The 135,341-nt window shown below is 48.9% G+C and overlaps 24 protein-coding genes and 1 pseudogene across 29 annotated transcripts; 12 read left to right on the top strand and 13 right to left on the bottom strand.

Annotated features, from left to right (window-relative positions):
• Window positions 1-13,606: 13,606 nt before the first annotated feature.
• On the bottom strand, window positions 13,607-14,772 carry LOC148220798 (uncharacterized). Its single transcript, XM_088154750.1, has 2 exons — window positions 14,662-14,772; window positions 13,607-14,179 (listed from the first exon to the last, which is right to left on the bottom strand). Exons 1-2 carry the CDS (start codon window positions 14,770-14,772, stop codon window positions 13,607-13,609), a joined length of 684 nt encoding a protein of 227 aa, XP_088010876.1.
• A 5,989-nt stretch (window positions 14,773-20,761) lies between these two features.
• On the bottom strand, window positions 20,762-21,478 carry LOC106863306 (uncharacterized). Its single transcript, XM_014892722.2, has one exon. It carries the CDS (start codon window positions 21,476-21,478, stop codon window positions 20,762-20,764), a length of 717 nt encoding a protein of 238 aa, XP_014748208.2.
• A 3,902-nt stretch (window positions 21,479-25,380) lies between these two features.
• On the top strand, window positions 25,381-26,058 carry LOC148220797 (uncharacterized). Its single transcript, XM_088181019.1, has one exon. The coding sequence runs from the start codon at window positions 25,381-25,383 to the stop codon at window positions 26,056-26,058; it is 678 nt and encodes a 225-aa protein (XP_088037145.1).
• Window positions 26,059-36,229: 10,171 nt separating this feature from the next.
• Window positions 36,230-36,700, top strand: LOC148220796 (feather keratin 4-like). Its single transcript, XM_088181018.1, has one exon. It carries the CDS (start codon window positions 36,230-36,232, stop codon window positions 36,698-36,700), a length of 471 nt encoding a protein of 156 aa, XP_088037144.1.
• A 5,424-nt stretch (window positions 36,701-42,124) lies between these two features.
• Window positions 42,125-42,466, top strand: LOC106863307 (scale keratin-like). The gene has a single exon (XM_014892724.1). It carries the CDS (start codon window positions 42,125-42,127, stop codon window positions 42,464-42,466), a length of 342 nt encoding a protein of 113 aa, XP_014748210.1.
• A 3,193-nt stretch (window positions 42,467-45,659) lies between these two features.
• LOC106863316 (scale keratin-like) lies at window positions 45,660-51,010 on the bottom strand. Its single transcript, XM_088154798.1, has 2 exons — window positions 50,569-51,010; window positions 45,660-45,703 (listed from the first exon to the last, which is right to left on the bottom strand). The coding sequence occupies exons 1-2, from the start codon at window positions 51,008-51,010 to the stop codon at window positions 45,660-45,662; spliced, it is 486 nt and encodes a 161-aa protein (XP_088010924.1).
• A 6,328-nt stretch (window positions 51,011-57,338) lies between these two features.
• Window positions 57,339-57,821, bottom strand: LOC106863297 (scale keratin-like). 2 transcript variants are annotated; one of them, XM_088180961.1, is made up of 2 exons: window positions 57,493-57,821; window positions 57,339-57,411 (listed from the first exon to the last, which is right to left on the bottom strand). In XM_088180961.1, exons 1-2 carry the CDS (start codon window positions 57,819-57,821, stop codon window positions 57,339-57,341), a joined length of 402 nt encoding a protein of 133 aa, XP_088037087.1. The 2 variants fall into 2 exon arrangements, with proteins under 2 accessions (XP_088037087.1, XP_014748198.1); XM_014892712.2 differs by having other exon boundaries at window positions 57,339-57,821.
• Window positions 57,822-61,986: 4,165 nt separating this feature from the next.
• On the top strand, window positions 61,987-62,469 carry LOC148220795 (scale keratin-like). 2 transcript variants are annotated; one of them, XM_088154794.1, is made up of 2 exons: window positions 61,987-62,315; window positions 62,397-62,469. In XM_088154794.1, the coding sequence occupies exons 1-2, from the start codon at window positions 61,987-61,989 to the stop codon at window positions 62,467-62,469; spliced, it is 402 nt and encodes a 133-aa protein (XP_088010920.1). The 2 variants fall into 2 exon arrangements, with proteins under 2 accessions (XP_088010920.1, XP_088010919.1); XM_088154793.1 differs by having other exon boundaries at window positions 61,987-62,469.
• A 2,945-nt stretch (window positions 62,470-65,414) lies between these two features.
• Window positions 65,415-65,807, bottom strand: LOC148220794 (feather keratin 4-like). Its single transcript, XM_088154797.1, has one exon. The coding sequence runs from the start codon at window positions 65,805-65,807 to the stop codon at window positions 65,415-65,417; it is 393 nt and encodes a 130-aa protein (XP_088010923.1).
• A 1,419-nt stretch (window positions 65,808-67,226) lies between these two features.
• Window positions 67,227-67,619, top strand: LOC148220793 (feather keratin 4-like). The gene has a single exon (XM_088154796.1). The coding sequence runs from the start codon at window positions 67,227-67,229 to the stop codon at window positions 67,617-67,619; it is 393 nt and encodes a 130-aa protein (XP_088010922.1).
• A 1,288-nt stretch (window positions 67,620-68,907) lies between these two features.
• On the bottom strand, window positions 68,908-69,300 carry LOC148220792 (feather keratin 4-like). The gene has a single exon (XM_088180975.1). The coding sequence runs from the start codon at window positions 69,298-69,300 to the stop codon at window positions 68,908-68,910; it is 393 nt and encodes a 130-aa protein (XP_088037101.1).
• A 1,416-nt stretch (window positions 69,301-70,716) lies between these two features.
• LOC106863317 (feather keratin 4-like) lies at window positions 70,717-71,110 on the top strand (annotated as a pseudogene).
• A 5,851-nt stretch (window positions 71,111-76,961) lies between these two features.
• Window positions 76,962-77,327, top strand: LOC148220791 (scale keratin-like). The gene has a single exon (XM_088181048.1). The coding sequence runs from the start codon at window positions 76,962-76,964 to the stop codon at window positions 77,325-77,327; it is 366 nt and encodes a 121-aa protein (XP_088037174.1).
• A 657-nt stretch (window positions 77,328-77,984) lies between these two features.
• LOC106863310 (uncharacterized) lies at window positions 77,985-78,794 on the bottom strand. 2 transcript variants are annotated; one of them, XM_088181046.1, is made up of 2 exons: window positions 78,212-78,794; window positions 77,985-78,148 (listed from the first exon to the last, which is right to left on the bottom strand). In XM_088181046.1, exons 1-2 carry the CDS (start codon window positions 78,792-78,794, stop codon window positions 77,985-77,987), a joined length of 747 nt encoding a protein of 248 aa, XP_088037172.1. The 2 variants fall into 2 exon arrangements, with proteins under 2 accessions (XP_088037172.1, XP_014748213.2); XM_014892727.2 differs by having other exon boundaries at window positions 77,985-78,794.
• Window positions 78,795-83,025: 4,231 nt separating this feature from the next.
• LOC148220790 (uncharacterized) lies at window positions 83,026-83,955 on the top strand. Of its 3 annotated transcripts, XM_088181045.1 has the most exons (3): window positions 83,026-83,416; window positions 83,525-83,569; window positions 83,606-83,955. In XM_088181045.1, exons 1-3 carry the CDS (start codon window positions 83,026-83,028, stop codon window positions 83,953-83,955), a joined length of 786 nt encoding a protein of 261 aa, XP_088037171.1. The 3 variants fall into 3 exon arrangements, with proteins under 3 accessions (XP_088037171.1, XP_088037170.1, XP_088037169.1); XM_088181044.1 differs by having other exon boundaries at window positions 83,026-83,344; window positions 83,480-83,955; XM_088181043.1 differs by having other exon boundaries at window positions 83,026-83,578; window positions 83,642-83,955.
• Window positions 83,956-85,202: 1,247 nt separating this feature from the next.
• Window positions 85,203-85,784, bottom strand: LOC106863311 (feather keratin B-4-like). The gene has a single exon (XM_014892728.2). It carries the CDS (start codon window positions 85,782-85,784, stop codon window positions 85,449-85,451), a length of 336 nt encoding a protein of 111 aa, XP_014748214.2. The 3' UTR covers window positions 85,203-85,448.
• Window positions 85,785-91,043: 5,259 nt separating this feature from the next.
• LOC106863312 (feather beta keratin-like) lies at window positions 91,044-91,397 on the bottom strand. Its single transcript, XM_014892729.2, has one exon. The coding sequence runs from the start codon at window positions 91,395-91,397 to the stop codon at window positions 91,044-91,046; it is 354 nt and encodes a 117-aa protein (XP_014748215.2).
• Window positions 91,398-96,269: 4,872 nt separating this feature from the next.
• On the bottom strand, window positions 96,270-96,611 carry LOC148220789 (feather keratin 4-like). The gene has a single exon (XM_088154791.1). It carries the CDS (start codon window positions 96,609-96,611, stop codon window positions 96,270-96,272), a length of 342 nt encoding a protein of 113 aa, XP_088010917.1.
• A 3,962-nt stretch (window positions 96,612-100,573) lies between these two features.
• On the bottom strand, window positions 100,574-100,927 carry LOC106863313 (feather beta keratin-like). The gene has a single exon (XM_014892730.2). It carries the CDS (start codon window positions 100,925-100,927, stop codon window positions 100,574-100,576), a length of 354 nt encoding a protein of 117 aa, XP_014748216.1.
• Window positions 100,928-105,746: 4,819 nt separating this feature from the next.
• LOC106863314 (feather keratin 1) lies at window positions 105,747-106,052 on the bottom strand. Its single transcript, XM_014892732.2, has one exon. It carries the CDS (start codon window positions 106,050-106,052, stop codon window positions 105,747-105,749), a length of 306 nt encoding a protein of 101 aa, XP_014748218.2.
• Window positions 106,053-107,782: 1,730 nt separating this feature from the next.
• On the top strand, window positions 107,783-108,088 carry LOC148220788 (feather keratin 1-like). The gene has a single exon (XM_088154790.1). It carries the CDS (start codon window positions 107,783-107,785, stop codon window positions 108,086-108,088), a length of 306 nt encoding a protein of 101 aa, XP_088010916.1.
• Window positions 108,089-110,603: 2,515 nt separating this feature from the next.
• On the top strand, window positions 110,604-110,909 carry LOC148220787 (feather beta keratin-like). The gene has a single exon (XM_088154792.1). The coding sequence runs from the start codon at window positions 110,604-110,606 to the stop codon at window positions 110,907-110,909; it is 306 nt and encodes a 101-aa protein (XP_088010918.1).
• Window positions 110,910-114,008: 3,099 nt separating this feature from the next.
• Window positions 114,009-114,314, top strand: LOC148220786 (feather keratin 1). Its single transcript, XM_088154789.1, has one exon. The coding sequence runs from the start codon at window positions 114,009-114,011 to the stop codon at window positions 114,312-114,314; it is 306 nt and encodes a 101-aa protein (XP_088010915.1).
• A 3,769-nt stretch (window positions 114,315-118,083) lies between these two features.
• Window positions 118,084-118,389, bottom strand: LOC148220785 (feather beta keratin-like). Its single transcript, XM_088154786.1, has one exon. It carries the CDS (start codon window positions 118,387-118,389, stop codon window positions 118,084-118,086), a length of 306 nt encoding a protein of 101 aa, XP_088010912.1.
• An 11,134-nt stretch (window positions 118,390-129,523) lies between these two features.
• LOC106863319 (feather beta keratin-like) lies at window positions 129,524-129,905 on the top strand. The gene is made up of 2 exons (XM_088181049.1): window positions 129,524-129,777; window positions 129,860-129,905. Exons 1-2 carry the CDS (start codon window positions 129,524-129,526, stop codon window positions 129,903-129,905), a joined length of 300 nt encoding a protein of 99 aa, XP_088037175.1.
• The last annotated feature ends 5,436 nt before the right edge of the window (window positions 129,906-135,341 follow it).

Here is a 135,341-nt window from a genome sequence, read left to right as displayed (position 1 = left end):
TTAATTCCACAAGAATGAGGATTCAGGCTCGGGGGGGGAAAAAAAAAATCAAGGCCCCAAAATTCCCCCTGGAGTTCTGGAATTGATCCAGGGATGGATTTTTCTGGAATTCCGCAGATTTTGGAGCTGTCGGGGCAAAGGAAGCGCTCAGGGAGCGATCCCAGGCTCTGGAATTAATAATTAATTTGGTTAATTACCCTCTGGTGGATGTGATTATGGCAGGGAGGGTTGGGCACGCGGAGATAAACAAATCGGGAAGGGGTGGGATGGAAAATCCTGGAATCCTGGTGTGGATAAAGCCAGGGTGGGGTTTTTTGGGATGGTTGAGGTGGGTGGGGGAAAAGGGGAGATCTGTTTCAAAGTAAGATTTAAAAAAATTAATTAAAAAAAAACCAACCTGAAATTAAAAATTAAATTTCAATTTACAAGCTAAAAGTTAAAATTAAAAAAAAAATAAAATACCCTTTTAAAAAAATGAAAATAAAAGTTAAATATTATGTTTTAGTTAGCATTAAAAATGAAATATAAATGTACAAGTAACATTAAGTGTAAGCAATTTCCCTAAAAATAAAATTTTAAAATGAAACAAATTTTTTTAAACTATATCGGAAAAACCGGTTCAAGTTTGAAAAATGACGATGAAAATGAAATCGAAGCTTTAAAAAACAGGATTGAGAAATGGAATGGAAATTGAAAACGACAACGAAAATGAAATCGAAGTTTTAAAAAACAAGATTACAAACTAAATTTGAAAAACCCAGCCAAAACTAAACAGGATTATTTTTTTAAATTAAAAAACTAAATAATTTTTTTTTTTTTTTTTTTAAATCTTCAAAATATTGCATTAAAAATCTGCTCCAGCTGCAGGTGGTGCCGGGCTGCTCCCAGATGTGCTCGGAATTCCCGCGGCCGGCGGCCTCCGGCTCCGGCCTCCCCTGCGCCGTTTCCTGCGGCGCCTCCCGCGTCGTCATCTTCCCTCCCCCCGTGCTCGTCACCTTCCCGGGGCCCATCCTCAGCTCCTGCCCCCAGGACACCGTGCTGGGATCCTCGGGAATGGCGGAGGGAAGGGCGGGAATCTCCCCCGGCTCCCCGCGGAACGGGGAGCTCATCCCAAAATTCGCCTCCGGGCCCGTCCTCGGCGTGGACCAGCAGGAGGCCGTGCTGGGATCTTCGGGGATGATCCCAGGATCCTCTGGAATGATCCCAGGAGCTTCAGGAATGGTCTCAGGATCTTCAGGAATGGTCCTGGGATCTTTGGGAATGGCCCCGGGATCTTTGGGAATGGTCCCGGGATCTTTGGGAATGGCCCCAGGATCCTCAGGAATGGTCCCAGAATCTTTGGGAATGGCCCCAGGATCTTCAGGAATGATCCCAGGATCTTTGGGAATGGCCCCAGGATCTTCAGGAATGGTCCCAGGATCTTTGGGAATGATCCCAGGATCTTTGGGAATGGCCCCAGGATCTTCGGGAATGGCCCCAGGATCTTTGGGAATGGCCCCAGGATCTTTGGGAATGATCCCAGGATCTTTGGGAATGGCCCCAGGATCTTTGGGAATGGCCCCAGGATCTTTGGGAATACTGCAGGGAGTAGCAGGAAGTTCCCGAGCCCCCCTGCGATCCCACGGGGGGCAATTCCCACCTTCCAGGGGTTTCATCCCAAAATCCGGCGCCCGGCGAGCGTCGCGCTGCTCCTACATCTTTAATTCCCGTTGGATCCATCCCTGCCAGAGGAGAGGCTGCGGGAACGGGAGCGAGGAGAAAATTCCAGAAGCGGAAAAGCCGGGAAGGGAAAAGGCGGAGGAGGCAAAGGAGGAAAAAGAGGAATTGGAAGAGTGACGAGAATCCGAGCCCAATCCAAAGGATCTGGAGGCTCCTCCAGAGCAGATTTGGGAATTTAAGTTCAGCTTAAGTTGTTTTGGTTTTTTGGTCCCCCTCTCAAACATTCCCAAAAGCCGTTAAATTCCATTTTCTCCGGATTTTGGGATAACCCAACGCTTGGAATCCGGTTTGTGGGAGCCGTTTGTTGTTTTTTTTCCCCCGTGGTTTTTCCAGAGAAATCGAGATTGGGGAACAACCCAGATGTGGTCAGACCTGACAAAACCTTTCCCTGCCAGGCCTAATTAAGCCTGGTTTAGCTTTTATGGGAATTACTCACCAGGAAATTCCCATTTCCGTGGGATAAATACAAACACGATCCCGTCACCACTTCCCAGTTTTCACTTTCACCGCAGGAAAGCCGGGAAAGGGAATAAACCAATCTCTTTATATTTAATTTTAATAAAAAGGGGGGAAAAAAATAGTTTGTGGAAATGAATTTTTTTAATATCAAAATTAACCCGGCGGGAAAGTTTGGCCACAAAAAAGTGGATTTTCCATCTTGGAAGTGTCCAAAGCCAGGCTGGACGTTCTGGGAATAACCTGGGGTAGTGGAAGGTGTCCCTTGGCCATGGATGATTCCACCCAAATCATTCCAAAATTCCAGGATAAAAGTGAAGAACCTTCACCTGGACCTGCATTCCTTTACCCCATATTTTATTTTTATTTTTATTTTTATTTTTTTTAATTTTAATTTTAATTTTTATTTATTTTATTTTATATTTTATTTTATTTTAACCTCCTTCTTTCACTTCCCATTAAAATTATTCTGCATTATCACAGCCGTTTCCTGGTTTTCTTTTCCAGTGAAATTCTTGTAAAAGGGAAATTCTCCTAAATGGGAAATCTGGATAAATTCCAAATCCCTGAGGATTTGGGCTCCTCCTTCTGGGACCAGCCCCAATCCAGGGCTTCCCTTCAGAGGGAAAAGGGATTGTGGAAAATTAAACCAGCCAGAAGGAAGAATTCCAACCTCTGAGGACGCTTTGTCCATGTTGGTTTTTTTTAAAATTTCAATTTCTCTGTGCCCACCCGCCTCACCTGGAACTTTTTCCACGCTCCCAAATCCTTGCAAACCTCTTCCTGCAGGAACAACCCCCCTCAAACATTCCCAGCAGGAACAGCCCCCCCTCAAACATTCCCAGCCTGTCCACGTTGAAATTTTTCAATTTGCATTTCGGGATCCCCCATAAATCCCTTTTTGTCCATCCCATTTGTGCGTGCCCCGATTTCCCCGTGCCGTTCCCGATGTGACGATCCCAAAAGTGATGGAACAGTCCCAAATGTGATGGGATGATCCCAAATGTGATGGGATGATCCCAAAGGTGATGGGATGATCCCAAAGGTGATGGGATGATCCCAAAGGTGATGGAACCATCCCAAAGATGATGGAACAATCCCAAAGGTGATGGAACGATCCCAAAGGTGATGGGATGATCCCAAATGTGATGGGACAATCCCAAAGTTGATGGGACAATCCCAAATGTGATGGGATGATCCCAAATATGATGGAACCATCCCAAAGATGATGGAACAATCCCAAAGGTGATGGGATGATCCCAAAGATGATGGAATGATCTCAAAGTTGATGGGACGATCCCAAAGTTGATGGGACGATCCCAAATGTGATGGGACAATCCCAAATGTGATGGAACAATCCCAAAGGTGATGGGATGATCCCAAATGTGATGGAACAATCCCAAAGGTGATTGAATGATCCCAAAGTTGATGGGACAATCCCAAACATGATGGAACAATCCCAAAGGTGATGGGACAATCCCAAATGTGATGGGATGATCCCAAATGTGATGGAACCATCCCAAAGATGATGTAATCCCAAATGTGGTGGAGCCATCCCAAATGTGATGTAATGATCCCAAATGTGATGTAACGATCCCAAAGGTGACGTAACCATCCCCATATCTCATCAGATCAGCCCCCGAGCCTCGCGGATCCCGCGTTTCTTGTTTGGCTCTTGGAGGAAAAGTTGGGAAAAAAAAAAAACCTCCGGTAACGAGGTCACGGGCGGGGTGGACCCCAAGACCTCGGGATTGACTCATGGGCTCCGCCCCATCCAGCTCCAGGAGTTGGAAAATCTCCAATTTCCAGCTCCACGCGGGGCTCGGGAAGAGGAGGAATGGGAATTATTCATTTTTCAGGTTTTGGGGTTGGGTTTTTTGTGGGTTTTTTTAAGGTAGTTCCCAGAATTGGTGAGGTTGGAAAAGATCTCCGAGGTTGAGTCCAAACTGTGCCTGATCCCAGACCAATGTCCAGGGATTCCTTGGACACCTCCAGGGGTGGCTACTCCAAACCTTCCTGAGGCCATTCCAAGGTTTTTCCCCTTTTCCAGGAGGGATTTTCCCAAATTTCCCACCCTAAGTTTCCCCTGGCACAGCTTGAGGCTGTTCCCTGGCATCAGACCCCAAATCCACCCTGGAAGATCCCAAAATTCCCCCTGGAGTCTCCTCACTGAGGCTTTTTGGAGAAGAACCACCAGCTTTTCCAGCCAGAGCTCAGCTGGATCCTTTTTGGATCAATCTGATCCTTTTTGGATCAATCTGATTCCTTTTGGATCAATCTGATCCCTTTTGGACCAATCTGATTCCCTTTGGAATCAATCTGATCCTTTTTGGACCAATCTGATCCTTTTTGGACCAATCTGATCCACTTTGGATCCAGCTGATCCAATTTTTTTCCTCAATCTGATCCCCACAGATCTTTTTTGGGTCCATTCCATATTTGTTTGTTTGTTTGTTTGTTTTTCCATCAGTCCTTCAAACAAACCTGCAACATTCCTCACTCATCCGCCTAAAACTATTATTATTATTATTATTATTATTATTATTATTATTATTATTATTATTATTATTATTATTATTATTACTACTACTGCTTTGAATTGCAACCGAGGGTGCATGAGGAAATCCTGGATTTTTCTGCCAATTTGCCTTTTTTCCCTCCTTTTCCCACAAACCCCTCCCACCTTTTTCTCTCCCAGAATTCCCATATTTTTTTATGGCAGGGGGAGCTCGGCTGTTCCTTTTCTTCTGATTTTCAGGGAATGCCGGGATGGTTTGGGATGGGAGGAACCTCCAGGATGATCCGGATCCCTCATTCCCATTTCCCATCCCACAACTCCTCCTCCTCCTTTCCCTTTCCCCCCCTTCCTGACCCGGTAAAATTCTCCTTTATTAGGGGAAAACTGGCGCCCAGGAGTGACCCAACCTGCGCGAGGATTCTCCATCCAGGGGAGGATCTGAGGCTGGGGCACACCCAGGTATTAATCCGGTTATTCCCAATAACCTGTCATTACATTCCCAATATTGCAAGGCAGCAAAATTCGGGATGAGGTCAGGGAGATCAAGGCTTGGCCCAGGGGAAGGGATGGGGCTGCTTTTCCTCCTTCAATCCCTTTTCAGGGTGAAGAAACCTAAAATCGTGGAATGGTTTGAGTTGGGAAGGTCCTTTAAAATCGTTTTATTAAAAAAAAAAAATTTGCGTTATCCCAGGATGTTCCAACCTGGATTTGGACAATTCTGGGGATGGGGCAGCCAAAGCTTCTCTTGAAATCCATTCCAGAGGGAACAATTCCTGCCCTAAACCCAACCTCAATTTTCCCCTTTTTCAGCCTGAATCCATTCCTCTTTTTCCATAACCACAATTCCTCCTCAAATCCAGCAGTGAGGAGAGCACTGGAATTTCCAACAGACTTTTATTCAAGCTGAACCTTTGGCCTTGTTGAGCTGGACTAATCAATGCTGTACAAATAATCACAACTGAAACAACAAAAAAAATTTCCTCTGGAAAACAAAACTTTTTTTTTCCCTGGGAAAATTTCCTTTTCCCTCCTTGAATCCAACTCTAAATTCATTTTACAGGATTTTGTGCTGCCGTCTCCGGGGTTTAATCCTTGAAGGATCTCAGAGGAGGCTGCCAGATTTTCTTGCTGAGACGAGCAGCTTTAATGAGGCAACGAAGGCAAATGAAGATTTAATTAATATCTTTCTCATTAATGGGTGATTAAATTGGATCTTAGCACCACGCCTGGGTGAGCCATGGGGCGATACAGGAATGGGAATTCGCTCCCTGGCGTTGGCTCATTCCACAGGCGTTAATGAAGAATTAAAATTAATTATTACCAAGGGTGGAACTTCTCCCATGCCCCAAATAACCCCAAACTTCAGCCAGGAGCGCCCACCTGCCCGAGGGGCAGATCCTGCAGCTCTCCAAAATCCCAAAATCCCGGAGGCTGGGACAGAATTCCAAGGTCATGGAGCCCCGTTCTCACCTGTGCACCCAGAATTCCAAGGATTCCTTGGACACCTCCAGAACTCCAAACCTCCCTGGGCAGCCCCTTCCAAGGCTTTTTCTCTTTTCTAGGAGGAATTTTCCCAAATTTTCCACCCTGGCACAGCTCGAGGTTGTTCCCTCTTGTCCTGTCCCCATTCCCTGGGATCAGATCCCAAAATTCCCCCTGGATCTTCCTTTTCTCCAGCCTGAGCCTCCCTCAGGATTCTCCATCCCCTTTTCCAGCTGCTCCAGCTCTTCAATGAAGGTCAAAAATCTCCTCAATTTTTTGGGAATTTGGGGTTGGGCTGAGCTTATCACAGCTCCTTCTCCAGCCTTGCCCAATCCTGGGGGCTCCAGCTGAGCCACGACCTCAAAAATAATTTTAAAAAACCCCCAACCCAATCAAACTCTCGGTCCTTGGAATTCTCTTCCACCTTGGGAAATTCCAAGATCCTGGAGGTGACCCTGACCTGGAGAAGTCGTTTGGGTGGTGGCCCCAGAGGGACACCTGGCCCAACTTTTAGGACAGACCCAAATTCCACCCAGGCACTCCAAGTTTCACCCCCTGGGGGCTGAAATTCCACATTTCCCAAGAGTTTTATCCGGGGAATTAAAGACCATTAGGTGCGTTTTTGTTTCCCAAGATGAAAGATTCCCAGGAAATCGGGGTGCCATGATTATTCCCAGCAAATCTCATTGGGTGGTGGGGAAGAATTCCTCAGTTCCGGGGTTATTTGGGTGTTTAATTCTAATTTAATTTAATTTAATTGCTGCCTTTCGTGGTGCTGGAGGTTAAAAAAATGTCCCCAGACCTCTCCAGGAGAGAGGAAATCCAAATAAAAATGTGTTTTGTCCTTAAATTCTTAGGGATGAGACTGAGATTTCCAGTAGGAAATGGGAGGTTGCCAAAAATTTGATTTTTTTAATGGGGTCGAGCAGAGGGAATCACATCAGAAATGGACATAAATGGAAATAAATTGTCAGAAATTGACAAAAATGGACCAAAATTAACATAAATTAACATAAATGAGTAGAAATGGACAGAAATGAACAGAACTGACACCCTGCTCTGATCTGAGCAAGAAAAGGGCATTGAAAACGCAAATAATTAACGAGCAGTTGGTGGTGATTTGATTTAATTTAATCCCATATTTCCCCTTCAATCTCACAATCATCTAATGAAAAAAACCACCCCCCAAAAATCACCATCCCTTTATTTGGAAATCGGATTCCAGGCGCCACCTCAGGAACTGCTCCAAAACTGAGATACCAGGATCCAGTTCTTAATTATTTTATTTTATTTTATTTTATTTTATTTTTATTCTATTCTATTCTATTCTATTTATTTATTTTATTTTATTCTATTTATTTATTTATTTATTTTTATTATATTCTGTTCTATTTATTTATTTAATTTAATTTAATTTAATTTTATTTTATTTTTATTTTTATTCTATTCTATTTATTTATTTTATTTTATTTTTATTCTATTCTATTTATTTATTTTATTTTATTTTATTTTATTTTTATTCTATTCTATTTATTTATTTTATTTTACTTTATTTTTTTTAAAAAAAACCTGTTTATTTTCCTGCCCTGGGCGTTTTTGGTCGTTCCCTTCCTGGAGCCTGGAATTGCTGCGATAAAATCAGGGGGGGGAAAAAAAAAAAAAAAAAAAAAATGAAGGTTGAGATGTTCTGCCCCGATCCGGGGTAATGACACCGACGATTTCCTCTCTGCCAAGCGGCCTCGGAGCCCAATTTGGAAAATTATAGGGAAGAGCAAAGCAGCTGCAGCAGCTTCCTCTGATTTCATCTCCGTATGCAAAGCAGCCGGGAAAGATCAGAGCAGAGCCCTGGAATTCCTAAAGCCAGAAAATCAATTTACCAGCCACGACAACAACAACAACAACATCAACAACAACAACAACAACAACAACAGCATCGACATCGGCGTGCCAGGAAAAAAACAGGGTGAGGAATCTTCTGGATAAATCTCTGGAGTTGGTTGGTTGGTTGGAGGTGAGTCTGGAGCTCCCCTGCACAAATTGTTGCTCTTTAAAATTTATTTTTTTTTTTTAATGTAAAAAAGTACTTTAGGTTCTTATTTTTTTTTTTTTTTTCCCCCAAGCAAACCCTTTGCAGAAAAAGCCAAAATTCCTGATTTTATTTTTTTTTTTGTTTGTTTACTTTAATTTCAATTTCCAGAGGGATTTCTCTTCCAGCTGGGAAGGGAGTTTATCTCCTTCTCTTATCTCTTTAAGGAACTCTTTGATCTGAGGCAAGTTCAGGACTTGTGAAATGAGCTTTGAGCTTGTGCCAGGGCTTTGCATTTGGCAGCTGATTTTATTTTATTTTATTTTTTTTTTTTGGAAGGATCTCTGTGGAATATCAGGGCTGGGAAATTCCACAAAAGAAAAAAAATCCCATTAAAGCTTCCCAGTTCCAGAAACCAAACCTTGGCGATTTTTGGGCTTTTTTTATGCTTTAAACCAATTTTCTCTCCATTGAAAAAACCTCCAAGACAATGGGACGAGGTTCTTATGGACTTTTCTCAAATATTGGGTTTGGTAACTCCTGGAATTGCCTCAGCTGTCAATCACTGTAATTAATGGGTGCTTTTAATTGCCACAAATTAAATGAGTCAGACTGTTCTGTGCTGCTCGTGTGTCTCCTCTGCTCATTAGATTGATTCCAGAGCCATGAAATGTAAATAAAATAATTTATTTGGTGCTTTGGCTTCGTGTTTTCCTTTCGTTTTAACAGTTCACCACAACTGAGAAGGAAGAGGTTTTTTTTAATGAAAATGTGGGAGTGGAAATCACATTATCAGCATTTTTCAGCCTTGGGGATTTATTTGAGCTGAGTTTGTGGGTCTGGATTTCAGGTGATGATGATGAGATGAAGAATTGATAAAATTCCTGATAAAATATAAAATCCTATTTTTTTATAAAATATAAATCCTTTTTTTTTTTTTTTTGCTGAATTTCTGATGGAATTCTTGTCCAGGAATTGCTTTGGTACCTCAAACTTCCTACTTGGAATGTGAAAAGGAAATTATCTGCCCAAAGGACAGCTCCAAGTACAGAAATTCCCTAAAAACCCGTGGAGTGAACACAAAGAGACCACAAAGCGAAAATTTTAGGGGAAAATCCACTTTTTTTATGGAAAAATCCCCCTCATTTGATGGTGGAATTCCCAAAAATGTCCCAAGAAAAGTGAAACACCTGGGGCACTCCGTGTGGGCCTGGGGATTTATGTCCCAAATCAGAAATTCCATAAAATCTCACAGGGTGAACACAAAGTGACCACAGACAGGTGAAATTAATATTTTAGGGAAAATCCTCCTTGGTTGATGGTGGAATTCCCAAAAAAGGCCCAAGAAATGTGAAGCACTTGGGACACCCTGTGTAGGCCCGGGGATTATCCCAAACCTCATGTGGGCCTGGGGATTTATGTCCCAAGTCAGAAATTCCATAAAAACACACACAAAGTGACCACAGACAGACAAAACGAACATTTTGGGGAAAATCTTAAATAAAAAAAAGAAAATCTTTGGCTGATGGAGAGATTTCCAACAAAGGCCCAAGAAAGGTGAAGCACCTGCAGCTCCCTGTGTAGGCCTGGGGATTATCCCAAACCTCATGTGGGCCTGGGGATTTATATCCCAAGTCAGAAATTCCATAAAAACCCACACAAAGTGACCACAGACAGGTGAAATTAATATTTTAGGGAAAATTCTCCTTGGTTGATGGTGGAATTCCCAAAAATGTCCCAGGAATGGTGAAGCACCTGCAGCTCCCTGTGTAGGCCCGGGGATTATCCCAAATCCTGTGTGGGCCTGGGGATTTATGTCCCAAGTCAGAAATTCCATAAAAACCCACACAAAGTTACTATGGACAGACAAAACGAACATTTTGGGGAATATCTTAAATAAAAAAAAAGAAAAAGCTTGGCTGATGGAGAGATTTCCAACAAAGGCCTGGGAAGGGTGAAGCACCTGCAGCTCCCTGTGTAGGCCTGGGGATTTCTATCCCAAGTCAGAAATTCCATAAAAACCCACACAAAGCCACCACAGACAGACAAAACGAACATTCTGGGGACAATCTTAAATAAAAAAAAAGAAAAAGCTTGGCTGATGGAGAGATTTCCAACAAAGGCCCGGGAAGGGTGAAGCACCTGTGTGGGACTGGGAATTATCTCCTAATCCTAAGGCGTTATCAAAACAGTTGCGACAAGGGGAGGCAGGAGCAGGGAAAACATTCCATTTCACAAGGGGGTTGCGTCAAGGTGGCTCCCAATTTCCTTTCTCCATGACAGGATATAAAAGTGCTCCTGCCTGGCGGCCCTGGAGCTGCCTCTGCTGACTCGCTCTCCTCGCTGACTGGGTAAGTCAGATTTAACTGAATCAGCTCTTAATTAGGAGCAATTTGGTTTATGGGGAGCTTTGATCAGAGGTTTTATGTCCTATCCTTAAATGAGGGTAGAGTTTGTTCTCCGAGTTTTGCGTGGGAAGTGGAGTTTGGGATTAAGGTGGATAAAAGCGGGGAAAGGAATGGGAGGTGGAAAAATGATGGTGGTGGGAGGGATTTTTAGGAATTGAGCAGGGAAAGGGTCACTCCAAACTCGTGAGCTGGGTGGGATGGATTCCCAAAAGGAGCAGGGAAGGGAATGATGTGGGAGAAGGATGGGGAGGTTCTTCCCAGAGAGACAGGACAAAAATACAGAAAAACTTTGGGGTGACCCAACTGTGGCCTTCCAGGACCTGAAGGATCCAAAATCAACATGGGGAGAAAATTTCCAAGGGATGGAGCACCAGGAAAAGGGGGAATGTGCTCACGCTGATGGGCAGCAGGTTTAGATGGGATTTTAGGGATAATTCCTTCCCTGTGAGCCTGGGGAGGTCCTGGGATGGAATTCCCAGAGAAGCCGTGGCTGCCCCATCCCTGGAATTGTCCAAGGCCAGGCTGGACGGGGTTTGGGGTCTGTGGAAAATGTCCCTGCCCATGGCAGGGGTCAGAACTGGATCTTTAAGGTGCATTCTGTAATTCCATGGGGCACTAGAGAGGAGAGGGGACAGAACTGGAAACGTTTCCCCACAATTCATCTCCCTTGATTGGTGCAATTTATGGAAAAGAGGATTGTGCCCTAGAAATGATCTTTTAAAAAATGATTATTTTGATTTTTTTTTTTTTTAACCACAAACTCATTTATTCAGATGATTTAATCCCACACATCTGCACCTGTCCATCCAAACAGCACCCACCCAAATCCCCATTCCCATTTGGGATTCCCTTTTCCAGCAAACCCCAAAGGGAATCATCTCCCATACACCTCCCATTTCCCACCGGATATCTCAGCCACATCCCTAAGAATTTAGGGACAAAACACATTTCTCTCTCACGGAGAAACATTTTTCACCTCTAAAAAGCGGCGATTAAAGACTCAAACACCCAGAAAACGCCAGAACCGAGGAATTCTTCCCCATCCTCCCAACCCTCCGGCCGTGCCTTCACCGGGCTGGGATCTTTTCCTCGTTCTAGGTCGGATTGGGAACGATGTCGTCCTACGGGCAACTGCTCAGTGCCCGCTGTGCTTCGCCTTGCGAGGTGACCTGTAGCCAGCCCTACGTGGATGCCTGCAGCGAGCCTTGCATCACCGCCTGCGGCGATTCCCGAGCCATCGTCTACGCCCCACCCGTGGTCGTGACATTCCCGGGGCCCATCATCAGCTCCTGCCCCACGGAGAGCATCGTCGGCTCGTCCATCCCCGAAATCGGCGGGGGAATGGGGTCTGGAGGGGGTGGGATGGGGTCTGGAGGGGGTGGGATGGGGTCCGGAGGTGGAGGGATGGGATCGGGATGGGGGTCTGGAGGGGGTGGGATGGGGTCTGGAGGTGGAGGAATGGGATCGGGATGGGGATCCGGAGGTGGAGGGATGGGATCGGGAGGAGGAGGGATGGGATCGGGAGGAGGAGGGATGGGATCGGGATGGGGATCTGGAGGGGGAGGAATGGGCTCCTCCTGCGGGGGAGGCGGCTCCCACGGGATGGGGTCGGGGGGCTCCTGCGGGGGAATGGGAGGGGGCTCCTCCTGCGGGGGTGGGATGTCGCGGCTGGCGAGCCTCTACCGCAGCTCCTACTTCTCCGGCTACGGTAGGAATTATTATCCCTATTCTTCCCGAGGGTACTACAGGTATCGCTACGGGAACTACGGGCCTTTTTAACCCTTTAAAGCTGAGGGATGTCCAAAAGGAAAAAAAAAAAAATTAAAAATAGGATGCAAAGTAGTAGTTGACAGCTAGGAATTCCAAGCGGTCTCCGCTCCAGCTGACGCGGTCGGAGCCGGGGTTGTTTGGATCTCGTTGTGCTTTATCCAAGGCTTAGGATCTCGATGTTCCTTCCCTCCCTTTGTCCCTCGCTCCTGTTGTGTTTTGTACTCCCTGAACCCCGAAGAGTCAAACCAGTCATGGACTTGGCTGTGAAAGTGGCTGGCTGGAAAAAGAATGTTCTGGAATGAGTGCTGGACTGCAGTCCAGGCTGAACCGGGAATGCTGAACTGGGAATGCTGAACTGGGAATGAATTCTGACATGGAGATTCTGTTCTTTGCCTCTGCACTGCCTCATCCCACTTTTTGTTTGTATTAAAGCCCTGTTGCATCACAGCCCCGGGTTCTGGCTTTTGTTTCATCACAGTTTCAGTTACAAACCGGTCTGAAGGAAAGGAATCCTCATGCAGCAATTAATCCTCGTCAGAGGGGAATTAATTCCGCTTTAATGCAAATATAATTAGCCTGAAATTCCTCAGTAAACTATTTTCCCTTTCTGATCCGTTCCACATTATCCAATAAATAAACAGAGAATAATTTCCAATAGTTTGGAAAAAGCCGGGGAGGGACTGGGGCAGCTCCCAGTTAAAACCAGTTAAAACCTGGAGCCAGGGTAATGGTGGATTGGGATATTTAGGGGTGACCTCATTTTGTGGGGATCAAAGGTTGGACTTGATGACCTTGGAGGTCTTTTCCAGCCTAAATGATCCTGGGATTCTGTGGAAAGGAAAACCAGGAAGCTGCCGATGCGATCCGGAAAGATTTTTATTAGGGCTTGAAGTAAACGAAATAGAATCAAACAGAGAAATTCACTGGTGGTCCAAGGGCAACCGAGCCACCCCCGTGAGTGACAAAAGCCACTTCACACAAGGTAAAGCCGGAGCCCTTCCAGAAAGAAATTCACAGGATTCCACCGGGAATTCTGAAGCATTTCCACCCCACCAGAAAGGACGAGATTAATTAAAGAGTTCCAGGACAGACACCAATCATCCCACGGGAGACACGAGGCACAACAGGAGGAGATGTGGGTCTGGTTTTTCAGGGAACAGCCTCAGAATTCCAGGCCCGGCCGTGGATCCGTGTCCTGGGTTTTCATCTTCCAGCTTTGTTGGTCCTTTAGGATGAGCCCCAGCTCCCCAGGCAGGACCCGCGGCTGCCGCGGGACCTCCGGCCGTAAACGGAGCCCCCCGTCCCCAGGGATCCCCCGTGACCAAAGGCACCCCCAGACCCAAAAGAGCCCTTGGCTCCCAGCACGCTCCCATAGCCACAGGACCCACGGGAATTCTGCATCCCAGAGCCAAAGGAGCCCCCACGCCCAAAGGCGATGCCCGAGGAGCCTCCGTAGCCAAAGGAGCCTCCGTAGCCAAAGGAGCCTCCGGGTCCAAAGGAGCCACCCCCAAGCCCAAAGGAGCCCCCCACCCCATAGGACTCATCGGAGACGTTTGGAGCACCAAAAACCACGGGTTGGGACGCTCCCACAACGCTCTCCTGGGCGCAGGTGCTGAGGGTGGGGCCCGGGAAGGTGAGGACGACGGGAGGAGGGAACACCACGGCCCTGGAATCTCCGCAGGAGGAGACGCAGGGCTCCAGGCTCCTGCTGTAGGCACAGGGCTGGGGACAGGTCACCTCGCAGCCTGGCTGGCACTCGGGGCCCACGTTCAACATCATCCTTTGGGAGCCGCGTTCAAGCTGGGAAAGGAAATGTGCAGGTCAAGGAAGCAGCCGCGGGTTCCCAGTATGGACCAGTTGTGCTTTGTCCTTCTCCAGCTGCTCCCAGTTTAACTCTCCCCTCACAGATCTCTGTTTTTTCCTGCTGTTTCCTTCCTTCCTGACCTGTTCTTCCTTTCCTACCACCACATCTTTTTTTTCTTCTGAATCTCCCTCAAAAAAAAAAAAAAAAACAACCAAAAATCTTCCCCTTTTCTGTGGGGTTGAACATCCTGACCCTTAAACAATTCCTTGCCCAGAAAAGTCCCGTTAATTCCCTTTCCAAGGAAGAGTTGCCTTCAGAAAGTCCCAGAGGAAAATCTTCCTTGCTCTGCTCTTCCCTTTCCCACAACTTTTCTAAATCCACTCTTCTCTCCCTCAGCCTTTCTAGAACTGCCGGGATTTTGCAAGATAAAAAAGGAGAAATTTTAAAATTCTGAGGAGCACAATGAAGTCAGACTCACCTGGCTGTCTTGCAGGGAATAAATCAGTGGAGCTGCAGGAATGGGAGATTTCTGAGGTCTCTCCCCTTTTATCCCATTTTTAGACAATAAGGAAGATGCGACGTCACCCATCATTTACCAAATTCTTGTCACTTACAAAGAAAAAGATCCTCTTAAGCCTCGCCATTGTTTCCATTTCAGCTCGTAATCACTGATCATTTCCAGCCCTGCTTTGAGTGACACAAACCCAAACACCCAAAAGTCTCCTTTTGTCTCAAACTTCACGGCGAAAAAAATCCTTTCGGCATCGTCCTGGTTCCAAAGGAAACAGGAGTTGATCCCTGTGTTTATTTTCCTCCAGTGACTGGCAGGAAGGTGGCTCCCCCTCATGTCACTCCAACAATTGGGGTGTAAGCCTCAGATTTGGGTCCAATCCCTCCCAAAAGGAATCATCCGACCTCGGGTAGGGGGGGTCAGGGCTCTTTTCAACCCTTCCTGCATCCAGGGATGGAGGGGATGAAAAAAAAAACCACAATCCGGAGGGGCTGAAGGGACACGCGACGACCTCTAAGCCCTGAAACCTCTGAGTAATTTTAATCAAAACTCGCTTTGATACTGAGCCCTGAAACCTCTGAGTAATTTCAATCAAAACTCATTTTGAGGATGCTGAGCCCTGAAACCTCTGAGTAACTTCAATCAAAACTCAATTTGGGGATGCTGAGCCCTGAAACCTCTGAGTAATTTCAATCCAAACTCAATTTGGGGATGCTGAGCCCTGAAACCTCTGAGTAATTTCAATCCAAACTCAATTTGGGGATGCTGAGCTCAGCGTTGTCCCCGGGATGTCACCGGTGCCAGTGCGAGGGCACGGCCCAAGATGTCACCAGGGCTTTGTGCTCCGAGGTGGATCCTAAACCTGCAACCTTGGAATTGTCTTGGAAAAGCCCTCCAAGGTCATCAAGCCCAACATTTGACCCATCACCCCCCGGCCACCCACACCAATGTCCAGTTGTTCCTCGGACACCTCCAGCGACTCCAAACCCCCCCTGGTCAGCCCCTTCCGAAGGCTGAGCGCCTTTTCCATGATGAAATTCCTCCTGGAATTCTTCACAGATGGGTTTGACCTTCAAAAATTATCTCATCATCAACCCAAGCCAGTTCTTTAGTGCAGACTTGCAGCGTTGATCTGTCCAGGCATCGCTTAAATCATTAATAAAAAAATAACAGGCAGGGGTCAGGTTCCATTGTAAATCCAGTCAGCCCCGGGATATTGCACAGGAACGGGGCTGTAAAATTCCCACACAATGAAAAAGCCAAATTTATGATATGAGACTCAGATTGTATATGTCGAGGGTTGATTTGCTAATTGGAAACTATGAAAATAATTACAGGCGTTAGAGGAGTCACACAGGGGGAAAAAAAAAAAAATAAATCAGAATTTGGTAAGGGTGAGAGATTTTTATGGGATGCTTCAAACCCCAGGAGCTGCCTCCAAGGAGGTATAAAAGCAGGAACATCTCAGGAGTCTCATCAAACCTTCTCCTGACTTCTCCTGCTACTCCAGGTGAGTTGGATTTTAAGGTGATCTTTGCTCTCTCTCTCATTCTCTGTAGCCACAGATTGAAACAAGGACTCGTTCCTTGATTTTGGGGGTTTGAGCCGGGAGATGTGGCAGTGAAATCCCGCTTTTCTTTGGAATCTCGCTGCAGCCTCTCGGAAGAAATCGGTTTGATCTTTAAAGGTAGAATTTTTGGGAGTTGCTTGAATTTTTCTGGTGGCTTTCAAAGCTTGAGACGCTTAAATTTACCTAAAAAACGAGTCCGAGGTGTCTTCCACAGGGGAGGGAGAAATGGAGGGAGAATCCTCCCAGGACAGGAGGATTTGAGGGAGGAGGTGAAGCCACACCTCGATCCCCTGCCCACTTCTGGGTCCCCTGGCTCAGGGAGGTCATTGAGGCCTCGGAGCAGCTGGAGAAGGGTCTGGAAAATCCTGAGGGATCTGGGGGGGGGGGGGAGGGCTCAGCCTGGAGAAAAGGGAGATCCAGGGGGAATTTCGGGATTTGGGATCTGATCCCAGGGAATGGGACAGGACAAGAGGGAACGGCCTCGAGCTGGGCCAGGGGAGGCTCAGGTGCAAAATTTGGGAAAATCCCTTCTGGAAAGGGCTGGCCAAGGGATTGGAGTGAGCACCCCTGGATGTGTGTGAGGAATTCCTGGAATTCTGGGTGTCCAGGTGGGGATTGATCCCATCCTGGACTCGATCCTCTCAGAGCTCTTTTCCAATCTCAGGGATATCCCTGGGGGTGTCTGAGGAGGAATTCCTGGAATTCTGGGTGTCCAGGTGGGGATTGATCCCATCCTCGACTCGATCCTCTCGGATTTCTTTTCCAACCTCAGGGATATCCCGTGAGCAGGAAACACAAGAATCTCAGGGATATCCCTGGAGATATCTGAGGAATTCCTGGAATTCTGGGTTTCCAGCTGGGGATTGGTCCCATGTGGGACTCGATCCTCTCGGATTTCTTTTCCAGCCTCAGGGATATCCCATGAGCAGGAAACACAAGAATCTCAGGGATATCCCTGGAGATGTCCAAGTAATTCCTGGAATTCTGGATTTCCAAGTGGGGATTGGTCCCATGTGGGACTCGATCCTCTCGGATTTCTTTTCCATCCTCAGGGATATCCCGTGCCGTGCGACATTCCCTGACTCCACTTTTTTTTTTTTTTTTTTTTTTTTTTTTCTTTTTTTTTTCCCCCAGCTCCTTCTCCAACCCAGAGAACCATGAACTGCATCAGCTCCCGGTGCCTGCCCGGCTGCGAGGTGGCGTGTCCTGAGCCCTGTGCCTACAGCAGAGGCCTCGGCCCCTGCGTGGCCTCCTGTGGCGACTCCACAGCCCTGGTCTATGCCCCTCCCGTCTGGATCACCTTCCCCGGCCCCATCCTGAGCTCCTGCCCCCAGGAAAGCATCGTGGCATCCTCCATGCCCCAGCCCTCTTCAGGGATGGGGGGCTACTCTGGTGGCCTGGCAAGAATTGGGGGTTCCTATGGGTCTGGGGGCTCCTATGGGTCTGGGGGCTCCTATGGGTCTGGGGGCTCCTATGGGTCTGGGGGTTCCTATGGGTCTGGGGGCTCCTATGGATGTGGGAGCTCTTCTGGGGGCGTGTCAGGGAAGGGGGGCTCCTCTGGATGTGGGGGTTCCTCCCCGGGGGGCTGCTACCTCAGGAGGTTTTACAGCAGCAGCAGCCGCGGATCCCGCCTGGGATACTGAGGAAGATGAAGATCGGCGGGCCCGGGAGAGAAATCCTCCAGATCCGCGGCTGGGATCGGCTTTTCGGAGAAAAAAAAATTAAAAAAAAGCATCAACGGGAGCCTCCCTCGCTCAGGAACTCTGGGAACTGGGCCCTGCATTTCCCCTTCATCTTTAATTAGCAGCCTCTGATAATCACCTTTCCGTGCCACCTCCTTCCTTCCACTGCGCCAAGAGAAGGAATAAAAAAACAAAAAAAAAAAGAAAAGAACAGCTTGAAAGGCCTGGCACCGAGTTTGTCAGCGCAGCCCTGAGAGGAGAAGAACGAAGGGTGGATTCCTCTTGGACAGCGGAGCTGAAGGGAGGAGTGGCTGTTTGGTGTCACCCCGTAGTGTGTTCAAATCCTATTAAAAATCCTCCTGCATCATCACGTTTTGCTGGGGTTTCCTTTTCTCCGCGGCGCCGTTTCGGTCCCGTCCTTTCTTCTGCCTCGAGCTGGTTCAGCAGAGCAGCAATCACGGGTTTATGATAATTGGGCGGTAATTGTTTAAGTAATTGGGGTTGTGAAAGCGAGGGGTGGGATGAAACATCCGAAATTTCAGCGCCAAGGAGTTGGGTCGTTCTGTGGGGGGACACAAAGGTGACAACTCTGAGCTGCAAGGGCGAGCGAGTGAGGGGTGGGATGTGTTTGGCTGAAGGCTGGAAAGTCAAAATGGTGTTTTTTTTTTATTTTACACCCTGGTTTCTCTCAGCTCCTCCCTCCTCAAGGATTCTGCCCGTTCCTGGGATCGGTAAAATCCAATCCTTGAGGCTGGAAAAGATCTCCGAGGTCATCGAGTCCAATTTTTGGTCCATCTCCGCCTCCCACCAGAGCAGTGGCCACGTCCAGGAATTCCTCGGACCCCTCCAGGGGTGGCCACCCCAAACCTCCCTGGGCAGCCCCTTCCGAAGCCTTTTCCCTTTTCCAGGAGGGATTTTTCCCAAATTTCCCACCCTGACCCAGCTCGAGGCCGTTCCCTGGGAGCAGAGCCCAGCTCCATCCATCCCACCGCCGTATTTAGAACCGGTTTTTAGGAATTATCTTGATTCCCTGCAGAGCTCCGAGGTTTAGGAAACCCCAGCAGGTTTTCAGGAGTATTAACAAACTCAAACCAAGATAAAAATCAGAGAACTGGGGACTGGAACCAAAGGAAAACCTCCAAAAAAAAAAAAAAAACAACACCAACTCTCCTTGATTTTCTGAGCCGTCACTCCGAGCTCGCAGTGCCAAAATGCTTCGAGATGTGGAGAAATTTCTGGCGGCTGTGGCATCATCAAAGGTTTTATATGACAGCCAGATGTCACCGGGCTGTGCAAGAGAGGATTTCCCAAGGGACGAGTGACACAAGAGCACAAATCCCGCCCGGTTCTGTTGTTTTCCGTCGTTATCGTCGGGATGGCAACACAGAGAGAGCCCCGGGTCTAAAGATGAGCCGAAAGTGACCTAAAACCCGGCTTAACTCCTTTGGAAAAAACAGCAGGAAAAAGCAGGAACACCCCCTTCCTTCCCCCCCCCAAAAAAAAAAAAAATTAAAAATATTTTTAATATTTTATATTGAACTATAGAATCCTTAATATTTATGAAATCAGGAAGGGTGAACCGGAATATGGGAAATATCAGGAAAAGGAAGTTGTCTGTATGAGAGATTCCTGCTTGGAAAATCGAATTTTTTTCACTCGCTGTTTAAGCTGAAAATAGATTTTAAAAAATTTAATTGACAGCTCTGGAGATAAACAGAAAATTAGATGACACACGACTAAAGTTGCTTAAATTCTCCGTGTACCTAAAGAGGTTTAGGAATTTTAATCTGCGATTAATTTAATGATGGCACGCAATAAATTAATCAGCTCCCAGCAAAACCTTAATGGGGCTGAAGGAACAGGCTCAATTGGAAAACAATTGGATCATTTGTTTGCAATCGTGGCGAAGCTCTGGAGAGAGGAGGAAAAATCCCACAAAATTCCAGCTCAGCAAATCCCGGAATGTGTCAGAGGGTGAAACCAGAGCTCCAAATTCCCGTTAAAGTGGCCTGGAAATCACTCCAGGATTTAAGACGGGAGAATTTCAGCTGGTTCGGGGCAAAGTGGTTTCCAACAGAAGGATTTGTAGAGGAAAAAGTGGAAAAGAAAACGTGAGGCAAAAATAGGGATCTAAAAGGGATTTAATTTTGAAATATTTAAAAAATTGATGGTGGGAAATTTGTTGTCCTCCCCTCTCATGAAGGGGCCTGATTTGCACACAAGAGCCTCCATTCCTCCCAAATTCCTGAAGCCCTCAATCCTCCCAAATTTTTGGAGCCCCCAATCCTCCCAAATTCCTGGAGCCTCCAATCCTCCCAAATTCCTGGACCCTCCAATCCTCCCAAATTTTTGGAGCCCCCAATCCTCCCAAATTCCTGGAGCCTCCAATCCTCCCAAATTCCTGGACCCTCCAATCCTCCCAAATTTTTGGAGACTCCAATCCTCCCAAATTCCTGGAGCCCCCAATCCTCCCAAATTCCTGGAGCCCCCAATCCTCCCAAATTCCTGGAGCCTCCAATCCTCCCAAAAATTCCTGGACACTCCAATCCTCCCAAATTCCTGGATGAGGCAAAAAAAGACGAGGTGGGAAAAGGAGTTACAAGGAAAAAGAAAAAAAGCCCAACGAGGGGAATTTGAATGCGAGAGAACTTTAATGCCAGGGAAGGGTCGGGGGCAGGGTCACACGCAGGGGGCACAAAGGACGATCCCCAGGGCTTTGGGAAGCGATGCAGATCCACCAAGGCCGGAGAAGGCGATTCCTTGCACGTCCCTGGCTCGCAGCTGCCCCGGGAGCTGAGCCCAGCCCGGCGCTGCCTCAGAAATAAAAGAAGCCGCAGTTTCCTCCTGCCAACCTCCTGGAGCTGGAGCTGCCCCCTCCATAGGAGCCCCCGGAGCCGAAGGAGCCGCCCCCAAAGGAGCTGCCCCCGCCGCAGGAGCCCCCGAAGCCCCCGCCCGAGGAGCCGAAGGTTCTTCTGCTCCCGAAGGATCTGCTCCCCCCATAGGAGCCCCCGGAGCCGAAGGATCGGCCCCCTCCAAAGGATCCGCGCCCGGAGGAGCCCCCAATTCCCCCATAGGAGCTGCCGCCCCCATAGGAGCCCCCAATTCCCCCATAGGAGCTGCCGCCCCCATAGGAGCCCCCAATTCCCCCATAGGAGCTGCCGCCCCCATAGGAGCCCCCAATTCCCCCCGTGGATCCTCCTCCATAGGAGCCCCCCACGGAACCGCCCCCGGAGGATCCCCCAATTCCCCCCGTGGAGCTGCCGCCCCCTCCATAGGGCCCCCCGATGGCGCCCCCGGATCCCGAAGATCCCATGGCCCCCGACGGGAAGGAGGTGCCCACGATGCTCTCCTGGGGGCAGGAGCTGAGGATGGGCCCCGGGAAGGTGATGACCACGGGAGGAGGGTAGACCACGGCCCGCGAGTCCCCGCACGAGGTGACACAGGGCTGGCTCCAGGCGTCCGCGTAGGGCTGGGGACACGACACCTCGCACGGGGACGAGCAGCCGCTGCTCAGCATCGCTCCTGAAGACATTTTTTTGGGGGGGGGTGGAACGGCGATCTGAAATCAAATCAGAGCTGCGAATTCCCAAAATTCCAGAGGGAACAGAAATCCCGCTCTGGTTTCCATCAGCAGGAAAAATGGGGGAAAGTTTAGAAAGATTCCCGAAAACATCACTGTGATAGAGCGAGAACTACAGCAAAGGAGTAAAATGAAAATATTCAGGGAGAAGACATTTTTTTGGGGATGGACGGCAACCTGAAATCAAATCAGAGCTGCGAATTCCCAAAATTCCAGAGGGAACAGAAATCCCGCTCTGGTGCCTTCCATGAGCAGGAAAAATGAGGGAAAGGAAAGTTTAGAAAACATCTTCTGTGCTAGAAAGGGAACGGCAGCAAAGGAGTGAAATGAAAATATTCAGGGAGATCCAGGCCTTTACACCATCACCTGTGTGGTAAAATCTGGAATTTCCTGGTTGAAGGAATTATTGCTCTCTAAATACGAGATCGCTCATTTCCCTCCATCCTGAATAAAAGCCAAGCTCGGGGTAGTTAATTTGTAACCTCCCCATCAAACAATCAGGGTTTAATTGACGCTCTCCCTTTGTGGTTTGGAACAGCACAACTTCATATTGTGAGATCTAAATCTCCCCAAACCATCCCCAGCCACAATGAACTTCCCTGCCCAAGGGACAGAATTGATAAAATGGAATAATTTGGGCTTGGAAAAGAACCCCAGGTCCCTGTTCCTGATCATTTCAGAGCTCTGACATGGAATTATTCCCCAGTTCAGCACCGACAGCAGCATCCCAGTTAATAAAAATGGAATTAGAGGCAGAGAACTCACCGGGCTCGCAGGGAATACCGGACTGAGGAGAAGGTGCTGGAAAAGCTGCAGGAAAATCCCGGTTTTTATACCCTCCCTGATGGCACCCAGGACACGCAACACAACTTTGGGACATCCCCAGAGACACTTTTCTGCTGTATAAGCGCCTTCTAATTGTAATAATTGCTTTGATAAGTGCTAATGATTAGTAAATCAACTCCTCATCAGCCAATACATGCACACACCCTCTGTCTCCCTTTAATCTTTAATTATTTTTTTGATGATTTTGTGAGTGCTGCCATTTCCTGACCTGGTTTGACTTGGGAATTGTGAAGGATCGGGAATTCCCTCAGCAAGTGCAAAAATTGGTTTGGCTTCGTCTGGGGAAATATTTTCTGTCGTGCAGAAGATTCCCTGGAAATCCAGAATTGGGAAAATAATACAGATTTTTGTCTTTATAAATCCTCGGATGGGAAGGGTCATCTTTTATCCCTGTTTAACCTAAGGAACTGGTTAAAAAGGACTTAAATTAATTCCTTGGATGCTCGTTGTCATCCAACGAAGCCCTGTGTGAGAGCATTTAATTATTGTAATTCTCCTTTGGTCACTCTAATTATCCTAATTCCCCTTTTGTCACCTTAATTATCCTAATTCTCCTTTTGTCCCCTCTTGGGACAGCTGCAATATTCCTGACATGTTCAGGAGGCATCACTGGAGGAAAAAATTTAAATATTTTTGAGTGCATGAAGCTGATTCCATCTGAAACAAAATAAAAGCATCTAAAGACTGGCCAGGATTATTTTTTTCAGCAGAATTCCCGGGTTTAAACCTCATTTGGTGAAAGGCAGAAATGCATGAAGAGATCACCAAGAAAAATTCCCTTTATCAATCTCCAGAAACATCAGGAGAGTTTTAGATGTGATGGATATTTTAGGGGGGATTGTCACAGGCAAAGATCTCACACAAACCCCAGACTGGGAGGGTTTTGGTTCTAAACCAAGGTCAAATGAAGAGATTCGAGATTTGAAATCTCGAAGGTTTGAGATTTGGGATTCAAAATTCGAGATTTGAGATTCGAGATTTGAGATTTGAGATTTGAGATTTGAGATTTGAGATTTGAGATTTGAGATTTGAGATTTGAAATTTGAGATTTGAAATTTGAGATTTGGTTCTCAGTCAGAGCTGTGGGAGACAAGCGACTCCAGTTTGGAGCTGGAATTTCACCCTGTTTTTCTTGGAAAGGGCTCCCTGGAGGTGTCCAAGGAACACCTGGACATTGGTCTGGGTGACCAGGTGGGGATCGGTCCCAGGTTGGACTCCACCACCTTGGAGCTCTTTCCCAACCTCAACAACCCTGAAATCCTGTGACCATCCCCTTTTTTCACATTTCTATCACGACAAAAATTTCTTACCGGTGATTATATAACTCCTACCCCCACATTTCTGGTGTTTCCAGACCCGACAGGAAAACAGAACACGAGGAGCCGATATCGGGGTTAAAGATCTTGCGACAGAACCCGAACAAGCCCCGTCAGGCCCCGGTGACATCCCTGGGTTTGACAGCTCTGCCAGTCAGCAATTCCTCCTTGACTCCTCAATTAACGTGAAACTTTCTGGGTTCCTCCACTTGGGTTGGGAAATATCGATTTACATGAAAAAAAAAAAAAAAATCCCGAGTTCTTGCCGCTGGTTCTCCCGTTCTGGCAGCTCTGGGAAGAGGGAGCATCTCCATCAGCTCCCCCCAAAAAATCCGGATTTTTGGTGTGGAAAGTGAAATATTGTGCACGGAACCTATTTATTAATCAATAAATCCCCTCAAGTGGACCCAAACCCACTCCAGCTTCAATTCCAGCGAGGCTCAGGGACAACACGAGCTCCGAGGTGACTCCGTGGGGGTCGGAATGTGGAGAAAAAAACGGGCTCGGAGCCAAGGGGTGCAGTGCTTGGAACGTGACTTGGGATTATTAATGAATTTATCACGTCACTTAGGAGAACAATTAGGACAATTAATGAAATAATCCAGCCAGCAAAACACGGTTTGGTAACGCGTGGGAAGCTCTTGCACAAAGCTCGACTCCCGTCCCACTGGGGGGTCGGGAAAAGTATAAAAGAGCTCTTGGAATTCTGCAGAGCCATCCACATCTGCTCCTCGTCTCCACTTCTCCACACCCGGTGAGTTGGATTTTCTTTGCCCTCTGAGTGAACGCGGGAAAATATTTTCTGGCTTTTCTCTCCTTGCCAAAAGGTGTTTTTCAAGAATATTTCTAAATTCTTATTTTCCTCCTTTTTTTTTTTTTTTTTCCTGCTCGTGGGAGGCACCAGAGGAGGATTTTTTTTTTCCATCTGGAATTTTGGGAATTGTAGTTAGGATTTATCCCCCCTGCTTCAGGTTCCTCCCCATCCCAAAAGATGCCTCCAGGAGGGTTTTCCACGGAGGGTTCGCTCTCCTGCAGGGCCAGTGGTGCCCAGCAATTCCATTTGACTTTTCCAGGCTTTAAAATCCAAAATCCCATCCGTGCCTGCCTTTGTAGGCACGGGATCAATGACAGGACTGGAAATTCCCAAGAAAATTCCTCGAATTTTCCAATTCAAGGTTGTTGGTGACCGCCACAATTTTATTTTATGGTCCAGCAAACTCCAGGGGATGAGCAGATCCCAAAGGGCCCTGGAGTGTGGCTTTGCTCTCCAGGATTCCCAGCACTGCCAGGGCAGCAGGAACCCCTTTGGGAAGCAGCAGAATTCACGGCAGAAAATTGCAGAAAAGGGACGAGCCTGACTCTTCCCAAACGCTCCTTTTTCCCTGCTCATGGAAGGCACCAGAGCGAGATTTCTGTTCCCTCTGGAATTTTGGGAATTTCAGCTCTGATTTGATTTCAGGTTGCCGTCCATCCCAAAAAAAATGTCTTCCCCTTGAATATTTTCATTTTACTCCTTTGCTGTAGTTCCTTTTCTATCACAGTTGATGTTTTCAGGAATCTTTCTAAACTTTTCTTTCCCCCATTTTTCCTGCTGATGGAAGGCACCAGAGCGGGATTTCTGTTCCCTCTGGAATTTTGGGAATTTCAACTCTGATTTGATTTCAGATCGCCGTTCCATCCCCCCCCAAAAAAATGTCTTCAGGAGCGATGCTGAGCAGCGGCTGCTCGTCCCCGTGCGAGGTGTCGTGTCCCCAGCCCTACGCGGACGCCTGGAGCCAGCCCTGTGTCACCTCGTGCGGGGACTCGCGGGCCGTGGTCTACCCTCCTCCCGTGGTCATCACCTTCCCGGGGCCCATCCTCAGCTCCTGCCCCCAGGAGAGCATCGTGGGCACCTCCTTCCCGTCGGGGGCCATGGGATCTTCGGGATCCGGGGGCGCCATCGGGGGGCCCTATGGAGGGGGCGGCAGCTCCACGGGGGGAATTGGGGGATCCTCCGGGGGCGGTTCCGTGGGGGGCTCCTATGGAGGAGGATCCACGGGGGGAATTGGGGGCTCCTATGGGGGCGGCAGCTCCTATGGGGGAATTGGGGGCTCCTATGGGGGCGGCAGCTCCTATGGGGGAATTGGGGGCTCCTATGGGCGCGGATCCTTTGGAGGGGGCCGATCCTTCGGCTCCGGGGGCTCCTATGGGGGGAGCAGATCCTTCGGGAGCAGAAGAACCTTCGGCTCCTCGGGCGGGGGCTTCGGGGGCTCCTGCGGCGGGGGCAGCTCCTTTGGGGGCGGCTCCTTCGGCTCCGGGGGCTCCTATGGAGGGGGCAGCTCCAGCTCCAGGAGGTTGGCAGGAGGAAACTGCGGCTTCTTTTATTTCTGAGGCAGCGCCGGGCTGGGCTCAGCTCCCGGGGCAGCTGCGAGCCAGGGACGTGCAAGGAATCGCCTTCTCCGGCCTTGGTGGATCTGCATCGCTTCCCAAAGCCCTGGGGATCGTCCTTTGTGCCCCCTGCGTGTGACCCTGCCCCCGACCCTTCCCTGGCATTAAAGTTCTCTCGCATTCAAATTCCCCTCGTTGGGCTTTTTTTCTTTTTCCTTGTAACTCCTTTTCCCACCTCGTCTTTTTTTGCCTCATCCGGGAATTTGGGAGGATTGGAGTGTCCAGGAATTTTTGGGAGGATTGGAGGCTTCAGGAATTTGGGAGGATTGTCGACACCTGGATGAGAACCAAGCCCCTTCACGAGGCAGGGGCAACAAATTTTGGGCCACATCCTTCATTATTTCCTCTTGGAATCAGAGGAAAAGGGAATAAATTCGCTGAGCGTTCCTAGAAATAGGAGCTGGTTTTAGGCAGGCTTGCCTCGGAAACGGGAACACAAAATTCCAGTTTGGATTTGCAGCAGAAATATTTTTCACCTGGAGGCCCCTGGATTGAGATTTTTCCTGAGGAATCACGGAATATTTGGCTCAGTCCTCCCTGAGCCTCTCAACTGGCAGGAAAAGACTTTTCCAGGAAAACTTGTCCCATCCTGCTGGATCTGTTTGGGCGACTCTGCTGCCTCTGGAAATGTCTGTGTGAGGCCTGAATGGGAATCAGAGAGGGGAAAAAAAAATAGAGAGATAAAAATAATACAGATGAATTCCCAAATAATTTTTTTTTTTTACGGCCATGGCATTGCTCAAGGATGGTTTTGAAGAATCCCAGGATCACTGAGGTTGGAACAGAAATCCAAGGTCGCCAAGTCCGAGCTGTGCCCAATCCCCACCCGGAATTCCAGAGCAGGAATTCCTCGGACACCTCCAGGGGTGGCCACTCCAAACCTCCCTGGGCCTGGCTCCCTTTCCAAGAGGAATTTTCCCAAATTTCCCACCCTGGCACAGCTCTTGTCCTGTTCCCATTCCCTGCCATCAGATCCCAAATTTTCCCTGGCAGAGCCAGAAATTCCCCCTGGATCTCCCTTTTCTCCAGACCTCTCCAGACCCTTTCCCATCCCAAACTTCTCGAATAATTCATCTTTATTTCTATTTCCTGCTCACAACACCTTTTGTCCCTTCACCAGCTTGAAGCCCGAAATCCTTTTCCAACTGGGATTGTACAACCAATTCCTCATCCCCGACTTTATCCAGGTAAATAAATAAAAAAACCTGCAGGAGGACAAACTCATTCCTGCCTGTGAAAGTCGGGCTGGTCCAAAAGCTCCCTCTGGAGCTGCTCTGGGGAAGGGAATTCCTGCCAGGAAGGGCAGGGAGGCTCTTCCCGGTGCCCTTTTACTTCCAAGGGGGATTCCTGAGGAATTCCTGGGGCTGGGACCTGGCAAGGGATGAGGACCTGGAGCTGGGAATGTCCCCGAGAGAGACAAAATCGGGATAAAAGCTGCAGGAGGCTGCTGCCGTTAAGGAGAGAGGAGGAGGAGGAGGAGGAGGAGGAGGAGGAGGAATCCTCCTGGCACTGCTGAAAGGAGCTGGGAAGGAATTCCAGCGTCTACAAATTTTTCCGAAGCTGCCAGAGGTTCCTGGGTTGGGCTGCTCTGATAAAAACAGGCCCTGACAGATCCGATTGATCCTGATCCTGGATCCTGATCCTGGATCCTGATCCTGGATCCTGATCCTGATCCTGATCCTGGATCCTGATCCTGGATCCTGATCCTGAATCCTGATCCCGGATCCTGATCCTTATCCCGGATCCTGATCCTGAATCCTGATCCTGGATCCTGATCCTGGATCCTGATCCTGGATCCTGATCCTGGATCCTGATCCTGATCCCGATCCTGATCCCGATCCTGGATCCTGGTCCTGATCCTGATCCCGATCCTGATCCCGATCCTGATCCCAATCCTGAACCCAATCTTGATCCCAATCCTGATCCTGATCCCGATCCTGATCCCAATCCTGATCCTGGATCCCAGCCCGGGGAGGAGCTGGAGCTGCTGGAGAGAGCCCAGGGGAGGCTCCAGGATGGGATCCGAGGGATGGAGGAAAGGCTGGGAGGAAAGGCTGGGACAGCCGGGATTGTTCAGCCTCCAGAAGCTTTGGGGTGACCTCGCAGGAGCTGAAGGGGCCCCGAGGAACACGGGGAGAGACAATTCCCAAGGGATGGAGGGCCAGGACAAGGAGGAATGGGTTCAGACAGACAGGGAGGGGGTTCAGAGGGGATTTTGGGGATAAATTCCTCCCTGGGAGTGTATGGAGGCTCTGGCAGGGGTTATTCCATGCATTCCCCATCCCTGGAAGACCCCAAGGCCAGGCTGGAGCACCCGGGGATTGTGGGAATCTCCCTTCCCATGGCAGGAGGTGAAATGAGGGAATTTTTAAGATCCTTTCCCACCCAAACCATCCCGTTCCTGCGATTCCTTTAAAATCCTCTCTCAACATCCTGTCCCACCTTCCCCATCTCCGGAATTTTGTGCCAAACTCAGCTGAGGAGCCCCCGGATCAGGTTGACACCACAATCCCGGGACCTGCCACCCCAAACCAGGTGTTCCCGAGCACCCCCGACATTTCCTGGGCTCATTTTTGGTTTATTTTCTCGTCACGACCTCCTCGCTCTCCGTTCCCTCCTGGAAGCAGAGCGATTCCAGAGGCTCCCCTGGGCAGAAGCACTGGTTTTGGGGAATGTTGTGAGGAAATGCTCGGGGATGGTTTTGCAAACACCCACTCATGTTTTACCCATGCAAAGCGCCGTGGCTCTCTGAAGTTAATGACAGGCTGCGTTCATTAAAGCAGGATTGAATCATAGCGTCCCTTCCAAAGAAATGTGTCAGAGCCTCCCACGTGATTTCCCTGAGTCAGGAGGCGAGAAACACCTCGGGAATTCGGATCCCTCTGGTTCTTTGGGATTAAAAGCCAGCCCCTGTGTTTGTTATCCTAATGATACCATTTCAATCCACTTGGCCCAACACTCACCTTCCCAAATCAGGACATATTTAGGGATTTAAATGTGGGGATCCGGTTTGTCTCACCTCGGGGGTTGAGCTCTCAGCATGCCACGAATTTCTGCTTCACCCCAGCACAAACTGGGGCTGTAACTCTGGAGCCAAAGTTGTCCTGAGTGACCTTAAACAAATCATTTTTCCCCCCTGGTTTTCCACGTTAAACGGGGATTTATTTTCTTTGGTGGCTTCTCTCCCCTTCATCCCAAGTTTCCCACACTCCTCCGCACTCCCACATTTTTCTGGTGACCAAAACCACGGGGAAAGGAACTGGGCACGGAGTGATTTATTCCATACCAGGATGCCTCTGACCATCCCACTTTTCCCAAAAGGGACTTTCCCGCTTCCGATTTCTTCCCGGGCACGGATTTCGTGGCAGAGGAGGAGTTTTGTGCTAAACCGGGGCTCCTGTTTTATATCCCAAAATCCCAGGATTTGGGGTTGGAATTCACCTGTCCAAGGGCAGGTGACCCAGGGACGCGTCCACAAGGGTTTGGGATGACTCCGGAGAGGGACAATCCCAATTCCGCCCTCCCTGGGCAGCGCATCCGTGGAAGGAAATTCTCCCTCACGCTGAGGTGGAACTCCTGGAGGTTTGGAACTTGGGATGAGTCGGATCCTGCTCTCGGACACCAAATGAGGAGCCAGGGCCCCGCGGGCTCGGCCGGGAGTGGCTCCAGGAGCCGACTGGGCCACTCCAGTCCAAGCATTCCCAAAAACACGTCCCGGCAAGTTTGGGAGCAAAGCCGGGAACACTCGCGGCTAATGCTGGGTTAGGCTCAGCTGAGTCCTTGCAGGCCAGGAAAACAAATCCCCGGGGTCGAGGAGCTGCAAGGACGAGCCTTGCAAAGCTCGGGAGCTCCCACAAAGCCGAGCTCAGCTCGGGTTTTCACCCCGGCAGAGCCGCAGCAACGAATTTGAGCCTCAAAACTGCGAAATGAGAAAGAATCCGGAGCCAAACAACGGCGGTCACGTGCTGGTGAGAAAAGGGTAATCAACACAAACACTGAGCAAAGCAAAGCAATTACTGTAATTACCCCTCAAATTTGGTTTGGGGAGTAATGGGACCTAATGTCCAAATATGACGTTATTTTCTTGCATCAGCCTGGTGGTCCAGCCGGGGATATAAAAACCATTCCTGACTCAGGGAGCTTCCAGCGGGTCCTGTTGGCTTCTCCTCGGCGAACTGAGTAAGTTGGATTCTGATATAACTTCTTCATAAAAGAATAAAAAAAAATCGAATGAGTCTCATTTTAAAAAAAAATGTTTACGGAACTCAGCGCTGAATTTTCCGATTCGTATTGTGCAGAAACGATTGCGTTTATTTTCATGGAATGATCAAAATAATTTTGATTTTTTTCATCCAGAAGCGCTGCGGTACCAGAGTTTAAAAACTTATTTGCAATCTAGATAATATTAAAAAGCATTTAATTCCGTGCCTTTATGGAAATTTAATGGATACAACCTTTAGGTAACCTTAAAATACCTCAGCCAGCAGCTTCCACCTGCGGGGGCGGTTCTGACCTTGCAGCTTCCAGGTTTTATCTGATTTTGGGCAGAGGTGGTGTGGGAATTTAAACACGAGTTTTAGAAATACCGAGATAGGCAGAGCCTCCTGTCGCCTGTGGATGAGGACACCACAAAATTCCTGGATTTCCTATGCAGGAGAGATGGGAACGACTCAAAAAACGTCGAGAAGGTGCTTTGGGTGGTTTTTGTTCTGTTTATGCAAAGCTTTGGTTTTATGCAAAGCTAGAAGATTTAAATCCGCTTGGGGTGTTTTGTGCTCGGTGTTTAGGTCTGGTTTTAAGTTATTTCTTTCCTCCGCTTCGGTCTCCGATCAAGGTCAAGTCAAGGACAGAGAATTGAGAGTTGCAGCAGATTTAAAGGGTGGGAAACCTCAGGAGAGCACCTGGATTAGGGTTTGAAGTTTGGGTGAATAATGCACATTTGGGCATCGTGTTTAGAAAGAGGAAAGAAAACAAAAATGGCTTGAGTCAAACTCAGCCCCACCCAGGCTTCTCCAATACGCAGCAAAAAAAAAAAAAAGAAAAATAAAAATAAATATTCACCTGGGCTGAACCCAAAATATTCCATTTCATCTGTAATAACAGATTAAGTGGCTCCTTCACTCGGTGCTTTGAGGTGGAATTTGGGTAAGGTCGAAATGACAGCTTGGAATGGACTTTTGTGCTGTTTTCCAAATCCCCACCCTTAAATTCATTTCAAAACCAGAAAGAAAAATTCGGCCCAGGTTCGGGAACGGTTTTAATCCCTCTGAAATGTAAATTTGCCACAGCTGCTCTCGGGTTTTTGTTGTGCTTCAGTTTTTCCTCGTGATCTTGCAAAAGGTTTTTATTCAATTTTCCACGTGAGTTTTGTGCTCAGTATCTGTGCTAAAGGCACCTGACTGCACTAAATTGGTGTCCTTATGGATCAATTCCATGGAAGGGATGATATTTCTTGGATTTTTATCTTCTCAGACCAGGCTGTGTCCAGATTTGGTCCAGTAAAAGCTCTCGTGTCGCCCATTCCCGTGGTGGTTTTTGTGCTGCCCTCATTTTACTGAGCTCCACCCTCGGAGCCGAAATTGCACGGGAGAGAAGAGATATTAATTAAAAAACAGCCACCAACAGGGTCATTTGGTGTCCCCAAAGACGTGTTTTGGTGTCCCCAAAAGGGTGTTTTGGTGTCCCCAAAAGGGTGATTTGGTCTCCCCAAGTGATGTCCTGGTGTCCCCATGGAGGTGGTTTGGTGTCCCCAAAGTTATGTTCTGGTCTCCCCAAAAGAGGTGTTCAGGTGTCCCCAAAAGAGGTGATTTAGTGTCCCCAGAGAGATGTTCTGGTGTCCCCAAAAGGGTGCTCTGGTGTCCCCAGGGAGGTGTTTTGGTGTCCCCAGGGAGGTGTTTTGGTGTCCCCAGGGAGGTTTTTTGGTGTCCCCAAGGAGGAGTTTGTGTTCCCAGTGCTCCGAAATGTCACCGAGAAGACCCAAAGCAAGCAGAGCACGGCGGTTACCGACCCACCCACCACCTCCTCCAGCCTTTCCTGGCCTTCATCCCATCCCGACATCTCCTGGCATTAACACCTGTGCCCCTCCTTGCAGGTCCAGCCCAGCCTCGAGATGTCCTGCGAGAAAACCGCGTGTGCCGAGCCCTGCCCCGACCCCCGCGCCGCCGCCTGCACCGAGCCCTGCGTGATGGCCTGTCCCGACTCTCGGGTCATCATCTTCCCACCGCCCGTGGTTGTCACCTTCCCGGGTCCCATCCTCACCACGTACCCTCAGGAGACCGTGGTTGGCTCCACCGAGTCGGCTGAGCTCGCCGGAGCTCTGGAGTCGGGCGTGGCCATCGGGACGGGCCAGAAGGGTTTGGATTGCCTGGAGCCCTGCTGCGTGCCGCAGTTCGTGGCCAAATGTGACCCCCCGTGTGTCACTCAGTGCGCCCCTCCTTGTCCCCCACCCTGTCCCCCACCCTGTCCCCCACCGTGTCCCCCACCCTGTGCCCCGCCTTGCCCCCCACCTTGTCCCCAACCCTGTCCCCCGCCTTGTCCCCCACCTTGTCCCCAACCCTGTGCCACCAAGTGCGCCACCAAGTGCGTCCCCACCTGTGCCACGCCCTGTGCCACGCCCTGTGCCACGCCCTGCCCCACCAAGTGCGTCCCCGAGCGCTCCTACACCTTCTCCACCCGCTGGAAGCACCCGTGCCAGAGGGGCCTGTGCAAGAAGATCTGAGCGGATTTGGAAGGAAAGGAACCGCGGAAAGAGAAGGAAGGAAAGGAAGAAAGAAAAGAAAAGAAAAGAAGGAACACGGAATGTGACCCGAAGGCTGCCGGAGAGGGAAGCGCCGCTGGAAACCAGGACCCTGCGATTTAAGTCTAGGATAGAGCTTTAGTTTAGTTTTCAGGCTTCTTCTTTTCTTCTTTGGGGCTTTGCATCTTCTGCCTGTGCTTTGGACTCTTTTCTCTCTGCCCGGTTTGGACACCCAGCGTGGATCGGAACCGAGGGGTTTTGGGAACCGTGGGGATTGGAAGGTCTCGGCAAGTGTGAGAGGAGGGGGTGTCGGGCGGGAAGGAGTCAAGCTGGAGCAGGTGATAGTGATTTTGGGTGATTTTGGGTAATTTAGGGTGATTTTGGGTGATTTTGGGCTCTTCTCGGAGTCGGCTCCTCTTTGTCTGCATTATTCTCTCTGCAAATGTTCGACTCCACTTCGCATTCCCATTAAAATGCTGCTGCATCAAACCCGTCCCGAATTCCCTTTTTCCGCTGCTCCTTGGGCTCTCTTGGGGTCACTCAGCCTTGGATAGAGGGACAGGCGACCTCCAGGCTCTTCCCAGACCACTCCAAACTTCGCTAAAGGCAAAATTTAAGGTCAAATTTCTGGGATAAAAGTTTTTATTCCTAGAGAAACCTGGGTCTGCATTTTCCGGGGGGAAAAAAAAAAATTTATTCCTTAAAAATCCCTTGCTCTGCATTTTCTGGGATTATGGATTTTATTCCTAAAAAAACCACCTGGCTCTGCATTTTCCAGGATAAAACCTCGAGATTGCAACAGAACGGGAATTTTTAGCGTCCCGTTCATACCCAGCCCTGCCTGGGGATTTTCTTCCTTCTAAACAAAGGGAACTGAGCCAAAGCCGAGCTTTTCTCCACATTTCTGCATCCAAACTTTCCTGAACTGCTTTTCCAAGGGCTCTTCTCCTCCTCTCCGCGGTGACAGGGAGGGACCTGGAGCTCCGGGTCAAATCCCCAAATTCCAGGAGCCGGTGCCAACAGCGGATCCCTCCAGGCAGTTTGGGGTGCCAGGCGTGTCCTGCTCGTCCCATTCCGAGCCATTTCAGGCTCTGTTTTTATCCTAAAGACCACGTTCGGTTCGTTCTTCCCTAATGGTCACGTTGGAGCGGCGCTGGAATTCCGGGTCATTCCCCGCAATTAATCCCCGCCCCAAAATATCCCAGCAGAACAAAAGGAGCCGGGGACGCTGCCCCAAAAAAAACGCTCCCAGGCTGGATTGAGCTTGGAATGTTAATTTAATGTTGATCAGTTTTTATTTGGGTTACGTGCTCGAAGACTGAAATAACAGATTTGGGGGAAAAAAAAAAAAAAGTTATTTTCATCATTTCATCATCATTTCATCATTTCACATGTTTTTAGTTCATTATCTACTCCGAATAATTTTTTTTTTTCCTTTTTGTAAATTGATGATTTTCACCCCGAAGTTACTCTTATAAATATTAAACGCTTGGGAAGTCTGGGATTTTTTTTTTTTAGATCCGTTTCGGAAAAAGCCCTCGGGAAAAGCAATTCCTGCCGGGATGGGGCGGGATTTGTCCCTTTAGGGTGTCCCATCCAACAATTACGGGGATTTGCAGGATCATGAGCCCATAAACGCTAATCCCAAAGCTGCTGCTGATTCCCTGGAATTCTCTCTCATCCCTGCCCCGATATTTTTCTTGATTTATCCTCCCTGAGCATCCCCGGCTCCCAGAACTCAGCTTCCCTTCCTCGAGGAAGATTTTGAGTGCAGAGTGAGGGAAAATAAAACGGATTTTTCACTTCAGGGCAGGTGGTTGGGCTCGCTCTGTAAACCACAAAAAAAAAATATTTTTGGGAGCTGCACATTTTTTGGGGGGGTTTTCCCCCCTCTTTCCACGAGTTTTGAACCATCCGGGCAGGTTTGGGGTCACTGAGTCAGCCCCAAAAATCCCTTCAGAGATCTTGGCACGGAGGGATCGCTTCTCCCTGGATTCCTCACAGGAATTTGGGATATCACCGCACCCCTGGCACCTCCAATCCCGAATCGTTGTTTGCCCTTCTTCATCCTCACCCCAAAACCTTCTTCCTCCTCCTCCTCCTCGGCTGGGAATAACCCCTGGATTTCTGCGTGACTCCTTCCTTGGAAATCGCCTTTCCTCTCTGATCGCACCGGCTCGGGCTGCTGCCAGAACAATTGAGTTTCAATCTTAATTTAAATTTTTTTTTTTTTTTTTTTTTTAATCCTCCCTTCTCCATCTCGGTGCTCTCTTATCTCGAGACGACGCCAAACCCTCGTTTCTCACACCCAAGCCCTGGTTTGTCCGACACCCGGCAGGAATTGGGTAATTTTTGGTGCCGATTTCCTCACGGGGGATTATTAAAAAGTCTGAGGTGAAATCCCAGCCCCGGCTGTTGATTCAGTAGGGAAGGAGATGCCAGGGAGGAGCCCGAGGCCGCTCTGCTTTCATCTCCTGCCCCGGCTCTGAGTCAGGAACTCTCGGTTTGGAGAAACAAAAACAGGAGATGGAGAGGCGGATCCACATTAAAATTTGATTTTGATACAATTTGAGAGGAAAAAAAAGTAAAAAAAACCAAAGCACAATTGATATGAAAACTCGTAGCAAAATAAAATCTTCGGCCTGGGCTTCGTGCCAAAGGTGGGAATCGCCCTCCCCGTCTGACATCCCAAAATCTCCGGGATTTAAAACCACGCCAGGTGGAGTTTTGGGAGAAACAATGGCCACAAATAACCTGGATTGAGAGACAAAAGCGAAACAAAAATGACATTTGAGGGACAATGAGGACAAAGGAGGACAAAGGAGTCGTTCCCTTCCCCGGGGGCGAAGCGAGGAGTTCTATAAAAGCTCCTGCACCGAGATTTTCAAGCATTTCTCCGCGATTCTCATCCCATCTCCTGCTCTGCCACCGCGTAAGTCGGGTTTGGGAGGGCTCGGGGAGGCTTTGAGCTCCAAAATTTTCCGATTTACCTCAAAAAAAAAAAAAAAAATTCCCAGGGAGAGGGGGAGGATGGTTGGAAAAGGGACGAGCCTGACTCTTCCCAAACCTTCCTTTTCCCTGCTCATGGAAGGCACCAGAGCGGGATTTCTGTTCCCTCTGGAATTTTGGGAATTCGCAGCTCTGATTTGATTTCAGGTTGCTGTCTATCCCAAAATAAGTCCTCTCCCTGAATATTTTCATTTTATTCCTTTGCTGCAATTCCCTTTCTAGCACAGAAGATGTTTTCTAAACTTTCCTTTCCCCCAATTTTCCTGCTGATGGAAAGCACCAGAGCGGGATTTCTCTTCCCTCTGGAATTTTGGGAATTCGCAGCTCTGATTTGATTTCAGATCGCCGTTCCATCCCCCCCCCAAAAAAATGTCTTCAGGAGCGATGCTGAGCAGCGGCTGCTCGTCCCCGTGCGAGGTGTCGTGTCCCCAGCCCTACGCGGACGCCTGGAGCCAGCCCTGTGTCACCTCGTGCGGGGACTCGCGGGCCGTGGTCTACCCTCCTCCCGTGGTCATCACCTTCCCGGGGCCCATCCTCAGCTCCTGCCCCCAGGAGAGCATCGTGGGATCGGAGTTCCCGCAGGGAATTGAAAATTCCTTCGTGCCCGGAGGTGTCCAGAGCTCCTGCGAGCCCGGAGTCTCCGCTGGTGGCCGGAATTTTTATTCCTATTCCCGAGTTTCCTACCCCTGCTATTCGAGGAATTCCTACCCCTGCTATTCGAGGAATTCCTCCTTTTATTCCCCAATTTCCTATCCCGGTTATTCCCGCCCTGCCAAGCCGGGCAAGGATACCCTGGATGAACAAATCCAACAGAAAAAGGAACAAATTCGTAAAATGTGAGAGGGGGGGAGAGCTCCGAGAGGGGCCGGGGCTGCTCCTTCGTACCAGGAACGACCCCGGGCCCGCGATTCCCTCTGGATCGGATCCCGGCTCGCAATTCCCATCGATCCTGATGTAAATTTGCCCGAATTCCTCTGGAATTCCCTCTGGATTCCTCTGGAATTCCCCTGTAATTCCCCTTTAATTCCCTCTGGATTCCTCTGGAATTCCCCTTTAATTCCCTCTGGATTGCCCTGGAATTCTTTCTGGTTTCCTTTGGAATTCCCTCTGGATTCTTCTGGAATTCCCTTTGGATTCCCCTGCTGGATGAATCCCATTTCTCGACCCCAATAAAATCCTTTCTGCATCACAGCTCGGAGTTTTCCTCTTCTGTTCAGCTCTTGGCACAGCTCTGGAGTGGATATTTAATTTTTCTTGGGAATTTTTTCCCAAGATCTGGGAGGTTCTGTCCCACCGAGTTCCCTGGAAAGGTGAGGTGGGAATTTTCTGGTGGGTGAATCCATAAAAACATTTCCTGGAAAAGCCAAACCCTCCTCCCAAGATCTCTGGGATAAGGGCAAGGTTTGGTTCTGTGGGTTTGAAGAGGTTTTGTTAAAAAAAAAAAAGAAGAAATCCAAGAAATTTTGATGCAAACACAGGAGTTTATTGGGATAAAAGTGGGAAAACACGAGGTGCATTTGATCTAAATTATTAATTTCGATAATTAATTAGAACAATTAATTTTCATCACATTTTTCCAGCTTGGGTCACATTTCAAAGATCCTGCACAGATCCCAGACGTGGAGGTATCCAAGGAAAAACCCACAAATGGACAAAACACCCGATCCCAAACGATTAAACCCATCCACGGAGAAATTCCTGGGAATTCTGTGCCCGGACAGCGAGGAACGGGTGGGGATGTGAGAAAAAAAAAATAAAAAATCGGGGTTTTGAGGAGGGAAAAAGCAAATTCGGAGAAAAAAATAAAACGAGAAGGGGGAGAGGAAGAGCAGCACCCAGGGGTGCTGGGGAGATTCCAGGGGTGCTGGGGAGATTCCAGGGGTGCTGGGGAGATTCCATGGATTCTGAGCAGTTCCCATGGATCCTGAACATTTTCCGTGGGTCCTGAACAATTCCCCATGGATTTTGAACATTTTCCATGGGTTCTGAGCAGTTTCCATGGATCCTGGACAATCCCCATGGATCCTGAACAATCCCCATGGATCCTGAACATTCCCCATGGATGCTGAACAATTCCCCATGGATTCTGAACATTTTCCATGGGTTCTGAGCAGTTTCCATGGATCCCGAACATTCCCCACGGGTCCTGATCATCTCCCAGGGCTCCCCCAGCCCCTCACCCCAGGCTCAGCTCCCTCTGCTCCCCCCTCCCAAATTTTCCCCTCTTTGCTTTTTTTTTTTTTTTTAGCACCAAGGCCCGCAACCCCCGGCGCGCTGGCTCCAAACATTCCTGCGGGAGGAAGAGGAGGAGGAAGAAGAAAAGCAACCTCCATAAACCAGAGATCCCTGCAGACCCACGGGGCGCTCGATTCCCTGCGGGAACGCGGATCCCACGATGCTCTCCTGGGGGCAGGAGCTGAGGATGGGCCCCGGGAAGGTGATGACCACGGGAGGAGGATAAACCACGGCCCGCGAGTCCCCGCACGAGGTGACACAGGGCTGGCTCCAGGCTCCGGCCAGAGGTTGGGGACAGGACACGGCGCAGGGAGAGGAGCAGCGGGAGCTGAGCTGGCTGGAGAAGGACATGGTGCCAGGAGAGAGGAGGAAATCCTGCGGGAAGGGTTGGGAGAGGAGGAGAAAGGGTTAAAAATCAGGGCAGCAGAGCCCCTGCTCGTGGTTTTTTCTCTTTCTCTTCTCCCCTCCTTCTTTTCTTCCTTCCCTCCTTCCAAAATCTCCGATTTTTCTCTTTCTCTCTTCTCCATCCCTCTCTTCTCATTTCTTCTCCCCTTCCAAAATCTCCGATTTTTCTCTTTCATTCTTCTCCCCGTCCCTCACCTCCTCCCTCTTTCCCTCCTCTCGTTCCTTCCCTCCTTCCAAAATCTCGCTCAAATCTCAGATTTTTCTTTCTCTCTTCTCCCTCTCTCCTCCTCCTCTTCTCTCCTTCCTTCCCTCCTTCTAAAAACTCAGATTTTTCTCTTTCTCTCTTCCTGTCCCTCTCTCCTCCTCCCTCCATCTCTCGCTCCCATGCAGCTCCTCAGGAAAAACTCAGATTTTTTTTTTTTCCTCTTTTTCCTCTTCTCCCTGCCTCCTTCCCTCTCTTCCAGGCATCTCCTCTCCAAAAACTCAGATTTTTGTCTTTCTCTCTTCTCCCTGTCCCTTTCTCCTCCCTCCCTCCCTCCCTCTCAAGCACCTGCTCTGGAAAAACTCCGATTTTTCTCCCTCTTTTTTTTTCTCCTTATCCCTGTCCTTCTCCTTTCCTCCCTCCTTCCCAAACAATTCCTGTCCAAAAACTCAGATTATTCCAGTTCATCCATCCCTCCTTCCCAAGCTGCTCCCTCTCCAAAAACTCCGATTTTTCTCCTTTCCCTTCTCTCTCTCCCTCTCCCTCCCTCCCAATCTCCCCAAGGAGCGACTCCCACCCCCCAAAACTCCCCCCAGACTCACTCAAATCCCGAAGAGGAGAAGCCCGAGGAGCTGAAATCTCAGGAATCCGGAGCTGGGATGGGAGGAATTGGGAGCCAGGAGCCTTTTATCCCATCCTGGGATGGCCCGAGGGGGCTGAGACATCCCCGGCGTTTCCCAACCCTCGATCCCTGCCCGGGCTCCGATTGTTTTATCCGCCTCGGGACAATTATCAGTTTCTCCCAACACCCTCCGGTTTCTTCCTTGAGTTTGTTTTTTTTTTTTTGGATTTTTTTTTTTGGAAGCGGTTTCACTTCCTGCAACATTCTGCTGATTTTGCGAAGTTGGTAAAAATGTTGGGGAATTAATTTTTTTTTTTTTTTTTTTGGTGGAATTGCTGCACAGCTTCCATAGACCAGGAGGTTCCAAGTTGGTCTTGGACACTCCCAGGGATGGGAAATCCATGGAATTCGCTGGACCAGGCTCTCACAGGGAACAATTCCTGCCCCAAAATCCCACCCAAATTCCCCCTCAGTGCCCCTGACCCCATTCCCTGTGTCCTGTCCCTGCAGTTCCTGAGGAAAAATCCCCCTGGAGATCCTGGGAGAGGCTCTGGGGTCTCCACAGCCTCAACATTCCCAAAATTCTCAACATTCCCAACCTGGATCCACACTGAGCTCCAATCCCCTGAGCAATTTCATGGCTCGGGGACACCAGAACCGGGCACAGAATTCCCGGTGGGATCTCCCCAGAGCAGAGCAGAGGGGGAGAATCAACCACCAGCACCCAAAAAGGAAGAAATTTTAGGATTTATTTGGGTTGATCCCACTGGATTTCTCCTTTTGCCCCTTTTTGGGTTGGGACAGGGGTGGTTTCCAAGGGTTTTGGGATTCGCTGTCGGGATGTGACACCTCTGTCACCCTTTGGTGCCACGTCAAGTGAAACCAGGTGTGGTCAGGGCAGGAGCAGCTCCCGGGGTTTTGGGGTTGTGGCCCCACAATTTTTTTTTTTTTTTTCCTAATCCTGGTTTTGCTTTGGGTGAATCCTTTCGACTAAAAATTCCAGGGGGTTGGGGAAACTCAGGGAAACCCCGGAAAAGGCTCCCTTACCCTGAGAGTTACCAATGGAAAAAAAAAACGGAATAAAACTGAAATTTCTGGCGACAGAATTCTCAGGGCTACTCCAAACCCCACTGCTCAGTTTGTAGCTCCATGGAGGGGCAGGATTTTGGATGGGGGGAAAGGTCATTTCTTGAGGAAATCTGGGAATATTGTCGGGTATGGAAAATGTGGAGACTCAACAGGAAATTTAATCCGTGAGTGGCTGGAGAGGGAGGAATCTGAACAATAAATCTGCTGAAGTTGCAGCCAGACCTCTGCATCATCTGGAGCTGCCCTTGGCCATTCCCAGCTTTTCCAGGGGTGATGCACGGATCCCCTCCCTGACCTGGCTCACCCCAAACCTCGAATCCTCCTCACTCAGCAGCGCTGATCCCGCGGATTCCCTACAAATTAGACGTGGATTTGTCCTGGAAAAAATCCCAAGTGACTCCACCTGGACATTTCCCGAGGCTGGGGGTGTTTCCTTGGCCACGAGGATGGGAAGGAAAGAGCTCTTCCCATTCCCGAATTCCATGGGAAGGTGCCTGGGATGGGAGTCACGGGAGTCGCTGTGGGTCAATAATGGGAGAAATTGCACAATTCCCTTTTCCTCGGAAAAAGCAGGGGTGGGATCCCAGCTATGTCAGCACCTCAGCGTTGACGGATCAAGCTCTGAGCAATCCGTGAGGCAATCCCAGAAGCAGGAAAAATGTAATAATAAAAATAGGGGAGGGGGGGGAAAAAAAAATAATAATAATAAAAAATCATTACTGTGCCTGAGTAATGCCGGGGATGTAACAACAACAGCAATAATTGCTGAGCCAAATAATCGCTTTATCTGGGGCAGTGACAGGTGGAGAGAATTTTTGTCGGATCATTCATCAACCGTGGATGTTTCAGCTCCAGCTGATTGCCCAAGAAAAGGGATAAAAACCCTCTGGGCTCTGGGCTGCTCCACACAATCCTCCCGACTCTCTCCGAGCTCCACTGGGGTAAGGCCGAGCCTGGGATTGATCCTGGAATTGTCGGGATCTGAACCGAGCTTTGCTCGTGCCCAGAACTGCGGGGAGGGCAGGGATTGGGGTTTGCTGTTCATTGTGGGGTTATTGTTCATTGTGGGGTTATTGTTCATTTTGGGATTTACCATTCATTTTGGGGTTACTGTTAATTTTAGGATTTACTATTCATTTTGGGGTTACTGGTTATTTTAGGGTTACTGTTGATTTGGGTGCCACTGTTCATTTTGGGGTTTTCTATTCATTTTTGGGTTATTATTAATTTTGGGGTTGCCAGTTATTTTAGGGTTGCTGTTTATTTTGGGGTTTACTGTTAATTTGGGGGTTAGTGTTTATTTTGGGATTACTGTCCATTTTGGGATTGCTGTTCATTTTGGAGTTACTGTTCCTTTTGGGGTTTACTTTTCATTTTAGGGTTTACTGTTCCTTTTGGGGTTTACTTTTCATTTTAGGGTTTACTGTTCCTTTTGGGGTTTACTTTTCATTTCAGGGTTTACTGTTCTTTTTGGGGTTTACTATTCATTTTGAGGGATATTTTTGTGTCAGACCGACTCCACAATTAAGAGTCGGGAGAAACGGGGAGACAAGGACACGAGAAAATGGCAAAAGCCAAATTTTGAGCTTCTCATCTTTTTTTTTTTTTTTTTTTTTTTTTTTTTTTTTTTTTTTTTTTGTCCATTCTCTCTCTTCCCAACCCCAACCCCATCGTTCCCTGACCTTCCAGCCCCCAGCCGCATTCCCAGAAGATGTTTTCCTACTCGAGGAATTCCAGCTCTCGCTGCCTGGCTCCCTGCGGCATCTCCTGCCCCCAGCCCGTGGCCAGCACCTGGAACGAGCCCTGTGTCACCTCCTGCGGGGACTCCACTGCTGTCATCTACCCCCCGCCCGTGGTCATGACCTTCCCTGGCCCCATCCTCAGCTCCTGCCCCCAGGAGAGCGTCGTGGGATCCTCGGCACCCTCAAATTTCCCGGGATCCGGGAATTTCTTGGGATCCGGGAATTTCCTGGGATCCTACGGCTCCTACAATTCCAGGAGGTCCTACTCGTCCTACGGATCCTCCGGGAGCTGCAGACCCTGCAAGGAATGAGCAGGAAGGAGCAAAGAGCTTCCAGAAATTCCCGGAGCATCCACAGCTCCGTGCTTTTATCCCAATTCCCTTTTCTGACTCTTGATTTTTTTTTTTTTTCTTTTTGTTCCCTTAAAAAACGAGCTCGGGGATGGTCCTGTCCATCATCCCTGCCCGGCTGGAATTGGGATTGAGGGCGTGTGACCTTCCCAGGCCTGAAAATTCGGGAATCACCCGTGTGGAATGGCCAGCCCTGGAGCCATCCCTTCCTCCCTTTCCCCCCCGCTGTTTCCCCGCTCCTCTTCCTCTTTTCTCATTAAACCATCGTGCATCAAAAAATCCAGAGTTTCCCCTGTGCTTTTAATCCATCATTTTTGGGGCGGTTTTCCCACCGTTCTCGCAGCTTTTGGTGCCTTTCCCACACCGGGAAAAGTGCCCGGGTTCTTCCTGCGGCGACACAAAGTCATTCCAGGAGGGATAAAGGCGTCTTGGAACTCTCCCAATTCCATCGGGATCTTCCCCTCAGGGCGGGCGTGGCTGTTCCCTGTTCCCAAAGAAAGTCAAACACGGGTGACTCGGATTATTTGTGTCTCAATGCCTGCCCCGGGCTGCGATTTAATTCCAGCCCCACACGGTGATTTTATGGTTTTTTTTATTTTTTTTTTTTAATTGTTTAAAAATAGCCTGGGTGGAAAAACTTTCCCTTGGAAATTCCCGCAGGAATTTTTTTAACCGAAAGGCAAATTTTTTTTTGGCGGAATTCTCTGAGTTCCTTGAACTTTCCCCTAAACAAATTCAATTAAATTAAATTAGAGTTGTTCAAGCGCTCCCTGCAGAGCAACCCACTCTCACCCTGGGGGAGGGTGGGGAGGCCCTGGCACAGCTTTTCCAGGGAATTTCTGGCTGCCCCATCCCTGGAATGAAACCTGGGATAGAAGAGGGAGTCCCTGCCCATAAATCAAAGATCTTTAAGGTCCCTTCCAACCCAAAGCATTTTCCAGTTCCAAAAGGACAATTCCTTCACCTTTAATTCCTTAATTCTCCCTGGGCTTGGAAAGAAAAGAAAGAAACAGAGGGAAAAGAGCTGAAAATTTAGGGAGTTTTCTCCTCCTTTTTCCATCTCTGCTCTGGAGCAGCCTCTGTTCCTTCGACCCCGGGTTATGGAGGGAATTTAATACAAAAATCAACATTTTCTGGATGTGTCCGACTGTGACATTTCCTGGAGATCTCGGGCAGAATTTGAAGAAGAACGGGCTTGAAAAATTCTGATGGCAGCAACTCAGGCCCCTGATCCATAAAACCAGAGAATTCCAGGGAAAACTCTCAGGATGAGGAAAACTCTCCTCCTGAACCCCAGAGGTCACTGCACCCTTGTCTTACCCCGGTTCAGTCCCAGCGCGAGGGAATTGCTGTTAATTGAGATGCAATCAGCAGCTGACTCATTAAAGGCGTTGCAAACACAGCCTTGAGCCCAATCCCACATGAAACCTCTCGTGTTTGATTTCCATGCTTTATTTAATGGGTCAAATCTTTATTTGACGGGGTTTTTAGGTGCTCCAGGCCGGCAAAGTTTTTATTTAATGGATTTGAGGTGCTCCAGGCTGGCGAAATCTTTATTTAATGGTTTTTAGGTGCTCCAGGCTGGCAAATTCCCTGCAAGCCCGGGGCCAGATTCCAGTGGGATTAGCAAAGTGAGGATTTGCCATTTTTTATTATTTTGCAATTGTAAGAGCTGCATTTTAATGTTTTTCAGGTGATCTAAATGAAATTCTCCATCAGACACACTGGAGAAAAATTTCTTTTTTAGCCCATTGACTCCTTTTTCTTTTCTTTTTTTTTTTTTTTTAACTTGAAACCCAAATAATTTAATAGGAATGTCTGGAATCTTTGATTTTTTTATTTTTAAATTTTTTTTTTTGCAATGTTCAAAGGGATTTGAACAACCTGATCTAGTGATGGAAAACTAGAGGGGTTGGAGTGGATGACCTTTGGAGGTCCTTCCCAATCCAAACCATTCCTTGATTTCAGAATTCCTCGATAAACAGAAAACAATAGAATATTTTTACCTGCTAAATTCCCTGTGTCAATTTTGCCCACGGGCTTTTCCGACCTTAATGACTTTGGAATTCTGTTATTTTAATTGATTTTTTTAGGTTTTTTTTTTTTGACCTTCAAAGGATGGAAAGCTGCTGCTGAGGAGTTTTATTACAAAAACATTTGGAAAAACCAAGGAAACTCGGGCTGTGCTCCCCCTCAGGGAGCAGCTCGGCCTTGGCTGCGGGCAGATCAATGGGAGAAGGGAAAATGGGGGGGAAAAAAGGGGGAAAAATGGAAACCAGGAGGCTGCTGTGTGATGCAACAAAGTTTTAATGAGTGAGAAATGCCCCTTTACAAAGCCCGAGGTCACAGAAGGCGGAAAATCCATTCCTGGGGAAAAAAATCCATTCCTGGGGAAAATCCATTCCTGGGGAAAAAAATCCATTCCTGGGGAAAATCCATTCCTGGGGAAAATCCATTCCTGGGGAAAATCCGTTCCCAGACAATTTTGGGGAAAGTCCAACCAAAGTCCCACTCCCAGATGTCCTCAGTCGGCTTCTCCTGGCTGATGTCCGAGGATATTGGTCATTGTGGGTGAAATCCGTAGGGAATGGGTTGTCCCAGGTTGGAGCAATAAATTGGGAATGCTGGAACAGGGAATGGGCTGTCCCATATTGGAGAAATAAATTGGAAATGCGCTGTCCCATGTTGGAGCAATAAATTAGGAATGCTGAACAGGGAATGGGCTGTGCCACGTTGGATTGATAAATCAGGAATGCTGGATCAGGGAATGGGGTGTCCCACGTTGGATTAATAAATCGGGAATGCTGGATCAGGGATTGGGCTGTCCCATGTTGGATTAATAAATCGGGAATGCTGGATCAGGGATTGGGCTGTCCCACGTTGGATTAATAAATCGGGAATGCTGGATCAGGGATTGGGCTGTCCCACGTTGGATTGATAATTTGGGAATGCTGGATCAGGGATTGGGCTGTGCCACGTTGGATTAATAAATCGGGAATGCTGGATCAGGCAGCGGGAGCCAACAATGAGGAGGCGCCGAACAAGAAGTAGGAGAAGGATGGGGAATGCGGAGGGGGCCGTGGCAGCTCTGACCCCTCACCCTCGTGGCCGTGGATTTGGGCATCGCCAGGATTCCCTGGACGCCCCGGTGGCCTCAGCAGGGCCCGCAGGAGCCGCGGAGGAGGCGACTGAAGCGCCGAGACCCCGAGGGGCCGCAGGAGCCGCCGGCCAGCGCCGAGATGCCGTAACCAGAGCGAGCCCCGTACCCCGAGAAAACCCCGGAGCCGTAGACACCCCCATAACCCGGAGAGCCACCAAAAACCGGGGCTCCAGCCGATCCCACCACGGCCTGCTGCGGGAAGGAGCTGAGGATGGGGCCGGGGAAGGTGACGACCACCGGGGGAGGCTGGATGAGGGCGGTGGAGTCGGGACACTGGCGCACACACGGCTCGTTGCAGCTGTTGGCCACTGGCTGAGGGCAGGCGATGCCGCTGGGGCTGGGGCAGAGGTCGTAGCAGGACATTTCCTTGTGGAGGTGGTTCCTGGAAGGCAGGGAAGGAGCTGCTGAAAAGGGAGGGTCGGGTGGAGAGGTTGGGGGAGGTGGGGAATTGGGGTGGGGGAAAAATTGGGGTGGGACGGGAGCGGGGTTGGTGTTGGGAGAGGTTGGGATGGGATGGGATGGGATGGGATGGGATGGGATGGGATGGGTTGGGAATGGGATAGGATGGATGGAATGGGACAGAGATGGGACAGAGATGGGATGGGAATGGGATGGGTTGGGATGGGATGGGATGGGATGGATAGAATGGAGATGGGATGGGATGGGATGGGATGGGATGGGATGGGATGGGATGGGATGGGATGGGAGGGGATGGGATGGGATGGGATGGGATGGGATAGGATGGATAGAATGGAGATGGAATGGGACAGAGATGGGATAGGATGGAGATGAAACAGGACAGAGATGGGATAGAACATAGATGGGATAGGATGGAGATGGGATAGGATGGAGATGGGATAGGATGGAGATGAGATAAAATGGGATAGAGAGGGGATAGGATAAAGAATAAAAAGAAGAACTAAAGGAAAAATAAAGTCCTGGAAATCAAAGCAATCGCTGCGAACAGCAGCTGGAATAAAAAAGTAAAGGTTGGAGCTGGGAGAGGAATGGAAAGGCATCGGACTTACCTGACAGAGAGGAGAAAAGCAGCAGAATGATGGAAAAGCTGCGCAGAGCTGCTGCTTTTATACAGAGCCTGGGATGCCCCGGGGCTGAACCACCTCGGACGAGCCCAAATCACTCCCCAAAAGTGACGCAACTCTGCTCGCTCGCAGCTTGCAAAACCACCCTGAACCTCTGCCCAGCACCATCGGCACATTCCAGCTCCCGGCTCCCTTTCATCTCGGAGCCTGATGGAGCAGCCCCATCCCACCCAGCGGGAATTAAATCCCATTTGCTGAGCACTTCCTTCGTTAGCTTTCCCCTTCATTAGCTTCATTAACGATTTTAATCGGAGTCAGAACCTGCTGCCGTGCACAGGTTTGGGTTTAAGGGTTCCAGATCTCGGCTCTCGTCGTTTCTGCTCCCCCGATTTTGCAATGGGATGCGTGGAGAGGTGGAAGGAACCTCCCGGAGTTTCTCGCACCCGCAGCCACAAACCTCAGGTCTTTGTGGGAATTGTGGATTTGGCCGCTGGGATTGGGAGATTCCAAATTTTCCTCAGTGCAGAAAACACAATATTTTAGCACCTAAAACAAAGGTTTTTTCTCCTGGAGGGATAGCAGCGTGGTTTTTTCACTGATGAACTTTGCCAGGTCCCACCTCAAAACCCCTGATTTGCTGTGGGTGGGTTATTAAATAAACACATTTCTGAAATTGAAATTACACTGAAATTGAGAGGTTTTTTTCCCCCCAAACTTCAGGAGGTCCCCAGGGGATTACAGGAATAATTTCCCCCCAAAACATGTCCAAATATTTTTTTTTGGGTGTGTTTTTAATCACTTCCCAAACCCTCCTTATTAGTGTATGTGTGAAATGGGGTGTGATTAATGCAATATAAATATGTGGTTGTGTTCTGACAGGCCAGCATTTTGAAACGTAATTAAAATTTTTCTTTAAATAAATATTAAAAATAAAACAGAAAATAATTTATCCAAGTGAACTCTTCCTGTCCCTTTCAGCAGCTCATGGTTTCTCACCTCAGGATTTCAGAGGATTTTCTCATCTAATTTAAGTTTTCTTTTATTTGGGTGAGTTTCTCCTTTTGTGCTGATGTTTTAATTCACATTTTCTCTGTTTGTAGCCTGAACATCTGGGAGACAAAACTCAGATCTGAATGGATTTAAAAATATTTGTAACTTCCTCTGAAAAACTCTGGGCGGTTTTGCCCAAATCCGAATTCCAACCACTCGTAAAAGCTGCTGATTTCACATGGAAGACACCGAGGTTTTCATCAATTTTTTTTTTTTTTTTTATCGAACACGGGTGAAGAAGAAAGGAGAAAATCTTGCACCTTCAAGCAGATAAAAATGATGATTAACACCTGAGCCAGCAGCATTATGTCAGCTAATGAGAGGTGAATAAATGAAGCAGCAGAATCCTCGCTGTCATTCCCAATGAATTTCACGGAACCGTGAACCCCGGGCCAATTAAAGTGCTGAGATGAAAGAAATCTTTGGGTTGTAATTTGCCTTTCGCGGCGGCGTCAGAATTTGAATCGACTCATAAACAGAAAAATATTGAGCAAAACTCTTTCGTCACCGCCAGGCGACCCGGGTGTGATAAAGGCGTTAATGGGAGCCTCGGGTTCTCCTGAAGCTCAGGATTTATCCGAGGGCCCTCCTCGAAACCGCCTGGAGTTTCACAGAATCCCGGGATTGTTTAAGTTGGGAAAGAGCTCCGAGGTCACCGAGTCCAACGTGGGGTCGATCCCCACCTGGATGCGCAGAATTCCGGGAATTCCTCGGGCACCTCCAGGGGTGGTCGCTCTAAACCTCCCCGAGTCCATTCCAATTCCAGGAGGAATTTCCCCAGGTTTCCCGGAGTCTCCTCTGGCACAGCTCGAGGCCGTTCCCTCTTGTCCCATTCCCTGTGATCAGAACCCAAATTCCCAAAATTCCCTCTGGATCCCCCTTTCCTCCAGGCTGATTCCCCTCCAGGATTCTCCATTCCCTTTTTCCAGCTGCTCCAGCCCCATTCCCATCCCTGGACATTCCCCAACCCCTCCACGTCCCCCTTGCCCGAGCTGGACACTCAATTTTCCCATTTCCATCAGATTTCCAAGTTTTTTCCCCTGATCCCACAGAACGTTCTGGTGGGTGAAGGCCACGCTGACGTCACCCAGTGGCCATCACATTTCCTGGTGACCAACTCGAGCACTGCCCTGGCCCCGGGGTGGTGGCTCAGCCACCAACCTTTGTCCCTTCCCTCCCTTAGAGCCCGGCTTAAACCCTGCTTAAGGGCTCCTTTCATAACCTGAGCTTTTCCTACCCTCACCTTCACCCCCACGGGTTTTTCTGGCAGATTTTTCAGGTCCTGGCAGGAGGTAGATAGATTTCCTGACAGATTTTTCAGGTCCTGGTAGGGGGTAGATAGATTTTCTGGCTGATTTTTCAGGTCCTGGCAGGATGTAGAACATCCCCTCCACCTGTTATTTGGATGCCATTGGGGAAGGTCTGAGTTCTGCTGGGAGTCATTCAATTTTCCAGAGACAATGAAATAAAAACCAGATTTTTTTCCACTGCTTTTTTAGGTAATCAACACTGAGAAATTTTCTGTCCCGTTACAAAGAGGGGAGATGGGCACTGCAGCAGCTTTTGCCTTTTTAAATTCACTTTTTCCCCTCCAGTTTCTGGCCAGAAGTTCTCTAAACGTGGTGACGTTCAAACAAATCTGTTTTTGCTGCAGGAAAATGCGTACCCCGAGATCTTTTGGCAGCTGGAGCAGATAAGGAAAACTCCTTGTGAGATAAAGATCTGCCTGACTCAGGAGGTTGCTTTGTGCTTTGCTGATGACATAAGAAGATAATGACATTTATGGTGCAGTGCTTTTGTTGGGTTTTAGGCTACTTCTAAAATACGGACACAAATTCTGTTTCTGTTTCATATTTAAATAAATTAAACGGAACTAAAGGAGTCCCAAATGCTGGGGATACGAAGTGAATGAAGGAACTGGGATTTTTCAGCCTGGAGAAGGTTCTGGGCTGGCCCAAATGTGGCCTTCCAGGACCTAAAGGGGGCCACAAGAAAAACAGGGAGGGACTTTTTAGAAGGGTCTGGAGTGGCAAAACAAGGGGGAAATGGATTTAAATTTCCAGAAGGGAGGTTCAGATTGGATTTCGGGAAGGAATTCTTCCCTGGCACAGGTGATTCCCTGGCTGCCCCATCCCTGGAATTGCCCAAGTCCAAGGTTGAAGATGTCCCTGCCCATGGCCTTGATGATCTTCAAGGCTCTTCCAACCCAATTCTAGGATTCTGTGACCACTCACGAGGTCCTTGCTGTGGATTTGAGGAAGTTCCCTCTGCACACAGGGCTCAACACGGAGGGGAAACTTCTGCTCATCTTTGGCCACCACGCTGTGACCGCGTTGAAATTTGGTGGATTTATTGAAATTGCAAATCCATGGGTGAAACGAGCCCATGGAAGGTTCCCCATGGAGATTTTCCCCCTCTGGGCAGGGTTTGCTCAATGTTCTCGCAGCCTCCTGCAGAGCAGGGAGGTTTACCCAGCCAGTTTGGCAAACCCGGGGTGGGTGAGGACACAAAAGCCCAACGTGAGGATTTTCAGTGATGCAACAGAGTTTTAATGAGAACGAAAAGAACACAAACAGCACGGTAACATCAGGGTTGTAAATGCAAGACGGCAGAGCCTGAAAGACACTTCAGTCTGTCCCTGCATTCAGCCACAGGGGGGGCAGAGAAGAAAATAACGAGGAATCGAACCCGTGGAGGTATCGGGAAAGAATTTAAAGGGGAGAAAAATCTGAATTTTGCTTTGCCCTTTTACATCAGCCAGAGGCTTCAGCAGGACCCCCAGAAGCCGCGGCCGTAGCGGCCGGACCAGGACGAGTAGGGGCTGCAATAGCCAGAGCCAAAAGCTCTGCCAGAGCCATACAGGCCACGGTAGCCCCCACACGAGCCATACAGGCCCCCATAGCCCCCATACCCATAGAGACCCCCGTAGCCCCCATATCCATAACCCCCATATCCATAGAGACCCCCGTAGCCCAGGGATCCGTAACCCCCGTAGCCCAGGGAGCCGTAACCCCCGTAGCCCAGGGAGGCCCCAGAGGCTGCAAGGACGGGAGCTCCGGCCGATCCCACCACGGAATCCTGCGGGAAGGAGCTGAGGATGGGCCCGGGGAAGGTGACCACCACGGCGGGAGGCTGGATCACGGTGGTGGAGTCGGGGCACTGGCGCACGCACGGCTCGTTGCCGCTGTCAGCCAGGGGCTGGGGCCGCAGGACGCCGCAGGCAGAGGAGGGGTACAGGTCGTAGCAGGACATCTTGTAAGGATTGGAGGTCGACAGAGGCTGAGGATTGAGCAAAAGACAGAAATTCAAGGGTTAAAAGGCTTGAGAGTTGGCGGATGTGGATTAAAAGAATTGTTATGTCTCAAGTCTTGGTTGTCTTTCCTTCTCCTCGGTGTTTTTGTAAATCCCTCGCACTCTGAGCTCTTGTCTCTCCTGGGGTCTCATTCCTAATTTCTGGTGCGTCATTCCCATCTAAAAACATTTCTTTTTTCTGCCAAAACCACACAAAGGTCTTTTCCAGCCTCTGTAAATTTCTTCCACCACCTTTTGCAGCCTCTCCTACCACAGCTGCCTTTCCCAGGGAGAAATTCCTCCTGTGTCCAACCTGAGCCTCCTTTCAGGGAGTTGTGGAGACTCAGAAATTCCCCCTGAGCCCCTCCAGCTCCCTCAGCTTCTCCTCTTAGGGCTGACTGACCCTTAAGCTTCTATCACACAAATACCAAGAACTTTCATGATATAACCCATAAAAAAAATTCTTGTTGGCCGAACAAACCTTCTGTAAGATTTTGGAAGCTGCTCTACTAGCAAGAAAGAATGATTCCATAATTTCAAACCCATGGAACAAAAATAAAAGCGTCACAAAATAATCTGATTATTAAGAATCTTAGAATCCTTACGGATGATCCCGAGCTTGAAGGAAAGAGAGACTGGAATTTTCCAAGGGAATATTCCAAGGGAAGAGATCCCTTAGGATGGTGCTTACCTTTCTCAGGGAGGTGAATGAAGCGAGGAAGGCGAAGTGAGGAGCCCTGGGTTGGGAGAGCTTTTATACCATCCCCAAGATCCCGGGGATCATCTAAGGTGCAATTTGGGGATGTGCATAATTGGGGCAAACCCCAAATGAATGCGACACGTAGGTCCTCAAAGTTCTGCTGACTCTTTGTTTGTTTGCTGCTCCGAGGTCTCGTGAAACGTGGCGGGTGCCTTTCGTCACGGGGCCCTCCTTTCATCTGGAATGGTGACAAATCATCTTCATTCCTGTTATCATCCCGTCCACAGCCACGGTGTTCCATCAGGAATTATCCCAACTCTCTTCCCGAGCTTCTCCATCATTAATGGCAAAGCCCATCTGCTCTCTCGGGGTCGCCTGGTGGGCAGAGATTTTTTTTCCGTTTGAAAAAAACCCCAAAAACTTGGAGATAAAATGATCTAGAGCAACTTTGGGCTCGTCATTTTTATCATTATCGGTCTCAGCTCTTAATGTGAGGACAAAATGGAAGCCAAAGGAAGGCATGGAAAGCATCCCGTGGTCCTTAAATGGCTTTTGTTACAGAATCTTGGAATTATTTGTGTTGGAAAAGCCCTACAAGACCATCGAGTCCAAGCTGTGACCGACCCCCACCCAAAGCCATTCCCTGTTTTCCTGCCCCTTCTTCCCTGGGAGCAGAGTCTGTGGTTGCCCCATGCCTGGAATTGTTTTGGATAAAGTACTCATGAAATTCCCTGTTTTATTCGGATTTTTTTGCTTCAAATTCTTTCTCATTGGGGAAAAAACCTGAAGGGGCACAAACCCCCAGTACTCGCCCTTGAACTGATGATACCAAGGACAAAAAAATATCTTGAGTGAGGTGTTTGAATGTGACATCATTCCATAATTGTGAGACACCTAAATCCAGCTCCTTTAATCTACTGGATCATCCACAGGATTTGCATGGACTTGCTCCCTGGAAGCTTGAAAAGATTATTGTCCAAAACCTCCCCGTGCCCCCCAAAGGCTGAGAACCCCACCTCACCATTTAGGGATCACGTGCGGCGTGGAGTCTGCAATATTAAAATGTCCCGTCCGTAAACGAGGCAAGAAGGAGCCTTTGCGTCACAACATTCCAAATTCCTGATTCTTCCCTCATCCCAGAAACTTCCAGCTCAGCCCTTTTGGGGATTTATGACTTGTGTATCACAGAAGCTCATGAATTCCTAACAACTCGAGGTGATAATTCAAAGCACTTCCGTCACATTTTGGCTTTTGCACGGGGGGATCCATTTTTCCTTAAAAATTCCCAAGTTTCCTCAGGCCAGTTCAATGTTCCCAGGGACTGCCTTTGGACCACCAACACCTGGGGAAAAAAATCTCTTCAGGACCTCCAATCCCTTTGTGGCTTCAGATAACTTTGTGAATTAATTCCCTGTTTATCTCCTGAACCCAAACCAGCCTCAGGAAGACAAAAGCTCCTCTCTGTCTCCTCCATGGAACCCTCTGGACTTGGCCAGAATTCAGGATTTCACCGTTTTTCCTGCTCAGGATTAAATTCCTGTGCAATTTTTGATGCTGATAAACCCATGAGCCACTCTCCAGGTGTTCAGTCAATACCACGAGGAGCTGGCTTGGCGATTCCTGATGTAATTCCAAGGAAGTGACAGGAATAACGCCGGGTATTAATTTCCCCCCCCCCAAGCCATCACGAGATGAAAGAATTCTCTATAATCTCAGGTGATGTTTAGATCATTACTACAAACAAATTTGAAAGGCCTCATAAACGCCAATAATGAACCAAACAATTTCATCACCCCGGTGGTTGCATGAGTTTGAAATTGGGGCGGGCGAGAGATGCTGATCTGGTACCTCCAGCTGATATAAAAGCTCCTCTGAATCCTCGCTCCTCCAAACGCTTCCCTTGACCTCTTGGAGACTTGGGTAAGTCTGAATCTTCTCTCTCGCGTTTTTTATTCTTGGCTTCAGCTCGAGTTGGTGTCCAACATCCTCTCTGTTGGGTGAATCTGTGTGGACTTGGGAAAGATTCAGGACCTTTCTGTCTGTGGGGTGGCAGAAAAAAACTTTTTTGGTGTGTGGAGCCCTGTGGAGTTCTTGGTGTCAGGAACACCAGACTGAGGTGACTGGAGCCCATTCCCTGTGGATCCAGGCTGGGAATGTTGGGGATGTTGAGATTGTGGAGACCCCAGAGCCCCTCCCAGGATCTCCAGGGGCTCCAGGGACTTTTCCTCGGGAACTGCAGGGACAGGACACAGGGAATGGGGTCAAGGTGACAGAGGGGAAATTTAGGTTGGATATCAGGAAGAAATACTTCCCTGTGAAGGGATTTTCCATGGATTCTCCATCCATGAGAGTGTCCAAAGTCAACTGGGATGGGGCTTGGAGCCTGGGATAGTGGGAGGGGTCCCTGCCCATGGCAGGGGGTGGGACTGGATAGGATTTAAGATCTCTTCCAAGCCAGGAAATTCCAAGGTTCTCTGATTTAGTTCTAAATAATCCTTCAAAGAGCAGGGGGTTGGACTTGAGCCTTTTGAGTCACTTCCAGATTGAGGAAGCCTGTGATTGTCTGGTCCTCACTTTGGTACATTTTTCCCACCTCAAGGTTTCCATAAATCGTTCAAGGTTTGACCAGGGTGTCACCCCTGGTGCCGTCCACAGGTGACAAACTCATTTGTGTTTCCTGCCACCGAAAATCCTCAGGCTCTCCTTCACCTTCTCCCTTTCAAGTTCCTCCTCAAAACTCTGTTAAGGATTTACAGAACATCGTTAGAGATTTGTTCTTTATTGTCTCGTCAGATCCTTTGCTGGGAAAACCAGGCACTCACAATCCTATAATCTGTTGTTCCCTTGACTCTCAGCAAAACTGGGATGAGTGGGAAGATGAAGCTACTGTAATTAAGTTCTCTATAAGCTCCATCTCATGCAAACCTGCTGAACCCAAATCCGAGTTTTCCTAATGACTCATCCAATGACCTTGGACAAAGTCACTTTGCTCTTGCTGCTTTTTCTTCCCGGTTTTCAGTTTAATGTTGAGAAATAAGTTCTTTGCAGGATCTTATGAGGGATAAGGTTTTCAGAGCATTTCCCACTTGCTCCTGCTCTTTGGAGAATTTTTGAAAAAAACCCCACATTTTGGAAAAAGAGAAGGCTGAGTGGGGAATACTCAGAACACTCTGCTTGTTATTTTAACGTACGCTGCTGAATTTTGAAGTCCTTGCCTTCTTTTTCAGCCTCTGTCGACCTCCAATCTTTACAAGATGTCCTGCTACGACCTGTACCCCTCGTCTGCCTGCGGCGTCCTGCGGCCCCAGCCCCTGGCTGACAGCGGCAACGAGCCGTGCGTGCGCCAGTGCCCCGACTCCACCACCGTGATCCAGCCTCCCGCCGTGGTGGTCACCTTCCCCGGGCCCATCCTCAGCTCCTTCCCGCAGGATTCCGTGGTGGGATCGGCCGGAGCTCCCGTCCTTGCAGCCTCTGGGGCCTCCCTGGGCTACGGGGGCTACGGCTCCCTGGGCTACGGGGGTTACGGCTCCCTGGGCTACGGGGGTCTCTATGGATATGGGGGTTATGGATATGGGGGCTACGGGGGTCTCTATGGGTATGGGGGCTATGGGGGCCTGTATGGCTCGTGTGGGGGCTACCGTGGCCTGTATGGCTCTGGCAGAGCCTTTGGCTCTGGCTATTGCAGCCCCTACTCGTCCTGGTCCGGCCGCTACGGCCGCGGCTTCTGGGGGTCCTGCTGAAGCCTCGGGGAATATCCCGGAGTGAGGAATAACTGGCAATGGAGAGATGCAATCCTGGCCCCAGAGGAGATGCTGTGACCACCCCACTCTGGTGGAGTTGGAAGCACACAGCTCCTCCTTGATTTATTCACCTTCTGCTTGTCATCTGCTGGGCTTTTTTATTTTTCCATCTGTGTGTGTAATATGTAGGATAAAGCAATAATTTATATTCTTCTGAAATGCAACTTCACCGTCCAGCTGGAGAAGAGCAACCACGGAAGGAGTTGCCTGTGACCTGATCTTCTTCATATTCTGCCATGCTTTTCTGTGAATGCTTTTTTCTCAATTAAAGCCATTCTGTTCTGCAAAAAAAACCCAACAGAGTTTTAGTTTTAATTTCTCTTGCAACACTTCTCTCTGTATGGGGGGGGAAATTCATATCCTTACAACTGGCTGCGGTTCAGACTTCCAAACCACCTGGAATGTCCCAGCTGGGGTGAAACCAGCCACTGTTCCTTCATCCAGAATTTGGGAGCAGGAATTCTCCCTCCCCAACTCTTCTGGGCCACAATAAAAACATCACAGAGTCATGAACTCCTGGAATGGGTTGGATTGAAAGGACCCTAAAAATCTTGTCCTTCCACTCCCCACTATGGGCAAGGACAGCTCCCACGAGATCTGGCATTGGGGCTGGGATGGGGCAACCAGAAATTCCCTGGAAAACTCGTGCCAGGTTATCCATCCTCACAGGGAAAGATTTCTTCCCAATCTCCAACCTAAATTTGCCCTCTGTCCGTCTGAATTCCTTCTCCCTTGTCCTGTCACTCCCATTCCCAAAGAAAAGTCTCTCTTCATCTTCCCTGTAGATCCTGGGAGGAGGAATCTCACCAGAGCAGAGAAGAAGGGGGGATTTGCTCACAGGTTAAGATAGTTCCTACCTCCTCATTTTTCCAGGTACCGTTTTCCCAGGTTCTCTCTCCTCCAGCTTTTCTTGCTGGTGTGAATGAATCCTTCGAGGAACTGTTTTATCTGTCAAAAACCATCTAACACTTTCCATTTCATGATTATACAGAAACATCTCAGATTTCAAAGTTCCACTCTGTGGCCCAGAAATCTTTATTTAAAGATTTGTCAGGAAATTGATTTAACTTCCTGCCGAGCTTATTCCTGAGGGCAGAGTTTAAACATTTGACTGAGGAAATATTTGAGTCAGAACTTGGAGCCCAAAGAGATGGAAGCTTTACCTGGAAGAAATTCATACTGAAATGAAATCTTCCCCGGATTTTTGGGCAAGACATTCATGTCCATGGATTAGGGACAAGTTGGATGAAGCTCTGAGCTACCTGGGCCAGTGAGAGGTGTGGGAATAAGTTGAGCTTTAAGATCCCTCCCAAACCAAACCATTCCATGATTCCAGGATATTTTAGGCTGTTACTGGCACCTGCACAGGTGAGGCTTCCCCAAAAGCAAATAACAAAGGTGAAACCAGGAGAACAGAACACCAGAACATGGGAACTTTGATGCAACAAACATTTAATGAACAATAAGCAAAGCAATGCATTTGCAGAGTCTCCAAGAAGCAAGAGACTCTTCTCCAGCCAGAGGCACATTCACGTGGGATTGATCCGGGTTCTCGTCCAAATCCCAGATGTCGGTGTGAACAAACAGGGCCCGTTTTGATCCCTTTTGTTCCGTGTTTACCCCAGGCAACACAAAAACGGGGCGGGAGAAGCTTGAAGGCAGAAGCTGAAAGAGGAGCAATTCAAAAGGGGCCGAACAGCGACAGATCCGTGGCCCTGGGATGGAGCAGAGGTGGTTCCAGGCTCCTTGGCTGTGGAACCATCAGGTTCCATCTGCTGGCGACTTGGGTTCAGCAGGAGCCGCAGCTGCCACGGCTGAAGCGGCCGTAGCGGGAGGACCAAGGGCTGCAGGAGCCAAAGGATCTCCCGGAGCCATACAAGCCCCGGAACCCCCCACACGAGCCCAGACCCCCATAGCCCAGGGAGGAGCCCCCATATCCACACAGACCCCCGTAGCCCAGGGAGGAGCCCCCATAGCCAAATCCCCCATAGCCCAGCGAGCCGTAACCCCCATATCCGCCAGATCCAAATCCCCCGTAGCCCAGGGAGGCCCCAGAGGCTGCAAGGACGGGAGCTCCGGCCGATCCCACCACGGAATCCTGCGGGAAGGAGCTGAGGATGGGCCCGGGGAAGGTGACCACCACGGCGGGAGGCTGGATCACGGTGGTGGAGTCGGGGCACTGGCGCACGCACGGCTCGTTGCCGCTGTCAGCCAGGGGCTGGGGCCGCAGGACGCCGGAGCCAGCGGTGGAGCACAGGTCGTAGCAGGACATCTTGTAAGGATTGGAGGTTGGTCTGGAGGAAAATTGATTTCTGTTAATTTTGAAGGAATAGCGAACTGTGCTGTAGCAGTCCAAGGGTATCGGTAACAAATCTGGGAATTAAATGTGTTTCCTATTCCTATTTTTCCTCTCACTGTGATCTCCAGGCTACTCCTGACTTCAGTCCAACCCAATCTGTGCTCTTCAGTTGTATCTTTGAATTTCCAGGTCGGATAATTTCTTCAGTATTAAATTACTCTTAGCTGATGATTTCTACTCAGATTTTTTCTTTCCTGTTACAAACTCAGCAGAACTCTACCAAATATAGCCACATATACAGGTTATTCTTTATCTCCTAAAATACAGACAAGGAACCCTTTGGAATTGTGCTAAAATAATACAAGTTTGGTGTTCAACACCACTCAGTGAACGCCTCTCCTACAAGACTTAGAGATGAAAGAGAAATTAAACACCAAATACCCTACAGAGAGCAGCAGCAGCCTGACCACAACCAGATTCCTCAACAGGAAACTCCATTTTGAGAAGTTTGAGAGAAAAGTGACTTACCTGGTTCACAGAGGCAGAACAGGTGAGAGAAGTGGATGGAAGGACTTGAAGCAGACATCTTTTATAGAGCTCCCTGCTTGCCCAGAGGGCACCAGGCACCTGATGCTCCAGTTGGTAATTAGGTCCCAACCCCAAATTGCAGGACACATAATTCCTCAAAGTGCTGAAATTGTCTTTGCTTATTGCCTGGTGTGCTTCAAACCCACACATAGCGTGAGCTGCACATTCCAGCCCAGACCTCTATTGTCTCCGGGCTTTATGTGGGGAATTATTTTTTATGATCCCATTGCTTTCCTCAGCGTTAGGGGAGGAAATGAAGCTGACTTGATTTATTTACGAGTCCTTCATAATTAGGATGATTGGAGGACACTCATGGTTTTGCCCAGGTAAAGGTTCTTGAGTGTGATCAACAGGAGACGTGGAGCCAATGGGGTTTCTTTTAGGAACTCGAATGAGGAGTGAGGAAAAATAACAAAGGGAAAAGCATTGGCTCTGCAGGCTCAGCATTTCTCCCTCCACCCACTCCAGGCAAGGCAAAAAAAATCAGCAGGAGCATTTTTGAATGGACTTTTTATCATAAAATGTTCTTGTGGACTGGTTTGGGTTGAAAAAGACCTTCAAGATCATCCAGTGGCACCCCCCAACACGAGCAGGGGCACCTCGTCCATCCTGGCCTTGGGCACTTCCAGGGATGGGGAATCCATGGAATCACCTGTGCCAGGGCCTCCCCACCCTCACAATTCCTTCCCAATATCCCATCCAAACCTCCTCTCTCCCTCAGTTTTAATCCATCCCCTCTTTTCCTGCCAATTCATCCCTCAGAAGAAGTCTCCATGTTCCTTTTTAAACTCTCTCCTGGTTGTCTTTCAGTCCCTGGAAACAGAAATACTTCATCTGGCAGCCACAATTCCGTGGAAAATGAGTTTTCTGAGTTGTTTCATCGAGCTTTCCTCTCCTTTCTCGTGTTTTCCCCTCCTATTTTTACACGTTACAAACCCAACATTCTGCATTTTAAATAAAAGTGAGAAATAGATTTTATTCTTAAGGTCAAAGCCAGGAAGGTCAAAGTTACAAACCAAGAGCTGATTATGGGAAAAACCCAAGTGGCCTCAATTTATCCATTTTAATGTGATAATCTCTTGTAATTGTGGGGTGTTTACAACCAGGCACAGGTTTTATAAGTCTGACACAGTAGGAACAAGTCAGTAATGGGTGTTCAGAAGGTGTTTGAAAATCCCTTGGAATTCTTGTAAAATTTGACAGGATTTTTTTTTTTTTTTTTCCCCAACGTAATGGCTCAAGGAAATCCACATATGTATCTCCAGGTTTGGAAAAGCTTGTAATTCATAAATAATGCATGGTGTGAAGAGAACCACGTGGGTGATTATGATAACGATGATAATGATAGAGTAGGACAATTGTGGTGTAAACAGAGAGAGAAACCTCAGCAAATCCAACATTTGCTTTTCCCAGCAGATTCCCACCTCGTAATTGCTCTGTGCTGAAAGATGGGATTAGCTGCAAGATCCTCTCTGAAAAAACAAAGGGTTTTTATTCCCACTACAGCTAAATTTGGGGTTTCTCCTACACAGAATCATGGAATGGTTTAAAATGGTTCAAATACCCTCTTGTTTCACCCCCTGCCATGGACAGGGACACCTTCCACTATCCCAGGTTGATCCAAACTGGCCTTGAACACTTCCAGAGGTGGAGCTAGCTCAATAAAACATAAATTCAATTATTAATTCAATGTACACTCTGATTATTTTGAGCTTTCCATCCTGATCCTTAAAATCGTAAATTTATCTCCCTTCAGAACTAAACTCGGGTTTAAGCTGTGGCTTAAGGGTCAGAAAAAACATTAGAATTTCCTGGATATTTGTGTCCCCAAAGAGTTTGAAGATTTTTATAATTTCTGGAAATATCTGAACATAATTTTCCTATTAGACAGGACAAGAATATTTGTGTATGAACAGCTCAGTACATGGTGCCACTCCAGAAAACTGATAGGAATTAATGATTCATGTTTTAGGATGAAAGATGCACTAATTTCACCCATCAACATTTCAGATCAAAGGACCTGGCGTGACGTAACGCGATAATTGAAATCAAGAATAAACACAAACAGAAAGAGCAACAATTTCGTCACTTTGAGGAGCAATCAATAAAAAAAAAAAAAAATGTTCTGTGTCAACTAATGAGCTCCTCTGAGCCCTCAGGCCAGTCTGAAGTGTATAAAAGCTGTCTCCACTTGGGGTTCTCCCAAACATCCTCCCTTCACTCGTTCTACTCAACGACTCGGTAAGTCCCGAGCTGCTCTTTGCTGCTTTTGGAACCTTTTTTTTTTTTTTTTTCCTGCTTTTTGAAATTGTTTTTTGCTCCTTTTTTTTTTGCTGTACTATTCGTCTGGGGTGCTCTCTTCCATTGGGAACTCGTAGGTAAAATTTTGGGTGGGGAAATAAACCTTGCAAAAGCCTCATGGAAGGCTGCTCTCTTTCGAGGTTGGTGTTCTGCTCCAAACGAAACAGAAAGTTTCTTGTCAGAAAATTCTGTTGGGTATTGGGTCGCCTTCACCTGTTGTATCCATGATGGGACAGGTTCAGTGTTTATTCCTATCCTCTGCTTGGTTAAATGGATGCCTGGAAATTGTTTGGAAAGTTTTAATCTTCCTGGTTCACAGGGAAATGTTGAGTTTCCTGGCAAACCTGCCTTTAGATCCAGTTTGTTCTATTACAAATCACCCAAAATGCTTTTAATTCAAAATAAATTGGCATGAGCACCCCCAGACAGCAGGCACTGGCTTGGAGCAGGACAGAGAGAAAAATTGAGAACTGTTTAAAATGCACTGTAAGAGGTTTATTTAAGATTAAAAGGGATCCAAGGGGGAATTTAAGGAGCTGAAATATGAAGCACTGTTTTTTCCTGAGTTAACCAGGGCAAGTGGTTTGGTGTGAGAATTTTTCTAAAGAGTTCGGAGCCCAAAATCAAAATGCTGGGGTGTTAAGCTCATTGTAGGGATCTCAAAGCTCTGATTCAATGTTTGGAAATTTGGGACAACATCTTTGCAATTCCCTTGTAATGGTCTCATCCAAGAGGCTCCATCTGAACAGACAATGAGTTATAATCCTTGTTTTGACAAGGATCAGCACAAAGGAGATCAGTGGGAATGAAGAGACAGAACCATGAAATCCTGAATAACAACACACACGACTCCTTGTTGATCCCCTGACTCACCAAAGTGCCCCAGCAAATCATTGGGGCTGTTCTCATTCAATTTTCATCTTTAAGAGATGTGGGGAAATTCCGGTGCTTCAAAGCACTCCTATCTGGGGAAAGGCAGCCAACTCCAGAGCCCTTTTCTGGAGGTGAATAACATCTTGTACTTGCTCAAATCAACTCTTGTAGATCAAGCTCTGATCCCTGCAAGACTGTGTTGGACTGAAGTCAGGAGTAGCCTGGAGATCACAGTGAGAGGAAAAATAGGAATAAGAAACACATTTAATTCCCAGATTTGTTACCGATACCCTTGGACTGCTACAGCACAGTTCGCTATTCCTTCAAAATTAACAGAAATCAATTTTCCTCCAGACCAACCTCCAATCCTTACAAGATGTCCTGCTACGACCTGTGCTCCACCGCTGGCTCCGGCGTCCTGCGGCCCCAGCCCCTGGCTGACAGCGGCAACGAGCCGTGCGTGCGCCAGTGCCCCGACTCCACCACCGTGATCCAGCCTCCCGCCGTGGTGGTCACCTTCCCCGGGCCCATCCTCAGCTCCTTCCCGCAGGATTCCGTGGTGGGATCGGCCGGAGCTCCCGTCCTTGCAGCCTCTGGGGCCTCCCTGGGCTACGGGGGATTTGGATCTGGCGGATATGGGGGTTACGGCTCGCTGGGCTATGGGGGATTTGGCTATGGGGGCTCCTCCCTGGGCTACGGGGGTCTGTGTGGATATGGGGGCTCCTCCCTGGGCTATGGGGGTCTGGGCTCGTGTGGGGGGTTCCGGGGCTTGTATGGCTCCGGGAGATCCTTTGGCTCCTGCAGCCCTTGGTCCTCCCGCTACGGCCGCTTCAGCCGTGGCAGCTGCGGCTCCTGCTGAACCGGAGTGGAAAATCCCTCAACTCGGCAAACAGCACCATTGGATCCTCACCTGAGCTCCTGAGGAAGGGGCACAGCATCAGACTTCACTTCTGACCACCGAGCCAGAACCCCTCTGGAAATTCTCCTTTTTGTTTCCTCCTCCCTTTGTTCGGACTCCTCTTCCCCGCCCCTCATGTGTCCTTGTCCAGTGGAGCCTTCCCTGCCCTTGCAATAAAAAAATCCTGCATCCAACACTTGCCTTTGTTTTTTCCTCTTAATCCCCAGGAGGGGATTGGGGCCTCCCTCTGCTCCCCATCAGAACCAGGCTGAGATGATTTTGCAGCTGAGAGTCCTCTCTCACTAATTATTACACAAATAATTCCAGTTGTCAGACTTCCAGAAGTTATCCCAAAAGCTGCCAGAGCTCAAGCACAACGCTCTCAGGCACAGGGTGGGATTCTTGGGGTGCCTGTGCAGGACCAGGAGTTCGACTCAATCCCTGCGTGGCCCTTCCAACCTCGGATATTCCATGGTTCTTTTTTTTAAGTGGTTCATTTAGTGCTGGAGTTCCTTTTAATTTTACATCTTCCAGGCGATGTATTAGAAATCATCCAACTGCCTTCAAAGACAAAGCTAAAAAATACTGCCTGAAGTTCTAGCAAAGCACGTTCTGAGAAGGAACAATAGGAGGAAGGTGAACAAAGGGAAGCAATTTTTGAGATTGGTATCTGATGAGCAAAGATGAGGCACTACCTTCTCTTTTTTTCGTTAATCACTGCCATGATAAAGTTGCCTCGGGGAAGGTTTGGCTGAACCTGTCAGCAGGTGAGGTAAAAAGAACATGAACTGATGCATTAGAGAGGATTTACCTCTTCCTTCACCCAGGACTCTTTCAAAGAAAATTTCTTGTTCAGTGTCAAGGAACTGCAAATCTTATTTTTCACAGGTAATTTCAATATTCTTCCTTGTATGGGACTGGATCTGTCAGATGGCCATAAGTAAAAAATGGAAATGGAAATTAGTCCATGGTACCTATGAATGCTGCTTTTATTTTCAGAAAACAAGACTTCATTTTTATGGGTAAACAAAGGCTTATTTGAAAATATTTTGACCAAAAAACCCCAAAGAACTGTAGGTTGGAAAAGACCTTTGAGATGATCCAAGCTGTGCCTGATCCCCACCAGGTAACTCAGCCCAACATCCAGGAATTCCTTGGATATCTCAAGGGATGGGAATTCCAAACCTTCCTGAGCCCCTTTCCGAGGCTTGACCACCATTTCCAGGAATAAATTCCTGTGTCCAAGCTGAACATCCCTTGCTGCATCTCCAAAATCCCTCTCCTGACAGGTTCTGGTCTCTCTCCCTGCCCCATCCTCTCTGTCCCCTCTTTCCTCTCATCCGGGGCAGTTTTGGGACAACTTTACAAAGCTCAAACGCCTTTTCCTCTTTTCTCTTCTGACCTTTGCTTCCACCCTCAGCCTCCAAGAGGTGCTTGGGTGTAAATCGTGAGCCCAGGCGAATTCCCTGAGCTTCGACTGCCAAATTTCACAGCTCTCAGCGAGGCAGTGCCAGGCAGGTACCAGCCTAATTAGGAGCTGTGTCAGACAAGAGCTCAGCCCAAGATAACACCTCTGGAGAGAGCCATTAACACCGAGGGAACAACGATTACACAGCTTTAATTTGGGCTGGATGCCTGCTCGGAGTGAGCTCACGTCTGATTGCAAAACCCAGCCAAGGGCTGACCTTTGTCTCAGTGTCTAGGGGAGTTATGGGGTGGAGGGAGTTTGCTCCATTCCTTACTCAAGGATCCGTCCCCAAAAAACCTCTAATTATTCATTTGCCTTCCTGGCATCGGCACAACTTTTGGGAGCCCTGATAACAGAAAGCTGAGTGACACAGAGAGGGAGGGAAGGAATGAGAGTTTCCAACTGGAAAAACGAGGTGGGTGAACTGCTGGGAGCAGCAGGAATGGAGTGACCATTATGGGATGGGGCAGAGCAGGGCGCCTGCTGACCACGGGGAAAAGAGGTGGCACAATGGCAAGGAAACTTTCCTGCCCCACCTTCCAGGAGCCACCTCAGAATCCCAGGAATGAGGAAAACACCTCCAACATCATCGAGTCCAACCCAGGATTGATCCCCGTGTTGTCAACCAGCCCAGAGCACTGAGGGTCACATCCAGAACCATCTGAGCCAAGACCTCTGGTTCCAATGACCTGTGCTTGAGTCCCCACACCTCTCACACTCAATCACACAAGGATTCCTCTCTGAGTCAAGCCCAGGTTTTCCAAGCAGAGTCTCAGACCCCTGGATCCCCAAAATAATTTAATCATGGTGCAAAAAAAGAATAACAGCTCGAGATGGTGCCTCCAAGGAGGGACAAAGAAAGGGGAGGTTGGGATTTTATACCCTCAAAGCCTGGGGACATCAGCTCCTGATGTGACTGTGAGTGTCCAGTCACCTGGCTGAGCCAGAGGTTCCTGTGCCCTTTACATGCTCTGGAGTGAATAAAGTGAAAATACAAAATATCAGAGTCGTGGTAATGCAAGCAGAACCTGTAAAACCAAGGAAAAGAGCACACCCAATTCCCCTTTCACTGCAAACAAGTCCCTGCGTGTCTGACAGACAGGGAGAATCCAGGAAAAATGAATGGAATTAATCCTGAGTAAATTAAAATGTAGAACATGAAGTGATAGAAACAAAGCAGAAATCAGCTGACCTGTCAAATGGGGAAAAATGCAAGGGTGAAAATGGAAGGATCAGAATCTACGCCACAGCGCTGGAGGGAACAGAACCCCAGAAAAATACACAGAGAGACAGGAATTGGATGCAGGAAAACTTTATTGTACGGAGAGGGGAAGGAGAGGCCTGGAGAGGGACGATGGGCAGACCCCAGGCAGGAGGCCAGGGCAGCCCAGGGCAGCTTGTGCAGAGCTCAGCTCCTCCCTGCCGGGCTGTGGCGGCTCTAGCAGGGCCCGCAGGTGTCCCAGAACTTCTTGCTGTAGCGGGGCAAGGCGCAAGGGCTGCAGGCGGGAGCAGCCCAGGCCCTGCCAAAGGTGCAGAGGCCTCCCGAGGCCTGGGTGGCGCCGGCGCCGTAGAGGCCGCCCAGCCCCAGGGAGCCGCCAAAGGCCGGAGCTCCGGAGGAGCCCACCACGGCTTGCTGGGGGAAGGAGCTGAGGATGGGCCCGGGGAAGGTGACCACCACGGGGGGCGGCTGGATCAAGGCCGAGGAGTCGGGGCACTGGCGGGCGCACAGCTCGTTGCAGCTCTCAGCGATGGGCTGGGGCACGGCCACGCTGCTCCTGGGGGGGCACAGCTCGGAGCTGCTCTTGGGGGGGCACAGATCGTAGCACGACATCTTGGCGTGAGGGAGAAGAGGCTGGAAGAGAATTCAGAAAAACTGCGGTTAGAAGAGACAGGGGGATGTCCCCATTCTGCAGTGCCCTGCTCCCTGACTTGACACGCACCCTGACTGCTCAAAGCCACACGGCCTTGCCCTCCCTGCCCAGCACTGGCCCTGTGCCCTGCACCCACTCACAACCCTGATTCCCACAGCCCCAGACCTCACAATCCCTGCCCAAATCCCTGGGCCCAGCCTGGCTCCATCTCTCCAGGCCAAGGGGCTCCTTCCTTGCCCTCCCAAGGAGGCTGAGCCGCGCCGGGCTGTGCCAGGCTGGTGCCACCATGGCCACTGCCCCGGCAGCTCTGGTGGCCAGGGAGGGCCCTGGGCAGCCCCTGGACCAGCAGACAGAGCCCCACAGGACCCACCTGGCCTTGGGCTGAGCAGAGCGAGGCCGCAGCAGTGGATGCAGCCCTGGGCCAGCACAGGGCTTTTATGGGTGGCTACAGGGGCGGGGCAGGAGCTGCCCATGCTGGGGCCACGTGTGTGGGGGCAAGGCCCGGCCTCGGCCCCGCTGCCACGGGGCTCTTCTGCTGACTCCTGCCTTTCCTCCCGGCCCCAAGCTGCACCATCAGCCCCTGCAATTATCCTGCTGGGACGCTGCCAGTGCCACCTCCTGGACCACAGCAGCCCCAGGGAGCTCCTGCCGTGTGCCACTGGCTGTGCCTGATGGGCACAGGGCAGAGCTGGCCCCAGGCCCAGGCAAAGGCAGCTCCTGGGGGGCCCTGCCTGCTCAGCACCAAGCAGCACTGGCCAGCTCAGCAGAGCTGGGCTCCATCTGCCCCCAGGCACTGCCAGGGAGCTCTGTGACACAGGGGACAAAGATCCTCACATACATGACACAAGGATTAGAAACCCCCCCCCCAAAAAAAAGCACAGCACAGCTCAGGCTTCTTCCAGCCCTGCTCAGAGCCACTCCAAGCCCTCCCATGTGCCCTTGGAGCCAAATTCCTGGATGCCATGCTGGCTATCAAGTATCTGACGTGGCAGGAAGGACGAGATGGCCTGGGCAGCAGGAGGTGCTGGGCTGGCACCTGGGGGATGCTGACTCAGGGAGGGGCAGGGGCCGCACAGCCCTGCTGTCAGCACCAGCAGCAGCAGCAGCAGCAGCAGCAGGGAGCGTCCCTGCCCTGTGCAGATTGGCCCGGCTGGAGCTCAGCAATGCTGGGGCTGCTATAAAAGCCCTGCCTGGGCCACACTGGGCCAAGCACTGGCCCGGCCACCTTCAAATCCTCCTCCTCAGGGACAAGGGTAAGTGTGCGAGCGCTTCAGCTCTCGGCTCCCTGCTCCAGCCTTGGCCCCTGTGGCTCTGCCTCAGCTGCTCTCCTGCCACGGCTGCCCTCTCTTGCAGAGCACCCTCGGATTCCTCACACCAAGATGTCGTGCTACGATCTGTGCCCCCCCAAGAGCAGCTCCGAGCTGTGCCCTCCCAAGAGCAGCGTGGCCGTGCCCCAGCCCATCGCTGAGAGCTGCAACGAGCTGTGCGCCCGCCAGTGCCCCGACTCCTCGGCCTTGATCCAGCCGCCCCCCGTGGTGGTCACCTTCCCCGGGCCCATCCTCAGCTCCTTCCCCCAGCAAGCCGTGGTGGGCTCCTCCGGAGCTCCGGCCTTTGGCGGCTCCCTGGGGCTGGGCGGCCTCTACGGCGCCGGCGCCACCCAGGCCTCGGGAGGCCTCTGCACCTTTGGCAGGGCCTGGGCTGCTCCCGCCTGCAGCCCTTGCGCCTTGCCCCGCTACAGCAAGAAGTTCTGGGACACCTGCGGGCCCTGCTAGAGCCGCCACAGCCCGGCAGGGAGGAGCTGAGCTCTGCACAAGCTGCCCTGGCTTCCTGCAGCCTGTGACAGCCAGCCTGCCTTGACCATCCCTCTCCCAGCCTCTCCTGCCCTTTGTGGTTCAATAAAGTTTTCCTGCACTCAATTTCTGTCTCTTCGCCATCTTTTTATAAATTTTAAAGTCCAGGGGGTTTGGTATTCCAAGAGTGGGAGGCGAAATGGTGCTGCAGGGATGGCCATGGGGAATGGAAAATTGAAGGGGAAAGGGAAAATGAAACAGAAGAGGAAATGGGAGAGTGGATGTTAATGTGGAGAAGAAAATGAAATCACAGTGGAAACTGAATTAAAAGATTCAGAATTTTGGGAAAGTTTCGGGTGAGGAGGAGAAGGAGATGGAGAAAGAGAAATAGGTTGAAGAGAAAGCAGAGTAGAGGAAGAAGGAGAATGAGGATAAGAAGAAGAAGGAGAATGAGAAGGACAAGATGAAAGAAAAGAAGAAGAGGAAAAAGATGAGAAATCGACAATGAGAACCATATAGAAGAAATACTAAGACATAGAAAGGGAAAGAGAAGGCGTTGACGACAATGAAATTTAATGTACAGGGCGTAGTGACAGTGAAGACTCTGATTTCTGTTCCTGCTCCTTTAGCACAGCCATGGTGGCACAGAGGGGCTGGAGCTCTGGCAGCCTTTGCCCCTGCATGGCTCCTGGCTCCGGGGCCAACCCCAATCATGGCCAGCATGGCTGAAGGTCTGTAAGAGCTCCTGGTCTCATGGCCTGCCAGCTGAGGATCTGTCAGTCTTTGGGCAAAGTGCTTAGAGCTCCTCCTTCTCCTTCTCCTTCTCCTTCTCCTTCTCCTTCTCCTTCTCCTTCTCCTTCTCCTTCTCCTTCTCCTTCTCCTTCTCCTTCTCCTTCTCCTTCTCCTTCTTCCCATTACCACAGCTCTCCTTCATATCCTCCCACATCCCCTTTGATTCCATTTTCTTCTGCACGTTAACCCCCACTGTCCCCTTCCATCTTCTGATTTACCATTCTCTTCCACTTCGATTTTCAGTTGTCCCAGAGCCACCATTTCCCCTCCCACAGCTGGAACTCCCACATCTCTGTGGTCTTCCTGATTTGGGAAAACGAGGCAAAGAGACAGGAATTGGATGCAAGATAACTTTATTTTACAAAGAGGAGAAGGTGAGGCCTGGAGAGGGACGTTGGGCAGACCCCAGGCAGGAGGCCAGGGCAGCCCAGGGCAGCTTGTGCAGAGCTCAGCTCCTCCCTGCCGGGCTGTGGCGGCTCTAGCAGGGCCCGCAGGTGTCCCAGAACTTCTTGCTGTAGCGGGGCAAGGCGCAAGGGCTGCAGGCGGGAGCAGCCCAGGCCCTGCCAAAGGTGCAGAGGCCTCCCGAGGCCTGGGTGGCGCCGGCGCCGTAGAGGCCGCCCAGCCCCAGGGAGCCGCCAAAGGCCGGAGCTCCGGAGGAGCCCACCACGGCTTGCTGGGGGAAGGAGCTGAGGATGGGCCCGGGGAAGGTGACCACCACGGGGGGCGGCTGGATCAAGGCCGAGGAGTCGGGGCACTGGCGGGCGCACAGCTCGTTGCAGCTCTCAGCGATGGGCTGGGGCACGGCCACGCTGCTCCTGGGGGGGCACAGCTCGGAGCTGCTCTTGGGTGGGCACAGATCGTAGCACGACATCTTGGCGTGAGGGATCCGAGGGTGCTCTGCAAGAGAGGGCAGCCGTGGCAGGAGAGCAGCAGAGGCAGAGCCACAGGGGCCAAGGCTGGAGCAGGGAGCCGAGAGCAGAAGCGCTCGCACACTTACCCTTGTCCCTGAGGAGGAGGATTTGAAGGTGGCCGGGCCAGTGCTTGGCCCAGTGTGGCCCAGGCAGGGCTTTTATAGCAGCCCCAGCATTGCTCAGCTCCAGCCGGGCCAATCTGCACAGGGCAGGGACACTCCCTGCTGCTGCTGCTGCTGCTGCTGGTGCTGACAGCAGGGCTGTGCGGCCCCTGCCCCTCCCTGAGTCAGCATCCCCCAGGTGCCAGCCCAGCACCTCCTGCTGCCCAGGCCATCTCGTCCTTCCTGCCACATCAGATACTTGATAGCCAGCATGGCACCCAGGAATTTGGCTCCAAGGGCACATGGGAGGGCTTGGAGTGGCTCTGGGCAGGCCTGGAAGAAGCCTGAGCTGTGCTGTGCTTTTTTTGGGGGGGGGGGTTTCTAATCCTTGTGTCATGTATGTGAGGATCTTTGTCCCCTGTGTCACAGAGCTCCCTGGCAGTGCCTGGGGGCAGATGGAGCCCAGCTCTCCTGGGCTGGCCAGTGCTGCTTGGTGCTGAGCAGGCAGGGCCCCCCAGGAGCTGCCTTTGCCTGGGCCTGGGGCCAGCTCTGCCCTGTGCCCATCAGGCACAGCCAGTGGCACATGGCAGGAGCTCCCTGGGGCTGCTGTGGTCCAGGAGGTGGCACTGGCAGCGTCCCAGCAGGATAATTGCAGGGGCTGATGGTGCAGCTTGGGGCCGGGAGGAAAGGCAGGAGTCAGCAGAAGAGCCCTGTGGAAGCGGGGCCGAGGCCGGGCCTTGCCCCCACACACGTGGCCCCAGCATGGGCAGCTCCTGCCCCGCCCCTGTGGCCACCCATAAAAGCCCTGTGCTGGCCCAGGGCTGCATCCACTGCTGCGGCCTCGCTCTGCTCAGCCCAAGGCCAGGTGGGTCCTGTGGGGCTCTGTCTGCTGGCCCAGGGGCTGCCCAGGGCCCTCCTTGGCCACCAGAGCTGGCGGGGAAGTGGCCATGGTGGCACCAGCCTGGCACAGCCAGGCGTGGCTCAGCCTCCTCGGGAGGGCAAGGAAGGAGCCCCTTGGCCTGGAGAGATGGAGCCAGGCTGGGCCCAGGGATTTGGGCAGGGATTGTGAGGTCTGGGGCTGTGGGAATCAGGGTTGTGAGTGGGTGCAGGGCACAGGGCCAGTGCTGGGCAGGGTGGGCAAGGCCGTGTGGCTTTGAGCAGTCAGGGTGCGTGTCAAGTCAGGGAGCAGGGCACTGCAGAATGGGGACATCCCCCTGTCTCTTCTAACCGCAGTTTTTCTGAATTCTCTTCCAGCCTCTTCTCCCTCACGCCAAGATGTCGTGCTACGATCTGTGCCCACCCAAGAGCAGCTCCGAGCTGTGCCCCCCCCAGGAGCAGCGTGGCCGTGCCCCAGCCCATCGCTGAGAGCTGCAACGAGCTGTGCGCCCGCCAGTGCCCCGACTCCTCGGCCTTGATCCAGCCGCCCCCCGTGGTGGTCACCTTCCCCGGGCCCATCCTCAGCTCCTTCCCCCAGCAAGCCGTGGTGGGCTCCTCCGGAGCTCCGGCCTTTGGCGGCTCCCTGGGGCTGGGCGGCCTCTACGGCGCCGGCGCCACCCAGGCCTCGGGAGGCCTCTGCACCTTTGGCAGGGCCTGGGCTGCTCCCGCCTGCAGCCCTTGCGCCTTGCCCCGCTACAGCAAGAAGTTCTGGGACACCTGCGGGCCCTGCTAGGCTCAGCCCCGGAGCTTTTCCTATCTGTTGGCTATGGAGAAATTTAGGAGTTGTTCATCCCGATTGTTGCCGCCATTACTCTCTTCTTCAAACCTTTCCTTTTCCAATACTTTGTATTTCACTTAATCTCCAGCTTGATGATCTGGTCCTTAATATTCTTCTTTGTAAATTTGTTATGTATAGTAATTTCATTGTTCTTTCTTTATCTTTGCTCTTTATTGTTTTTGTCATTTGTATAAACCTCTTATCCTATTTGCATTTATTAGCTCTACTTGTTGACAGCTGCACGAGTTAAAAATTTTATCTTTGTTTTTTTGATTCTCTTTGTACCTCTCATTTCCCCATGCTTACCTATGTACTTTGTATTTGATTTATTCAAGTTGTTCCTTCAATAAATCTTTTATGCATTGAATTTTCATGTTGTTTTCATCCCTTTTTATTTTAAATGGTGTTGAGTATTCGCTTGCAGTCATTCCTGCTCATAACAGACCTGTTCAACTTGACCATATCTGGTTGATTAAATCTCTGGGGTGTCACTGGAAAGGGCCTGGGAGTGCTGGAGCCATTCTGGGAGGAGCAGCCTGCCCTGGATGACACAAAAGGGAAAGTAAAAGCAGGGCAGGGCCTGGGCTGGCCAAACCCAGCGGCTACAAAGGATCTGATCAGGGCTGAGGTTCCTGGCAGCTCCTCTGTTACTCACCCTGGGACATGCAGAGCCCATTAAAAAAGCAAAAACAGGGAGCAGAGATCATTACTCAGTGATCTCACAGCCCTCGCTCCTCAGAGGCTCCAGAAAATCTCCAGAAAGTGTTTTTTTCCTCACATGAACTCCCCAAATAAATTTCAGTAGTGAAATTCAGTAGTTCAGAGTGAGCTGAAATTAATTGTTTTTAATACAGAGTGGAGAGAGGCAATCACAGAACCATGGAATTGTTTGGGTGGGAAGGGATCTCAAAATCATCTCGTTCCACACCCTGCCTTGGGCAGGGACATTCCCACCACCCCAGGTTGCTCAAATTCCTGTCCAGCCTGGCCTTGGGCACTGCCAGGGATGGGGAATGCATGGAATAACCCCTGCCAGAGCCTCCATACACTCCCAGGGAGGAATTTGTCCCCAAAATCCCCTCTGAACCCCCTCCCTGTCGGTCTGAACCCATTCCCCCTTGTCCTGGCCCTCCCTCCCTTGGGAATTGTCTCTCCCCGTGTTCCTCGGGGCCCCTTCAGCTCCTGCGAGGTCACCCCAAAGCTTCTGGAGGCTGAACAATCCCGGCTGTCCCAGCCTTTCCTCCCAGCCTTTCCTTTCCTCCATCCCTCGGATCCCATCCTGGAGCCTCCTCTGGGCTCTCTCTCCGGGCTGGGGCAGCTCTGCAGGTGAGGTCTCACCTGAGCAGGGCAGAATCCCCCCTCCCCTGTTGCCCACGGGGCTTTTGATGCAGCCCAGGAGAAGTGGAGGGGTTGGATTTGAAGGGAGTTTGAGCAAAGGATGAGGCACAACTTGCTGTGACTGTCAGATTTATGTGAAATATAAATCAAGGCAAGGAAATTCCCCCCCAGGCTGGGAGATGTGGGAACAACTCAATCCTTTTCTGTGCTTGGAGAATCTTTTTTTTTTCCTTTCTCTGCAGCAAATGCTGGGAAATTTGTTGGGGCAACGAGCAAAACACAAAGCTAAACCGAAATCCTTTATCACCTGCAGAGAAAATTAAAATGTTGGGGTGAACCTGGATCACAACAACCAATCTTCAGCGTAGGAATTGAGAGCAGATATTTGATCTCTGGAATGAGAAGAAGGGTCTGTAAAATGCCCTGGATACAGGTGGAAACCTAAAAGTTCTGCTCTGAAAAATCACAGCAAAAGGGGAAATAATCACAAACATTTATTTTTTATGGAAAATATACTTTGAAACAAGACAAATACAGCAAAGGTGGAATCTTAAACTCACAGAGGATTCAACCACGGATATGGAAAGCATTTTTTTAAGAAAGAAAATAAGAGCTGCATTAATTATTAACCCTTGACTTCCGATGGCACAAATCATGATTTAATTAAAGTAATGGCAGGCACCACCTTGTTTCCTGCACATTAAAGCAGCTGGGGTTGTGTAAGAGTGAAATGTCTAAATCACTCATGTCATACAACACCGAACATTAGCTGGGCTGAGCAGCAGATAATGAATGTTTGTGAAATCATTACAAAGTATTTTTCTCAAGAAGGGCCAGAAGAACACTGTTGATAAGAGATTACACCCATGACAATAAAGGAAAACCTTGATCTGCCTCTTTGATTTTGCTTCAAAATTCGATATGGGAACATTCAGCACCACCGACCCTTTAAAAACCGAATTTAATTTGCCACTAAAACTTCTTTAGTTAAACAAAGTGATTTTTATTCGGGATTGATTCCAAACACTCCTCTCAATGGAAAACGATGAGGGAATTGCTGAGTGTCCAGGATGATCTCAGCAGATATTCATGACCCCTTAAATCCACCTCAGCCCAACAAGATCTCTTTAATTAGAGCTGGAAAAGACATTTATTCCTGGGTAGTCCTGGAATAAGCTGGTTTCTGCCTCTAATTAATTTATCAGATGATTTTAAAGAGCTGTTAAGGAAAAATGTCCGTGTCAGCCAAAGATGAGTCTTACAAAATCTTGGAGCAGACAAGCTCATGACAAGGTTGTAAAGGAAGAAGTAACATGTGGAGTCAGCTTAATGAACATGGTAATTCCAGTGAGGTCACTCTAATGATGCCAGGAGTTGCCAGCACCAATTAAGCCCCAAGATTAAAGAAATCAAGATGGTGAAACTCCGACATCGCACGATAGGAGAATGTGAATGAAATCAGGACTGCCACAAACTCCAAACTTTCGTGACTCAAAGCTGGTAAACAATTTCTTTTAGGCAGAACCCCCAGCCCAAGCAAGATTCCGAGGCCCCAGGAATGTTGGGATCCTCTATATAAGCTCCAGTGCCTGGGTCCAGCCAGACACTTCTCGCAGCTCTCTCGCCTTGCGGAGCTTCGTGAGTATCAATTTTGAATTTCTTTCTATTTATTTAATGACAGCCTGTACCAGAGCAGCTGGGGAAGATTCCTTTAGGAATGCTGAGATTTAGAACAGCTTTACCTCGTTTCTGTCCCAAATTGCTCTTCATGAAAGCTGTGGGAAATGTGGGAGTCTGGTGCAAACACTTGAAAATGGAAGCAGGAACAGGAAAAACCCTGGCTGGAATTACAGATAAACAACACCAGAGGTTCTGGTCAGGACATTCCCAGGGGAAAGGAAAAGAGAACAACACAAATAATCTCAAATTTACTAGAGGAGGAAATGTGAGGCATCTTCATATCTCGGGTCTCCTCAGTGTCTGAGTCCTTCAGGTGGGCACTACTTGTGCTTGGTCTGTGGTGGCCAGCAGATGGGCTGGGTCTGCTGCTGCATGGACATTCCCCCGGAGCTGGAGGAGCCACCCCCACCTCCTCCTCCTGCTCCTCCTCCTCCTGCTCCTCCTGCTCCTGCTCCTGCTCCTCCTCCTCCTGCTCCTGCTCCTCCTCCTCCTGCTCCTCGTCCTCCACCTCCTCCGCCCCCCCCCCCCCCCCCCCGCTCCGTGCAGGACGATCCCTGGCTCTGGTATCCCATGGATTCTGCTCCGCCATGATTGCCAATGCCTGCCGATCGATTAGCTCGGCGATCGATTGATCGCGACTGCCGATCGATTATATCGGCGATCGATTGATCGCGACTGCCGATCGATTAGATCGGCGATCGATTGATCGCGACTGCCGATCGATTAGATCGGCGATCGATTGCTAATGCCTGCCGATCGATTAGCTCGGCGATCGATTGATCGCGACTGCTGATCGATTATATCGGCGATCGATTGATCGCGACTGCCGATCGATTAGATCGGCGATCGATTGCTAATGCCTGCCGATCGATTATATCGGCGATCGATTGCTCATGCCTGCCGATCGATTAGATCGGCGATCGATTGATCGCGACTGCCGATCGATTAGATCGGCAATCGATTGCTAATGCCTGCCGATCGATTAGCTCGGCAATCGATTGCTAATGCCTGCCGATCGATTAGATCGGCAATCGATTGCTAATGCCTGCCGATCGATTAGATCGGCGATCGATTGCTAATGCCTGCCGATCGATTAGATCGGCAATCGATTGCTAATGCCTGCCGATCGATTAGCTCGGCAATCGATTGCTAATGCCTGCCGATCGATTAGATCGGCAATCGATTGCTAATGCCTGCCGATCGATTCGATCGGCGATCGATTGCTAATGCCTGCCGATCGATTAGATCGGCGATCGATTGATCGCGACTGCCGATCGATTCGATCGGCAATCGATTGCTAATGCCTGCCGATCGATTCGATCGGCGATCGATTGCTAATGCCTGCCGATCGATTGCTTGGTGATCCATTGCTAATGCCTGCGAACCTATTGCTCGATAATCGATTCCTCCTGCACTCCTTGCGCACTTTTTGCACTCTGGCTGCAGAAACCTTGCACTCCCCTTGCACACCCCTTGCACTCCCCTTGCACTCCCCTTGCACACCCCTTGCACACCCCTTGCACTCCCCTTGCACACTCCTTGCACACCCCTTGCACTCCCCTTGCACACCCCTTGCACTCCCCTTGCACGCCCCTTGCACACTCCTTGCACACCCCTTGCACACCCTTTGCACACTCCTTGCACACCCCTTGCACTCCCCTTGCACACTCCTTGCACACTCCTCGCACACTTGCCCATGGTTTGCTTGCCACTCGACTGCCAATGCCTGCCCAGAGATTGCTCCTAATGAAACCTGTTGGAAATGGGAGATTTGGGAGTCGGGGTGTGAGCACAGAATCTCTGAGGAACTCGAGTGTTCCAAGCCAATTAGCAGCGTTAAAAAGGCACAGGTGGAAACACTTATTTCAGGTGATTACTTTAGTACTTTGGGAAATTCACGACAAGAATTGAGAGCCTTTTCAGGGTCGGTGGCATTCTGAGAGTCATGATAAATTCTCATATTTCAAGGAAAGCCACAGCTATTTTAGAGCTCTGTCTGCTCTTTGGGGAAGTTTATGGGAGATGGAACAGAGGTTTTTATATCGATCTTCAGCATTTCCAAAAGCTGAAAAACAACCATGTGGGGCCAGAACAAAGATCAGTCTGTGAGGTCTGGTCATTCTGGAGATGGTTTCACACAGGCAAGGAATTTTTTGACCTAAGTGCTTGTCAGGAAAATTAATCCACAAATACCAGAGGTTTATGTCCAAAAAGGAGACAGAGGAGCCCTTTTTGCTTTATTCGAATAAAGGGAGAGGCCATGGGACATTCCCCTGGGATCTCTCAAATTTTTGGAGGACACAGCCTCCTTTTTATCCCAATTTCCCTCTCTCTTTCCCCATTGGCTGAGGTACTTGAGAGGCACAGACTTCCCGGAACGCCTGATACCTGAAATTCCCCTCTAATGTATAACCCTCCCTTTTAATTTTTAATTCTTATAGAATTCATAGTTTTCGCCCTGTTGCTTCTTTCATCTTTCGATATTCAATTTGATTTATCAGCAGCCCTGCAGTTTGTTTGTAAAGGCAAATATCTCTTTCCATTCATCAATCAGTGGAATCCATCCCATTGTTTCTTTTATCTCTCAGTGCTAGCCTTCTCTACAGGCTGATCCACAGCTCATTTGTAAAGACAAATTCAACATCCCTCTCATGCTCAATGGGTGGTAACCATGTTGCTCAAGGCTGAACAGAAAACACAACACATTTTGAAAAATCCTCTCACCAACTCTTGCTTTTTACAGTTTTTACCTCTCCATCTGTACCAAACCGACCTCCACCCACACAAGATGTCCTGCTACGATCTGTGCCCCCCCAGGAGCAGCGTGGCCGTGCCCCAGCCCATCGCTGAGAGCTGCAACGAGCTGTGCGCCCGCCAGTGCCCCGACTCGTCGGCCTTGATCCAGCCGCCCCCCGTGGTGGTCACCTTCCCCGGGCCCATCCTCAGCTCCTTCCCCCAGCAAGCCGTGGTGGGCTCCTCCGGAGCTCCGGCCTTTGGCGGCTCCCTGGGGCTGGGCGGCCTCTACGGCGCCGGCGCCACCCAGGCCTCGGGAGGCCTCTGCACCTTTGGCAGGGCCTGGGCTGCTCCCGCCTGCAGCCCTTGCGCCTTGCCCCGCTACAGCAAGAAGTTCTGGGACACCTGCGGGCCCTGCTAGAGCCGCCACAGCCCGGCAGGGAGGAGCTGAGCTCTGCACAAGCTGCCCTGGGCTGTCCTGGCCTCCTGCCTGGGGTCTGCCCATCGTCCCTCTCCAGGCCTCTCCTTCCCCTCTTGGTACAATAAAGTTTTCCTGCAGCCAATTGGTGACAATTGTCTCTCATTTATAATAAATTCCTGTCTCTTTGCCATCTTTTCCCAAATTATAAAGGCCCAGAGGCCTTGGCCTAGTGAGGAACTCCAGGCCTCTCCTCCCTGCACCTGTGTGAATATTCCCCCCAGGGAAAAAATAAAGGACAAATGGAAACCAGAGAGGCTTTTGTGCAGCACAAACACGGGTTTAATGTCAGAGAGAATATCAACAGCAAAGTGCAGGGAATCCAGCAGAGCCCAGGGACAGCAGGGGATGCAGGAGTCGCGCTCTGGGAGCAGGGCCTGGCTCAGGAGCAGGACACAGCCAGGCCATGGAGGGCTCGGGGCACAGACAGGGGATGGAGGGTCCAGGGCATTCCCAAGGGCATGGAGGGCTCAGGGCACACCCGGGGCTGCTGGGCACACTCAGCTGACACTGCCAGCACCTCTTGCCCGGTGTCCCCATGGCCCGGGCCGGGCTCCAGGGCTGCCACTGCCTCTGGGGGCTGGCAGTGCCAGGGGGGCTTTAGAAAACCCCACAGCTCCCGCGGCGGGACCTGCCCCATCTCTGGAGGCCGGGCAGGGAATAGCCCAGACCCCGCGAGGAGAAGCCAGAGCTGTAGGAGCTCCCACAATTGCCAAAGGAGCCCCCATAGCCCCCAGAGGAACCCCCATAGCCCCCAAAGGAGCCTCCATAGCCCCCAAAGGAGCCCCCATAGCCCCCGAGGGAACCTCCATAGCCCCCATAGGAGCCCCCATAGCCATTGTCACCTCCATAACCCAGGGAACGGCCGTAGCCAAGGGAGCCACCAAAGGAGCCCCCATAGCCCCCAAATCTTCCCAGGCCAAAGGAGCCCCCATAGCCTTGGGAGCCCCCATATCCAAGGGAGCCCCCATAGCCCTGGGAGCCCTCAAATCCCTGGGAGCCCCCATAGCCTGAGAAACCCCCATAGCCCTGGGAGCCCCCATAACCTCCAGACCCAAAGGAGCCCCCATAGCCCTGGGAGCCCCCATAACCTCCAGACCCAAAGGAGCCCCCAGAGCCAGAGGAGCCCTCCAAGGCCAAGGAGCCCCCTGAACCCCCCAGGCCAAAGTTGCCCCCGTAGCCCTGGGAGCTGCGGGAACTGAAGGAACGCCCCAGCCACGCTGGCCCCGACGATCCCACGACGCTCTCCTGGGGGCAGGTGCTGAGCACGGGCCCCGGGATGGTCACCACCACGGGCGGGGGCAGGATCAGCGCTCGGGACTCGGGGCACTGCTGCACACACGGCTCGTTGGTGCTCTGGGCCACGGGCTGCGGGCAGCTCACGCCGCAGGGCTCGCTGGAGTACGACATCCTTCTGTGCCGGGAGCCTGCAACGCACGGCACCGCCAAGGTTTCGCATCCACAGCTTCCCACCTGGCCCTGCCTCTGCTTGCCCGTGGCAAATGGCAGAGCCCAGAGCTCAGCGCTCTCCCATCCTCACCCTCATCCCGGCACACGAATCGCATTCCAGCCTCTGGCTGCTCTCCGGAGCACACAGGTGTCACACTCAGGTGAACACACCTGGTGTCACCTCTGCTGAATCCCTCACTGCCACTAATCTGCTTTTATCTGCTCATACATTCATTAAGGGCACCTGAAATCTGCCAAGGTGTCCATAGGAAGTTTGGAATTCTCAGCTCCAAAGCAGCAATTTTTGTCGTTTCTTGTCCTTTCCCAAGCAGCCCTCATCTTCCAAAGCAGAAAATTCACAAATATTTCCCCAAGGCGAGAATGATCTCTCAGATATTTTTAAATTTTACACTCAGGCATTGGACCTAAAACGCCTGGGAAATGGTAATTCCAATTGGCATGGTGAAAATTCACATTTTATTCTCTTTTACAGAGAATATATTTTCATTTACATTTTACTCTTTTATTCTCTATTGCAGCCTTCTGTGAGCCAGTTTTTAATCTGCCAATCCATAATATCAAGGAATCAGACGGGAAAAAAAAAAAAAAAAAAGAAAAATAGAGAAGGATCGAGGAGTTAAATCTGCCTTACCTTTTTCACCAGGAGCAACTCAGGAGATGAGGATGGAGAGGCTCGCAGTGGTGGCAGCTTTTATACATTTCCCAAAGTGCTTACAGGGACAAAACTCCCTCCGTGCCTCTGGTCCCACACAAAACAAACCTGGCACGGAGGGATTTAATTCTGCTGGCTTTGCACTGCCACTCCCCACGCTCGGGAACGGGCGTGAGGCGATGTCAGGACAGACTTGAGGGCATCGAGCCGGTGAATGATGAGGTAATAAAATCGTGAGCACTTCGTTTAGGTTCGATGAGTTCAGATTAATTAACCTGTCTTTAAGAATCGGTGGGGTTTAGGTGGATCCTGTGGAAAAATCCGTGGATGCTGCACGGAAAGAGGGAGAGAAGACAATATCAATTATCAATTATCTCCAAACGTTTTGGAAAAGTGAGGGGTTTTAAGACGTGCTTGAAGTTCAAGCACCATTAATGCCTCAACAATCCCAAGGTGGGTTCCACTGCTCCATTCCCTGCTGGCTTTGGAATGTCAGGGAGGCCCTGGCACTTCGGGGATGTTCCAGATCCTTCCAAGACCCTGAACGCCCCACTGGAAATTCACATTTGGGGCGTTAGACACAAACACAGAAACGTCAGAGCCCAAAAGCAGGGCAGGAGCAAGGGTGAGCTGCACAATTTCATGGGCAAAATATTCACAAAATATTTACAGGTGAGAGCCCAAGGGATTTTAGAACATCAGTTTGAGACCCCCTTTCTGCAGAACGTTGGTAGCTAAGCCTGAAAATTCATTTAATTTGCAATCAGGCTTTCGTTTCTCCCCTAAAATTTAAGATATTTCAGCAAAATGCTGCCTCATAAATAAAGGAGAAGCTGCAGTCCATGTGCCAGATTATGTACTTGTCATAATCACCCCAAACACATTAATAGTTAATAAAATAAAGCATTTGATCTCATGAATGAAAATCCAATCAGTGTCAGCACCGAAATTATTAATCAGAGGCTGATTAGGGAATCAAGAGGAGTGACACTGATTGATATTTTTAAATGATGTTGTTTCACAACAAGGGAGCTCCTAACTCAGAATAAATCCTCATAACTCCCGGCCTTTGTTTAATAGGATAATAACAGAAATTGCGAGCACTGGCTGACTATTAATGAATATTTGTGAGGCAGCTTAAAGTCATTATCCTCCAGGTACCTCTCATTATTATCAGCAAATCCTGATGACACTTCACAAGCAGAGCTATTTTACAATTTAAAAGTAATTCATTGCCTCTCTTTTGCAAGACCGTAAAATTAGAAAATAATTGCAAGAGGTAAGAAAAGAAATAACTGCAGGATGTGCCAGACTCATCTTAATGAAATGTATTTTTATTTTATTACTGCTTTATTAAATTCTCTCTTTTTTTTTTCTGTAGTGGTCGGTACTTCGGGGGTGGGGGGAAGGAAAATTAAGATTTTTTTAATGTATTCCTAAGAGAACTTCGAGATTTCAACGGAATGTTTGGAATTAACTCCAGGCCGAGGTCTCTTCTGGCTGCACCAATTTCTGCCTCTTTGGGGACAGATTTTACAGATCCCTACTCAGCTTCAAGGAGAATTTGTGTCCTCCCAGAGCCACAATTTTGGGTGACCTTGACCTGGAGAAGGTGCCACCACAAAGGGCTCCACACCATGGAAGTATTAGTGGCTAACTTTTTTTTTTTTTGCTCAAAGTCAAAAATTAAAACACAAAATCCAAAATTTTTGTGTTTAGACTCAGTTGTTTATGAATTCTTATCTATAGTAAAGTGAGTTCTACAATACTTTTAAGTAAAGAGATAAAAATGATGAAATGAAGCTCTACTTCACTCCTTACAAAGTCTGAGTATCCAATTAAAAATTAGCATTTATATTATTTATACTTTTAACCCAAAGACTAAACATCTGTAACTCAGTGTAATACTTCCAATCCAACCAAAATCTAATACTTAAAACCAAAAAAAAAGAACAAGAAAAAAAAAAAACAAAACACCCAAAGCATCTGTCTAGTCCCATACCTATTACTATATCCTAAACCCCCAAATTTTTCAATTTTTTTTTTCAAAATTTTCAATTTTTCCAACATTTCACCACGTGATATTACACCCTTTTATTCGAACTACACACCAGTGATTCCCAACTCCATCCCTCAAATTTAGAAACCTTCTCCAAGGCCCCAAGTCAAAGGCGGTGTCCTTTTAGAAGTCAGTGCCAAAAAGCACCAAAAAAAAAAAAAAAAAAAAAAAAAATTTCAAAACTCTTAAGCTTCAGAGCTCCAACGTAGAAGTACAACTATGAAATTAAAAATTAATGTCCCGATAGAGCAGGGCAGCATTAAAATTGCCCTGAACTGGTTTTTAATCGACGACTCCACGACCACCCTCCATCCCCAAGGTCCCCAAATCCCCTTGGGGCCACCTTGGGAGGGGACAGATTGCCATCGATGGTTGTGTCACAGCCACGCGAGTTTGCTGAGGTGACAGAATCGAGGCGCCCACTGTGGCGTTGGTTTTGTAATAAAAGCAGCACGGGAGGCACCCGGGGTGGCTTTGAGCAGGATATAAAAGCTTCAGATCACCCAAGGCTCTTCATCCACTTCTCTTCTTCCCATCCCTGCAGCGAGCCAGGTAAGTGGTGCCGTTTGTCCTCGTAAAATCTGAATTACTGCATAAAGTCATCGAGATTTTCTTCCTCTTCCTCGCTGCTCTTCCACCACTGAGTGAATCTTTGCTACTGATTTTTTTAATTTATTATAAAAAACATTTATTTGTTTAATTTATCCAGCACGGAATTTCTCTTGCGAGGATGATCGTGGTGAGAGGGAGGTTAGAGGTGGAGTTGATACAATAATGAGATTTCTTTGAGATGGTCTTTGAATTTATCTGTTTCCCTCTGATACTTCAGATACAGAGTTTAATTTGGATTCTTCTCAGCCACTTTAGCTTAAACGTCCTTTCTGCTGATATTATGGATTGGCAAATTAAAAACCTGTGGGGCTCAGAATGTTATTAGAGAATAAAATGTGAATTTTCACCATGCCAATTGGAATTACCATTTCCCAGGCGTTTTAGGTCCAATGCCTGAGTGTAAAATTTAAAAATATCTGAGAGATCATTCTCACCTTGGGGGAATATTTGTGAATTTTCTGCTTTGGAAGATGAGGGCTACATGGGAAAGGATAAGAAACGACAAAAATTGCTGCTTTGGAGCTGACAATTCCAAACTTCCTATGGACACCTTGGCAGATTTCAGGTGCCCTTAATGAATGTATGAGCAGATAAAAGCAGATTAATGGCAGTGAGGGATTCAGCAGAGGTGACACCAGGTGTGTTCACCTGAGTGTGACACCTGTGTGCTCCGGAGAGCAGCCAGAGGCTGGAATGCGATTCGTGTGCCGGGATGAGGGTGAGGATGGGAGAGCGCTGAGCTCTGGGCTCTGCCATTTGCCACGGGCAAGCAGAGGCAGGGCCAGGTGGGAAGCTGTGGATGCGAAACCTTGGCGGTGCCGTGCGTTGCAGGCTCCCGGCACAGAAGGATGTCGTACTCCAGCGAGCCCTGCGGCGTGAGCTGCCCGCAGCCCGTGGCCCAGAGCACCAACGAGCCGTGTGTGCAGCAGTGCCCCGAGTCCCGAGCGCTGATCCTGCCCCCGCCCGTGGTGGTGACCATCCCGGGGCCCGTGCTCAGCACCTGCCCCCAGGAGAGCGTCGTGGGATCGTCGGGGCCAGCGTGGCTGGGGCGTTCCTTCAGTTCCCGCAGCTCCCAGGGCTACGGGGGCAACTTTGGCCTGGGGGGTTCAGGGGGCTCCTTGGCCTTGGAGGGCTCCTCTGGCTATGGGGGCTCCTTTGGGTCTGGAGGTTATGGGGACTCCTGGAGAAATTTGGGCTCCTTTGGGCTGGGAGGTTATGGGGGCTCCCAGGGCTCTGGGGGCTCCTTTGGGTCTGGAGGTTATGGGGGCTCCCAGGGCTCTGGGGGCTCCTTTGGGTCTGGAGGTTATGGGGACTCCTGGAGAAATTTGGGCTCCTTTGGGCTGGGAGGTTATGGGGGCTCCCAGGGCTATGGGGGCTCCTTTGGGTTGGGGGGCTCCCGTGGTTTTAGGGGTTCCTTTGGGTCTGGAGGTTATGGGGGCTCCCAGGGCTATGGGGGTTTCTCAGGCTATGGGGGCTCCCAGGGATTTGAGGGCTCCCAGGGCTATGGGGGCTCCTTTGGGGGCTATGGGGGCTCCCAGGGCTATGGGAGTTCCAGGGGCTATGGAGGCTCCTTTGGCCTGGGAAGATTTGGGGGCTATGGGGGCTCCTTTGGGGGCTCCTATGGGGGCTATGGAGGTTCCCTCGGGGGCTATGGGGGCTCCTGTGGCAATTGTGGGAGCTCCTACAGCTCTGGCTTCTCCTCGCGGGGTCTGGGCTATTCCCTGCCCGGCCTCCAGAGATGGGGCAGGTCCCGCCGCGGGAGCTGTGGGGTTTTCTAAAGCCCCCCTGGCACTGCCAGCCCCCAGAGGCAGTGGCAGCCCTGGAGCCCGGGCCGGGCCATGGGGACACCGGGCAGGAGGTGCTGGCAGTGTCAGCTGAGTGTGCCCAGCAGCCCCGGGTGTGCCCTGAGCCCTCCATGCCCTTGGGAATGCCCTGGACCCTCCATCCCCTGTCTGTGCCCCGAGCCCTCCATGGCCTGGCTGTGTCCTGCTCCTGAGCCAGGCCCTGCTCCCAGAGCGCGACTCCTGCATCCCCTGCTGTCCCTGGGCTCTGCTGGATTCCCTGCACTTTGCTGTTGATCTTCTCTCTGACATTAAACCCGTGTTTGTGCTGCACAAAAGCCTCTCTGGTTTTCATTTGTCCTTTTTTTTTTTTTTTTTTCCTCCCCGGCGCGCTGAGGGTTCCTTATCTCACAGGATCTGCCCTGCTCCCCGTCTCTAAAAATTGGAATGGGAGTTTAATTGGGGTACTTAACACGATGCTGATGAATGTTTGTTTAGCAATTTAGCCCAGGTTCATTATCTTCCCCGAGGTTCTGAGTAATTGTTCTTGCTCTGAGGATTCCCGGTGACAAAGGTCCCCTCAATCACCACATCGTTTAACAAGTAATTAAGACATAATTGCAGCGTTTCTCAGCTAGCAGGACAACAAAGGAAGAACGAGGCCTAAGTTTTCATTTTGTTTCTTGGGTTTTAAATGTTCCGCCTGGGTTTGTTCAGGGTGACCTCATTTCACCTTTCAGTGTCAGGGAGCTGACAAAATACGGGGAGAAATTATTTCCAAAGGCAAATTCTTTCAGAGGACGAAGGGGAACTGATTCGAATTTACGGAGTGGATGTGTAGATGGGATATTGGAAAAAGTTAAATAAAGTTTTGTCTCTAAAGCAGCTTTAACTTTCCCACCTCTTTCCCCCCAGTTGTTTTTAGCCAAGAGTGATTATTTCATATTGTTCTTCCAGAAATGAGACAGAAGGGAATTGTTCCCCACCAAAAAATAAAGAAAAAAATTATATTACCTCATTGTGTATATTTTTCTATGATTAACTCCTCGGTAATTAGCGTGGTATACCTTAAATGCAGATCTGCTTGGTACCATGATTTATGCACAGGCAAATTTCTCACAGAGGAGGTTCCAAAGAGGAAGAGAGAGAAGGAACACTGCAAACCACAAATCGTGATGCACCAAGGATTTAATGAGCAAGAAGTGGAATTTAAAAATAAAAAAAAAAAAATACAGCATGAGAAAGCAGAAGGGCTGAATACGGATTAAAACCGATCACCTGTTCTTCAAGGCAGCGCTTTACAGCTGGACACCCAGCGACAATCGAGTGGCATTTTTCACATTTTTCACCCCCCTGACGGCACAGAAAGGCATCAAACGGGAAAGGCCAAACCCCGTGAGCTCAGGGCAAAGCAAGCGGGCGGGCACGGGGCTCAGTCCTGCATCCGGATCGCTCTTCCCATCTCCTGCTCCTTCCTTCCCCAAACATCCTCAGGGCCCGCAGCGGTTGGAGCGCCGGTAGGACCTCCCATAAACCCCCCCAAAACCTGAATAGCCCAAAGCTCCGAGCCCCGAGGACGAACTGGCCGAGTTGATGGGGACACCCCCGGCGCTCAGAGCATCCCCGACGGCCGCGGACGCCGAGGATCCCACGGCGGTGTTCTGGGGGAAGGAGCTGAGGATGGGCCCGGGCAGGGTGACCACCACGGGCGAGGGCTGGATCACGTAGGTGGAATCCTGGCACTGCCTCACACAGGGCTCGTTGCAGCTGTTGGCCAGCGGGGTGGGGCCGCAGGACGTGGGGGGACAGAGGTCGTAGCAGGACATGGCTGCGGCGTGTGAGCCTGGAAGACAAGGGACGGGTTGTAATTAATCGAGTAATTAAGGTGTTGTGGTGATGGAGAGCGCGCAGCTCTTTGGAGGATTGAATGAAGAGTTAATCCGGGCTTAAAAGGAGATTTGAGCCAAGCCCAGAACTCCCCACACCACCAAGGGCAGCTGCGCCTCCTCCTGAGCGCTCCTCTCTCCTCCTGCAGCCCTGAAATAAGTGGGGAAAAGAGGGAGCAGACAGTCAGAAAAGCGAGGGAAAACTGCGCCCCAAAACAGAGGGGAAAAATAAAAAAAATTAAAAATTCTTCAGCGAATAAAAGCGAGGAGCAGAAATTTCACCCTGAGGGTGCCCGGTTGCTCCGGGCAAGGGAGTTCAGGGAATTTCCCTCTGGAGATATTCAGAGTCTCCTGCCCGGAATTCTCCCGCTCTGGAGTCGTTCCAAATCCTCCTGGAGCCTTGCCTGTGTCACCGGCTCCAGGTGACCCTGGGGGTCGCACTGGGAAATCTCCAGAGGTCCCTTCCCACCCCAAATATTTGGCGATTCCACTTGCAGAGCCAAAAACTCTGCGCAGATTCCCCGCATCCACTCCCAGCTGCGGGCAGAGCTTGGAACATCTCGGAAGGGAAAGATTTGGGTGGCAGAAATGAAAAAAAAACCCGAGGTCAGCACAAGAAGAATCTCCACCCTTCACAGAGTGTCCATCCCTGGAGAAAAATCGGCTTCGAGGTCTCCCCGGCAATTTTAAAGAGCGCAAACCGGGGAGTGCTACAGACAAACAGCAGAAAAAAAAAAAAAATAAAACACAAAGACAGCAACAACCCAGGAAAATGTGAAGCAGATCAAGACTTACCCTTTTCTCCCAGGAGAATAAAGCAGGAGTGATTTTAGCTCCCCTGGCCCGGTTGGTTTTATACCCTGGCCCAGAGAGCCCGAGGACCCGGGACACAAATTGTGCTTGTAGCTCATTAGCAGCCAATTACTAACGATTCCTCGTATGCAAAACACCCCTGGCTGGGGATTTGCTTTTCCTCTCTGTTTGTGTTTCTTGCCTGGATTTCATTTCCTCCCTCTAATCTATGCATTCCTCCGCCGAGGTTTTCTTTTATCCTCAAATCGTACGAGCCCGGTTAATTCCTGGTCGGAGGCTGATTCATTTGGGTTACTCAGGAAATTCTTTTGCATCCCAAGGAATCGTGACACAGATGAATGAAACCATCAGGAGAGGGGCAGCGAACTTCCCTGTGGAATCCCTTTCCCCTCCGCACGGAGGGCACAAGGTTTTGGCACGAAATTTTCCTATTTCACCAAATTCCTCTCGAACAGAGGGGAGAGACGCAAAAAAAAAAAAAATAAAGGAAATAAAATTGTTAGAAAGCATTTAGAGCTGATTGAACTCCACCACTCTCAAAGGCACTGGGAAGTGGATTCTTTGAGGGAACAGATTTTATTTCCTTGACTCAGCAGAGAGCATCAAAGAGGATCAGCATCTGATCTGTTCCTTTCTTATTAAACCGCCACGCTCCCGTGATGGAATCTGAGACACAATTTGGGAACTGAGTGTCCAAGTCCTTCACCTCAGGAGTCTCCAGGTCGGGCTTTGTCCCGACATCAAACTCCAGGACAGCGATTGAGGTCAGTGGAGGATGCCTGGGAATTTGGGGCTGCTCAGAGACACTCAAAGCCTTCCCCAAGCTCATCTTTGGGGTCATCAAAGACGCCAAACCCATTTACATCTGCCACTAAATTATTGCTTCCCCCTGCTGGGCTTCGAACCATTATGCAAAGTTGTTCCCCAAATTAATAGCAGTTAATTAGAGTCGTTTATATTGTTCCTGTTCCTTTTTTTTCCCCCCCCTCCGTCTTTGAAAGCCAATTCTGGCTTTCACTCTGCACGTCTCAAAGAGCACCTCAGCGTGCAGCAATTCCAGTTCCTTTTCAAAGGCAATTTCCAGATTAAAAAGTAATTGCAGACGGTTGAGGAGCGGACTGGAGGGCAGGGCTGAGCATTCCAACCTCTCCTCGTGTTTCATCTCCGAGGCAGAGACAGGCAAATCAGCCCCGAACTGGGAGTATCTTCCCCAACATCTCCTGGGAAATAAACGCTGGTTGGAGACTTCTGAAGAGCAGAAATCTTCAAAGTTCCCCAAACGCTTCCCTCGACCACTCAGACATGCAAATGGGGGATGATCTCCAAAAAAAAAGGACTCTTTGAACATGACCAGGGGTTCAAAGGGGCGGCCAAGGTTCCTGCTGGATTCCAGAAACTTCCCCACCAGCTCCAATCCTTCCACCTTGGCCTTGAAACGCAAATCAGAATTTGCACAATTCCAGCCGTGAGTCCCTGGATGTCCCCGGTTTGGGATGACCCCCACCACGATGGGTGGAAACTCTCCTGTCCCTCAAGATTGACCAGACCTTCCCGAAGTTCTCCTTGCACACACAGAAATGTTTAAAAAATTTTTAAATTTTTTTTTTCCAGAGAAGCTGTGGCTGTCCCTGGATCCCAAGGCAGGGTTGGACCTGGGATAATGGAAGGTGTCCCTGCCCATGGTGTTGATGATTTTTGAGGCCCCTTCCCACCCAAACCATTCCAAGATTCCCTGACTTTCCTTTACAACAAGAATCATCCATCGACTCCAAGACCAGCTTGTGGTTTGAAAGCCAAATCCTCAAAAGCTGCAGAGAAGATAAAAAGAGCCCAAACCCCACTTCTGAAGGTGATCCTAAATCCAACTTGTCTGGCTGGCTCCATCTCCTCCTGCCAGGAGCCCAAAGCTTTGGGATGTTGCTCATGGGAATATCACAGGGATCTGAAATCTCCCGGGCGCTTATCAAGGCTGGAATTGCACACTCAGGACTCCAATTAAAACTCTGGCTGCCACAGTGTGTGTGTGTGTGTGTGTGTGCCCAAAACGCCAGAAGTCCTAAACAAATCGGATTTTGACTCATGCCAGCTCTGGGAGGTGGAGAGGGAGGGATGGAGTCGGGAATATTTAATGGATGCAAAGCCAGGAGATGAAAGCGGCCTCGTGGTTCCTGGGTTAAACCCATCATAAACACAAAGTGTGAGCTAAACCCATTTCCCTGCTGGGAACCCGGCCAAATGCAAAGCAAACCCAACAATTCCTGCGGGGAATGGGTAATAAAAGGTGCAGGAATGTCTCGGATCCTCCAGGCAGCCCCAAAAAAAGCCATAAAAGCTCTCCAGAGTTTTCCTGACTCTTCCTTTCTCCTGTAAACCCAGGAGATGCTGCAGCTTTTTTGCAGAATTTGGTGCTGAAAGGGATTTTCACTGTTTTTCTGCAAAAAACCCCAGTGGTTTTTTTTATATTTCTATGATTGTTGCAGGTCTTCAGAAGAAATGTGAAGAATATTTCTGTCTAACACGATATTCCCACTCATTTTCTGCAGCAGCCAATAAATCCCTTTCTGCCTGACTGCCAACCCACCCAGATTTCCCTTTTTCACTCAGAATTGTGCTTCACTTGTTGCCACACCAAGTTTTCACCCAAAAAGGTCGCTTGGGACAGGAATGAAAGGGGGAAGTGATGCTTGAGGGTCGCCTTTTATTTTATTTTGAGAAGTTTGACCTGAATTTCTGAATGCTTGGACGAAACTTCCCAACTTCGAGGGGAGTTTTTGTGCAATCTGGGAGGGGATTTGGTTCAATTAATGAGAAGGGAATTGAAAGGGTAAGGAAATTAATTTTGTCATCCTCCTGAACCTGTCCAAGGCAGCTCTCAGGAATGCCTCAGTCACAGCCCTTTGGAGCCATTGGACTTTTTGGAATTCATCCCCTTTGATCAGGGAATAGCTTCAGTTGAGATGGCAAAAAACATTAAATTAAACATTTAATCCAGACCAAGCTCCTCCTGTAATAGAACATCAAACTGCCAGCTTTCCACTGTCTTCTGGTGTTTATTAAGAAAAACCTCCTCCTTCAAATCATTAATTCTTTCATTTACCTCCTTTAATTTCAGTCCACTAATGACTGCAGTCGGCACCACCTCATCAGCATCTTTAATTACAGTTCAGCTCCATTCTGGACAGGCAGGCAAAGATCCAAGAGAGACTTTTCAGAGATATTGGGAATTTTAGGGGCTGAGCTACCCGGAGCCTTCAGGGCAAGATTTCCAAACCTTCTTCCTTCAGGGAGCAAAGCTCCAGTGTCCAAACATCACCTTCATCCCAATCCAGGAGGAACAAAGCAGCGCCTGATAAAGCCCAGCTCAGCCAGGCACAGCTTCAAACACCCAAATAAAGGCTTAGAACTAAAAATTCTTTAAACTTTACTCCTTTAATCTCTCAGTCCCAGCCTTGTTTTCCCAACCCAGCAAATTCCCAAGGGAGAGACGCTTCCCATCCTTCCGTGCCTCCCCTCCCAGGCTCAGCAGGGGCTGAGCTCAGCTGCACCCCAACACCTCCAGGCTGTGCCCAAGGGACGCCCCAACTGCTGCTCCTGTCCCTCCACATCTCCCTGAGGAATCTCGGCTTTTCTTCTAAAAGGCTTTTCCCAGTTATCACATCTTTTAAAATTTCTTTACATCTTTTAAAATTCCCCTGTTTATGTCACAGCAGGAGGCACCCACTGCAGGGTCCCTTTCTGCCTCTGATAAGGGGTCTCAGGATTGGTTTTAGAAGTTTTCCACCACGGGAATCTGACTTGTTCTTTGAAATTATTTGCGTGGTGTTTTCTGGAAGTGGGGACTTCCAAAGGCACCGGGGAAAGGGGCTGGGAGAGCAAAGAAGGCCAGGCAGACTCGGGGGGTTGATGCAGGCACGAGTTTAATGGGTTGAGGAAGGGAAGGAAGCAAGGTAAAAGTCAGGAATACATTTCCATGGTCCAGCAAGGACAGACCCCGCTCGTCCCTCTCACAGCGACACACTCAGCAAATGGAAATCTCCTTTCTTCGTCCATGAATGACCTGTGCTAATCCAGCCATGCAGAACAATTGCCAACAATTAATAGTTTGCCTATTATCAAATACAAAAAAAACCCCACCAAAACAAATTAAAAAAAAAAAAAAATAAAAAGCAGGACAAGACATTTGGTGAGAAACACGGAGTAAAAGCACAACAAAAGGCAAGCAAAGGCCGGGTTTGGGGAGATGCCAAACTCCCACAGCTCCTTGAACTCCAGGCTGGGGGTGTCTCACGAGGCATCCGAAAACCGCGGCCGTGAGCTCAGTCCTGCTCCGGGGACGGGTCGGGATTCAGCATTCCTGGTCTTCTCCTCCTGGTTCCTCCTCCCGTCTCAGCAGGGCCCGTAGAAGCCGCTGCGGGACGGGTTGTAACGCCGGTAGGACCGGCCGTAGCCACCACCCAAACCGGGGTAGCCAAAACCCCCAAAGCCCAAGGAGGAACTGCCCGAGTTGATGGGGACACCCCCGGCGCTCAGAGCGCTGCCCACGGCCGCGGACGCCGAGGATCCCACGGCGGTGTTCTGGGGGAAGGAGCTGAGGATGGGCCCGGGCAGGGTGACCACCACGGGCGAGGGCTGGATGACCACGGTGGAGTCCTGGCACTGCCTCACACAGGGCTCGTTGCAGCTGTTGGCCAGCGGGGTGGGGCCGCAGGACGTGGGGGCACAGAGGTCGTAGCAGGACATGGCGGCGGCCGCAGAAAATTCTGGAATACAGGAGCTGTGTTACACCCACATTTATCAGCACGACTGCAGCTTCCCATGGCTCCATTCAGGATTGGGAGTTGGGAAGGAAATTTGATTTTTAGTGCTCTTTGTGTTCTGGACTTAGGTGAATTCTCTGCTTGGGCTCTGGGGGAGGCGTCACGCGACTCCAAACAGGCCCAAGAATTCAGCGCTGATATTTAACGCACAACCTTAAAACTTCCTTGGATCCCAAAACTGAATAAATAAACCATTTCATAAACAACCCATTCAATAAATAACCCATTTAATAAAGAATCAATTTAAGAAAGAACCCATTTAAGAAATAACCCACAGCCATTTAGCTAACGTGGCTAATTAATGATTTTTATAACTCGCCACCAACACGAAACTCCCTCTTCGGTATAAAACCCTTTCCTCCCTCTGAGAAAAATCCACAACAGGGGTGAGGGGAAAGCTACAAAATCAAGGCAAAAGTTGGTTGTATAAAGAGAATAAAGAGGTTCAAACTCACCTTATTCACGATGGCAAAGGAGGGAAGAGAAATGGCTGGGAGAGCCTGGAGTTGCTCAGGTTTTTATACCAAGTTTTGAGTTGCCCAACGACCCGGGCCACTCTTTGTGCAAGAAGTGATTTATGGGCCACGACTGATTAGAGGCTTTTTTCACCTCAGTATTTGTGGTTTTTACTGCTTCACTTCCTTATCTTGTGGTTTGTCTATCTGACCACGAGGTGCTTTCATCTTAAAATATTCCGGGCCGGGCTCGTTCCTGGGAACACTACGGGGATTAATTCAGCAGGATTTATTCAGCCTTCAAACCCCTTTGGGATCTGCTTGGTGTCATTAAAGGAGATTAGGCCTCATTTGCATAATTGGGTGTCCTCCTCTGCAAGGTGAACCCTGGGGGAATTCAGCGGAGAGACGCAGATTTTGGAAGTCAAGCCGTGAGTATCTGGAGCTGCTTTTCACCCATTCCCAGGATTCCTGAGGCTGGGAAAGACCTCCAGGATCATTGAGTCCAAGCTGTTCCCAACCCCAGCCTTGTCACCGTCCCTTCCTCGGACACCTCCAAGCCTGGAGAGGCTTTCCAGGAAAGAAGGAAGGAATTTTTCCATGGAAGGGGCTGCCCAGGTGGGTTTGGAGTCCCCACCTCTGGACATGTCCCAGGAGCATCGAGGCTGATCAGCCACAGGTTGGGGTTGATGACATTGGAGCTCTTTTCCAACCCCAAATCCATGAGCAGTTCCTGGGGATTAACTCCGAGGTTTTGGCTCTCCTGGCACATCCAGTGCCGAGACATGGAAATCAAATTTAAATTAGGGCTGTCTCTGTGGGGATCCCCCAGGAGCAGAAACTCGTTTGGTTTGGGCAGAGCCTCCTGAGGACTTCAAAGTTTATCAGCAGCTTTATTCCATGCAAATGTCCCATCCTGGGCACATTTCAGATCCCTGACCTAGATCTGAATTCCTGTATTTTATTTGATGATATGCTGCAAAGATTCGGGGGTGCAGGGCAGTAATTGAGCTGTGAAATTGATGCCATTGTTTCTATCAGCAGGAATTACAGCCGGTTTATTTTAAATCAAAAAGAAAAGTTCGAGGTTTGGTTTGAGCCATCGCATATTTCAGGTGGATTCTCCAAAAAAAAAAAAAATTCCTTGGCTGTTTTGAGCTGTGCATTCCTCACTATTTCTCCATATTTTGAGGAATTAGCAGCTATTTCAAAAAATATTTCTTCTCTAGGAGTTAGCTGAGGAATTAACTTGCATAACACCATCTACAGTTTTTTTCCATCTTTTTTTAAATTTTCCTCATTCTTTTTATTCCTCCCTCATCCGAGCTTTGCTTGGAAAACACAAAGCACGTTCAAAATCCAGCTGTGAATTTAAAAAAATCAGAGCTGTTTGGAGCCTTCCTTGTAAATAATTACAATAAATATTGTTCCAACTCCAGCCTTTATTTTACTGTACGCTCAGAATGACTTAATGGCCTGATTTTGAGACGAATTAAAGCAAATGAATTAAGAGTTCACAGATTTTTGTCATCAAGGCCAGACCTAAATATTCAGATTATAATTAAGACTTCTTGCATAATGTGAGAACATCCTCCTGAGACACCTGCGAGTGTCTGAACGTCTGAAAAAAAAAAAAAGCGATTTTTAATCAAAATGGAACTGGGAGGTTACTCACAGTCATCCCTGGGTAAAGTCTGCAGGCACAAAAGTGACCCCAAAATCCATGGAGGAGCAGAGGGAATTTCCCTGGTGAGAGCAGCATCTGCAATTCCTTTTGGAATTGTAATTAATCAGCTCGTTATGAAGAATTAGTTCCTCAAAGTCTTGGAGCCTCTGTAAAATTCTTGCATCTCCTGAGTTCCCCCCTCTGCTGATTTTGCTTTTCTCTCAGTAATTCTGGACTGGGCTCGTGGGGACTTCATGGAGACATTTGAGGTTCCCACCATGATCCAGTTCCAGAGCTGCACAGGATTCCAGAACTGGGCACAATTCCAGAACTGGACTTGATTCTAGAACTGGACTTGATTCTAGAACTGGACACAAATCCAGAACTGGACGTGATTCCAGAACTGGACACAATTCCAGAGCTGGACACAATTGCAGAACTGGACACAGTTTCAGAACTAGACTCGATTCTAGAACTGAACACGATTCCAGAACTGGACATGATTCCAGAATTGGACACAGTTCTAGAACTGGACACAAATCCAGAACTGGACTCTATTCAAGAACTGGGCACAATTCTAGAACTGGACAGAAATCCAGAGCTGGACACAATTCCAGAATTTGACACAGTTCTAGAACCGGACACAATTCCAGAACTGGACACCATTCCAGAACTGGACACCATTCCAGGGGGAACGTCCCCAGAGCAGAACCAAAGGGCAGAATTCCCTCCCTGGAGTCCCAGGATTGCCCAGACCTGGCTCTGGGACTTTGCCCTTGGGGTTGGCCCAGTCCCACCTGTCCGGTTCCCCCTGGATTGGGAATTGTGTGAACCTGAAGCTGTTCCTGTGGTTTAAGGTGTTTAATTCAGCCCCTCTGGCCGTGTCTGCCTGGAATTTGGGGGTTTTGCAGCCATCCCTCATTCCTGGCTGGAATTTGCTGCCCAGCCCGGGCAGATGAAGCTGTGGATGTGTGATCTCAGGTGGTTTTTGGCACAGTGAGATGTGAAATCCTCCATTTTCACACCTGACTGCAGCTCATTCCGGTGTTAATTTTATTTGGATTCCGTCATGAACAACTTTAAAATCCCTCACCTTTGAGGTTTGCTTTGGCATCTTACTCTGGGCTAATAAACAATTTCTGTTCTGATTCCTGGTTTTGTCCAAAAATTAATGCCACTCACTCCTGGATGGATCTGCGGAGAATTCCTGCAAGGATCTGGGGTTGTGTGGAATTCCAGGCTGGAATTCTGCTGGGAACAGCAGAAAACAGAACCAAAAATTAATTCACACCCGAGGGGAGAAATTATTTACTCACCAGAAGCTCTGCAAAACAACACACCCAGAACGGGAAGGGTTTTGTTTGGTTTTCAGACCTGTTTTGCACCAGCTTTCAATGCAGATTTTAATTAGGTTTTAAATTGGATGAGCGTAATTAGCCCTGCCCTGAGTGCCAGCTCCACCTTCCTCACTGAACAGCGTTTGGTGCCACCAAGGCTGGTAAATGTGGGATTCTGATCCATCCCCTGGGAGCCAGGATTTGCCTGGAATAATCGGGATGAACCCTGTGCACAAAGCGAAATATCTTTCTTTGCTATTTTGTTATTTTTTGGTATTTTGAAAAATAAATTAAGGAAGTGTTTCTTCTCCATGAGGAACCCCTCACCTCAATTTTGCTGCCGTCACATCCCAGATTCCTGATTTCCCGTTTATTTCCTTTGCTCATTCAGGAAGGGAAAAATCCTGGCTGGCTTGTTTGGAGCTGGAGAGCCAGGAACAGACACATTCCTGGAAAACTTTTCCATCCCGGGATAAATGAGGAAGAATTTCATGCTCAAAATAAACTCGGCTGAGAATTCAGCCTGTCCTTCAAGTCTGGAGATCACGGAATTTTTTTTTGCTTGGAAGGGGCATTAAAGATCATCTGGACCATGGGCAGAGACACTTCCCACCACTCCAGGTTCCTCCAAGCCCTGTCCAGCCCGGCCTTGGACACTTCCAGGAATGGGGAATTCACGGAATAACCCCTGCCAGGGCTTCCCCATCCTCCCAGGGAGGAATTCCATCCCAAAATCCCACCTAAACCTCCTTTCTGTCATTCCAAACTCATCCCACCTTGTCCTGTTATTCCCTGCCCAACGTCCCTCTCCACATTTTTTTCTCATGTCCTGGAAGATCCCAGTTAGGCCACCCCAAAAGTTCTCCTACATTCCTAAATTCCTACAACCTCTGCTGCCCCCTTTCACCTCATAAAACAGAGGAACAGCAAGAAAATATTCCAAAAAAAAAAGAGCTTTGTGCTCAAAGTTTTCCAGGTTTTTCCAAAAAACAACAGGAGACTTGGGGTGTGAGATGCAGCATGACTTTAATGAGAGCAGAACAGCAGAATAAAAAAAGTACAAAGGGTGAGGAAACATTTCTATGATTCAACAAGAACTGTCATGGCTTTTCATCCTGGGATTCTTCTCTCGGAGCTGCTGTGGACTGAGACAACAAAGCGACAGAAAATAAAAATATTTTGCCGGAAACATCAAAGAATAAGACAAGCAAAGGCCAGGTTGGAGGAGCTCCCAGAGCTCCACGAACCTAAGGGGGAGTTGTGGATGTCTCCCACCACATCTGGAGCGGGATCGAGCGGGGCTCCAGCATTCCGGGGCGTTTTATCCCACATTTCCCTTAGCACGGCTCCCCAGGGCGGGAGCTATAGCGTTGGGACGGCCGTGTGTACCCAAACCCCCCAAACCCCCCAAATCCTCCAAATCCTGAGGAGGAACTCCCCGAGTTGATGGGCACTCCCTCCTCGCTCAGGATGCTGCCCACGGCGGCCGAGGTGGAGGATCCCACGGCGGTGTTCTGGGGGAAGGAGCTGAGGATGGGCCCGGGCAGGGTGACCACCACGGGCGAGGGCTGGATGACCACGGTGGAGTCCTGGCACTGCCTCACACAGGGCTCGTTGCAGCTGTTGGCCAGCGGGGTGGGGCCGCAGGACGTGGGGGCACAGAGGTCGTAGCAGGACATGGCGGCGGCCGCAGAAAATTCTGGAACACAGGAGCTGTGTTACACCCACATTTATCAGCACGACAGCAGCTTCCCAGGGGTTTATTCAGGATTGGGAGTTGAGAAGGAAATTTGATTTTTAGTGCTCTTTGTGTTCTGGACTTAGGTGAATTCTGTGCTTGGGCTCTGGGGGAGGCGTCACGCGACTCCAAACAGGCCCAAGAATTCACCACTAATATTTAATGTACAACCTTAAAACTTCCTTGGATCCCAGAATTGAATAAAGAACCATTTCATAAATAACCAATTTAATAAAGAATCAATTTAATAAGAACCCATTTAATAAATAACCCATTCAATAAAGTATCAATTTAATAAAGAACCCATTTAATAAAGAACTCACTTAATAAAGAACCCATTTAATAAATAACCTATTTAATAAAGAACCCATTTAATAAATAACCCATTCAATAAAGCATCAATTTAATAAAGAACCCATTTGATAAATAACCCACAGCCATTTAGCTGACGTGGTTAATTAATGGGGGCACCGAGGTCGTAGCAGGACATGGCTGTGGGGTGTGAGCCTGGAAGACAAGGAACGAGCTGTAATTAGTCACGTAATTAAGCTGTAGTGGTGATGGAAGACGGAATGAAGAGTTGGTCTGGGCTTGAAAGGAGGTTTAAGAGAAGCCCAGACCTCCCCACACCACCAAGGGCAGCTGTGCCTTGTCCTGAGCTCTCCTTTCCCACCACTCCTCCCGCAGGGGACACAAATCCAAGGAAAGACATTTCTAGGGATGGAGGGAGCACAGGGAGGAAAATCCAACCCTGCCACGGAGCAGAGCGAGGCAGAGGAGAGCTCTTTGTTCCAAAAACCAGGTATTTTTATTCCTTTTGAAGGAATTAAGTTGTTATCAGTTACATTCCATCTAAGCACAACAAATGGAACTCAACCAACAGCCATAAACAACGACGTGAGCACGGAATGGTAAAATAACTTTTTTTTCTGCCTCCAATCCAGCTGAGTCACTTCCCCACAACCCTTTTCCCCCAGCAGGCCTGAGCCATGATTTTACAAGGGTAAAAAGTTTATATTTTATATATTTTATACCTTCACAAGTAAATAAAGGTTTTTTCTTTGGGCAGAAAGAAAACTTTTTAATTTCTCTTCAGGGTGAAACAATAAAAAAAATCTAACAAAAACAAACAAACAAAAAACCAAATAAACAAACAAACAAACAAACAAACAACACTTAGAGATCTTTATAAAGGACTAAGAACACCCCAAAACAACAACAACAAAAATAAAATAGAATAAAAGCAGCCATCAAAGTGGCACTTTAGCATTTAAAACGAGGTCCAGACTCACCTGTTCCCGGGGTGAATGAGGCAGGAGAAGTGGATGGAAAAGGTTTCTGTCCCTAGGCTTTTATAGCACCACCAGAGCCCTCTCTTATGCATGGAATTCCATCAGCATCCCTCCTTTTGCATGCAAAAAACCCCCCCCCCAAACCCATCTGCTCCTGTTTGTTTCGAAATCTCCCCTTGGGATTTCTCCCTTTTCCTGCTCCCATTCCCATTCCAGAGCTTTCATCTTCGTTCCTGTGCTCGCGATTAATTGCTGGGGGAGGCTGTGGCGACTCGGCTGAATTACAGCATTAATTAAGTCGCCTCCTCGGGCCAGTGGACGTTTTAGGCTTGGTTTTAGTCATTAAGACACTGCTCCAGGGGCTTGTTGTGATGTTTACTCCTCGTTCAAGACTTCACTCCTTTAGGTGGATAATGCCATTTTAAAATTTATTTATTTTTCTGACGTGGAGCCTCAGCATTTCATTCCAAGCGTTACCACAAGATGTGGAGGAGATATTCCCAAATTTCCCACTTCCCACAGCTGAGAGGAGCAGCACTTTTCCCCTGAGGATTGCAAAGCTGGAAGAAAATTAAACCCAGAATTGCTGAGCAACAAAAACACGTTCTGAAATTCCTTTGGCCAAGCCACAGCCAATCCAGACATCCACAATCCTGCATTTCTTGACCCAAACATCAATTTTAATATCATTTCCATGCCTGAGTCACCCCCAAAATCTCAGGAAGTCGCCAGGATGCGCAGCAATTTTCACAACAAATTAAACGCAAAGCTGGATGCTGGAGATTAATTCAAATTTTGGGGTTTAGCGCCCGGCTCTTCATCCCATTTATCAGGGCTCAATTTGTCCCTGCTGGAAATTCCTGCATGGAAAGGATGCAAAAAAAAAAAAAAAAATCGGGATGGGGAGCACTCAGCGAAAGATGGGAATGAAGAGGCTTCGTACAAAGTCTGGGCTCAAAGGACTTCAAAGTTCCCAACGCTTCTCACTAATGGCTCGAATATGCAAAGTTTTGGCTCCCCGAGGTTGTGTGGAGATCTCGGCGCCCACATCCCCTGGGCAAGAGCCTCAGTCAGAGTCAGTGAGTCAGGAGCACTCAAAGGACTTCAACTAATTCAAGGTAAACACCTTCAGAAACTTCAATTATTTAATTAAACCTTTCTATAATTTATCTTTAAAAAAAAAAAAAAAAAAAAGTTAAGCCAAATCTTCGTCGTCTTAAAATCCTTTGAATCCTCCTATTTTTTCAGCAGGAAAATTCTCTTCTTTTTTTAGAATCTTTTCTATAAAATGCCTTTTTTTTTTTCTTGAAAAGGTTTTTCTAGAAAAGGTTTTTCTAGAAAAGATTTTTCTATGTAAGGAGAGTCCTTCTCCTTAAAAATCCCTACAACCCAAGAGCCCGTAATTTTTTTAGATAAGTCACAAAATCCATTCCTTCTGGTAGGAATCACTCCCAAGAAAAATTCGCTTCCCTTTCCTCCACAAAACTGAGATAACCCAGGAACGTTTCCTCCTCCTCTTCCTCCTCCTCCTCCTCCTCATCCTCCCCTCCGGGCGCACAAACTGCTGCTGTTGGAGGGGAGATCCCATCTGGGGAAAAGCCACACTGACATCCTGGCAGGGTTTCCAGTTCCCTAATTAACACGCGGAGTTCATCCAAGACATCCAGGGGAGGCAGGACACGGCGAGTCCCATTGATGGAGTTAATTTTCCACACTCAATTAACGCTCCCGGGACAGGTGAGGCACCAGCGAGTTGACAAATTACGGCGTGAATTGAAATTTGTTCGCGTCGTGTTGGCTCCGGAGCCCTGGGTGTGATGGAACAAAGGAATGGAATAAACCCCAAGTCCCGGAGATGAAAGAAGCTTTTAGGGAGGTTTTTCATCTCACGCCAGGCTGGTGCATAAACCATGAGCAGTTTAACTCCCAGCTCAACCTGCTGCAGACATTATTTGTATAACTGAGTTATTGGAACGCCCCAAACCTTCCCGACAAGAGAATTTCTTCCATTTTTTTCCCTCCCTAAACGGAGTGGTTTAATGCCTTCGGTGGCTGTTGTAAATCTAAATCAGATCCTGGGGGTGCTCTGAGTTCGCCACACTCCGGGCTGGACATTCCCAACATTCCCAACTCCCCCAGATTATTGATGATCTACTCAGTGATAAAGTTTCAAATAAGAAAAGGAAGGGAGGGAGGAAAAACCAACAGGAGACTCGGGAGATTATGATAAAATCATCATTTTATTAATCCCAACGAGAGGATTAAAGCCCTGCAAAGCACCGGGTGTCGGTGTGGGGGGAAAGGCTCAGCTCACGGGCAGAGCTCTTCTTCCACGTCCTAAATTTAAACTTTTACACCGGGTGGCACCAAATAGACCGAGCAGCCGAGCTGCCACCCGGATCAGGAACGCACGGGAGCGAAACGGGAGCGAAACGGGAGCGAAACGGGAGCGAAACGGGAGCGGTGGCCTCGCACCGGGAGCTGATGGACCCCGTCCAGGTGGAGCTGTGGGGGATCTGGCATCGCTTTTGGAACCGGGAGCTCAGTCCTGCTCCGGGGACGGGTCGGGATTCAGCATTCCTGGTTCCCTCTCCCGCTTTCCCCTCCCGTCTCAGCAGGGCCCGTAGAAGCCGCTGCGGGACGGGTTGTAACGCCGGTAGGACCGGCCGTAGCCACCACCCAAACCGGGGTAGCCAAAAGCCCCAAAGCCCAAGGAGGAACTGCCCGAGTTGATGGGGACACCCTCGGCGCTCAGAGCGCTGCCCACGGCCGCGGACGCCGAGGATCCCACGGCGGTGTTCTGGGGGAAGGAGCTGAGGATGGGCCCGGGCAGGGTGACCACCACGGGCGAGGGCTGGATGACCACGGTGGAATCCTGGCACTGCCTCACACAGGGCTCGTTGCAGCTGTTGGCCAGCGGGGTGGGGCCGCAGGACGTGGGGGGACATCGCTCGTAGCACGACATGGCTCGGGGTGAGGTCTGGAATACAGGAGCACACCTGAGTGCCAGGTGGGAGCGGTGTCACACCTGCCTTCACTCAGTTCTGTTATCGGGGCTGCGACTTCCCAAGGAACCTTTTAGGAGCTGAGGAGGAAACCAAACTCTTAAATAAAGAGAGACAAAAGCTGAAACGTCCTCTGTGCTGTCAGTGAACCGGGGAAGAACTGGCGGCAGAACAAAAGAAACAAACCTGCGTCATTAATTTAATTGCAGGATTTTGATTGCACGTCTGGAGAGAGCGGTGAGGAGGGAAACCCGACCACAAATGCGCCTGTGGAGAGGGAGAGCTGGAAAAATGAAAGGGAGGATTCGTTTGGAGGCTCCGGCTTTGCCTACAAAGAGGTACAAATGTCAATTTGTCATTAAGCAGCCTTGGAGAGGAGGTCTTTGAAATCCTTGCCGAAATCATTCCCAGCCAACTCATCCCTGGATGTGAGGAAAGGCAGGAGTTCCGTGCACATTCCTGGGTTTTATCCACACCACAGCAATAAAGCCCAAATTCTCGGGTTTCTAGGGGTGCTCAGCTCTGCTCCAGTTTTTCCCTTCTTTCCCTTCACCCCCACAATCCCTGATCCCACTTCCCAATATTCCAGGAGATGTCATTGCACTCCAGAACAAAAATTTCCACCCAGCTGACATTCCAGGATGGAAAAGACCCTCCAAGATAGAAAATGCTGCTGGAATATAACTGAGCTCCCGGATTTTCTGTTTTAACAAATAGTTGGAGTTTAAAAGGACCTTTAAAGATCCCAGAGTTCCAAGCCCTTGCACAGTTATTCCACCCATTCTTAATCTTTATTTTTTCTAGTATTTTCTATGTCATTTAACATGTCTGAAATCCCACGTTTGAATAAATTTCTATCACCGGTTCAAGGATCTCTATAACCAAGCCAGGACTCCAGAAATTCCAACAGCAAACCCCAACTTTTTTAAAAAATAAAAAGTCTCCCCCACCTTCCACCCCCAAAGAATCCAGAAACCAGCAGAACACTGTGGGAAAAAAAAAAAAAAAAAAAAAAAAAAAAAAGCAGATTATTAAAAGGCAAGAACTCGGCAAACAGAGAAAGAGAAGTGGATTTGAACTGACCTTGCTCACAAAAGAGGAAAGAGGGAAGAGAAGTGGTAGGAAGGAGTTGGGTTGAGTTGGTTTTTATACCTCAGCCCTGATGGCCTGGGGACCACAGACAGCCTTTGTACCTGGAATTAATTCCCAACGAGTATGTCCTGAATGTCAAATGTTCCACCTGATTAAATGTCTTTTCCTCACTGCTTATTTACTTTGTTTTTATTTCCTTATCTTCTGACAGGCAGATTCCGTCCTGCAGGTTTCTCTCATCTCGGGAATTAGGGACCAAATTTATTCCAGGGCCACCTTTCAGTCACAACAAAATCCAGACTCCGGCTTATGCTTGACTTTAGTCATAAAGAAAAATACTAAGAATGTCCATAATGTATAATTCATCATTCCGAGGTGTTCTTTTATTAAGGGTATGAGTGTAAATTCTTAATAAATTCCTGTCTCCACCGATGCTCACCGGGCTCTGCCTCAGTCGGGCGTCAGAACAATCTCAGTTCTGGGTTTAGGGAAAGCCCTGCCTAAAGAGCCCTGAAATCCCACAGAGCCCAGGCAGGAAAAGTCGGAATTGTGGAATTCAGAGACAAACGACCACTTTATCACATCAGATTCCGATGGTTTGGTGGTTTTCCATCTGGGTGATGCAGTTTGGGGCACAGCTGGAAGAACAAGGGGATTTTTAATCCTGATTTATCAGTTATTTTACAAAGGGAACCTCTAAACCCCTTCTGTGCCATCCCAGCTCACAAATGCCAGCGAGAATCGTGGAATCATGGAATGGTTTGGATGGGAAGGGACCTTAAAACTCATCCTGTGCCAGTCCAGGGCCAGGGACACTTCCCACCATCCAACCTGGCCTGGGACAATTCCAGAGGTGGGGAATCCATGGAATCACCTGTGCCAGGGTCTCACCACCCCCACAGGGAACAATTCCTTCCCAAATCCCACCTGAACCTCCCCTCTTTCCGTCTGACCCCTTTTCCCCTTGTCCTGCCACTCCAGGCTCTTGGAAATTTTCTCCCCGTGTTTCTCCTTGGCTCCTTCAGGTCCTGGAAGGCCAAAATTAGGTCACCCCAAAGCTTCTGCAAGCTTGGGAAGGTCCTCTGAGAATTTTTTTTTTTTTTTTTGGAGATGTGAACGTTTTAATTGGCAATTGTTTGTAACTGGGTCAGACTGGGAATGGCACTCAAAGAGTTTTGGCTCCTCTTGGATTTGATCTCGGATCCCAAGGCAGCCACAAGTGAAAAAATTGCTGAGGAGCTGGAAAAAAATAATTTGTCTTTATTAGACTGTGCTTGAAGTAATTTCACCTTGACATTATTAGAGTCGGTCTAAAAGTACCAGAAATTAAAAGTACCCATAAATTGGGAAGATGAAAGGATTTTTAATGGGTGGATGATGCTTCTCACGCAATGCCAGCCTAAACCTAGACTGGAAAACAAAAGCAGGACAATTCCTTTATCAAGAAAAGGTTCCATTTGCAAAAATATGTGTGGGAACTAATTAATGCAAAAAAAAAGAAGGTGCTTCAATAACCCCATGAAGTCAAAAATATCTGCTGAGTTATCACACCCATTTTTCCACCTGAACATCCAAAGGGGTTGTGGCTTCCAAATCACATTCACATTTTTCAGAAATTGTCTCTCTGGTGATTTCAGGCATTACAGGCAACGGATCAGAGCCTTAAAGGTACAAAATTCTGCTCGAATTGGAGCTGAGCACCTCCACTCAATAAAAACTTCAATATTCTGCACCCCTGCCATGCTGGCCTGGGAAGGTTCCAGAAATTTTTTTTTTCCCCCCCGTTTTTCCCTTTAAATCTGCGAGGGTGAATTTTGGGGTTTATTTCCCCTTATCCAGACTCTTCACTTTCTCAAATTCCCCTCCTTCAGCCCTCATGCTCCTCATCCATTTGCACCATGGGTTTAATAGATAAATATATAGAATAGATTAAATAGATCAAATTGATTACATAGATTAAATAGATTAAATGCTCTGTTGGTGGTAGATACAGAATACATATTTTCAAACCCCATACACATATTTTAATAAAAATAGATTTAAATTGGCTTTTAAGCCCCATGCTTTTTAATTTAACACCGTAATAAAATTGTTATGACACAGAAACTTTCTGTGTAACATTTCTATCAGCGAGTGCCAAACCTGGGGCGTCACTTCAGCTCCCTGTATTTGTTTTTATTTACAAAAAAATCAGAAAAAAATTCCTCTCATCACAAATGTAACTTCAGCGGTTCTGCCTGGCGGATCCCGGGGAACAACTCATCCCACCAATCCCTCCAATGATTTTTTTTTTTTGGAAAATTCACCCATGGAAACCTTTCCAAGCCCAGGTTCCCCTCGGTCTGGGATTTTTCCCTTTGCCATCTTTCATTTTTTTGGTGTTTTCTGGCGGCAGAGGGGCAGCCTCGATCTCTGCTGGCTGCCACCAGGGAAGGGCTGGAGCTCTGCCTGCGAGGTTTGGGATGGATATTTGTGGAAAATTCTTCCCCCAGAGGGTTCTGGGCCCTGGCCGGGCTCGCCAGGGAATGGGCACGGCCCCAAAGCTGCCACAGCTCCGGGAGTTTGGACAACGCTCCCAGGGACGTTTTGGGATTTGGGATTTTCATTCCTGTGCAGGACCAGGAGCTGGATTAATTTACCCTTGAGGATATTCCGGGATTCTATCCCATCTTTGTGCTAAACTCTTCTCCCCACAAATTCTCAAATTTACAAGCAAATGATTTTTAATGAACTTTAAACATAAAATGTTTTGTAAGAGAGCACCACCTCCTGTGCCTGTTCTGTGGACATTTGGACTGGCTCCACACCTGAATGCCAGGAGCCTTCAAATATTTATATCTCAGTTCCAGGAAGATTTAATTTGCAAATAGATTTTATTTCACAGCTTTATTTTTCTTGGGTCTCCTTTGGTTGCCACAATGGCAAGTATTGCTTCTGCCATATTCATATTCATTCAGATCCTCAAGGGTTTCAAAGATGCCAAACAGGGGACAAGATCTAAAATCTCTCAAGCTTAAATATCACAATTGTACTTTTAAATACAGAGGTGGGATTTAAAAATTGGGGGAAAAAAACCCTAGAAGAAAAGTGTATTTGTGAACCTGTTCAGTGATTCTCAAGAGTGTAAAAACCAATGGAATTATTCTTATCAGGTGAGTTGTGGTGACTTTTGGATGCACACTTCCCTCTGGGAAATCCTTGCATAGATTTTCACATAATTCTGCCCCGAGGAGAGGTAAAAAGGAGAGAAAAACCACAACGAAACTGAAAATCAGATGCAACATCAGTTTAATGATAAAAAGTCAAGTAGCATTCAGCAAAAACAAAGGGAAAATATTTATGTATGAAGGGAAAAGAAGACGCTGAAACCATTCCAGCTGAGAGACAGCAAGCAAGACTCCACCTTTCCTCAATTCCTGAGCAAAACCCCTCCGCTGGCTGCTGGCAATTACAGCGTTAAACCACGCCAGCGCGAAACGCGAGCTCAGAAACAAGGAAATTCATCAAAAGCAAGACTTTCAAAGATGAAACAGCTTGGCCACGTGTCCAGACAGAACCTCCCTCCCTCCTTCCTTGGCTGGAGGGGGCCCAAGGGCTGTGGAAACGCTGGCCAGCAGCTCCAGCCTCAGTCGGGCCCCGGGCTCGGGGCTTCCTGGGGGAGGCTCTCGCTGGACGTGCGGCCCGGCTCTAGCAGGGCAGGCACCTGCGGCCGCAGTAGCGGCCACCAAGGCCAGAGAGCCCCGAGAGCCCAAAGCCCCCCGAGTTGATGGGCACTCCCTCCTCGCTCAGGATGCTGCCCACGGCGGCCGAAGTGGAGGATCCCACGGCGGTGTTCTGGGGGAAGGAGCTGAGGATGGGCCCGGGCAGGGTGACCACCACGGGCGAGGGCTGGATGACCACGCGGGAGTCCTGGCACTGCCGCACACAGGGCTCGTTGCAGCTGTTGGCCAGCGGGGTGGGGCCGCAGGGCCGGCACAGGTCGTAGCAGGACATGGCTGTGGCTGCGGGAGCACCTGGGGACACGGAGGGAAAGCAGGCACGGATGGAGACGCTGCTCGCTGCAGAAAGAGCAGAGCCCCCAAAGAAGGGACGGCCTGGAGAGGGAGGTGGAAGGGGAGATCCAACAGCCCTGAGCCCAAAGTGTTCCCTGCAGAGAAATCCCAACATCTCCCACCTGTGCCCAGTAAAAAACAACCACAGAACCCCGGTGAGAGCGGGATCGAGGAGAAAGACTCAGAGAGTCTCTCTGCGGAGAAACAAAGATTCCATTGAGGTGCAGGGAGGAAGGGAAGAGGAAGAGAAGAGCGAGGCTGAGAGCCTTGGAGCTCACCTGTGTCACCGAGGAGGAGAAGGCAGGAGAGCTGGGTGAGGGATCCTGAGCTTGCTCTGCCTTTTATACTGCCCCACACAGCCCCGGGCCCACGGGCACCCTCAGCACAGGGAATGTGTTTACCAAGCTTCTCTCGCATGCAAAACATCCCCATTAGAGAAATGGGGACATTGCAACGCTGCTTTTCCATTTCCCTGTGCAGGACGTGCCCAGTCAGCCTCCCAGGCTCCTTTCAAGTGCCAGGATTAGAGACCAAAACGTGTCCAGGGGCGATGCCACGTCAGCAGGGCTGGGTGATGCAGCCAGAGCTGAGGAGTGTCCAACATCCCAAATAATTCCAGCCCTGTCCCTTCAGGGCAGGACTTTAAAGTGTTTCCTGATGATGGGGGCAGGCTCCCCAGGGTCCTGAGGTTCCAGGCTGACCATTCCCCTGCGAGGGTCGGCTCTGTCCTTCACCCTCTCCCGTTGGGCATCGCTGCCCTCCTGGCCTTGGCAGGTTTGGGGCAGCCATCCCTGGAGGTGTCCAAGGGCAAACTGGACGTGGCACTCAGTGGTCAGGGCTTGGTGACACAAAGTGGGGATCGGTCACAGGCTGCACTCGATGTTCTTCTAGGAGAATTTTCCCAATCTCAGAGGAGGGATCAGCCCCAGTCCAGCCCCGTGCTGCCAATGTCCAGCAGGGAACACAGATCTGTCCCTGCACATGGAAGTCGTGCCCTGGAGAGGCAGGGACTGGCACCAGATGGTCAGTGGGGACAGTCCAGAGCCCTGGCTGCATCACCCGGCCCTGCTGACAAATCATTTTCCCCTGGAAATGTTTTGGCCTCTAATCCTGGCACTTGAAAGGAGCCTGGGAGGCTGACTGGGCACGTCCTGCACAGGGAAATGGAAAGGCAGCGTTGCAGGGCAAAAATAAAAACACTAATTTTTGTAATTGGGATGTTTTGCATGCGAGATGAGCTTGGTAAACACATTCCCCGTGCAAAGACTGTCCCTGGGCCCGGGGCTGTGTGGGGCAGTATAAAAGGCAGAGCTCAAGTGCAGGTCCCTCATCCACTTCTGCCTTCTCCTCCTCGGTGAAACAGGTGAGTGCTTTCCTCTGTTTCCATTTCTTTTCCTCTGTCTCCTCTGACTTCCACGGGGGCTTTGCCTCAGTTAAGTTTTGCTGGGGCACTTGGTGATCATCACCATCCTCTGTGCCACGCTGGAGGGAGGTGGGAGAAGGTCTTGTCTGTGTTTTTAGGAGCCTTTTGGGGACTGCAATTCCTTCTCCTTCCCACTTCCCTCTCCAGGCCGTCCCTTCTTTGCGGGCTCTGCTGTTTCTGCAGCGAGCAGCGTCTCCATCCGTGCCTGCTTTCCCTCCGTGTCCCCAGGTGCTCCCGCAGCCACAGCCATGTCCTGCTACGACCTGTGCCGGCCCTGCGGCCCCACCCCGCTGGCCAACAGCTGCAACGAGCCCTGTGTGCGGCAGTGCCAGGACTCCCGCGTGGTCATCCAGCCCTCGCCCGTGGTGGTCACCCTGCCCGGGCCCATCCTCAGCTCCTTCCCCCAGAACACCGCCGTGGGATCCTCCACCTCGGCCGCCGTGGGCAGCATCCTCAGCGAGTCCGGGGTCCCCATCAACTCGGGGGGCTTTGGGCTCTCGGGGCTCTCTGGCCTTGGTGGCCGCTACTGCGGCCGCAGGTGCCTGCCCTGCTAGAGCCGGGCCGCACGTCCAGCGAGAGCCTCCCCCAGGAAGCCCCGAGCCCGGGGCCCGACTGAGGCTGGAGCTGCTGGCCAGCGTTTCCACAGCCATTGGGCCCCCTCCCAAGAGGGAGGGAAGCGTGGCCAGCTGAGGCTTCAGCCTCTCCTGCTTTCTTCTGTGCCTCCCCGGGCGCTGCTCTGCAAGCCTGGAGCACGCAGACCACAGTGTGGCCACTGCTGGCCAGGGCAGCCTGGCCCGGGGCTCTGCCCACCCCTTGCTTTGTTTCTGTCTGCACACTCAATAAAGTTCACTCTGCATTGGCACTGGAGGCTCCTGCAGTTCCTTCTGCTTTGGGATCTGCAGCTAAAGCTGCTCCATGGGGGAGGTCACAAAATCACCATTTTGGGGGCTGGAATGCAATTCCTGGGGTCATGTGGCCCAACCCTCTGGTCAGGTGGGACAACCTTGAGGGATCTGCTTTGGATGCCAACAGCTTCTCGATGTTTCCATGATTGACACCCCTCAACCTCCTTGGTCCGTGCCTTTCATCGCTCCGTAGAAAAATATTTCCTGGAACAATTTCCACGGCTTGTACCCTGCCCACAACAGAGTCCCAAGGAGTTGTGACCCTCAGTTTTGCCACCACAGTGTCCCCTGTGCCCTCCTGTCCCCCCTGAAGGTGCCAGCCGTGCTCAGGGGTTCACAGGAGACGTTGGGGAGGGAGAGAGCATCTCTCAAGGGTTGAGCTGTTGTGAGGTTGGTGATGCAGAGGAGGACAAGGTGCCTCTGCTTCCTCCCACATCTTCTGCTCCCTGCCATTCAGTGAACAACGGAATCCTGAATAATCAAGTTGGAAGGGACGCACAAATCATCAAATCCCACTCCTGGCCTTGTACAGAGAGCCCAAAATCCCACTCTGTGCCTGAGAGCATTGTCCAAACACAAGAAGTGACCCTCACTCTGCCTGGAGAGAACAGAGGGGTCAGATACAATTCCAGGGAGGGAAGGGAGGGGTCAGAGACCATTCCATGACGGAATGGATGGTTCAGAGACCATTCCATCATGGAATGGAGGGCTCAGAGACCGTTCCATGATGGAATGGAGGGCTCAGAGACCATTCCAGGCAGCCCCTCGGTGCCGACCATGGGACCCTGCATGTCTGAGTGTGCTGACACCATGGCAGAGAAACCTCTGATCTCGCTGTCTGCTCGCCTCCAGTGTTGTCCCGCTGACATTCCCAGACCCTGCATCCCTCTGATGGGTGTGGACGTCTCCTTGGAGAGGTCTGCAGGCTCTCTCCACACCCTGCTACCAAATTTGAGTATAGGCTCCAAGAAGGGGTTTGGAGATTTGGGGATGGAGAAGGAACAGTGGGAAAAGCCCAACACGGACACCTGGTGCTGGGTGGAGCAGAATTAGGGTGTGTTGGAGAGGACTTTCTGCTTTTCAAACATCCTCCTGTTGCCTCCAGGATGCTGGGGGCTCTCCACGAAGGCATGGACAGGCAGAAAGCAAGTGGATTTGTCTGGATGTTGAATTCTTGATTCTTCAGAGTGCCCAAGGTGACAGGGAAGTTTCCACCCAGCTCTAATGGAGACGACAATTTGGTTACGTGGTGGATGAGCTGACTCCTGTCATAGAAAACACATTTTTAAGCCTGGCTTGTTATTTTAGGGCTGCCGGAAAAAATTGTCCTGACCATCCTGAGAATCCTAAAGTGAGGCCCTGGAGGGCAAAGGGCCTGGTGTCCCCTGGTGAAATAGGACAGTCACCAGCCCTGGCTGCATCACCCAGCCCTGCTGATGTGGCATTGCCCCCTGGACACGTTTTGGTCTCTAATCCTGGCACTTGAAAGGAGCCTGGGAGGCTGACTGGGCACGTCCTGCACAGGGAAATGGAAAAGCAGCGTTGCAATGTCCCCATTTCTCTAATGGGGATGTTTTGCATGCGAGAGAGGCTTGGTAAACACGTTCCCTGTGCTGAGGGTGCCCGTGGGGCTGTGTGGGGCAGTATAAAAGGCAGAGCAAGCTCAGGATCCCTCACCCAGCTCTCCTGCCTTCTCCTCCTCGGTGACACAGGTGAGCTCCAACCACCTTCCCCTTCTCCTTCTCCTTCTCCTTCTCCTTCTCCTTCTCCTTCTCCTTCTCCTTCTCCTTCTCCTTCTCCTTCTCCTTCTCCTTCTCCTTCTCCTTCTCCTTCTCCTTCTCCTTCTCCTTCTCCTTCTCCTTCTCCTTCTCCTTCTCCTCCTTCTCCTTCTCCTTCTCCTTCTCCTTCTTCCCCTTCTCCTTCTCCTTCTCCTTCTCCTCCTCTTTGTCTTTGCCTTCATCTCTGCCCTCTCTCCTGAGCCCTTCTCTCCCAGTCCCAGCTCCCAGGCTCTGCTCACTGGGCCGAGCTGGGAGAAACTCCTGGGCTCTTTGGGGATGGGGTTCCTGATCCTTTCTCCCTCCCCATTCCCCGTCCCCTCTCTCTGGGCTCTGCTCTTTCTCACACTCTGCCCGTGCCTCCCGCAGGTGCTCCCGCAGCCACAGCCATGTCCTGCTACGACCTGTGCCGGCCCTGCGGCCCCACCCCGCTGGCCAACAGCTGCAACGAGCCCTGTGTGCGGCAGTGCCAGGACTCGCGGGTCATCATCGAGCCCTCGCCCGTGGTGGTCACCCTGCCCGGGCCCATCCTCAGCTCCTTCCCCCAGAACACCGCCGTGGGATCCTCCACCTCGGCCGCCGTGGGCAGCATCCTCAGCGAGTCCGGGGTCCCCATCAACTCGGGGGGCTTTGGGCTCTCGGGGCTCTCTGGCCTTGGTGGCCGCTACTGCGGCCGCAGGTGCCTGCCCTGCTAGAGCCGGGCCGCACGTCCAGCGAGAGCCTCCCCCAGGAAGCCCCGAGCCCGGGGCCCGACTGAGGCTGGAGCTGCTGGCCAGCGTTTCCACAGCCCTTGGGCCCCCTCCGAAGAGGGAGGGAAGCGTGGCCAGCTGAGGCTTCAGCCTCTCCTGCTTTCTTCTGTGCCTCCCCGGGCTCTGCTCTGCAAGCCTGGAGCACGCAGACCACAGTGTGGCCACTGCTGGCCAGGGCAGCCTGGCCCGGGGCTCTGCCCACCCCTTGCTTTGTTTCTGTCTGCACACTCAATAAAGTTCACTCTGCATTGAACTGGAGCCTCCTGCAGTTCCTGCCCTGCTGGGATGTGCAGCCCATGGGGCTCCGTGGGGCTGTGGTGGCCTGGGGGGGTTTGGGTGGTCCAGGGCCACTGATGGACCTTGCTCACAGCTGGGCGAGGTGAGAACCTGCAAGGGCCACTGAAGTCACTGCAGTGCCACGGGGCAGTGGAGGGAGTGTGGCCTTGTGTGAGTGTGACAGAGTGGCCAGGACGTGCCCCAGGGGACACCTGAGCCACGACAGAGGTTGGGCAACTTCCACCTGATGAGTCAAGCCCCGATGGTTTCTGTGCCAGTTTCATCCACTTGCCCGAGGCCATGCTTGTGTTTTACCACTACAATTGGACCTTTCCTCTCCTTCCTTCCTTCAAGCACTTCTGCCAGCCCCTGGATACCAAGGGAGCCCCAAACAAGTTGAAGGGACATTCAGTGCCACTGCCAAAGTCAGCCTGATGTCCCGTTTTCTTTTCCTGCAGTCTGTGGAGTGTTTCTCCCTGGGGAATGGGGTGTGCCTGGCCCTGCAGTCGTCTTGGGACAGTCCCTGGCTGCTCCTCTTGCCCTCTTTTGGGTGTCAATGGCTGAAATAAAGCGATCCTGCCAAGTTCCTCTGTCTTTTTATCCACTGTGGAAATGCCCTCCTATGGTCGGACTCACAGCTGGTCTGTGGGCCAGAAAGGATTAATGAATAATGTTTATTTCTGAAAGATATTCCTTACCAAGGCCGTTGGCATGGAGACCAAGAAGAGAAGAAGGAGATAGGTGGAAAAGGAAAACCTGCAGCTGGGAAAAGCATTTTTAGAAAAGTTTTGTGAAGAACAAGTGGAGATGCTTTTACACCAGTGAACTTTATGCGGGTTTGTTGTAACCAATGAATAAAGTGTAAACTTCGTGGAGGGTATAAAAGACAGTTTGCTGTGCTAATAAACAGATATTAGCCTGAAATGCAGCGCACCCACCTCAACAGCCAACCCCTCCCATCCCTGTGTGAGCCAGGAGGGGACCTTGGCAGCAACGGGGACAAAATGGAACCAGGGAAGGGAGGCAACACCCCCAGGACACCCTGAGGCTCCACGGAGACCCTCGGTGGGGAGAGCTGGGTCGGGGGGAAGGAGGCAGGGCTGGAAATGCCTTTGGTGCATTCCTTCCACGTTGTGCCTGTGGAAGGGATGGCAGTGGAAATGCCATGGATGGAAGCGTGGGGCGTGTTTTGAAGGGAATCTCTCTGCTGGGTCTGCCCTGGCACTCCTGGGGTTTCCCTCTGAATGTGTTGGGTTGGAGAAACTTCTCCTGCCAAGCTGAGAGCTCTCTTCATCCTCCTGGGTGAGGAATCTGGCTTGGACCTGTGGGATTTACGATTTTTCTGTCTCTGGGACAGGAGTTTCACCCCCTTTGCCACCAGACGTGTCGGGTGGTGGTGCCCGAGCGGGGCTGTCACCTCTCCTGGTGCCACCAGCTCGTGTCCTACCCCAGGAAATGCAGCTCAGAGTGTGGAATCCTTCCCTTGCCGGGCATCTCTGGGGACATCCTGGCCCTTGCTGCTCCCCAGGCTGGGTTTGCTGGGCACTGCCTGCCCTCAGGTGCTCCCTGTGTCCTGCTTGGAAATATTCCCGAGTGTTTGGGACCGTGGGTGGGGTCTGGCCAGAGGCAGGGGGGAAACAGAAGTGGAGGGATGGACGTGAGGGATAGAAGGAGGAAGAGTTTTGAAGTCAGATGTTCTCATTAGGAAGTGTTTTCTGCAAGATAATGACCCTGACGAAGATTTGTTGTTGGCAGAGCAGCGTCCTTCCTTCTGGAGCAGTCTTGTTGTGTTGATTGGAGAACTCCAGGCGATGCTGGAAGAGGTGAAACACAGAAGAAACGAGATAATTTCTTCTAAAGGCAATGTGAGATCCCAAAGAAAGTTCAAAACCAACCCATGAAGTCTCTCTGATGAATAAATTATGTCTAAGAAGGCTTGAAAGGACTTGGAGTCACAGAGAGCAAGGTTGACGGCCAGTCCCCACCAAAGCCAGCCCTTTAATCCTGAATTTATAATAAAAAAACCTGCATTTGTTACTCCAAAGGCTCAGAGCTGCCTCAGGAGGGGAAGGTGCTGACATCACCTGGAAATACAGCACCACTCCACCCAGCTGGCTGAAACATCAGCCTGGTTCTGGTGGAAAAATACCCTAAAAACATTTTGGCCTCTAATGCTGGCACTTGAAAGGAGCCAGTTTGGCTGAATGGGGACGTCCTGCACAGGGAAATGAAAAGGCAGAGTTGCAGGGAACATAAACAACCTCGAGTTTGCTTAATTGGGGATGCTTTGCATAAAATATGAGCTTGTTGGTAAACACGTTCCCTGCACAAAGGCGCGTCTGGGCCCGGGGCTGTGTGGGGCAGTATAAAAGGCAGAGCAAGCTCAGGATCCCTCACCCAGCTCTCCTGCCTTCTCCTCCTCGGTCACACAGGTGAGCTCCAAGGCTCTCAGCCTCGCTCTTCTCTTCCTCTTCCCTTCCTCCGTGCACCTCAATGGAATCTTTGCTTCTCCGCAGAGAGACTCTCTGAGTCTTTCTCCTCGATCCCGCTCTCACCGGGGTTCTGTGGTTGTTTTTTACTGGGCACAGGTGGGAGATGTTGGGATTTCTCTGCAGGGAACACTTTGGGCTCAGGGCTGTTGGATCTCCCCTTCCACCTCCCTCTCCAGGCCGTCCCTTCTTTGCGGGCTCTGCTGTTTCTGCAGCGAGCAGCGTCTCCATCCGTGCCTGCTTTCCCTCCGTGTCCCCAGGTGCTCCCGCAGCCACAGCCATGTCCTGCTACGACCTGTGCCGGCCCTGCGGCCCCACCCCGCTGGCCAACAGCTGCAACGAGCCCTGTGTGCGGCAGTGCCAGGACTCCCGCGTGGTCATCCAGCCCTCGCCCGTGGTGGTCACCCTGCCCGGGCCCATCCTCAGCTCCTTCCCCCAGAACACCGCCGTGGGATCCTCCACTTCGGCCGCCGTGGGCAGCATCCTGAGCGAGGAGGGAGTGCCCATCAACTCGGGGGGCTTTGGGCTCTCGGGGCTCTCTGGCCTTGGTGGCCGCTACTGCGGCCGCAGGTGCCTGCCCTGCTAGAGCCGGGCCGCACGTCCAGCGAGAGCCTCCCCCAGGAAGCCCCGAGCCCGGGGCCCGACTGAGGCTGGAGCTGCTGGCCAGCGTTTCCACAGCCCTTGGGCCCCCTCCCAAGAGGGAGGGAACCGTGGCCAGCTGAGGCTTCAGCCTCTCCTGCTTTCTTCTGTGCCTCCCCGGGCCCTGCTCTGTAAGCCTGGAGCACGCAGACCACAGTGTGGCCACTGCTGGCCAGGGCAGCCTGGCCCGGGGCTCTGCCCACACCTTGCTTTGTTTCTGTCTGCACACTCAATAAAGTTCACTCTGCATTGAATTGGAGCCTCCTGCAGTTCCTGCCCTGCTGGGATGCCCCCACTGACCCTAACCCTAACCCTAACCCTAACCCTAACCCTAACCCTAACCCTAACCCTAACCCTAAACCTAACACCTCACCCTAACCCTAACCCTAACCCTAACCCTAACCCTAACCCTAACCCTAACCCTAACCCTAACCAATATAACCCTAACCCTAACCCATATAACCCTAACCCTAACCCTAAGCCTAACCCAAAACCTAACCCTAACCCTAACCCTAACCCTAACCATAACCCAAACCATAACCCTAACCCTAACCCTAACCCTAACCCTAACCCTAACCCTAACCCTAACCCTAACCCTAACCCTAACCCTAACCCTAACCCTAACCCTAACCCTAACCCTAATAACCCTAACCCTAACCCTAACCCTAACCTTAACGCAAATAACCCTAACCCTAACCATAACCCTAACCCAAATAAACATAAACCTAACACTAACTCTAGCCCTAACCCTAACCCAAATAATCCTAACCCTAACACTATCCCTAACGATAACCCTAACCTGAACCCTAACCCTAACCCTAACCCTAACCCTAACCCTAACCCTAACCCTAACCAAACCCTAACCCTAACCCTAACCCTAACCCTAACCCTAACCCTGACCCTAACGCAAATGACCCTAAGCAAAACCATAACCCTAACCCAAATAAACATCAACCTAACACTAACTCTAACCCTAACCCTAATCCAAATAACCCTAACCCTAACCCTAACCCAAACCCAAATAATCCTAACCCCAACCCTAACCCTAACCCTAACCCTAACCCTAACCCTAACCCTAACCCTAACCCTAACTCTAACCCTAACCAAACTCTAACCCTAACGCTAACCCTAACCCTAACCCTAACCCTAACCCTAACCCTAACCCTGACCCTAACCCTAATGCAAATAACTCTAAGCCAAACCATAACCCTAACCCAAATAAACATAAACCTAAGACTAACTCTAACTCTAACCCTAATCCAAATAACCCTAACCATAACCCTAACCCAAATAATCCTAACCCTAACTCTAGCCCTAACCATAACCCTAACCTTAACCCTAACCCTAAACCTAACCCTAACCCTAACCCTAACCCTAACCCTAACCCTAACCCTAACCCTAACCCTAACCATAACCCTAATAACCCTAACCTTAACCCAAATCATAACCCTAACCCAAATAACTCTAACCCTAACCCTAACCCTAACCCTAACCCTAACCCTAACCCCAACCCTAACTCAAATAACCCTAAGCCAAACCATAACCCTAACCCAAATAAACATAAACCTAACACTAACTCTAACCCTAACCCTAATCCAAATAGCCCTAACCATAACCCTAACACTAACCCTAACCCTAACCCTAACCCTAACCCTAACCCTAACCCTAACCCTAACCCTAACCCTAACCCTAACCCTAACCCTAACCCGAATAACCCTAACCTTAACCCAAACCATAACCCTAACCCAAATAACTCTAAGCCTAACACTAACCCTAACCCTAACCCTAACTCTGCATTGAACTGGAGCCTCCTGCAGTTCCTGCCCTGTTGGGATGCCCCCTCTGACCCTAACCCTAACCCTAACCCTAACCCTAACCCTAACCAAACCCTAATCCTAACCCTAACCCTAACCCTAACCCTAACCCTGCTCCATGGGGATGTGATGCCCGGGGACGGTTTGGGTGGGAATGGAGGGAATGTGGCTTTGTGTGAGCACACAGTGACCAGGAATGCTCCAGGGGACACCTGAGTCTGGTTGGACATTGGGTTCCAGTTGACGAGGCAAAACATTGACCTTGCAGAAGAGATTTCTGTGCAGATTTTCAGGCACCTTCCTAAAGCCTTCATTGTGCATTTCCAGCTGCAAATGGTTGTTTTCCTCTCCTGCATCCAAGCACAGCATCCAAACCCTGGAGCACAGGGACAACCCGGTCCTGAGGTGACATGTAGCACCCAGGGCAGGTGAGCAGACAGAAATGTGAGTCCTGTGCCAGACATTGGCACAGTGGGAATGGACTGAGCATGGGTCACTCTCCTGGAGGAACCCCAGAATCCTCAAGGTTGGAAAAAAGCTCCAGGATCAGGTGGCACAGGAGATTTCTGCAGGTCTGCTCCTTCAGGACATGGTGACACACAGCATGACTCCTCAGCAATTGACGTTTCTGACCACAGGACAGTTTTAGTGGAGGGGGTAAAGTGCTTCCACTGCTGTGGGAAATGGATTTGTAGAGAGTTCTCAGGGCCTGACAGAAGGCTCACACAGTATGCATCAGAGTGCAAACTTGGAGATAAAAAATCCTGACTTAGAACTGCCGTGGAATAGGCAACACCTCTCAGCTGCCCCATCTCTGGGTCAGAAAAGTATGGAAGGGGGTTTACAGCTGGTCTGTGAGCCAGAGAGGGTTAATGGATAAGGTTTATTTCTGAAAGGAATTTTACCTAAGCCATTGGTATGGAGACCAAAAAGAGAAGGAAGAAAAAGAGATAAATGAGAAGAAACCTGCAGGTGGGAAAAGTGTTTTTAGAAAAGTTTTGTGAAAAACAGAGGTGGAAATGCTTTTACACCAATGGACGTTATGTTGATCTCTTGTAACCAAGGAATAAACTGGAAATTTTGTAGAGTGTATAACAGCCAGCATGCTGTTCTAATAAAAAAATATTAGTCTTCTGAAATGTACTATGTCCCTTCATGTGTCATGTCCTCTCCAACAGCAACAGGAAAGGATAAAATCCAACACACTGCTCCTTTCTGGGCCTGGGTACAGTCCCTGGCCATGTCACTGTCACTGCTGCTCTCTCTCAGAGAAGGGATCATGGTCCCTGTGTGTCCATCCCTGTCCCATGTCCACGTTACACCCACCCTCAGCTTGTCCCCCACCTGTGTCCTGGCTCAGGTGTCCCCTGGGGCACGTCCTGGCCACTCTGTCACACTCACACAAGGCCACACTCCCTCCACTGCCCCGTGGCACTGCAGTGACTTCAGTGGCCCTTGCAGGTTCTCACCTTGCCCAGCTGTGAGCAAGGTCCATCACTGACCCTGGACCACCCAAACCCCCCCAGGCCACCACAGCCCCACGGAGCCCCATGGGCTGCACATCCCAGCAGGGCAGGAACTGCAGGAGGCTCCAGTTCAATGCAGAGTGAACTTTATTGAGTGTGCAGACAGAAACAAAGCAAGGGGTGGGCAGAGCCCTGGGCCAGGCTGCCCTGGCCAGCAGTGGCCACACTGTGGTCTGCGTGCTCCAGGCTTGCAGAGCAGGGCCCGGGGAGGCACAGAAGAAAGCAGGAGAGGCTGAAGCCTCAGCTGGCCACGGTTCCCTCCCTCTTGGGAGGGGGCCCAAGGGCTGTGGAAACGCTGGCCAGCAGCTCCAGCCTCAGTCGGGCCCCGGGCTCGGGGCTTCCTGGGGGAGGCTCTCGCTGGACGTGCGGCCCGGCTCTAGCAGGGCAGGCACCTGCGGCCGCAGTAGCGGCCACCAAGGCCAGAGAGCCCCGAGAGCCCAAAGCCCCCCGAGTTGATGGGGACCCCGGACTCGCTGAGGATGCTGCCCACGGCGGCCGAGGTGGAGGATCCCACGGCGGTGTTCTGGGGGAAGGAGCTGAGGATGGGCCCGGGCAGGGTGACCACCACGGGCGAGGGCTCGATGATGACCCGCGAGTCCTGGCACTGCCGCACACAGGGCTCGTTGCAGCTGTTGGCCAGCGGGGTGGGGCCGCAGGGCCGGCACAGGTCGTAGCAGGACATGGCTGTGGCTGCGGGAGCACCTGCGGGAGGCACGGGCAGAGTGTGAGAAAGAGCAGAGCCCAGAGAGAGGGGACGGGGAATGGGGAGGGAGAAAGGATCAGGAACCCCATCCCCAAAGAGCCCAGCAGCTTCTCCCAGCTCGGCCCAGTGAGCAGAGCCTGGGAGCTGGGACTGGGAGAGAAGGGCTCAGGAGAGAGGGCAGAGATGAAGGCAAAGACAAAGAGGAGAAGGAGAAGGAGAAGGAGAAGGAGAAGGAGAAGGAGAAGGAGAAGGAGAAGGAGAAGGAGAAGGAGAAGGAGAAGGAGAAGGAGAAGGAGAAGGAGAAGGAGAAGGAGAAGGAGAAGGAGAAGGAGAAGGAGAAGGAGAAGGAGAAGGAGAAGGAGGAGGAGAAGGAGAAGGGGAAGGGGAGGGTGGTTGGAGCTCACCTGTGTCACCGAGGAGGAGAAGACAGGAGAGGTGGATGAGGGATGCTGAGCTCCCAGGGGGTTTTATACCGTGCTGGCCAGCCCCAGGGCCAGCCTTTGCTCTCGGGATGCGTTTCCCAAGCTCATCTAGCATGGAAAACACTCCCTCCCAAATCCCAGCCTTTGATTTGGTGCTGCAACGCTCCTTCCCCATTTCCTTGCCGGTGGCATTCTCCATTCCAAGCTCAAACATCGTTTTAGGCGACTTAATTAGAGATCAAAAGCTTCTCATGGCCAGCATTGTTGATTCAGGTAATTTAGGGCTTTATGGTGTTTTTCCTCCTCTGTCTGGCAGTTTAGTCACTGCCTCGTCTGTCTCGTGGCCATTTCCCAATTAAAACGATGCCAGACTCATCCCAGATAGCTCCACATCCACACAGCTTTTGCATAAATGTAATTGCAGCTATTTTTCCCTGTGTTTTCAGATTGTGCCACATGTCTGGTTTGAATCTCTCATTGAGAATGAAATGCTCGTTTAGATGAGACTCTAATTAGGTCACAAACCCTGCGTGGCACCAACTCTTTTAGTTTTTCAGTCAACATTCACCATTTTGTTCCAGAAACCACTTCATGGTTTGTAGTTTATTGTCTCACTACCTTCAACTTGTGTAGAATCTCCAAGTGCATTTAATGACTAAAATCTGATTTTTTTTTAAATGTGAGGATTTTTTTCCCAAATCAGCTTTATATTTGAAGCCCTTTTTGGAAATAATTCCCCCTTGACCATCACAGTAACTTCTGTAAAGTGTCCTGGAGTGTTTTTTCCTTCCCTTTTTCCGAGCTGAACTCTGTTGCTCAGTGGAAATAAAACATTCAGCAGCTGGCATCGGATATGGGCTACTGGGCAAGTGTCTTCCCTGGCCTAATTAGGGCTGGAATGTGCTCAGGTTTTATGTCCTGACACCACAGTTTGGAGGGCAGGATGGCCACGGGTGATATCCTGACAGCCCTGCTGAGGGACAGGAGTGGAACACGGGGGTTGGTGGCATCCCTGCAATTGCTAATTTCGGTTTATTTATGGCCATAGCCAAAGCCAGAACCCCAAATGCTTCACTCAGGTGGTGCAGCCAACAATCATTTCTGCTCCACTCGGATAATTTGAGCTGGTAATTTTGGCTAACCGAGGGGAGGAAGTCTCCAGCTTCGATTTTTCCGCCCCAAAACATTTCTGAGGAATGTTTCATTTTATTCATTAAAGCAGAGTTCAGCACGTCACGAGTGCAGCACTACAAGAATTAAACTGACCATGAAGGGATAAAATTATTCAAGCGATAATTCAATCCCCAGACTGGGGGGTTTATTTTTAGAATTTTTTCAGGATTTCAGTTCAGTGAAGAACCAAATTAATTGGGAATGCAGGCTGTGATGGCTGAGGCTGAAGAAATGATCCATTCCAGGCCAGGTTGGATGGGATATTGGGCAACCTGATGCAGTGGGAGGTGGCCCTGCCCATGGAAGGGCTTGGGACGAGCTGATCTTTCAATTCTTTTCCACCCCAAACCATTCCACGATCCCGGAATTGCTGTGAAACTTTTAGGAAATATTTTTTTAATCAAAAAGGGGGGGGAAAAAAGGACCCTCGAAGCTCCCTCCCAGCAGTATCAGAAGCTCCATCTCTCATTTAGCTTCATCCCCATCCTGAAGCCTCCCAGGTGTCTGTCTGCAGCTCCCCGGGGCTGCACAACAATTGAAGCTCCAGCTTCCTGAAAGGGAAGAACTTCAAAGCCAATCCCAAATATTCATTAAATCCTTGAGACACACACACAGAGTGCCTCAGCCATGGAAATATTGCAGCCACCATGCAAAATTGGGATGGTTTTTTTGTCACTTGCTTGGCAATAACGTCACCCGAAATTTGGTTACTCCCTGGGCAGACAGCATTTGACAGCGTCGGAACCCAGGGTTATTAATTTTATTTTTCATTTTAAAAAGTCGTTTTGTGTGTCACAACAACCTCCCACGGGGCCTCTGGAACAGATCCAAGGCTGCTTGGGATTCTGGTGACGATTTAATGCAGCAGCACAGACAACAACGTCAGGTGGGGGTTCTGATGGGATTTTGGGGATAAATTCTTCCCTGTGAGAATTTGGAGACCCTGGCAGGGGTTATTCCATGGATTTCCCGTCCCTGGAAGTGTCCCAGGCCAGGCTGGAGCTCCCAGGGATGGTGGGAATATAAATGCCCGTTTTAAAAATGATTTTTAAGGCCCCTTCCATCCCAAACCATTCCTTGATTTCCTGGGAGACTGACGGGAAATCAAAGCCAGGGATTGGATTTGTGAATCCCAGGTTGAAAGGAGTTTATTTGCTTTTCCCTGGATCCAGGCAATTCCATTAATTATAGTGGAATTTATTCCATTAAATTTATTCCACCACTGGGATTTAATTTATTCCATCACTGGGATTTAATGTATTCCATCACTGGGATTTAATTTATTCCACCATTGGGATTTAATTTATTCCCTTATTGGGATTTAATAACGATGCATCGAAGGAAATAATAAAATTTTAAAAAGCCTCATGAGGCCAAGAATCCTGACCTGATTAGGAGCTGATTACTGGAATGACAGCTGAGCTTTGATCTGTTTATCTTTGAGGGCTTTTATTGCTCAACCCACGGGTGTCTGAAGCCAATAATGACACAAGGGATGTGCAAACCATTAATTAATTAATTGAGCACCTGGGACATTTGGTGCAGGCAGGACGTGATCTCGAGTCGCTGCCTCGGGGCTCTCCCCGTCACACCTTGTCATTTGGAGGGATTTAAAGAGGTAAAAAAAAATAAAAAAAATTCAAATTACTGCTCTATTAAAGGAGCAAACAAGGAGCAGGTAAACAACCTCGGGCAGGAAATTTGGCTGTAGGGAAGGGCAGAGCTCGGGGGACACGCGGGGCACTTTCCCTGCCTCGTGCCGTGGGATGGAAGCTGCAGATTTTGGTCAAATTGTCCCAAAATGAGCGGGTTTTTTGTCAGCTTTGATGGGGTGTGGTGCTCAAAGCAGAGTTTCAGAGCTCGAGTGCACAGAAATGCGTTTTTTTTTTTTTTTTTTGAAAGAATAAAAATTAAAGTCCCGATTTCTGCACGATTCCCTTCACCTTTCCTGCATCCCTCGCATCCTCCCTGGGGTTCCAGCAGCTCTGAATCCTTCCCCAGGGCTGGGGGCTTTTTATTTTTATTTTTATTTTTTTTTTTTTTGCTCCCTTGTTGCAGAAAATTGCTCCAATCATCCAGAAAAAAATTTTGGGAAAGGAAAAATTTCCCTCCCTTCTTCCCCCAGCACCTCCCCACTGCTGGGGCGCCTCGAAATAATCGGAATATTCAGTGGAATATTCAATATTCCCCGGAATATTGGGAGATTTCAGTAGGAAAAGGATTGGTGCTCTTCCCCTGAACATAATTTAATTTCCCATTTTGATTCCTATTTCCGCTTCTTTTACAATTCATCCCATTTCTGGGGCTCCTCCCTGGAATTCTTGCTGCTGCAAAAAAAAAAAAAAAAAAAAAAAAAATGGGTGACTCTGCAAAGTTCCCAGTCCCCGGGAACAGCCCCCGGGAAGTTTCACATTAAAGGATTTCAAAGCCCTTTGCAAACTCGAATTAATGATTTATTCATGTCAAAGCCTCATTAGCAGCTTTTAGGGATGCAGCAGGATTGCAAAGAGAGTCACAAAGTCACCCTGAAGGACGTGTCAAGGTTGGTGATGCACATTCTTTGGTCATAAATAGATATTTTAAATATGTATGATAAAATATATAAATAAAAATAAATATATAAATAAATTTATAAATATAAAAATACTTATATAAATAGAAAATAAAATTTTTATATATATAAATAAAAATAAATATTAAATATAAATATAAATATATGTATAAATAAAAATATAAACATGTAAACATATATAAATATACCAATATATAAATATAACACATATAAGTAGAAATGAACTTAAAATCTATTTTATATTTATAATTATGAATATTAATACAATGTTCTAAAAATAATAAAATATCAATATTAATTCTATTAATTCCATAAATAATCCTACATTAGCAATACACTAAATGACAACCATCATAAGTGTTATTATAAATATAATATTAATAATTATGAATATTTTCTCTGGTTTGATTTTGATTTGAAAACTGATTTTTTACTTCTGCCAGATTTCTCAGAACAGGGAAATGCTGGAATTTGTTGCAGAGAAAACCTGGAGATTGGACAACACTGATTTCTCAGGAATTACACAAGCAGGGAATAATTGTTAAATCAAAATGCAGAAATCATTCATGGCTAATTTTGGATTTAGAGAAAGAGCTGAATTTTTCATATTGATAAAGGAATAACAAATAAACGCCTTTGATTCAGATTAAATAAAAATTTGAGGCTTGTCAGGGGAAGGATTTGAGGGAAAAAAATTGATTTTTCAGTTTAATTCTGAGCCTCACAGTCCAAAAAAGAGAATTATTCTGGAATTCTGGGATAGAAAACATCCCTGAGGAGGGAACATGAGCAGAGTGGGGATGGTCAGAAAATGCAAACGGGGCCAGCGTGACCCACGGGGAGAGAATGCAGAACTGAAAAATTAACCTGTAATTAATTAGGACAAAAGTCTTCGTTAATATTTCAATTAATCAAAAAAAAATTTACACTGCTTCACCCTCATGTTTTTAAAATTATTATTATTATTTATTATTAATATATCTGTTAAAAAGCAGATAAATCCACACTGACATGATTATTATTCCTTGGGAGCCAAGCGTTTCCTAAGGGATGATTTTTGAGGCAGGATTTTCATTAAAAGGGAATTATTTTCTGACTGGGGGATCATTACCCCATCGTGAGTAATTTGCAGGCCCCAGTAATTGCAGATTTCTTAAGTGGCAGCTTTAGGTTTCGAAAGACATAAACCAAGCCCAGGGTTTTAATTAGGGATTGGGCCTTGAAGGCCTGAAGCAGCTTTGGAAAACTCGGTGTGGATTTTTTTTTTTTTTTTTGGCCTTTGGTGTTGAGGGGAAAATTGAAAGAAATCAAAGTTTGCTGTTCTTTCAGAAGGAAAAATTAGGAAAAAATTTGTTCTGTGAGAAAGTTTCCAGGGAATTGTGGATCCCCCATCCCTGGAAAGTGACCGAGGCCTGCTTGGCCATGGCCTAGGCCCCTGGGAGGTGTCCCAGGGAATTAAATGATTTTTTAAAGTTCCTTCCCCACCCAAACCACTCCACAAATCCATAAAACAGTACATTGGGACAACGTGACTACACAGGACACTTTTAAAACAGAATAATTTATTAAAATAAAACGCAAGTGCTGCGTTTGCTGGCAGAGATTTTCCAGGCCCGAGCTGGAGAAGCCATTTCAGGACAGGTCCAAAAGCTCTGCCAGCCCCTCCCTTCATCCCTGCCACATCTTGGAGCTTCCATTGCTTCATTTCCCAACTCGAGCCTCTCATCCCTGGCTGTGGGAGCTTCTCCTTCATTCGGAGGGAGAAATTACAAAAAAAAAAATTTGTTCTGTGGGAAAGTTTCCAGGGAACTGTGGATCCCCCAACCTTAGAAAGTGACCGAGGCCTGCTTGGCCAAGGCCTAGGCCCCTGGGAGGTGTCCCAGGGAATTAAATGATTTTTTTAAAGTTCCTTCCCCACCCAAACCACTCCACAAATCCATAAAACAGTACATTGGGACAACGTGACTACACAGGACACTTTTAAAACAGAATAATTTATTAAAATAAAACGCAAGTGCTATGTTTGCTGGCAGAGATTTTCCAGGCCCGAGCTGGAGAAGCCAAAAGCTCTGCCAGCCCCTCCCTTCATCCCTGCCACATCTTGGAGCTTCCATTGCTTCATTTCCCAACTCAAGCCTCTCATCCCTGGCTGTGGGAGCTTCTCCTTCATTCGGAGGGAGAAATTACAAAAAAAAAATTGTTCTGTGGGAAAGTTTCCAGGGAATTGTGGATCCTCCATCCCTGGAAAGTGACCGAGGCCTGCTTGGCCATGGCCTAGGCCCCTGGGAGGTGTCCCAGGGAATTAAATGATTTTTTTAAAGTTCCTTCCCCACCCAAACCACTCCACAAATCCATAAAACAGCACATTGGGACAACGTGACTACACAGGACACTTTTAAAACAGAATAATTTATTAAAATAAAACGCAAGGGCTGCGTTTGCTGGCAGAGATTTTCCAGGCCCGAGCTGGAGAAGCCATTTCAGGACACGTCCAAAAGCTCTGCCAGCCCCTCCCTTCATCCCTGCCACATCTTGGAGCTTCCATTGCTTCATTTCCCAGCTCCAGCCTCTCATCCCTGGCTGTGGGAGCTTCTCCTTCCCCCCACGGATCCCACAGAACCGCGGCCAAGGCCTCAAGGAGCCTCCAAGGAATTCAAATCTCCGGGAATGGGATAAATGGGAGCTCGGGTGCTCCCGGGGTGACCTCTGACAATTCATTTGCCTCCTGAGCTCTCCTCGCTAAACCCAGATAATAACTGGAATTAAAATCTGCCAAAGGCGACGGAAAATCCGGTTATGAGGGAAGGGCTGAGGAGGTTTTATAATAGAGGGCCCAAAAATGCAGAGAGAGCAGAAATCCCCGGGAGTGGCAAAAAGTTTTGCAGAATAAGGGGCTGGAAAATGGGGATGGAACGGGCATGGAGTAAAAAAAACTCCAAAAAATCCCAAAAAGTTCTGCAGAATAAGGGGCTGGAAAATGGGGATGGAACGGGCATGGAGTAAAAAAAACTCCAAAAAATCCCAAAAAGTTCTGCAGAATAAGGGGCTGGAAAATGGGGATGGAACGGGCATGGAGTAAAAAAAACTCCAAAAAATCCCAAAAAGTTCTGCAGAATAAGGGGCTGGAAAATGGGGATGGAACGGGCATGGAGTAAAAAAAACTCCAAAAAATCCCAAAAAGTTCTGCAGAATAAGGGGCTGGAAAATGGGGATGGAACGGGCATGGAGTAAAAAAAACTCCAAAAAATCCCAAAAAGTTCTGCAGAATAAGGGGCTGGAAAATGGGGATGGAAACGTGCATGGAGCACTAATGGATAAACCTTCAGGTTCATCTTCACTTGGCATCACATTGTGTGAATTTTATATAGATACAAATGATTAATGTTTTTAAAAAGAGTGTTAAGCTGTTAAGCAGAAATAAGTGAATCTTAATATATGGAGTCTGAAAGAAAATAAAATACAAAAATGCAAAAAAAAAATTCCCCAAAATATAGAAATTCAGATGTAAAAATTACAGAAATATTAAAAATATAGAAATATAAATATATAAATATGTTTATATGTAAATATATAAAACACAAATATATAAATGCATAAATATATAAATACATAAAAATAAAATATAAAATATGAAAATAAATATTAAAATATAAATATATGCATTAGTATGCCTTTGTATTTCCATAAATGACATTTCAGCTGAATGAATCCTGCAGAACTGCTTTCATATAACCTTAGGCAGGTTAATTAGATTTAAATCTTGGGACATTCCCACCTGCCTTGGACACTTCCAGGGATGGGATATCCACAATTCTCCTTCCTCTTTCCCAGGATTCATATTCCAAACGAGCTGCCAGGAAGCTGAGCTGCCTCCCTTTGTTCCTAATTATTATTTACTCTCCATTTTCCCTCCCAGCATAAATTATCTGCAGCCTGAGAGGGGTCCTAAGGCAAAAGCGTTTGTGGGCAGCTGGGAACAAAAGGGCTGGGGCTGATCCCAAGCGATTTATGCAGATTTGGGCATCAGGGACACACCTCAGAGGTGAAATTGTGCTTTTAAGGGTGTCCCCAAATATTTAAGTGAGCCCCATCCCGGTATTCCAATAGGATTTTAATTAAGGACACCTTTTATGTCATAAAGAAATAAAATTGGCTGGGGACTGTTATCCCAAAACGTTCCCTCAGAAATCTCTTTCTGTGGGAATCCTGATTTGTCTCTTTATTGTGATTTTTCTGTCGTTGAATTCCTCTTTAAAATCTTAATAAAAACATTTTAGATCCACGTCTGGCTCGCTCAAAAATGTTGATAAACTACCCACCCCCATTTTCTCCAATATTTTGATGGTTTTGCATTAAACTCACATCTTTGATTTGTGTTAAATTAAGTTTTCACCTGGACACAACAACTTCTTCTCTACTTTTTCCTCCCCTTCATTCTGTCCCAAGAAAATCTGGATGCTTCCAACCTTCCCTTTCCCACAATTTTTTTTTTCCTTTCCGACCCAAAAACTGAGGGGAAGAATGAGGTGGGGGGGGAGGAAAAAAAACCAAAAAACCAAAAAACCAAAACCAAGCTCGCGTGAGGCTCGGTGACTTCACCTTGAGTCAGGAGCCAGGAGTCGTGGGTGGGATTTGGGATTTGCCTTTAATTGCACCGGGGTCAAAACCTGCAGAGCCCAGGAGCAAAATCCACCTGCTCCATTTGAACCCCATCCCAGGATTTGTAAGGCCGGGCTTTTTTTTTTTTTTTTTTTTTTTTTTTTTGCCAGCCCCGTTCGGAGATGTTCATTGAAATTAAAGATTTATTGAGAATTAGCGGGATTTATTGAGAAGTTGAGGAATTGTGAATTCATTTTTGCTCCTTGCCCCTGGATGTTTTGTAGGGATACAATTCATGCCCCCTGGGAGTGTTTTTTGGAATTAAAAAAAAAAAAAAAAAATCCCATCAGCGCTGGGAAATAATAAAAATAATTCTGATCCCTGCTAGGAAATGATGTCGCTCCAGCTCCCTTTCCCAGAACCCGAGAGGGAAAACTCAATGCTAATAAAATAACCCTTGATCAGGCCCCGAAATAACTGAAATGTGGTTAATTAGCAGCAGATCGAGCCCTTTTTTTGGCCCTTGAAAAAGCAAAGTGAATCCTGCCCGGAGGGTGTAGCACGTTCTGGGAAGCTCCGGGAGGGAACAAACACAAACAGGGAGCAAAACAGTTTCATTACTCGCAGAAGTTATGCAGGCAGCAAAGTTTGTTTTGCAACTAATTAAGACTTCATGCAAAGAGGGTGTCACATCCTCCAGGCGCTCTGGGGACGTGTATAAAAGCATTTGCTACGTAGAAGCTTCCCTAATCACTTTTCTTTTACTCTCCTCCTTGGATGATCCGGGTAAGTCAATTTTGAATCAATTATTGAGTTTTAAATCAATTATTTATTAGTATTATTATTATTATTATTGCTATCTGACTATCAAATGAGAGGGTGAGCTCGTGAAAGGACAAGGGGGTGTTTTTCCAGAAAAAGCCTTTCTGTTGTCCTTTATTTCTGAATTAATTGAAGTTTTACACTTCAGCTCCTGGAAACCAGGGAGGGCACAGAAAAGTCCCTGAAGGGTCTCAATAATTCCACGGTGCTCTTCTCATATTCGAAAGACTCGGTGTCATTAAAGAAATTATAATTTAAATTTTAATTTCTATGATGTTCTCACCCTCAGCTGTCTTCCAGGAGGCTCCTGTGTCTTTTAAGTTGGTGAGCTCATCCTAAATATTTTCCCAATCCTGCAGAACACAGATTTTTCTTACTCAAAATCCACTTTATTGCTGGCTTGGGTTAAAATATGTTCAGGGTTTTGAATTCCAAACGTAGAAAGAACATCCAAGTGCTCCTTTTCCACCTCCTTTCAGGAGTTCTGGGATGGCCTTTCCCAAATTGTGTGGAATCACTCGAAGATCCCAACCCTCAGACCAACCTTCTTTTCCCAAAGCCAAAATCGGCCATTCCAGATCCAGCTTTTCACCTGGAAAAATATTCCGGGCTTGTCTTTTCCTCACCTTGAAGTCTAAAGAGATTGGACTTGAATCAACTGGGAAAAAAAAAAAAAAAAACAAAAACAGAATTCTCTGAGGACTGGGAAGGTTAAAATGGGATGTTCAGGTGGACAAATCCCCCCTGGATTTTGTCTCCCTGACAAATTCCTGGGGTGAAGTGGGGACTTATTTAGGAAATCACTTCAATTCCCCCTTTTTTCTCCTTTAATTTCTCCCAGAATCACAGAGATAAAAAATTATTCCTCCTTCCCTCGTGTTTTCCTTGCCCAATCCGTGTGGGCACAACCCAGGGCAAGCACGGCCTTCAATCTGTAATTAAAAAAATGCCCAGGAAAATTCTGCCCTCGATACCAGGCTGGGTTTAAAGTGCTCTGGGATTTCAAACATCCACCTGGTCCCTAATGAGACCCATAAAAAAATGGGTGGATCTCCAGCCTGGATCTCACTGCTCCACCTGGAAGCTGCTGGGAGGAGCTCCAGCCTCCACATTTGGGATTTAAAAGAGGATTAAAAGCCGAGTTTGAATCGTGGGGTTGAGTTGGGAGTTGTGGTTTTTCGTTGGCAATAGGAGTGGGATGGGCACGGCGGAAATCTTGGGAGGAGAAGCAAAAGGATTAAATTTTGGGGGGGTTAAAACGGTGATGGTTTGGAAAACATCATTACATTGAAAACCAGGAAGTTCAGGAAGAAAAATAACGAGGAAGGAAAAGAGCTCCTGGTTGGAAAACTCAACTGGACAAATCCCACTCCCATCTGAGCTCTTTGCAATCCCCAATTTCCCGAAAATCCCCAAAACCTCGCGATATTTACCACGCGTTTCCCTCTCTCCTGGGATGGTTTCTTTTTGTTTTTCTTTCTGATTTTCCCTCTTTCCCTACTCATTTCCAGCCTTTCCCTTGCCCATGTCACCCTTCCACGAGTGCTGCCTCCCCCAGGGCCTGGCGTGCCCGGAGCCCTTCGCCGTGACCCGCAGCGACACCTGCGTCATCAAATACCCCGACACCGTGGTGGACATCGTGGAGCCCGACCTGCCGCCCTACTCCATCATCTACCCCGGGCCCACCCTCACCACCTTCCCCCAGCACACCCTGGTGGGCTCCACGGCCCTGCTGGACATCAGGAACCTGCTGGGCCCGCGGGGATTCCCTGGGTTCGGGGGTAGGTGCGCTCCGCGGTCTTTTTGGGGCGCGGGGTTTTGGAGTCCTGTTGGCGCTGACTTACGGCCGCTGTTTTGTTGTGGAACTTGCAGGCCAACCTAAACCTTGCCTGGATATCTGTGGATAAGACTGGGAAGCTGAGATGAGCCCCGACTAAAGGTTATGGATAATGGATTGTAGAAGTGCCGAGCGCCCGAGGTTCCCATGGAGTCCAAAAATCCAGAAATTCCTTTTCCTATGGAATCCATAAATCCAGAAATTCCTTTTCCTATGGAGTTCATAAATCCAGAAATTCCTTTTCTAGGGAGTCCATAAATCCAGGAATTCCTGTTCCCATGGAGCCCAAAAACCCAGGAATTCCTTTTCCTATGGAGTCCAAAGGTCCAGAAATTCCTTTTCCTATGGAGTCCAAAAATCCAGAAATTCCTTTTCCTGTGGAATCCATAACTCCAGAAATTCCTTTTCCTATGGAGTTCATAAATCCGGAAATTCCTGTTCCCATGGAGCCCAAAAATCCAGGATTTCCTTTTCCTATGGAGTCCAAAGGTCCAGAAATTCCTTTTCCTATGGAGTCCAAAGGTCCAGGGATTCTTGTTCCCATGGAGCCCAAAAATCCAGGAATTCCTGTTCCCATGGAGCCCAAAAATCCAGGAATTCCTTTTCTATGGAGTCCAAAGGTCCAGGGATTCCTTTTCCTATGGAGCCCAAAAATCCAGAAATTCCTGTTCCCATGGAGCCCAAAAATCCAGGAATTCCTGTTCCCATGGAGCTCAAAAATCCAGGAAATCCTTTTCCTATGGAATCCATAAATCCAGGAATTCCTTTTCCTATGGAGTCCAAAAATCCAGAAATTCCTTTTCCTGTGGAATCCATAAATCCAGGAATTCCTTTTCCTATGGAGTCCATAAATCCAGAAATTCCTGGCACTAGACCTGCCCGAAAACCTAAATTTCTCTGTTGATCTCATTCCAAATTAGGACGAACCAAAGCCCAGAATTTTCCAAGAAACCAGATTTTTTAAAAAATATGTCTCTCTCTCTTTTTTTTTTTTTTTTTTTTTTTTGGTTTGCTAAAAAATGTGTGTCAATAAATTCGTTTTTATGCCAACACGGAGGCTTTATTATCAATTTCTCTCAAAATAATAATAAAAAAAAATTATAAAACCCACCCAAACAATATGACTGAAAATTTTGGGTTCCAAAATGAAATTTTACCCAAATTCCTCTTCATATTTGTAAATTTCGCTAAACCAGTATTAAAAAAAAAAAAAAAAAAAAAGAAAAAGAAATAAAATCAGCTCTACTTGGCATTTCTGAAAATTAGGAATTTGTATCTCCTTGCTGTGCTTTATTCTTGCTTCTTTTCCTGTCTTTATCTCATTTAATGCAAAGCAGGGGTGGGGAAAAATATAATCAAAATCAAAATATTTACAGCAATTATAAGAGCAAATCTCTTCTTAAAATCCTTCTGCTAAAGGAAAATCACGGGGGTGGGGATTTGTTGTGAATTCTCCTGGAATTCTTTGATTTTTTTTTTTAATTTGATTTTTTTTTCCATTTTCCAGCGGGTTTTGTAAATCGAGCTTCTCGTTCCCATTAAATGCTGTCATGCAGATGCACTTTTGGGTTTTGCTTTTTTAGGATGGTTTGGGGTGGAAGGGACCCCCCCCCCAAAAAAAAAAAATAAAAATCATCCAGTGGCACTCAGGGGAAATTCCCACCATGCCCAGGTGGGTCCAGCCTGGCCTGGGCTGCTCCATGGAATCCCCTGGAATCTTCCCAGGAATTCCTGCCCAAAATCCAACCCAAATTTCCCTCCCCAATTTCGGTCTGAACCCCATCCCTTGTCCTGCCAGTCCAGTTTTAATGGAAAATTTTCTCGTCTCCATTTTATTCCAAATTTTTGTGGGTCCCAGAAGTGACTTTGGGACATTTCCTGAGAATTAACCAAAATCTTGCTCCAAACTGAGGAGATTTTGCCTTTTCCCAGAGCTCACCCAACCTGGATTTTGGGGTGAAATGTTGCTGCCTCCAGCACAAAAACAAAGATTTTTTTTTTTTTTTTAATTAATTGAAATCCTGCATTGAATTTTCCAGCCGAGTCATGAAGCCATTCCCAAAAAAAAAAAAAAAAATCAGGACAAAAATCCTGAGCCAAGCGTGTTCAGGCAGGAGCTGGGGCACCAGGTTGGGACGAGTTGTGAAAGAAATAAATATAAATATTATAAATTATAGGCAAGGACAATCTGCAACGTGTGAAAGAAATAAATATAAATATTATAAATTATAGGCAAGGACAATCTGCAAAGTGTGAAAGAAATAGAAATAGAAATAGAAATAGAAATAGAAATAGAAATAGAAATAGAAATAGAAATAGAGATAGAAATAGAGATAGAAATAGAAATAGAAATAGAAAGTATATTGTATATTATATATTATATTCTATATTTTATACTATGTACTATACAATATATATTATATTTTATATCTTAAATTTAAATTTTGTATTTGATATTTTATGGGCAAGAACAACCTGCAAGGTGGGGACGTGCAGCTTAAAAGGTGAACGCAATAAACCTAATTATTATAGAACATTTCTATTGGCCAATAATCGGTAATAGCTGGAAGTAATGAGCGATTAATCTGAGAATTAAAGAGGAATTAAATCCTCCCCATCCCCACCGGGGATTCCTGTCCACACCAATCCCTCTGAAATCTCCTGATCCACCAAGGAAATCTGAAAATCTGCTTTTTGCACAAAGCAACCCCTGGACCACCCTTCCCCTAATGACAGAGCGCTGGGGCAGGCGTTAATTAGGTTATTAATTAACTTTGTACACAAGCCTTGCGCCACGGAGCCTCGGGATTTGGACATCCAGATGTTGGGCAACAGCTGCACGGGGATTGGGAGAAGCGTCTTTCAAAATCTTTATTTTTCCTTTTTTTTTTTTTTTTTTTTTTTTTTTTTTTTTTTTTTTTTTTTTTGTTGTTGTTGTTGTTGTTGTTTGTTCCGGGTTTTTTAGTTTTGTTTGGTTTTGGGTTTTTTTTTTTTGGGGGGGGGGGGGGGAGATTATTTTATTCTCTTCACGACAAGTTTTTGGTTTGCCCTCTCAAGAAACCTCCCGGCAGGAATAATTTAGAAGAAACAAATCCCAAATCTTTGCCCTATTTTAACTTTTCCTACACTGAACATCGCAAAAAAAAAAACAAAAAAAAACTCCTTATCAGACTCCAAATATTCAAATATCAGGCGAAAACACCACTCAATTAAGCACCAAAACTTCATTAATGACTTTTCCTTAATACTCCAAGCCCCGAGCATTTGAATTCCCATTAAATCCGGCCCCCCGGGGCAGGTTGGTGGCCGGAATTTGTCACCCTGGAGCCACCCCAGGAGGACCAAGGATGACTCCGAGCCACACCCAGAGGTTGCTAAAAATATTCGGCTGCTGCTCCCGCGGGGTTTGTTTGCATTGCTGTGGTTTGTTCCCCATGAAAGAATTCCGGATTTCCCTGCCCCAAACACCTCCGGGAAATGTGGGATTGCACCCCAAAAGGCGGGTGGGAAAAATACCAGAACCGAGTGGGAAAAATTCCAGAACCGAATGGGAAAAATTCCAGAACCGAGTGGGAAAAATTCCAGAACCGAGTGGGAATCATTCCAAAGAGTTTTGGGAATAATTCCAAAACCAAATGGGAATAAATCCAAATCCGAGTGGGAATAATTCCATAACCGAGTGGGAATAAAAAGCCTAGGGGGAATAATTCCAAAGAGCTTTGGGAAAAAAATTCCAAAGAATTTTGGGAATAATTCCATAGAACTTTGGGAAAAAATTCCAAAGAATTTTGGGAATAATTCCAAGGAACTTTGGGAATAATTCCATAGAACTTTGGGAAAAAATTCCAAAGAATTTTGGGAATAATTCCAAAGAATTTTGGGAAAAATTCCAAAGAGCTTTGGGAAAAAAATTCCAAAGAATTTTGGGAATAACTCCAAAGCTGAGCGGGAAAAATTCCCCCATCCCATCCTGGCCTGGGACACTCCCAGGGATGGCGAATCCATGGAATTCCCTGGGCCAGGGGAACAATTCCTGCCCCAAAATCCCACCCAAATTCCCTCTCCTGCAGCCCCTCCTGGTGCTTTTTCCACAGTCTGGGATTTTCACGGGACAGAGGGAAAAGCGTCGCCACTTTTGTGGTGAAAAGGGAAAGATTTGGGGCTGCTGAGAGAAGGAAAAATCCCGGGCGCTGTGGGGAAACTGAGGCAGGTTGTGCAATCCCAGCCGGGGCAAGCAGGGGGAGACGTGAAGTCGCCTAAAGGACTCGGATGTGGCCCTGGGCTCCACCCAAATATCAAAAAAAAAAAAAAAAATTCAATTCATTATTCATTTTAAAAAATTAATTTTAAAAAAATCAAATTTTTTAAAAAATAAAAAATGTAAAAAATCAAAAATTAAAAAAATCCAAAATTTAAAAAATCAAAAATAAAAACTTCAAAAATTTAAACATTCAAAAATTTAAAAAATTCAAAAATTTCAAAATAAAATTCATTCATTTATTAAAAAAAAAAAAAAAAAAAAAGAAGAAGAAGAAAAATACCTCAGGAAATGCAGGTGTGCTCTGAGCACTCCTCCTGCCCTGCAGGAATTTGGGATCGGGGAGGATTTTCTGGAATAGGATGAAACATCCTGGGCGTGCTCCGAGGCCCGGGCAGGGTTCCCAGAGCTCTGGAATCGCTTCCCTGCGCGGATTTTTGGGGATTTGTCCCCGCCTGTGGGGGTTCAGCTGCACCATTTAATTAATCTTCATTAAAAACACGGAGGAGACGAATTTCTCGTTGGGGCTTGGTTGTTTATTAAATCTTATTTAATAGTTTTACTTCATAGTTTCATTTTCTTTTTTTTATTTATTTTTTAATCTATTTATTTATTTTCTTTAAGAGAGGTTTGTAACGCTTCCAGCTACCAGCAAAGTGGAGCTGAACCGAGCTCCGAGGCCTTTTAAAGCTAAACAATCCAATTAAGAACTAATAATTATATTATTTATAATTTTGACCCCTTAACCAAACTCCTGTGACCCTCAGTGCAGCACCAACTATTGAACTAAAAATTCCTCCTTGAAACCAGGAAGAAGAAGGAACAAGAAAAGGAAGATGAGGCCACACCCAAGAACTTCCATCTTGTCCCATTCCCTTTATTATTCCCTAAAAACCCCAAATTCCAAACCCTTGGCCGTGTGAAATCACACATTTCTATTTAATTACACACCCGTGATTTTAACTCGAATTTTAACTCGAATTTTAACACCATCACTCCAATTTTGGGAGCTTTCTCCAAGGTCTAAAGCTGTGTTCTCCTGGGGGTCAGTGCTAGAAAGCTCAAAATTCCCAAAATAATTCCCAAAATAATTCCCAAAATTCCCAGGTTTCAGGGTTCCAACACCCGCCCTGGTACCGCCTGCTCTTGGGAAATGAATCCCGGCCGGGGCTCAGCTCCTCGGGTTTTGGGGATTCTCCAAATTTGGGGATTCTGCAGATTTCAGGATTCTCTAGATTTCAGAATTCA

This window comes from Sturnus vulgaris, chromosome 31 (genome assembly GCF_052056855.1).
Source record: "Sturnus vulgaris isolate bStuVul1 chromosome 31, bStuVul1.hap1, whole genome shotgun sequence".
NCBI lineage: Eukaryota > Metazoa > Chordata > Aves > Passeriformes > Sturnidae > Sturnus > Sturnus vulgaris.
This window is presented reverse-complemented; position numbering and strand designations above follow the sequence as displayed.

Coding starts and splice junctions, on each gene's coding strand:
- LOC148220798 (XM_088154750.1), bottom strand. CDS start 14,772: ATGGGTGACGTCGCATCTTCCTTATTGTCTAAAAATGGGATAAAAGGG. Junction 14,180..14,661: donor ATTCCCTGCAAGACAGCCAG/GTGAGTCTGACT, acceptor TTCCTTTCCCAG/CTTGAACGCGGCTCCCAAAG.
- LOC106863306 (XM_014892722.2), bottom strand. CDS start 21,478: ATGTCTTCAGGAGCGATGCTGAGCAGCGGCTGCTCGTCCCCGTGCGAG.
- LOC148220797 (XM_088181019.1), top strand. CDS start 25,381: ATGTCTTCAGGAGCGATGCTGAGCAGCGGCTGCTCGTCCCCGTGCGAG.
- LOC148220796 (XM_088181018.1), top strand. CDS start 36,230: ATGTCTTCAGGAGCGATGCTGAGCAGCGGCTGCTCGTCCCCGTGCGAG.
- LOC106863307 (XM_014892724.1), top strand. CDS start 42,125: ATGTTTTCCTACTCGAGGAATTCCAGCTCTCGCTGCCTGGCTCCCTGC.
- LOC106863316 (XM_088154798.1), bottom strand. CDS start 51,010: ATGTCCTGCTACGACCTGTACCCCTCCTCTGCCTGCGGCGTCCTGCGG. Junction 45,704..50,568: donor CTATTGCAGCCCCTACTCGT/CCTGGTCCGGCC, acceptor CCTCGGGGTCTC/GGCGCTTCAGTCGCCTCCTC.
- LOC106863297 (XM_014892712.2), bottom strand. CDS start 57,821: ATGTCCTGCTACGACCTGTGCTCCACCGCTGGCTCCGGCGTCCTGCGG.
- LOC148220795 (XM_088154793.1), top strand. CDS start 61,987: ATGTCCTGCTACGACCTGTGCTCCACCGCTGGCTCCGGCGTCCTGCGG.
- LOC148220794 (XM_088154797.1), bottom strand. CDS start 65,807: ATGTCGTGCTACGATCTGTGCCCCCCCAAGAGCAGCTCCGAGCTGTGC.
- LOC148220793 (XM_088154796.1), top strand. CDS start 67,227: ATGTCGTGCTACGATCTGTGCCCCCCCAAGAGCAGCTCCGAGCTGTGC.
- LOC148220792 (XM_088180975.1), bottom strand. CDS start 69,300: ATGTCGTGCTACGATCTGTGCCCACCCAAGAGCAGCTCCGAGCTGTGC.
- LOC148220791 (XM_088181048.1), top strand. CDS start 76,962: ATGTCCTGCTACGATCTGTGCCCCCCCAGGAGCAGCGTGGCCGTGCCC.
- LOC106863310 (XM_014892727.2), bottom strand. CDS start 78,794: ATGTCGTACTCCAGCGAGCCCTGCGGCGTGAGCTGCCCGCAGCCCGTG.
- LOC148220790 (XM_088181043.1), top strand. CDS start 83,026: ATGTCGTACTCCAGCGAGCCCTGCGGCGTGAGCTGCCCGCAGCCCGTG. Junction 83,579..83,641: donor TGGGTTGGGGGGCTCCCGTG/GTTTTAGGGGTT, acceptor GGGGTTTCTCAG/GCTATGGGGGCTCCCAGGGA.
- LOC106863311 (XM_014892728.2), bottom strand. CDS start 85,784: ATGTCCTGCTACGACCTCTGTCCCCCCACGTCCTGCGGCCCCACCCCG.
- LOC106863312 (XM_014892729.2), bottom strand. CDS start 91,397: ATGTCCTGCTACGACCTCTGTGCCCCCACGTCCTGCGGCCCCACCCCG.
- LOC148220789 (XM_088154791.1), bottom strand. CDS start 96,611: ATGTCCTGCTACGACCTCTGTGCCCCCACGTCCTGCGGCCCCACCCCG.
- LOC106863313 (XM_014892730.2), bottom strand. CDS start 100,927: ATGTCGTGCTACGAGCGATGTCCCCCCACGTCCTGCGGCCCCACCCCG.
- LOC106863314 (XM_014892732.2), bottom strand. CDS start 106,052: ATGTCCTGCTACGACCTGTGCCGGCCCTGCGGCCCCACCCCGCTGGCC.
- LOC148220788 (XM_088154790.1), top strand. CDS start 107,783: ATGTCCTGCTACGACCTGTGCCGGCCCTGCGGCCCCACCCCGCTGGCC.
- LOC148220787 (XM_088154792.1), top strand. CDS start 110,604: ATGTCCTGCTACGACCTGTGCCGGCCCTGCGGCCCCACCCCGCTGGCC.
- LOC148220786 (XM_088154789.1), top strand. CDS start 114,009: ATGTCCTGCTACGACCTGTGCCGGCCCTGCGGCCCCACCCCGCTGGCC.
- LOC148220785 (XM_088154786.1), bottom strand. CDS start 118,389: ATGTCCTGCTACGACCTGTGCCGGCCCTGCGGCCCCACCCCGCTGGCC.
- LOC106863319 (XM_088181049.1), top strand. CDS start 129,524: ATGTCACCCTTCCACGAGTGCTGCCTCCCCCAGGGCCTGGCGTGCCCG. Junction 129,778..129,859: donor CGGGGATTCCCTGGGTTCGG/GGGTAGGTGCGC, acceptor CTGTTTTGTTGT/GGAACTTGCAGGCCAACCTA.